Source organism: Salmo trutta, chromosome 28 (genome assembly GCF_901001165.1).
Source record: "Salmo trutta chromosome 28, fSalTru1.1, whole genome shotgun sequence".
NCBI classification, from domain to species: Eukaryota; Metazoa; Chordata; class Actinopteri; order Salmoniformes; family Salmonidae; genus Salmo; species Salmo trutta.
Window position 1 is genome coordinate 36,178,882 of NC_042984.1, and position 115,704 is coordinate 36,294,585.

The 115,704-nt window shown below is 42.8% G+C and overlaps 1 protein-coding gene across 4 annotated transcripts; it reads right to left on the reverse strand.

Annotated features, from left to right (window-relative positions):
* Window positions 1-14,778: 14,778 nt before the first annotated feature.
* Window positions 14,779-110,044, reverse strand: fgd (faciogenital dysplasia). 4 transcript variants are annotated; one of them, XM_029719841.1, is made up of 19 exons: window positions 109,675-110,044; window positions 37,180-37,344; window positions 35,973-36,174; window positions 34,938-35,589; window positions 32,636-32,725; window positions 30,514-30,650; window positions 27,957-28,113; window positions 27,683-27,821; window positions 26,478-26,536; window positions 25,668-25,814; window positions 25,428-25,532; window positions 25,215-25,294; window positions 25,041-25,071; window positions 23,484-23,588; window positions 22,699-22,752; window positions 21,847-21,942; window positions 21,546-21,680; window positions 20,335-20,475; window positions 14,779-15,102 (listed from the first exon to the last, which is right to left on the reverse strand). In XM_029719841.1, exons 1-19 carry the CDS (start codon window positions 109,697-109,699, stop codon window positions 14,857-14,859), a joined length of 2,766 nt encoding a protein of 921 aa, XP_029575701.1. In that variant the 5' UTR covers window positions 109,700-110,044; the 3' UTR covers window positions 14,779-14,856. The 4 variants fall into 4 exon arrangements, with proteins under 4 accessions (XP_029575701.1, XP_029575699.1, XP_029575703.1 ...); XM_029719839.1 differs by having other exon boundaries at window positions 34,929-35,589; XM_029719843.1 differs by lacking the exon at window positions 109,675-110,044 and adding an exon at window positions 43,574-43,686 and having other exon boundaries at window positions 34,929-35,589.
* Between the last annotated feature and the right edge of the window lie 5,660 nt (window positions 110,045-115,704).

The window sequence follows — 115,704 nt, forward strand, 5'->3', positions numbered from 1 at the left end:
CTCCTCCTCCAAACACGGCAAGTTGACTTGATGCCAAAGAGCTCCATTTTGGTCTCATCTGACCACAACACTTTCACCCAGTTGTCCTCTGAATCATTCAGATGTTCATTGGCAAACTTCAGACGGGCATGTATATGTGCTCTCTTGAGCAGGGGGCCTTGCGGGCGCTGCAGGATTTCAGTCCTTCACGGCGTAGTGTGTTACCAATTGTTTTCTTGGTGACTATGGTCCCAGCTGCCTTGAGATCATTGCCAAGATCCTCCCGTGTAGTTCTGGGCTGATTCCTCACCGTTCTCATGATCATTGCAACTCCACGAGGTGAGATCTTGCATGGAGCCCCAGGCCGAGGGAGTTCTTTTGTGCTTCTTCCATTTGTGAATAATCGCACCAACTGTTGTCACCTTCTCACCAAGCTGCTTGGCGATGGTCTTGTAGCCCATTCCAGCCTTGTGTAGGTCTACATTCTTGTCCCTGACATCCTTGGAGAGCTCTTTGGTCTTGGCCATGGTGGAGAGTTTGGAATCTGATTGATTGATTGCTTCTGTGGACAGGTGACTTTTATACAGGTAACAAACTGAGATTAGGAGCGTGCTCCTCTTTAAGAATGTGCTCCTAATCTCAGCTCGTATAAAAGACACCTGGGAGCCAGAAATCTTTCTGATTGAGAGGGGGTCAAATACTTATTTCCTTCATTAAAATGCAAATCAATTTATAACATTTTTGACATGCGTTTTTCTGGATTTTTTTGTTGTTATTCTGTCTCTCACTGTTCAAATAAACCTACCATTAAAATTATAGACTGATCATTTCTTTGTCAGTGGGCAAACGTACAAAATCAGCAGGGGATCAAATACTTTTTTCCCTCACTGTATGCATAGTCACTTAACTCTACCAACATGTACATATTACCTCAATTACCTCGACTAATCAGTGGCCCCACACATTTTGTATTTTTTTTTTGTATTTATTATGCCAAAGCTGCTGCTTTGGCATAAAGCTTGGTGTCCAGCAAAATTAAGGCTGTTTATTCAATTTTAAAAACATTACAATACATTCACAGATTTCACCACTACCACATATCTACAGTACTAAATCCATGTGTATGTATAGTGTGTATGTTATCGTGTGTGTGTGTGCATGCATGTGTCTGTGCCAATGTTTGTGTTGCTTTACAGTCCCCACTGTTCCATAAGGTGTTTTTTTATCTGATTTTTAAAATCAAATTTTACTGCTTGCGTCAGTTATCTGATGTAAAATAGAGTTCCATGTAGTCATGGCTCTATGTAGTACTGTGTGCCTCCCATTTTCTGTTCTGGGGACTGTGAAGAGACCTCTTGTGGCATGTCTTGAGGGGTATGCATGGGTGTCCGAGCTGTGTGGCAGTAGTTTAGACAGACAGCTCGGTGCATTCAACATGTCAATACCTCTCATAAATAAAAGTAGTGATGAAGTCAATCTCTTCTCCACTTTCAGCCAGCAGAGATTGACATGCATATTATTAATATTAGCTCTCTGTGTACATCCATGGGCTAGCCGTGCTGTCCTGTTCTGAGGAAATTGCAATTTTCCTAAGTCCTTTTTTGTGGCACCTGACCACACGACTGAACAGTAGTCAATGTGCGACAAAACTAGGGCCTGTAGGACCTGCCTTGTTGATAGTGTTGTTAAGAAGGCAGAGCATCACTTTATTATAGACAGACTTCTCCCCATCTTAGCTGCTACTGCATCAATATGTTTTGACCATGACAGTTTACAGTCTAGGGTTACTCCAAGCAGTTTAGTCATCTCAACGTGCTCAATTTCCACATTATTTATTACAAGGTTTAGTTGAGGTTTAGGGTTTAGTGAGTGTTTTGTTCCAAATACAATGCTTTTAGTTTTAGAGATATTTAGGGCTAACTTATTCCTTGCCACCCACTCTGAAACCAACTGCAGCTCTTTGTTGAGTGTTGCTGTCATTTCAGTCACTGTAGTAGCTGACGTGTATAGTGTTGAGTCATCCGCATACATAGACACTCTGGCTTTACTCAAAGTCAGTGGCATGTCGTTAGTAAAAATTGAAAAAAGCAAGGGGCCTAAACAGCTACCCTGGGGAATTCCTGATTCTAACTGGATTATATTTGAGAGGCTTCCATTAAAGAACACTGACTCTGTACCGGTACCCCCTGTATATAGCCTCGCTATTGTTATTTTACTGCTGCTCTTTAATTATGTGTTACTTTTATTTATACATTTTTTTAGGTATTTTTCTTAAAACTGAATTGTTGGTTAAGGGCTTTTAAGTAAGCATTTCACTGTAAGGTCTGTTGTATTCAGCGCATGTGACAAATAAAATTGGATTTGATGATTTGAAGTGCATTGTTGAGCAAGGCCCTGACACTGTCATCCAGCCACAAATGTCTTTCCAGCAAAGCTGTGAGATAAGCAGTGAGATAATCCACTTCCCTGTTTGTCTCAGCTCTGGCTACTGTACTCTCTTCCTCAGACAATTATGTGTTTAATGAAATATGAGTTGAAGGAGTTTCTCTTGTGCCAACTAATCTTTAAACAAGCACTCATACTGATCTGTGTCGTTCCATGTCATTCCACATACTTCACCGTTCTACGCCAGATAATCAGTACAGTACATTTATATCTTACATAACAACTAGGTGATGATGGCCCAGAAAGTCTCACTATCTGCTTGTGTTATGAAGCCTCCATTTTGTGATGAGTCTACTTTGTGAGTCTACTTGTCTCCCTCATCAGATGTGTTCTGTCAAAATTCTGTATCTTCAAAAAAAATTCTAGTTATTTACAGATACATTTTTACACTGGGACATTGTACAATTGAAGTCAGAAGTTTACATACACTTAGGTTGGAGTAATTAAAACTCATTTTACAACCACTCCACAAATATCTTGTTAACAAACTATACTTTTGGCAAGTCAGTTAGGACATCTACTTTGTGCATGACACAAGTAATTTTTCCAACAATTGTTAACAGACAAATTAATTCACTTATAATTCACTGTATCACAATTCCAGTGGGTCAGAAGTTTACATACACTAAGTTGACTGTGCCTTTAAACAGCTTGGAAAATTCTAGAAAACGATGTCATGGCTTTAGAAGCTTCTGATAGGCCAATTGACATAATTTGAGTCAACTGGAGGTGTACCTGTGGATGTATTTCAAGGCTTACCTTCAAACTCAGTGCCTCTTTGTTTGACATCATGGGAAAATCTAAAGGAATCAGCCAAGACCTCAGAAAAAATCCTCCACAAGTCTGGTTCATCCTTGGGAGCAATTTCCAAACGCCTGAAGGTACCACGTTCATCTGTATAAACAATAGTATGCAAGTATTAACACCTTGGGACCACACAGCTGTCATACAGCTCAGGAAGGAGATGCGTTCTGGCTCCTAGAGATGAACGTACAGTGTTGTGCGAAAAGTGAAAATCAATCCCATAACAACAGCAAAGGACCTTGTGAAGATGCTGGAGGAAACAGGTACAAAAGTATCTATATCCACAGTAAAACTAGTCCTATATCGACAAAACCTGAAAGGCCGCTCAGCAAGGAAGAAGCCACCGCTCCAAAACTGACATAAAAAAGCCAGAATACGATTTGCAACTGCACATGGGGACAAAGATCGTACTTTTGGAGAAATGTCCTCTGGTCTGATGAAACAAAAATAGAACTGTTTGGCCATAATGACGATTGTTATGTTTGGAGGAAAAAGGGGGATGTTGCAAGCCGAAGAACACCAGCCCAACAGTGAAGCACAGGGGTGGCAGCATCATGTTGTGGGGGTACTTTGCTGCAGGAGGGACTGGTGCACTTCACAAAATAGATGGCATCATGAGTATAATGATGTGGATATATTGAAGCAACATCTCAAGACATCAGTCAGGAAGTTAAAGCTTGGTCGCAAATGGGACTTCCAAATGAACAACGACCTCAAGCATACTTCCAAAGTTGTGGGAAAATGGCTTAAGGACAACAAAGTCAAGGTATTGGAGTGGCCATCACAAAGCCCTGACCTCAATCCTATAGAAAATTTGTGGGCAGAACTGAAAAAGCGTGTGCGAGTAAGGAGGCCTACAAACCTGACTCAGTTACACCAGCTCTGTCAGGAGGAATGGGCCAAAATTCACACAACTTATTGTGGGAAGCTTGTGGTAGGCTACCTGAAACATTTGACCCAATGTCACGTCCTGACCAGTATAAGGGTTATTTGTTATTGTAGTTTGGTCAGGACGTGGCAGAGGGTATTTGTTTTATATGGTTCGGGGTGGTGGTTTATTTAGTAGGGCGTTTGATTTATTATTTCCGGGTTTTTGGGTAATGTTCTATGTTTGTATTTCTATGTGGTCTCTGGTCTGTTGTATTTCTATGTCTGGTTTATTGGGGTTGGACTCTCAATTAGAGGCAGGTGTTTTCTCGTTGCCTCTGATTGGGAGTCCTATATATGGGTATGTGTTTGGTTTAGTGTTTGTGGGAGATTGTTTCTTGTTTTGCGTGTGTGAGCCTGACAAGACTGTTTTGTTGATCGTTCGTTCTTCATTTTGTTATTTTGGTGTTTTCTTGGTTTAAAATAAAATACAAGATGAGCATCCACATTCCTGCTGCGTTTTGGTCCTCCATTCCCGACGACAACCGTTACAGAATCTCCCACCACAAGTGGACCAAGCAGCGGAGTAAGGAGCAAGGGGAATTCAATATGGACTGGCGGGAGAAATGGACGTGGGAGCCGATTCTGGCCGGAGAGGGCCCATGGAGGAAGTCGAGTAAGGACCGGGAACGCTACCGAGGAACACGACTGGCGTTTAAGCCCGAGAGGCAGCCCCAAGATTTTTTTTTGGGGGGGCATATGGGTAGTTTGGCTGGGCGAGGTTTGAGACCCAGGCCAAATCCCCGTACCTTTTCTGGGCAACCAGAAATGGACAGGTCCCATGCTTCGGGGTAATGGGTACTGTGGCGAGGCCAAGTATTTTTAGGCCGGTACGCGCAATACCAGCGGCCCGCATTTGCCAGGGGGAAGTGGGCAGCCAGCCAGTTAGAGCGATGCCAGTTCTGCGCTCGAGACCGCCAGTACGCCTCTATGGTCCAGTGCGTCAGCCCAGTCCGACTCGTCCTGTTCCCGCTCCCCGCACTAGCCCTGAGGTGCGTGTTCCCAGGCTGATACCTCCAGTACCAGCACCACACATCAGGCTTCCAGTGCGTCAACCCAGTCCGACTCGGCCTGTTCCCGCTCCCCGCACTAGCCCTGAGGTGCGTGTTCCCAGGCTGATACCTCCAGTACCAGCACCACGCATCAGGCTTCCAGTGCGTCAACCCAGTCCGACTCGGCCTGTTCCCGCTCCCCACACTAGCCCTGAGGTGCGTGTCCCCAGACTGGCACATCCAGTACCAGTACCACGCATCAGGCTTCCAGTGCGTCAGCCCAGCCTCAAGAGTCCGGCAACAGTGTGCAGTCCAGAGTATCCGGCAACAGTGTGCAGTCCAGAGTATCCGACACCAGTGTGCAGTCCAGAGTATCTGGCACCAGTGTGCAGTCCAGAGTATCCGGCACCAGTGTCTAGTCCGGAACCGAGGGAGACTGCCTGCGACCCGGAACCGAGGGAGACTGCCTGCGACCCGGAACCGAGGAAGTCTGCCTGCGACCCGGAACCGAGGGAGTCTGCCTGCGACCCGGAACCGAGGGAGTCTGCCTGCGACCGGGAACCGAGGGAGTCTGCCTGCGACCGGGAACCGAGGGGGTCGGCCCGGGAACCGAGGGAGTCTGCCTGCGACCGGGAACCGAGGGGGTCAGCCTGCGACCCGGGACCGAGGGGGTCGGCCTGCGACCCGGGACCGAGGGGGTCGGCCTGTGACCCGGAACCGAAGGGGTCTGCCTGTGACCCGGAACCGGGTGAGTCTGCCTGCGACCCGGAACCAAAGGAGTCTATCAGCAACCCGGAACTAAGTAAGTCAGTTGACGATCCGGAACTAAAAATGATTAACTATGTATTTAATGAGTCTGCCTACAGTGTGGAAAGGAAGAGGTCTGCCTACGATCCGGAACAAGGGGAGTCTACCTACGGCCCGAAACTAATCAAGTCTGTTTGCATTCTGGAGGACAGTAGGCCGGAGCCAGAACCACCTCCTGTATAGGTGGGTTGGGGAGGGGGGGTGTAGCACAAGTGCCATCGGTGACGGCAGCCACCCTCCCTTCCCTCCCTTTGGTTTAGGGGGATTTTTTTGTTGTTGTTTTTAAAAAAAAAAATATTTATGAGGTGCATCCGGGGTCTGCACCTTTAGGGGGGGTACTGTCACGTCCTGACCAGTATAAGGGTTATTTGTAATTGTAGTTTGGTCAGGACGTGGCAGAGGGTATTTGTTTTATGTGGTTTGGGGTGGTGGTTTATTTAGTAGGGCGTTTGATTTATTATTTCCGGGTTTTTGGGTAATGTTCTATGTTTGTATTTCTATGTGGTCTCTGGTCTGTTGTATTTCTATGTCTGGTTTATTGGGGTTGGACTCTCAATTGGAGGCAGGTGTTTTCTCGTTGCCTCTGATTGGGAGTCCTATATATGGGTATGTGTTTAGTTTAGTGTTTGTGGGAGATTGTTTCTTGTTTTGCGTGTGTGAGCCTGACAAGACTGTTTTGTTGATCGTTCGTTCTTCATTTTGTTATTTTGGTGTTTTCTTGGTTTAAAATAAAATACAAGATGAGCATCCACATTCCTGCTGCGTTTTGGTCCTCCATTCCCGACGACAACTGTTACACCCAAGTTAAACAATTTAAAGGCAATGCTACCAAATACTAATTAACCTGTTGGGGATAGGGGGCAGTATTTGCACGGCCGGATAAAAAACGTACCCGATTTAATCTGGTTACTACTCCTGCCCAGTAACTAGAATATGCATATAATTATTGGCTTTGGATAGAAAACACCCCAAAGTTTCTAAAACTGTTTGAATGGTGTCTGTGAGTATAACAGAACTCATATGGCAGGCAAAAACCTGAGAAGATTCCTTACAGGAAGTGGCCTGTCTGACCATTTCTTGCCCTTCTTGATCATCTCTATCCAAAACAGGGGATCTCTGCTGTTCCGTGACACTTCCTACGGCTCCCATAGGCTCTCAGAAGGCGGGAAAAAGCTGAATGACGTAATTCCAGCCCCAGGCTGAAACACATTAGCGCTTTTGGCAAGTGCTCTATCAGAGGGCCATCAGACTGAGGCTCGTGCATGAGGGGATCCCATGCTTTTACTTTCGCTCTCTTTGTATTAAAAAACGATTTCCCGGTCACCCTTCTTTACCATTCGGATAGTGTCTTGAACGCACGAACAAAACAGAGGGTATTTGGATATAACTATGGATTATTTGGGACGAAACCAACATTTGTTATTGAAGTAGAAGTCCTGGGAGTGCATTCTGACAAAGAACACCAAAGGTAATAATATTTTTCTTATAGTAAATCTGACTTTGGTGAGTGCTAAACTTGCTGGGTGTCTAAACATGTCGAGTGCATAGAGGAGTTCTGTATCTATAATTCTTAAAATAATTGTTGTGCTTTTTGTGAACGTTTATCGTGAGTAATTTAGTAAATTTTTTGTAAATTCACCGGAAGTTTGCGGGGGGTATGCTAGTTCTGAACGTCACATGCTAATGTAAAAAGCTGGTTTTTGATATAAATATGAACTTGATTGAACAAAACATGCATGCATTGTATAACATAATGTCCTAGGTGTGTCATCTGATGAAGATCATCAAAGGTTAGTGCTGCATTTAGCTGTGGTTTGGGTTTTTGTGACATTATATGCTAGCTTGAAAAATGGGTGTCTGATTATTTCTGGCTGGGTACTCTGCTGACATAATCTAATGTTTTGCTTTCGTTGTAAAGCCTTTTTGAAATCGGACAGTGTGGTTAGATTAACGAGAGTCTTGTCTTTAAAATGGTGTAAAATAGTCATATGTTTGAGAAATTGGAGTAATAGCATTTCTAAGGTATTTGAATAAAGCGCCACAGGATTCCACTGGCTGTTACGTAGGTGGGACGATTTCGTCCCGCCGACCCTAGAGAGGTTAAGTGTATGTAAACTTCTGACCCACTGGGAATGTGATGAAAGAAATAAAAGCTGAAATAAATCACTCTGTACTATTATTCTGACATTTCACATTCTTAATATTAAAATAAAGTGGTGATCCTAAACTGACCTAAAACAAGGAATATTTACTAGGATTAAATGTCAGGAATTGTGAAAAACTGAGTTTAAATGTTTTTGGCTAAGGTGTATGTAAACTTCCGACTTCAACTGTATTTGTGCATGCATGCACACGTGCATGTGTGTGTGTACACTGTGCAGTAGGCAGGTTGTTTTTCAGGTTGAACACTCTCAAGGGGGAATTTGATATCTGTTGGGAGATGTGTTAATGTCCCATGAAATTACTCTGGTTCTGTCCTGATAAATGTCTCCTCTTTGCAGGGATATGTTTTTAAGGGTGGAGAAGGACACACTTAGTCAATTTATCTTTCTTTAGTTGGAGAAATCGCAGTTGTTCTAGTTCCCAGCGCAGGGAAAACACTGGTCACTCTCTGACACACACTCCCAGTTAAATGAACCTCGCACTCATCAACATTACATTCAGCTTAAAGTAGAACTGACAGCGTTTTAACTATGCAGATATGAAACAAACAGACAATCATATCAGTCAAAAATGTAAAATTCCCAGTTTATGTTACAAAAACAACTTTATAAGCGGCTTTAAAAATAGGTTATACTTGACTCAAAATTCCATGACATTGAGTAAGGTATAATTCCCCAATAAATGTCTTGGTAGTCCAACAAATATTGTTTTCAAGTTTTAAATCACAGCTGGCCTGGTACATTGTTGGATTCCTCCAGCCATCCGTTTCAGTTTCAGTGACTCAATATTTTGGACAAAACGAACAAATGTAACTAAGCCTGGGAATGTCAATACAATGAAACTAGCAATAATCACAAGTCAGTCATATCATAGCTAATAGGCTAGCTTATCTATTAATGTAGCTATTCATTTACCAAGCTAAAAACACAGAGCCTAACGTTAGCTAGCTAGCTATCGGCTGGGAGGATGTTGTGTCAGTAGATGAGTGGTCAACTTTTTCTGTGGCTACAGCTCGAGATGCAGGTGTCATTTGGTTAGCCGACAAGAAATGTGAATCACTTTGCTCAGACTGGTCTCACAGACTAGACGTAACATGGTTTATTTGTATACACAGTAGGCCTACTGTAGCTATGATTAGCTATGGCGCACGGGTCTGTGTAGAATCCAGTCCTGGACAAGACAGATGTTTTTATTAGGTTTTATTTACTGCAGTGTCTATTAATTACCCAAACGCACGGCCGCTTTCCCACATTATATCGCTATAGAATTTTCACAAATGCCTTACTCTACGTCATTCCCAAACATTCCTATGAATGTATGAAAATGTGAAAATGACCATATCTAAGAGCTCACTTGTCAGAAAATGTACAAAATGTGTCATATTCTTCCTGGGGGTGTGTATGAACATATTTTAATAAGAGTTCATGTTCCTAAAACGTTGTCAGTTCCACTTTAACAGCTTTAATTAGCGAGTAATGATGCAATGTTAAGCCTCCTGCTTCTGGCTGTGAGTCTGTGAATGGGAATGCATGCTTTTTAAGCTGTGGGATAGTATTGTATTGTGTCATTATGTTACCGTCTAGTAAATGTCCCATATACAGTATATTCAAACACAGGACCACCTTTCAGGGCTTGAAGTTAAAGCTTGTGATTCCTAGATTTTGAAAGATGTGAGTTAGACTGTAGCTCTTGAAGGACTGTTTAGATTAAAATTGTCAAGGTAAATCACCTGTGAAGCTTTGTCCTCTTTTGAGACTCCCTTGTGACATAATGCAAAACCGGATAAAGTTTGTTCCTTTACCACACAGGACAGACATGACAGGAACCTATGGCTTCTGAAACACAACCTCTGAGAAAACCAACATCTGAGGACATTTACATCTCAACATACTGTACCACAGAAACGGCAGGAAACCAAATGACAGTTGCAACCGACTTCCCCGACACAAATGAAGAAATGTCTACAGTCTTGCCAAACAGTGCAATAAAAGATTTGCTGTGGGTGTGTGTCTGTCTGTGACAAACAGTCACAGGAAATGCTAGCTTTGTGTGTGCACCCACTCACAAACAGACACTGGTAAGAGCCTTACGTTCCAATGGCCTTAAAAAGCATCCACATCTACATTAAAACCATTCTCATCAGCTGTGTTTGGGGAATAGTAGAGATCCAATCCCACCCTGCAGCCCGGTACATAGACTACCCTGCTCAGTGTGTAAAAATATTGCTTGGTACGGTATGGTAAGATATCTCACAGCAGAACTAAGGCTGTATGGAAATGTGTGTTCTTTGACCTGACTTAAAGCGGTTCTCTATTGAGTTGCTGGCAATGATAGCAGCCATGTTGGACCTAGTCTGTTGTGTTGATGAAAGCAGGTTTGTGGCCTTGATGAATGAAGTCATTAGGATGAGCCTTGAGGCTCCTGGTAGAGGCCAAGGTAACGCACCCTACGCTACCTTGGTGGATCTGACTGTACACAGAAAAACTGGGTTGGGTACTCTGTCTTTCTCTTTCGATGCACACACACACAAACACATGCGCACATACACATTTTATAAGCCAGTCAGCTGGTGTCTACAGGGAGGAGCAGGAGAGAAAGGATCAGTATGAAACAGAGTAGCATCCCTAATGCACAAAAACAAAATATGCCATTATGAACAATTAGGGAAAGACAAAACAGTTTTGCTGCTATACTTCAAAAGCCCCAGCCTCCACATACTTGAAACTGCCTCTGCTGCCTGGGGAGATATGCTGCTCGAAATCTGCCTTTGCTAACCAACCAAAAAGTTGAAGAAAAAACCCCCCATAGAAATGTAGTTTTCTTTTGAAGGGAAAGACATGAAGAGTTTCTCAGCATGGTCTCTGTCTAGCAGAGACACAATGCACCCAGCACTCAGTTCTAACTGCATGTAAACTATGACAGGAAGTAACCGTCAGCATTTTAGGGACTATCTCTCTGCACCACAGCTCTCAGCTTGGGAGAGGGCACATTTTTAATACATCACTTTGGCAGCTCAAATTGCTTTAAAAAGATGGGGTTCAGACTATCTATAACTGTCCCTCTTTATCACACACAGCACACACGCACCTCACACACACATGCACAGACCCACACATAAATATGCAGGTGTTAACACACAAATCTAAATGTTGTATCACAGAAGGTCATTGCAGGGTGGAAAACAAAGAGCTGAGAAAAGGTATAAGAGTTTGTGGAATGTGTGTTAGGGCAGCCCTGTTATTCCCCACTGCTCGCTTGCTATGGTTTAACCCTCCGACTACACCTGGGTTTCGCTATTCCCCTCCTTTCTGACCAAACCAGATCTCAGTCTGTGTGGTAGTTTTAGACAAAGACACTTGTCCTCTGGTACGAAGGCAGAATCACATACGTCCTGGAGACAGCCAGCGAGACAGTCAAAGACATTCACTGACCATCACATACAGTACAATGACCAAATGACCAAAGGACATGCAAAAAGCACACAGACAAAATTCACATTATCAGTGATGTCATTTGTAACGTTCTACTCTCTAGTACACATAACCCTTCTCAGGGACACACTCACACTGTGGCTCAGATAAGCTCAAAGGCTCTGTGGCTTTATGACTACTTGTGTTGTATTACAAAATGTTCTGGCTTACCAACCTGAGAGGCTTTTGTTTTCATAATGTAAAGTAGATATGTATTGTTCTGTTCTCATGGAGAGATGTAACTGGAGAATGACGGTATAAAATTGTCCCACAGTACTATAGGCCTTCAGTTAATTCAGATAGGTTTCCTTTCTTCATCAAGGCCAGTTATTCATCTATCCATCCATCCATCCATCCATCCATCCATCCATCCATCCATCCATCCATCCATCCATCCATCCATCCATCCATCCATCCATCCATCCATCCATCCATCCATCCATCCATCACTCACTCACTCACTCACTCACTCACTCACTCACTCACTCACTCACTCACTCACTCACTCACTCACTCACTCACTCACTCACTCACTCACTCACTCACTCACTCACTCACTCACTCACTCACTCACTCACTCCCTCCCTCCCTCACTCACTCACTCACTCACTCACTCACTCACTCACACACTCACACACTCACACACTCACACACTCACACACACCTAATCCATCTGCACCCTATCCAAAGATAAGATCAAATATCTGCTGGCATTTTATATCTGATGGATGTTTGATGTATGATATCACTGTTAGGAGAGATTGTCAATCCAGTCAATGGAGGATCTAATTTCAGTTACCTGGTAACAGTCCAAGAGGATTGGTCCATCCCTTTACATTCATGATAAACTAAATCCTAAATCCATAGACATTGTATTTACATTTTATACAGAGTGACTTAAAGTTAGTACATTCATCTTAAGATAGCTAGGTTAGACAACCACATATTATAGTCACAGTAAGTAAATGTTTTCCTCAATAAAGTAGCTATCAGCAAAGTCAGCGCTATTAAGAAAAGACAAGTGCGAGCTTTAGTTCAAGAAGTCACTTACACATCAAGTTTGCATCGTTTGCAAGTAAGCATTCAGTACCTCTCTCCATCTATTAGTGTAGTGTCGGCCTACTTGACAAACATAGCATGAGATCCAATATTCATACTTGATCAAACATTGCCTCAACTTGGGGAATAGAAATTGCATAAGAAAGAGACCCATTTACAGAGAGATAGGAGGAAGGAGACAAAGAGCGAGAGAGAGAGAACACAAACCGACAGGACACTAGAGGGATCATGTTGGACAGTATAACACTGAGTGAGCCATTCGTCTCTTTATTGATGATATGCTTGACTGCTTATCCACAGTGCACAAGCCAGGGTTAAAACACGCAATACTGAGTCTGCTCACTTTACAGTACGACAAAGAGGAAAGAGGGGCACTGGGGTTTTCAGAGTACGGTACATAAATATGAGTGAGTTTATACATGCACATAGAGAGCCACTGAACAGTCCTCTGGTTATTTACAAGCTGGTGCCAGGGGGGTTGGGGGGTAGAGGGGGACAAGGCAAAACACACAGTCTTAAAGGCTTTGCATGGTCAATCCGCGATGCAGCCTCCGCAGACATCAGGGCTTTCATACTTCTTGCGTTTAGCGGAGCAGGGCAGAGCTATTGTGAAGGAAGTTGTCAAGGAAGTGAGTTTGTATTTATACAGGACGTACCGCCCCCACCTACCGTCAACCAATCATGCCATTGTGGAGCTATACGGAGCCCTCTGCATTGTTACAAAATTTGAGAGGCGCACGGCGATGTGGTAGGAAGATTGATTTGGCCTCTGCATGCCTCTGAAGGCTCCGCAATTGCGTCACACCCTCCATACGAAGCCTCCTACCACATTTTTGGATCAAGCTTAAATTTGCTTAGCCAGTACTTGTATTGTGGCTATGGTTTCTATCACGTGACCAGAAGGGGCAGAGCAGGTGAGCGGTAGAAACAGGAATTGGGAGTATATTCCTGGCTGCTGAGGGCAGAGTTGATAGAGAGAGGAGGGAGGGAGCAAGACCATACAGGAGCAAGGGACTAGCTATACATTGTCTGTAGAAACTGATTTAAGGCCAGTTTTGCGTTGTTTCCCAACATGGTGATTTGGGGAGGGGAAGCTGATCCTAGATCTGTAGTAAGTAATGTCCTGGTCCTATTACAGTGGCTTCCTCTCTTCAGTTACTGGACAGGTCAAAACAACATTGGCAGGAACTCCACCCAGTCTACTAGTGGAAGAGGAACAAAATCCACCATATTGAATCGACTATCCAGTCAGATTAAGTGGTTTACAAAGGAGGAAGAGCAAAGAAAGAACGTCATTTTTAAAACACTGGGACACAGCAAGGGAGTAGGGTGTGTTTGGGGGGTGAGAAGGGGTGTGAGGAGTTGGGAGGCTGATTGTGGGAGCTTCAGGTGGCCAGCCACAAGCGTTCGTTCACATCTCTTAAGTTAAAATTGAGTTATTTTAGTTAATGACACACGATAGTATACACACTGTACAATCACCACTGAGCTGCCACTGGGTCCACAGTGGTGGGGAGAGGGGGTATCTGCATGTAGGGTTCAATACGCTAACATTGAATATTGAAATAAAACACAGGAGCAACACACACACACACACACAGACAGACAGACCGACAGGGGTTAATGGTTCATAGTCACACAATGTACAAGGAACCTCACCTTTTTACAAAGTCATACAGGATCCATCTAATAAATGACTTCGGCTATAATTCTAAACATTAAATCAAAGAGTCTTCTGTTCTTCTTGAACTGCAGAGAACACTGAGAGAAATATAATGTAACCACGCATACAATGGTGGCGGAGTTGGTGAAACAGGTGTGTATGTGTAATGTGTGAGAGAGAGAGAGAGAGAGAGAGAGAGAGAGAGAGAGAGAGAGAGAGAGAGAGAGAGATAGATAGATAGATAGATAGATAGATAGATAGATAGATAGAGAGATAGATAGATAGATAGATAGATAGATAGATAGATAGATAGATAGATAGATAGATAGATAGATAGAGTGTGCGAATGAAAGAGAGAGCAAGTCTGTGTGTAAATGTGTGTCTGGTGGAGGAAAGGGTGAAGTGGCAGCAGAGGGGGGGAAATCTTCCCTCCCTTCAAAGAAAATAAAAAGTGCAAAGGAAAAGTGAATTCAAGTAACGTGTGCTCTGTCCACAGGAGAGGGGTGAAAGGTGGGAAGGAGGGTCCTGTGGCTTCAGTGGAGGCGCCCTATTGGCTTTCCCTGTGCTCCGTCAGGCTGAAGGGCGTGTCTGTGGGCATCTCCCCGCGGGCGGCTCTAGAGAGAAGCTCCACCCACTTGGCCTGGACTTCTGTATCCTGGGCGCTGAACAGCAAAGCCTGCTGGGAGTGACTCAGCTGGAACGTGTGCTTAAGCTCAGACTTCTCTGTTGCCGATGGCGCTGCCACGCTCACCTCAAACCCCGGAAGGGGTATGGCCCGTGCCCCGCGAGAGTCCTGAAGAGACACAACAAACAGGCCAATCAGAGTCAAGAGGAAGCATAACAGTGCAGTTTTCCCTGTCCTTTAATGCAGGGGGATAGATTTTATTTTATAAGGCACATGCATACAGTGCATACGGAAAGTATTCAGACCCCACGACTTTTCCCACATTTTGTTACGTTACAGCCTTATTCTAAAATGTATTAAATTAAATATTTTCCTCATCAATCTACACACAATACCCCATAATGACAAAGCAAAAAATATATTTTTTACATTTTTGCTAATGTATTAAAAGTAAAAAACTGAAATACCTTATTTATATAAGTATTCAGACCCTTTGCTATGAGACTCAAAATTGAGCTCAGGTGCATCCTGTTTCACTTCTACAACTTGATTGGAGTCCACCTGTGATAAATTCAATTGATTGGACATGATTTGGAAAGGCACACACCTGTCTATATAAGGTCCCAAAGTTGACAGTGCATGTCAAAGCAAAAACCAAGCCATGAGGTCAAAGGAATTGTCAGTCGAGCTCCCAAACAGGATTGTGTTGTGGCACAGATCTGGGGAAGGGTACCAAAAAAATGTCTGCAGCAGTGAAGGTTCCCAAGAACACAGTGGCCTCCATCATTCTTAAATGGAAGAAGTTTAGAACCACCAAGACTCTTCCTAGAGCTGGCTGCCTGGCCAGACTGAGCAATCAGGGGAGAAGGGCATTGGTCAGGGAAGTGACCTACAACCCAATGGTCACTCTGACGGAGCTCCAGAGTATTTCTGTGGAGATGGAAGAACCGTCCAGAAGGAAAACCATCTCTGCAGCACTCCACCAATCAGGTCTTTTTGGTAGAGTGGCCAGACGGAAGCCACTCCTCAGTAAAAGGCACATGACAGCCTGCTTGGTGTTTGCCAAAAGGCACCTAAAGGACTCTCAGACCATGAGAAACAAGATTCTCTGGTCTGATGAAACCAAGATTGAACTCTTTGGCCTGAATGCCAAGCGTCTCATCTGGAGGAAACCTGGCACCATCCCTACGGTGAAGCATGGTAATGGCAGCATCATGCTGTGGGGATGTTTTTCAGCAGCAGGGACTGGGAAACTAGCCAGGATCGAGGGAAAGATGAACAGAGCAATGTACAGAGAGATCCTTGATGAAAACCTGTTCCAGAGCGCTCAGGACCTCAGACTGGGGCGAAGGTTCACCTTCCAACAGGACAACGACCCTAAGCACACAGCCAAGACAACACAGGAGTGGCTTCGGGACAAGTCTCTGAATGTCCTTGAGTGGCCCAGCCAGAGGCCGGACTTGAACCGGATCGAACATCTCTGGAGAGACCTGAAAATAGCTGTGCAGAGACGCTCCCCATCCAACATGACAGAACTTGAGAGGATCTGCAGAGCAGAATAGGAGAAACTCCCCAAATATAGGCAGTGATGTAAAGTACTTAAGTAAAAATTGTTTAAAGTAGTTCCTAAGTCATTTGTTGGGGTATCTGCACTTTACTTTACTATTTATATTTTTTACAACTTTTACTTCACTACATTCCTAAAGAAAATAATGTACTTTTTACTCCATACATTTTCCCTGACACTCAAAAGTACTGTTACATTTTCTTTGGTTAGCAGGACAGAAAAGATAACATCCCTGGTCATCCCTACTGCCTCTGATCTGGCAGACTCACCAAACACATGCTTTGTTTGTAAATTATCTCTGAGTGTTGGAGCACAACCCTGGCTATCGATACATTTAAAAATGAAAGAAAATTGTGCTGTCTGGTTTGCTTAATATAAGGAATTTGAAAATATTTATACTTTTACTTTTGATACTTTCAGTATATTTCAGTAATTACATTTACTATGATACATAAGTATATTTAAAACAAAATACTTTTAGATTTTTACTCAAGTAGTATTTTACTGGGTGACTTTCACTTTTACTTGAGTCATTTTCTATTAAGGTATCTTTACTTTTACTCCAGTATGACAATTGGGTACTTTTGCCACCACTGAATATAGGTGTGCCAAGCTTGTAATGTCATACCTAAGAAGACTCGAGGCTGGAAAAAGTCAAGGTGACTGAATACAGTACTTTCCGAATGCACTGTAAGCTCCCTCCCCTCCCCCTCCTCTTTCCCCAGTTTCTATCGAATCATACAAAAATGCTCATCTAACAATCATTAATCTTAATCTTTTGCCAGGGGATGTCAGCTTTCTGCCTGCCTGGGATTGTCGCAGAGAAAGGATTTGGTTGGGATTTTGGTCTCTAAAATGGAATGGGCAGAGGCTACAGTGACTGGTTTCCAGTAGCTTTTGGGGCTTTTACCAAATTGTGCCGGAAAATGGTTCATTACGCTGAGCTTTAAACACAATACACATTAGTGACATCTACTGGTCGGCAATGAAAAACACTGTTTAATGTTCAAATAGACGTTTTTTTCTACAATATTCATCAAATCTCTGTGGCATGGCGGTAAGTCGCAGGTCTTAGTAGCCTACTATCAGTTACCATACAGGTCCGCAACCTTCCATCATGCTTCCATTTTTTGCTGTGAATACCTTTTTTTGCTGTCAAAAACTGTAAATCTATTATACTTCACTAAATAAAACTAATTGTTTGCACAACAATGTGCAGAAAGTGTGCTTTCACATAAAACTATTTTCTAAATAATATGACTTCGCCGGTATTCGACCCGATTCCCTGTCATCTGAGTGTTCTCTATCTGCTGAGCTACCTTTCAGCTAATGTTCCATGAAAAAATCCTAACTAAAATTGTAAGTAGGATGTCAAGTAGAGGTCGGTGTTTGAAAGCAGCTTGGAATTGAAGAAAGCACCGGAACCACAGCGAAATCATTGGGGTCTCGCATTTGGCAACACACAGTTTGAAAAACCACATGATCAAACGAAGCTTTGTACGTCATTGATCATGTGATAATGTTACTTCGAAACGAGCATCAGTACATTGTTTCGGATAAGTAGTGCTTTGAAAACTGCATCGGAGCATTGGCGCTCCGGCATCAATCGTCCCATCGCTAGTGTAATTACTCTAATAAACTGTAATTACCATGGTGTTATTACTCTAATAAGCTGTAATTACCATGGTGTTATTACTCTAATAAACTGTAATTACCATGGTGTTATTACTCTAATAAGCAGTAATTACCATGGTGTTATTACTCTAATAAACTGTAATTACCATGGTGTTATTACTCTAATAAGCTGTAATTACCATTGTGTTATTACTCTAATAAGCTGTAATTACCATGGTGTTATTACTCTAATAAACTGTAATTACCATGGTGTTATTACTCTGTTACATTGTAATTACCATGGTGTTATTACTCTAATAAACTAATTACCATGGTGTTATTACTCTAATAAACTAATTACCATGGTGTTATTACTCTAATAAGCTGTAATTGCCATGGTGTTTTTACTCTAATAAACTGTAAATACCATGGTGTTATTACTCTTATAAACTGTAATTACCATGGTGTTATTACTCTAGTAAACTGTAATTACCATGGTTGTATTACTCTATTACAGCGTAGAGTAATAACACCATGGTAATTACAGTTTATTAGAGTAATAACACCATGGTAATTACAGTTTATTAGAGTAATAACAACATGGAAATCACAGTCTAATAACAGAGTAATACCGCCATGGTAATTACAGTGTAATAATAGAGTAATAACACCTTGGTAATTTGTTTATTAGAGTAATACCACCATGGTAATAACACCTTGGTAATTCGTTTATTAGAGTAATACCACCATGGTAATTAGTGTAATAATAGAGTTAACACCATGCTAATTACAGTTTATTAGAGTAATAACAACATGGAAATGTACAGTATATTAGAGTAATAACACCATGGTAATTACAGTGTAATAACAGTAATAACACCATGGTAATTACAGTTTATTAGAGTAATACCACCATGTTAATTGGTTTATTAGAGTAAAAACACCATGGTAATTTGTGTAATAATAGAGTAATAACACCATGGTAATTAGTTTATTAGAGGAATAACACCATGGTAATTACAGTGTGATAACAGAGTAATAACACCATGGGAATTATAGTTTAGTAGAGTAACACCATGGTAATTAATTTATTATAGTAATAACACCATGGTAATTACAGTTTATTAGAGTAATACCACCATGGTAATGTTTATTAGAGTAATAACACCATGGTAATTACAGTGTAATAATAGAGTAATAACGCCATGGAAATTAGTTTATTAGAGTAATAACACCATGTAATTACAGTGTAATAATAGAGTAATAACACCATGGTAATTACAGTGTAATTATAGAGCAATAACACCATGGTAATTACAGTATAAAAAGAGTAATAACACCATGGTAATTACAGTGTAATAATAGAGTAAAAACACCATGGTAATTACAGTGTAATAATAGAGTAATAACACCATGGTAATTACAGTGTAATAATAGCGTAATATCACCATGGTAATTAGTTTATTAGAGTAATAATGCCATGGTAATTACAGTGTAATAGAGTAATAACGCCATGGTAATTACAGTGTAATAAGAGTAATATCACCATGGTAATTACAGCGTAGAATGAGTAATAACACCTTGGTAATTACAGTGTAGTAATAGAGTAATAACACATGGTAATTAGTTTATTTGAGTAATAACGCCATGGTAATTAGAGTGTAATAAGAGTAATATCACCATGGTAATTACAGTTTATTAGAGTAATAACACCATGGTAATTACAGTGTAATAAGAGTAATATCACCATGGTAATTACAGCGTAGAATGAGTAATAACACCATGGTAATTACAGTGTAGTAATAGAGTAATAATGACATGGTAATAACAATGTAATAATAGAGTAATAACACCATGGTATTAACAGTGTGACAGTCAGCCAGCTGAGCAGCAGCAGCTCCATCTGAGGTCAGAGTGAGGACAGACAAATCCCCCTGACCCAAATCTACTGAATACAGACAGTGGGAACACACATGGCAAGGACACAGACTGTACAGTACAGGAGGTGTAAAGCACACTGACACACAAAATATCATTGATGGGATGAAAAATAACTGACCCTGTGTCAGTTGTTAGGGGAAACTTCTACCTACATATACAGGTGACCTGGGCATGGAGACGGGATGTAGACAAGACAGCGGTACAAAGACACAAATAAACAGACAGAAACACAGACACAGATAAAGACAGACACAGGTGTGTGTGAGTTTAACCCTTACCTGTCCGCTGGTCTGCAGGTAGAGCACCAGTGGTTCAGTCTTGGTGATGGCCACCCAGGTCTTGGTCCAGCTCTTGCCCTTCTCCTGCACATGCAGCTGGGCACACAGCAGACAGTTGTCCCCCGACAGAGACACCTGCTTCTGGAGAGACAGAGATACACACAGGAGGCAGAGTTAAAGGCCCAATCCCACAGTTGATCTACTGCAGTGGGTGCCAATACTCAAATAATATTCTATAGTTCAACACAGTAGCTCTTTCCCCATGCACAAACCAACGTTTGGAATTGGAATTCACTTTCACTGTCAATTCTACTTTTAATTCAAAGTGATAATCAGCCTGGCCGTTTAAGGGGCACTCGAGGATAAAGGTCTGGGACATTCGCTTACATAACAAACCTAGTGTCCAGCATATAGGAAAGATTTATTGAGAGATTTGGACATGGACAGGTGTTCATGCTGCTGCCCCACTGTTACTGATGTGGTGCTGTAGCCCCCCTTGGTGGGAAATAATACCACTGCAGATCACTGCCATTATGGTATTGCTACTGTGAAAGATCTAGTTTGTGTGTGTGAGACAGTATAACCCCAAGACAGACAGACAGACAGATTAGACTGCTCAGTTGCTGCATCATAGGCATGAAGTGGAGAGACTACTCACTCAGCAGAGTCTGCTGCTTTCCACTAAGCCCCTTAACTAGTCATGGTACTTGTTCTCAAATAGAGGTTACTTAATATTGCTGTGTGTGTGTGTGTGTGTGTGTGTGTGTGTGTGTGTGTGTGTGTGTGTGTGTGTGTGTGTGTGTGTGTGTGTGTGTGTGTGTGTGTGTGTGTGTGTGTGTGTGTGTGTGTGTGTGTGTGTGTGAATGATAGAGGTGCATGATGCTCTGTGGGTCTGTCTGGGCTGGGCTCTGTCTTCTCTGTCATGCTGGTGCAACTAATGTGATTATGCCGCTCTCTCCAGAGGCTGGAACTGAGATAGTGTGTCCGCTGCCAACCTCCATACTCCAACTCCCTTCCTCAGACCTGCTCTGCTGGGAGTCCACTCTGTGCAGCCTGTCCATGCTAGCTTCTCAACAACAATAAGTATGATGTTTGATTGTCTTATGATGTTTGTGAGGGGAAGAGAAAAGGAAGTCTCTGGATGGAAAATTTGTTTAAATTAAGTTATATTCTACTCTTTTCTATAGCGTAAGCTGAGAGTCGGGCCTCACCTCGGCTGTAGCTTTCCTCTTCAGTTCTACTGGGGCCCCTGCAGGCCCCTCAGGGCCATGGCTAGTCTCGAAGCACTCAGGACACACACGACATGTCTTATTCTCCAACATCTTAGAGCATTTACCACAGATGGCCTGCAGAGGGAGGGGAAGAGCGAAAGAGGAAGAGGGAGGAATGGAGAGAAAAAAATCTATATTTAGACAACTGAAAATCAATTATACAGGACATCCACTGATGAAAATGCAGCATCCTGGCACTAACTGTTCCAGCCCCCAACCTCCTCTCCCTCTCTGTGCTCACCGCTCCACAGGCTTTGCAGTGGTGCTTGCGCTTGGTAAAGTTGAAGCTCTCGTTGCATCCTTTACATGTCTCTTTTTCCTTCTTCTTGGAACTTTTCTGGAAAACAGAGAAACACATACAAACAATGTATCAAGATCTGTCCAATCACAAGGTCATCTTGTCTCAATACATCTTTGTGTTACCTAAGTAACCCTGGCCTGAAATAGTTGGATGAAGGGGACTACGAGGGCCCTTTCTCTCTCTCTATCTTGCCATTTCCACACTCCCTCTGTTATCTACCCTATTTTTTCTCTCCCACTCCCAACATCTTCCTCTATAACCAAAAAGTGAAAATCGAAGCCCCTCCCTCTGCTCTCTCAGACTGGGGCATCGATAGCACCACCAGCCATTTAGCACATTTGCATTGTGGGAGGGTGTGTGAAATTCACCCCCTGATCGTGTCTCATCTCTCCACAGACACCCCTCACTGCTACTAGAGAGTGAGCTAGTGATGCTATCCCCATAGAGAAGACAACTTACTATTTATACCTCTCTGCAGCCTACTGTGTGGATTATAGATCCACTACCATTGTAATACTACCATTGTCTTGCTACCTCAAACACAGACAGACATCCAGGCTTTAGAATAGGAGAGATCAATGTACTTCTGGTTATGAACTCAGTCATTCATGGTACAATGTATTCACATTATATTGCCCATTGTATGGTTTCTATTATTATGTGGGGTGATGCCATTCATACTGTAGCAAAGAAAGATACATTCTCTTCTAATCGAAAGCAGAGTCAGTAACATAACAGCATTAGGCAACAGAGCCTGAGGAAATGTATTGTATTAGGACATTTGACACCTACCCTTTCTTGCAGTCTTTCACTGTCTGAGTCTACGGATGTGTTGCTCCAGGGACCCTGAGAAGAGAAGAACATGAATACCTGATCAGAGTGACATATTTAACCCTGGGAGAGATGTATGAGTTACATTGTACATCCATTGTTATTACATGGCTAGCACTTAATTTCAGGTGTCAACATATCACTAACAAAGCTCTCTCACACATTGCCAGAGAATGGGACCATCAGCCTCTGAATATTACCTAAAGCTGCTGTGTGTGTTTATCCCCACTAGATGGCAGCCATGCCTCAGAGACAGACAATAGGCCTGGCATGTGTTCCTACTTTGGCCTGTGTCCAGGTCCAGACAGCCCAAAGTGGGTCAGTGGAGATTCAGAAGAGATTTTTGTACAGTGTGCATGGGGGCTTCCCCTATTAGGTCATGAGAGAGTGCCGGGGAACTAAAGACAGACCATGACAGTGTGTGTGTTCGTTTGTGTGGGTGTGCAACTGAATAAAGAGCTCCTTCATAAGTATACATGTTTGTGTGTTTGTGTGTGTATGTGTGAGTTAAGTAAGAGCTTATTTGTGTGTCTATCAATGTCTGCAGTGAGGGACACGTGACACACACGGCTGTGTGTGTGTGTGCGCGTGTTGTGTGAGGATAGGTGCTTTGTCAGACAAAGACCTGACTGTAACACACTTTCTGACAAAGCCATAGTGCTTTCATATTGATATATAAATGCATAGTGCTGGTTTACGCATGGCTTGACAGAGAGAAAGAAAAAAACACAGACAGACTGACTGACCGGTGAGTCTGGCAGGTGGTCTTCGTCCCTGGAGAAGGAACTATTGAAGGCTTTGTTAAAGGTCTCACTGTTCTGCTTGTGCTTCTCTATGGTGGCCAGGATCACCTGGAAGTGGAAGGGATGGGGGAGAGGGAAACAGGAGAAAATGGAGGGGAGAGAAGGAGATAAGCCATTAACAGTTTCAGACAGTTAAAATATTCTTAACTGGTTTACTTTAAAAGTCAAGAGGCAGTGAAGTCACAGATTTTACAATGGGAGAAATTCTACAACAATCTACAGCCCCCTAGGAGAGCGATAGAGAGACAGAGGGAGAGAGAGATGGAGAGACAGGGAGAGAGAGGGAGAGAGAGGGCCTCTGCCTGTCTGAGTTAAAGAGAGCTAATATTAATAATATGCATGTCAGTCTCTCCTGGCTGAAAGTGGAGGAGAGATTGACTTCATCACTACTTTTATTAATGAGAGGTATTGACATGTTGAATGCACCGAGCTGTCTTTCTAAACTACTGGCACACAGCTCGGACACCCATGCATACCCCACAAGACATGCCACAAGAGGTCTTTTCACAGTCCCCAAGTCCAGCACAGACTATGGGAGGCACACAGTACTACATAGAGCCATGACTACATGGAATTCTATTCCACATCAAGTAACTGACGCAAGCAGTAAAATTTGATTTAAAAAGATTAAAAAAACACCTTATGGAACAGCAGGGACTGTGAAGCAACACAAAATTGGCACAGACACATGCACACACACACATACGATAACATACGTACTATACATACACATGGATTTAGTACTGTAGATATGTGGTAGTGGTGGAGTAGGGGCCTGAGGTCACACAGTGTGTTGTGAAATCTGTGAATGTATTAAAATGTTAAAAAATTGTATAAACTGCCTTAATTTTGCTGGACCCCAGGAAGAGTAGCTGCTGCTTCGGCAGCAGCTAATGGGGATCCATAATAAATACAAATACAAAGAGAGGAGAACAAAGAGAGAGACATTGTTGTCGTCTGGACTGACCCTGTTGTACAGAGATGACATCAGCCATGACTTAAGAGGGACAAATGTATCAGGGACCTCTGGTCCAGCCCAGTGGTCTGTGTCAGAGACTGGCCTCTCTACTGCACTAACAAAGTGTGTGTGTGTGGGTGTGTGTGTGTATGTGTGTGTGTGTGTAGTGAGCACTGTATTCATGTGTGAATAATAGACTCTGGGTATGCACAATCTTTGTGCAGCCCTCTCCAAAGTCTTGAGACGCCACACATTCCTCTGTGTCCTTCAGATTGCTGAAGGGCCCTTCCACTCCTTTCCACACACTCCCAGACCCCCTGCCTGGCTCACACTCCTCCCCTCCAGCCTATGAGCCCTTTTAACCAGCTTTAGTTAGCTTTAATGGGCTAAATTAGCTTTAAATAGCAGCTTAACGAGAGGAAACAATTTCCCAACTCAGTATGGCAGAGTGGAGGAAAGCCGCAGTAATACGAATACTGTTCCTAATACACAAATCCCCTATAAAACCCATTCCATATTAGTGTTGGTCTGGTATTCCTGACCTGTATCCAGTCTTCTTTTTCCTCAGCTGTCCTGAAAAACAGAGGGAATGTTTCAACAACAGCACTATAGCTATTAATACTTCTATGAGTTACTGCTGTGCCTGAAATGTTGTGTTTCTGTTACAAAAGGCACAGTTCTACAGTTCTCCCATGTAATTGCCCCATAGTTCTTACCTGGCCTGTAGCTCTAGTGAGCGCTGCTTGCCGATGATGGCAAACGTGTGAGGGAGGTTCTGCTTCACGTTCTCTTGCACCTGAAGCCGCAGAGGAGAACAGTGCCACTTTACCTCTGAGATACTAAAGAGCAATGTCCCTTCTACGCGTCACCCATTCAGAATGGAAGGAAAATAAGTAACAAGAGAAGAGAAGATGAGCGGCTTCCGTTACCTCCTTCCTGACCTCCATCCCAGCGATGTCGATCCTCTCTCTCACACTGAACTTCTGCCCCATCAGCCTCAGCTTGGGAACGCAGTACAGCACCATGTTGTTGAACTGCAGCACGGACACGCAGAGAGAAGGGACAAAGGATGAGAATACACATTAAATAGACACATGAATACACACACGCACTTTGATATAGTCCCATTCCTACACATTCTCTTCATTCCAACTCCTTCTGCCACTTACCAGGTAGAGGTATCGGTCCTGGGCCGTCCCATTCTTGGCAGACATCTTCTTGATGTGTCCCTCTTTGATGAGCTCGTTGGCTGGGTTCACGATGTCCTCCTCTCCCCCCAGTCTCTCATAGACCTGCAGCAGTTTGTTCATCTTCTCCTGAGGAACATCAAGGATAAGGAACAATGTGAAACACACACATACAGAGCAAAATAATACATTCATTTAAGTCAGGGGAAACAGGAGCTATTGAACTAAAACTGTTGAGACAGAAAAAGACACGATAAGTCACACCAGAGGGCAGAAGTGTGACTGTGTGTGTGTGTGTGTGTGTGTCATAGAGACAGAATTCACTCTTCTGCAGGCTGTGAAACTAGTGGCAGGAAACGGCAGCATCCTGTCTGCACTGAAGCACCCTCCCTTCCCGCAAGTCATCGCATCTAATGCAGTTTGGACGCTGACTGGCTAGTTCTACGAGCTATTCCCAAGGAGAGTAACTACTGTCATCTGGGGAACTATTCAAATGTGTTGTGTTTTGGTCTTTGCACAGTTGTTTCATTATTCAGGCCATGTGATGTTTATTGCAATTTTTTAAATCATCAACACATGTTTAAATGCGTTGTATCCACGTTTGTGGTTGTATTGTGTTTTTAAATTGTCAAATAAAATCAATCAATCAAAACTCTCTCCCTCCTTCCCACACTGTTGTGTACTACAACACCACCATCATGAAAACCATTGAAAAGTAGGAGAAGTATGTCAGAGAGATTCACATATGGAGGGAACAGAGAGGGCTCCAAGCAGAAAAAAACATAATCTTACCATTTTCCTGATGGCAGCATTGGAGTGGTTGGCTGCTGTGGATATGAGTTCCAGTGCTTCTATAAAACACACACAGACAGTGTTAGACCTGTCTGCAGCAACTCTACATAACCATGCATCAGCCCTACACATTTGAAACACTCACTGTTTATACACTGAGTGCATAAAACATTAGGAGTTTGCACCCCCTTTTGCCCTCAGAACAGCCTCAATTCGTTGGGGCATGGACTCTACAAGGTGTTGAAAGCGTTCCACAAGGATGCTGGCCGATGTTGACTCCAAAGCTTCCCACATTTGTGTCAAGTTGGCTGAATGTACTTTTGGTGGTTGACCATTCTTGATACATGCGGGAAACAGTTGAGCGTGAACAACCCAGCAGCGTTGCAGTTCTTGACACACTCAAACTGGGGCCCCTGACACCTAATACCATACCACGTTCAAAGGCACTTAAATATTTTGTCTTGCCCATCCACCTTCTGAATAACAACATCAATAAGGGATCATAGCTTTCACCTGGATTCACCTGGTCAGTCTATGTCATGGAAAGAGCAGGTGTTCCTAATGTTTTGTATCCTCATTGTATATACGACTCTTAGTAATTGAATTGAATTGAATACTGTGACAAATAGGTCAGTGTCCAACCTTTCACTGCAGCCAGCCTGTGCATCATCAGACTATGGGCCTACTGTAAATGACCATGCATCAAACATATACAATGTTTGTGTTACACAGACAGGGAGAGTGGTAGACCTCTCCTACCATGTACATTACCCAACATCAGAGACGCACATTCTACATTAAACACACACACATTAACACACACTGCATTAAAGTCATGAACTACATAAACAGAGCTGACGTTCCCCTCTACATGACCAGTCGTAGGAGAGTCCTGACACACCGCGGTGGATTATGCAGGCTTTACCTAGACATTACTTCAAACAGGGACAATGTACAGTACAAGGTTATGGTAAGGTCACAAGACATGGAGCTTGTAGAGTGGCTAGTATCGGTCCTAGTTTAGGAATGGTAGTGAGGGACAAACAGACAGAGAGACAAACATACATACAGGTAATGAGTGGGTGATCAGTGTGTAGATACAGACAAACAGACAGACGGACAGACAGACAGACAGGTAATGAGTGGGTGATCAGTGTGTAGGTACAGACAAACAGACGGACGGACAGGAAGGCAGACAGACATACTCTCCGTGTCCTTCCTGTCCAGTGCATCATCAGGCAGTTTCTTTAGATAGTCCTTGAGCAGGAGCTCATAGCGCGGAATCCTCTGCACAGGCTCCAACATGTGGTGCTGGAGAGTCAGGTTCCCACACACATCCTGCTTCTGTAGGGATAGAACACACAGCAACACAGTTACACATACAGTACTGTAAACATACTGTAGGTACACCACACTTTAACGCACAGATAACAACAGCATACGTTACCATATTGATTCTGTGGGAGAGATGCCACCTACTTGTATGTTCTGGACCACACTCTTGAACTGTGATGACCGCTGGCTCCATGTATTGACCAGGTCCATAGCACGGTCAAAGTTCTTCACGTACTCTCCGTACATCTTCATAAATGGAGCCAGCTTCTGGAGGATGTCTCCAATACGTGGGTTTGAGTCCCTAACACACAGAACACACACCCGCTCATAGGGCTTAAAACTCTCAAAGAAATTCAACAAAAAAACTCATGGTAGATTTCCATGTCTATTTTTGTACTGTACTCTGAACTTAGAGTATACTTGCAGTACACATTCCATTCAATGTAAAATTACAATATGGAATTCACAGAAATAGTAACCTACAGTACATTTACTGTTTAATGTGCGCAGAAGGCGACAGGTGGAATCCCTCTACATCATTTCTATGAAACAATAATCTCTAGACAGAGAGAGACTAGCGTTGGCACACACACTTTTGGTAAATTTACTCCCAGCAGATGAAGACAGGTGGATAATGCCCCCATTCTACCAGCCTGGCACACCAACATTGTGTTACTTTTTTATTTTAATATTTTTTTTACCCCTTTTTCTCCCCAATCGGTAGTTACAGTGTTGCCCCATCGCTGCAACTCCCATACGGACTGAGGAGAGGTGAAGGTCAAGAGCCGTGCGCCACACTGGGAGAAGAACCTCCCTGCCGGCCAAACCCTCCCCTAAGCCGGGCGACGCTGGGCCAATTGTGTGCCACCCCATGGGTCTCCTGGTCGCAGCTGGCTGCGACAGAGCCTGGACTCGAACCCAGAATCTCTAGTGGCACAGATAGCACTGCGATACAGTGCCTTAGACCCCAGAGCCACTCGGGAGGCCCTTACTTTATTTTAATATATATATATATAGTTGAAGTCGGAAGTTTACATACACCTTAGCCAAATACATTTAAACTCCTGACATAAATTCCTGACATTTGTTTTAGGTCAGTTAGGATCATCACTTTATTTTAAGAATGTGAAATGTCAGAATAATAGTAGAGAATGATTTATTTCAGCTTTTATTCCTTTCATCACATTCCCAGTGGGTCAGAAGTTTACATACACTCAATTAGTATTTGGTAGCATTGCCTTTAAATTGTTTAACTTGGGTCAAACGTTTCAGGTAGCCTTCCACAAGCTTCCAACAATAAGTTCAGTGAATTTTGGCCCATTCCTCCTGACAGAGCTGGTGTAACTGAGTCAGGTTTGTAGGCCTCCTTGCTCGCACTCGCTTTTTCAGTTCTGCCCACAAACTTTCTATCGGATTAAGGTCAGGGCTTTGTGATGGCCACTCCAATACATTGACTTTGTTGTCCTTAAGCCATTTTGCCACAACTTTGGAAGTATGTTTGGAGTCATTGTCCATTTGGAAGACCCATTTACGACCAAGCTTTAACTTCCTGATTGATGTCTTGAGATGTTGCTTCAATATATCCACAAAATTTTCCTCATGATGCCATCTATTTTGTGAAGTGCACCAGTCCCTCCTGCAGCAAAGCACCCCCACAACATGATGCTGCCAACCCCTGTGCTTCACGGTTGGGATGGTGTTCTTCGGCTTGCAAGCCTCCCCCTTTTTCCTCCAAACATAACAATGATCATTATGGACAAGCAGTTCTATTTTTGTTTCATCAGACCAGAGGACATTTCTCCAAAAACTACGGTCTTTGTCCCCATGTGCAGTTGCAAACCGTAGTCTGGCTTTTTTATGGCGGTTTTGGAGCGGTGGCTTCTTCCTTGCTGAGCAGCCTTTCAGGTTATGTCGATATAGGACTCGTTTTACTGTGGATATAGATACTTTTGTACCTGTTTCCTCCAGCATCTCCACAAGGTCCTTTACTATTGTTCTGGGATTGATTTGCACTTTTCCCACCAAAGTACGTTCATCTCTAGGAGACAGAACGAGACTCCTTCCTGAGCGGTATGACGCTGCGTGGTCCCATGGTGTATATACTTGCGTACTGTTTGTACAGAGGAACGTGGTACCTTCAAGCATTTGGAAATTGCTCCCAAGGATGAACCAGACTTGTGGAGGTCTACCATTTTTTTCTGAGGTCTTGCCTGATTTCTTTTGATTTTCCCATGATGTCAAGCAAAGAGGCACTGAGTTTAAAGGTTGGCCTTTAAATACATCCACAGGTACACCTCCAATTGACTCAAATTATGTCAATTAGCCTATCAGAAGCTTCTAAAGCCATAACATCATTAGCTGGAATTTTCCAAGCTGTTAAAAGGCACAGTCAACTAAGTATATGTAAACTTCTGACCCACTGGAATTGTGATACACTGAATTATAAGTGAAATAATCTGTCTGTAAACAATTGTTGGAAAAATTACTTGTGTCATGCACAACTATAGTTTGTTAACAAGAATTTTGTGGAGTGGATGAAAGTTTTAATGACTCCAACCCAAGTGTATGTAAACTTCTGACTTCAAGTTTATTTAGTAAATAGTTTATTTAGTAAATATTTCCTTAACTCTATTTTCTTATATCTGCATTGTTGGTTAAGGGCTTGTAAGTAACCATTTCGCATTGTCCCTGGTCTCCTCACCATTCTCCAGTGATGCGTGTCTTGAGCTCAGGGAGCAGGAACTTGTGGTGAAAGCAGTAGATGGAGGATATGTTGGAGAAGATCCCCGTTATCACGTCCTGAGGGATTCCAGCTTCAGTCAGCTTAGTGCAAAATACCTACAAACAACAGGAGAATAATGATAGAAATGATATTAAACACACAGTAACATTACTAACTACATTACTATAAATGATATAACAAACGATGGGCTCTTTGATCGACTAATCTTTTTTTATAGGGGGATGTGTATGGTGGTTAGATCTGTCTGTCATCATCAGGTCCATGACCTTTCACCTCCCTGTCAGTCACCCAACCACAGGCCTGCGTGCACCTGAGTTTCCGTGACAAACGGTACCAATGTGAGGGAGCAGAGGCTTGACAAAAACAGGAAGCAGCTCTGAGATTAGCCTACTGTCTGTGCCAGCACATATCCTTTTGTCTGTAGTCATGTATGTGACGGTCAACTTCAACAACAAATATGTATATCTCACACCAGATATAAAACAATATGAATATGGCCTAATATGGGAGGAGTAGGCCTTCATTAAGGACAGTGAATTCGGAAAGTATTCAGACCCCTTGACTTTTTCACCATTTTGTTACGTTACAGCCTTATTCTAAAATTGATTAAATAGTGTTTTCCCCTCATAAATATACACACCCAATAATGACAAAGAAAAAACTGATTTTTATAAATGTTTGCAAATGTATAAAAAATACAAAACTGAAATATCACATTTACATAAGCATTCATACCATTTACACAGAACTTTGTTGAAGCACCTTTGGCAGCGATTACAGCCATTGAGTCTTCTTGGGTATGACGCTTCAAGCTTGACACACCTGTATTTGGGGAGTTTCTCCCATGCATCTCTGCAGATCCTCTCAAGCTCTGTCAGGTTGGATTGGGAGCGTAGCTGCACAGGTCTCTCCAGACATGTTCGATCGGGTTCAAGTCCAAGCTCTGGCTGGGTCACTCAAGGACATTCAGAGACTTGTCCCGAAGCCACTCCTGTGTTGTCTTGGCTGTGTGCTTAGGGTTGTTGTTCTGTTGGAAGGTGAACCTTCATCCCAGTCTGAGGTCCTGAGCGCTCTGGAACAGGTTTTCATCATCAAGAATCTCTCTGTACTTTACTCCGTTCATCTTTCCCTTGATCCTGACTAGTCTCCCAGTCCCTACAGCTGAAAAACTTCCCCACAGAATGCTGCCACCACTAGGCTTCACTGTCATTCAGGCCAAAAAGTTCAATGTTCGTTTCATCAGACCTGAGAAGCAAGATTCATTGAACTTTTTGAGAGTCCTTTAGGTGCCTTTCGGCAAACTCCTAGCGGGCTGTCATGTGCCTTTTACTGAGGAGTGTCTTCCGTCTACTATAAAGGCCTGATTGGTGGAGTGCTGCAGAGATGGTTGTCCTTCTGGAAGGTTCTCCCATCTCCACAGAGGAACTCTGGAGCTCTGTCAGAGTGACCATCGGGTTCTTGGTCAACTCCCTGACCAAGGACCTTCTCCCCTGATTTCTCAGTTTGGTCGGGCGGCCAGCTCTAGGAAGAGTTTGTGGTTCTAAACTTCTTCCATTTAAGAATGATGAAGACTATTGTGTTCTTGGGGACCGTCAATGTAGCAGAAATGTTATATATGTTCTATATTTTAATACATTTCCAAAAATGTCCAAAAACCTGTTTTCACTTTGTCCTTATGGGGCATTGTGTGTTGATTGATGAGGAAAAAAATTATTAAATCCATTTTAGAATAAGGCTGTAACGTAACAAAATGTGGAGAAAGGGAAGGGGTCCGGATACTTTCCGAATGCACTGTATGTGTTTTACCATGACTTGGTGTGTATGTGTAGCACATTGAGATGTGTGAAACTTACTCCTCAGCCTTAAGTGTCCACATTTGCGACACTCAAGAGCTAGCGACTGGTAGAGGCGCTTGAGGGAGAACGGTAACGTGTGTTAATGAAGCCGAGGCCCCAGGTTCAAGCCAAGTATGTGCCGAATCGGGAAGAAGTGGTACTCTCTAAGCAAGCAGTCTGACGTCCTTTGCGTGTGGTTGTGTTTTTCAGAGTACACAACCCACTGTGTGTGAGTGTGTGTATACCTGGTCTAGGAGGTTGAGTCTTTTGACATAGGCCTCCTCAGTGTGAAGGAGCTCTCTGGCGATGTTCAGTAACCTCTGGGTCTCTGAGTACTGAGGGAGAGAAGAGGACAAAAACAGTCAGAACCATAGCATACCATATAGAATACACTCCCTACACAAACCTACATTAGACCTGTATCATCCATTAAACATATGCCTCTGGGCCTATGACCTTTGAGAGAGAATATCAGCAACATTAACACAAAACATATTAGTTGAACTGGGCCTGTTGGTGAAAGCAACCAAACTCTAAGCAGTGATTACATATAAGATAAAAGTGGTCTTAAATGGGGATGTCCGCATGTGCTCTTTTCATCTCGGTTTTTGAATGAAACTGGGCCAACCTCATAATTTGTCAGTGCATGTTGTAACAATCGGCAGTCAGCGCTGCTTTACTGAGAGCTGAGTTAAGTCACCAATACTGTGTTTACTAGTGGAGCTGAGATGACATGTAAGGTGCTGCGGATGTGTATTCAGTTTGACTACTTCAGGAACAGCAATTAACTTAATGGATGAAATGACATTCCTGTGACATGAGACTGAGACCAGTCTTCAGAAAGGGAGGGTGTACTACATTGTGACATTGTGTTTTGCAACAGCTGTCCGGTACACAATCACATGCACGCACAAAATCAGGAAATTGGAGGAAATTGTGAAACATACACTCTTAGAAAAAAAGGTGCTATGTGGAACCTAAAAGGGTTCTTCACCTGTCCCCATAGGGGGACCATTTAAAGAACCCTTTTTGGGTCCAGGTAGAACCCTTTTCTCTTTCAAGTATTTCAAGTATTCCACCTGGTGGCAGAAAAGCCTCACAACATTAGTAAACAACAAATTCATACAGTACAAAACAACTCTGACAAACAATTGACAGCGAAAACGAAAGCAATACAAGTGAAAAAGTTTGGGTCCCTTTGGTTCCAGGTGCAACCCTTTTGGGTTTTATCCTTTTGGGTTCCACCCTTTCCACAGAGGGTTCTACATGAAACCCAAAAGGGTTATACCTGGAACCAAAAGGGGTTCTCCTATGTGGACAGCTGAATAACCCTTTTGGAACCCTTTTTTCTAAGAGTGTACAGTAGAGAGATATGTCCACAAACAAACACACATTCACATACTGTAAGCATGACACACACACTTGAATACACTCACATACACATACAAACAATATGTCTAATCTATTTCTGTAGCAGACTATGCTAAAGACTGAAAGAAGAGAATAGATTTCTTTCTTTTCCTGTTTCAATGTGCATCCCCAAAACCCACATCCTCTGCGACAGCAGTGTCATTAAAAAACGATCAACATGTCAGCTATTAGTGTCAGAGAAGTGGCACTGTTCCCTCAAACCCATCCACACTCACCTTTCCTCTGGGCAGTAATGCTGATATCAGGAAACATAGGATACCAGAGATCCCTTCCACATGAGGCAAAGGGTGTTGGCTGCCAATTCAGGGCGTATGTGTGTCTGTGTGTGCTCATGTGTGTTTGGTGTGGTGCCTAGGTACAGGGTGTGTCGGGCTTTGCCCCATTATAACAATGCTGAGGGGATAAAAACTGACTGTACTGTGCCAACACACAACAACTCTAACCAGAGTTTCAGCTCCCACTCACACACCCATCCTGTCTCTTTCTCTTTCACACACTCATTTTCATTACACGCTCTCACTTTTCTGCCTCTCTATTTTTTCTCGACCTCCTTTTCTCCCTCTCCCTATTTTTGTCTGATGTTTCTTGACCTTCCCGCCATCCTTTTATTTCAATAAATAGACAGTATTTTTCTGTCAGGGGGTTCATGAATACCGGTATGATGCGAAGTTCTCTTTTGGAGGTGTCGGTATCACTCTCACACAGATCAATGGTGGAAACAGTAGCTGAGCTGAGCGCAGTTTTGTTTCTGTCTGTCCTCTAGGAGTAGCAGTCACAAGCTCCTGTTACAGCCCTGGGCAGGTACTGTTTTCCTCCACACCCCACAGCACATCCATTTTTAGATATGGCATAGACGCTTGTGACCACCACACACACTTGAGCGTCTGAAATAGTGTGTGTGTGTGTGTGTGTGTGTGTGTGTGTGTGTGTGTGTGTGTGTGTGTGTGTGTGTGTGTGTGTGTGTGTGTGTGTGTGTAGGCCCAAATACCCATAACAAAACACCTGAGTCTAGACAGCCTGAAACTGACACAGATAACAATAGAAAGACAAGTTACAGTTGCTGAACTAGGGACTAAGGAGATTGATTAGAATGTGTGTGTGACTCACCCTGTGTACCTCTGTGTGTGTGTCCGCCTTCTCCCCTCCCTCTGTCTCGCCACTGCTGACTTCATCCAGGTCACTGTCCTCGTCCTGCGTGGAGTCACGCTTGTTGCCCAGTGTTACGCAGCAGGACACGCTAGTCTCTGTCTCCGTGACGCTGTCGTAGCGCTCCTCCTCGTCGATGGCGTCCTCGTTGGGGAACACCTCGCCCTCTGCTGCGCACGATGGGCTGTCAATCCCGCTGTCCCGGTTGGGAATCTTCCCGTTTCCGTTCTGCTCCGAGGACTGTGAGTCCGGATTGTCCTGGAGCTCATGGGAAGAGTCTCTCTCCTCCCTCTCCGTGTTGTCAAGGCAACCAACTCGATCGCCATGGACGACGTTGAGGTCGTCCTCTGTAGAGTCCAAATGAATGTCGCCGGGGCCGTCAATGCGGAGTGAGGCCAGGCACGAAAGTTCCCTCAGCTCGGTGACCTCATCAGTCTGCTCCGAGACGATAAGAGCAAGTTTGTCGGCGGGGGAGGGTTCCCCAGAGTCCTTTGCTCCTGCTGACCCTGAAGGGGCATGTGCTGTGGGGTCAGGGGCAGAGCGAGTTGTGGTTTTGGATGTTGCGTCCATACTCAGGCACAAGTGGAGCTGATTCCTCGGAGGGACGCCAAGAATTGGAACCCTGGGATATAAAAAATAAACACTTGTGAAATTAAACCTCTCAGTTTCAGTCTTGGTTGGGCTGAAACCACAACACACCACCAGAGCCTAACATTCCCACAGACAGAAGTGTGAAACACAGGTTGGGTAACATCAGAAAAACAGAGTGTGTATTACGTGACAGAGGGTAAGAGAGTGTGTATTCCGTGCAAAACATTCAAAGTCCTACTCATAGTGTATAACAATACCCACATCATAAATCATCCAACAAAATATAATGATGTGTGTCACACCTCCAGTTTTTTTACACACAAACACATGCACAAAACACTCCTCTGATGCATCAACAGGGCAAGAGCACCTTGTGGAATACCCTACCCCCTGCAGGACAGTACAGTACAGTACCTGGAGTTCTCAAACCTCTCGATGAGCAGCCCCACGCTCTGGGCCTCTCTCTGAGACTGTGTGGCCAGGCCAGGTGGTGTCTGGCTGGGCCGTGGTTTGGGTGGAGGTGGAGGGGCAGGCAGAGGCCTGGAGGGGGCTGGGGGAATCCTCTTGGGCTTCTTGTCCTGTCCGAGGACCAGCAGGAAGGGGGGTTTAGGGGGCACTGCAGGTCCAGGTCCAGGAAGAGGGGTGATGGAGGGAGGAAGAAGGAAAGAGAGAAAAAGAGAGAGACGAAGTCAGGTCACTGGCGTAACCACGGAAAGAGTCCTGTTTCAAGTGCCCCGTTGAGTTCCGAGAGAGAAAGCCTCCATTACTGTATTCCAGATGGCTGCTGCTGCTACCTCCTACAAATTACAAAACCACAGTCCAAATACCACCACAAAACACACCATATAATCGCTAAACTCTGAGAGTAGGTTCTCGAATGCAGCGCAGGAGACGGTTCTGATCGTGCTTCACAGAGCTAAGACAGCTTCCTGATTTCAGAACAGGATGCGGAGATGAGTGTGTCTAAGTCACTGTGGTTTCACAGACAGAGAAAGAAAAAACATTCACACGCAGTCGCACAAATTACAGGCCGAGCGTGGTCCAGAAACAGACTGCACAAATGGCCGCCCACGCTATCAGAAGCTAAAATACTACTGTTTGGCTAGCTACATGTTCTTAAAACATGGTTACTGCAGAATGCATTTAGAGGACAGTAGGCTTTCTCTATATCATTTATTTAGGCCAGTCTTTGCTGTGTTCTTGGTATTGCATTAGGGCTGAATGAGGAAGCAGGTATCTCTGCCTCAGCTCTCTCTGTGTAAGGTGCCTCTGCTTCCTTCCTCTCTGATTGTGTGTGTGTGCAGCTACAGCACAGTAGAGAATGGCAGGGTGTATCGTGTGGAAATTAAACTTATGCATCAACAGGCAGATAGCATGAGGCAATGGTAGGACTAACAAGGAGTTATATTTAGAGCCATCCATGTGTCTATCTGACTGATGCGTTTGTGGGATAAATACTGTTGCGTGTGAATGGGTGACCTGACCAGGTAAAACTCTGGGTTTAGGCTGATAAACACAAGGTTTTATATTGTACCAACACTCTTAGTCAATGATAATGACAATATTGATATTATAAACAACTAGTAGTAGTGCTGAAAATGGTGATAAACCAACAGTGTACCTTGAGGTTTCTGAGAGGTGGGTGTGGCTGTGGGCTGGGGGCGGGGCTTTACGGCAGGCCGGACGTGACATTGTCTGGGAGGGGGCAGGTCTTTCTTCGCCAGCCGCGGGGAACACAGGAAGTCCACCGATCCACACTGGCACTGTAGAGAGGAGGGAGGGAGGTCTGAGAGAGAGAGAGAGAATATATTAGATTGACTGAGTGCATTACTTCCATTCACACAACATGCAGGAACGCAACCTGTTCGGAAGCAACACACACTCTTAGATATAAGGATTTCGAAAAAGGAGAATCCTTTTGGTTCCAGGTAGAACTCTTTGTGTAAAGGGTTCTACCTGGAACCAAAAGGGGTTCTTCAAAGGGTTCTCCTGTTGGGACACCCAAATAACCCTTTTTGGTTCTAGATAGCACCTTCTTTTCTAAGAGTGCAGTATTACTTTGCCTATAAAGAGACAGCACGAAAGAGTCATGGCTGAGACCAAATACCCAGCAGCTTCAGCCCCAGTCCAAACAGAACTGACTGATGCAGTTCTATACAGTCCCAGCCCCAGTCCACCTGAGTGGTGCAGTGCAGTGTGTTACTGTAACAGTAGGAGGTGAACAAACGACCTTCACCCCAATGCCTTTGTCATGCTGCAGTGAGCAGAAGGAACCAGAGATGGAGCAGAGAGGAACCAGAGAGGAACCAGAGATGGAGCAGAGAGGAACCAGAGAGGGAGCAGACAGCCCCTGCATCAATCCTGACACCAGGCCAGGGGAGAGAGAGGTGAGGCTTCCGCCTCAACGAGTCTACAGAGAGCTCTTTGATAGGCCTGCCTATATTTAATACATCTCTATATCCTGATCCTCTATCCTTTCAGACTGTCTGGGAGTGATACTGGCCTGTGTATGTGTGTGTCTTACTTTCTCTCTGTATGTCTGTGATATCAGGCTTTTTGAGAAAGTGTGTGAGCGTGTGTGTCCCTGTAAAAGCGAATCATAACCCACTCAACAGAACTACAAACAGTGGGACAATGAGACCTTTAGCAGCTAGCTAGTTACATCAGGGAATTGTCTGTCAGTGATTCCAATCATGTGATGCCTATAGGGGCTTTGTGAAATCCAGTCAAGTGAATTGAAGTGTGGACTTTGTAATGAGTGCTGTCTTGTGCAATATGTTGGTAGGGTCACATAATGTATGGTTTGTGTTTGCATTGAAAGAGGGGGAAGTGTGTGTTTACAGTATTTCCACAGTATACAGTTCACAGTTTAGCAGACGCTCTTATCCAAAGTGATTTACAGGAGAAATTAGGGTTAAGGGCTCAACGGCAGATTTTTCACCTAGTTGGCTCTGGGATTCAAACCAGCGATTTTTTGGTTACTGGCCCAACACTCTGTGTCTGTGCGTTTGTGTGTACGCCTATGTGTGTGTGTGTGTGTGTGTGTGTGTGTGTGTGTGTGTGTACTTATGTATTACTGTGCCTATGTGTGTGTTCCTGTGTACTGTATGTGTGTCTATGTGTGTGTGCCTGTGTGTGTGTGTGTGTGTGTGTGTCTAAGTACTGCTATGTCTTTGTTCCAAGGGCCCTTATCACAGCCTTTGTTTAGACTGGCTGTGTGTTATCGGATGTGGTTGTCCATTAGACGTCAACGATAACCCCGGCAGTACATTATGATAATGGCTATGTAAACTAACATCCACATTGCTCTATCTCATGCAGGCTTAGGGGCTGTATCTATTCACTCCACACGCATCTCCAAAGGATTGGTTCGGAGATGGTAGTGAGACCCCTGAGGAGCGCTTCCATGTCTAATTTGGTGTTTTCCAGCCCAGCTTCAGCCTGCAGCTTCAGTCACGGAAGGCAGAGCTCTGTGAGTCTGCAATAAGTCCTGCTACGCTGTCTGCCCACATGAGGCCCTGCTGAAGGCTGGCTTTCCCACCATGTTATACAATTTTACCAAACCACAGAGGGAGACAGAGAGAAAGAGAGTTTACATACATCTGTGAAAGACACATATTTTCACTTCAGACATAAACAGTATCTGTAATACACAGCCAATAATACGTGCAGTAACTGGGTCAATAGATGTACAGTAGCAAATCCTAAAATATAGCCCAGTTCCAGCTCTCACCTTACTACCGTTGCAACAGAAATTGACTATACACTGTAAAGGGGTTACCGTAAATTTGACAGTAATTTACAGGCAGCTGTACATCTACTGTATTATACATACGGTACCAAAGCAAGTAAAATATTGTATTATAATGTAAAAAAGCTAATTCTACCTTAATCAGAATTAATGAATGGATGAATGAAATTCATTGAGGGGAGGGGTATGATTTCACAGTACCGTAATTTCCGGACTATAAGCCGCAACTTTTTTCCCAGGCTTTGAATGTCACGGCTTAAACAATGACGCGGCTAATATATGGATTTTTCCAGCTTTCACATTTTTCTCTCCAAAAAAACACATTCTGTGACGTGCTCAGTTTTTTGGCGGCATGAAGCTTTCATTAGACCAATGAAATTGCCGAACGGGTTAAGGTCAAACAACTTTTTTGTTTACTGTTTAGATTAAATCGAGCGCTCTCAAACTTCCCATCATTCTGATTACGGTAGTCATTTTGTCACCCTGATTCCTGGGGGCACAACAAAGTATTTGCAGCCACTCGACATCAGTGTAAATCGTGCATTTAAGGTGGCGCTCCGTGTTCAGTGGGAGGCTTGGATGACAAGTGGGGAGAAATCCTTCACTAAAACGGGCCGCATGCGAAGAGCAACTTATGGTCAAGTCTGCCAGTGGGTCCTGACAGCGTGGAGCATTGTCAAAAAATCCACTATCATCGACGGGTTTCGAAAGGCTGGACTGCTGCATGTTGAAGAGGGCTCAGCGGGGGATTTGCCTCCGGATGAAAGTGACGAGAGCGACAATGAAAACGATCCAATATCGGATGAAGCAATTCTGAGGCTATTCAACTCCGACACCGAAGGAGATGGTTTCAGTGCACAGGAGAAGGGCTTCTGTTTACTGCAAATTTTTTCTTTTTTGTTACAAGCCATGTTTCGTTAAAGCCTATTTATTTGTGTTACAAGCCGTGTTTCGTTAAAGCCTATTTATTTTTGTTACAAGCCGTGTTTCGTTAAAGCCTATTTATTTTTGTTACAAGCCGTTTCGTTAAAGCCTGTGTAAAGTTCATATGTTTCAATGTACCGGTAGGCACCTGCGGCTTATAGACATGTGCGGCTTATTTATGTTAAAAAAAAAATACAATTTTAATTCAGTGGGTGCGGCTTATATTCAGGTGCGCTTAATAGTCCGGAAATTACGGTATTTTACAAGGGATGGTGTAGGCAGGTTGGCTGCTAGGTAAAGTGTTTACACATTACGGGATATTAATTCATTTTTGGTGTTTTATATTACTTGCATTTCTAGAAGCCGTAATAAAGCCTTCCGGACTGGCAGTGAAAGGGCAAAAATACCAAAACGGCATGGCATAATGCTCAACCATTTAAGGTTTAAGAGTAGTTGCCCTTCCAACCTGTCCCCTATACATTTTAAATTGATGGGGTACTTTAACCACATAGAAGTTAAATAGGTACAGAATTCTCACTCACGGGTGCAACAAATATAGCCTCTTACAAGGCATGGCTGAAAATATGTTAATGAGCCAGAAACAACAATACTATGAACCCACTATTGGTCAAATTGATTTTTCACTCTCCAAGGATACGTTACTGTATTCTGTGGGGTAGAATTACAGTACCATTTGAAATACAGCACTTTTCCCACAATGCACAATAATTTATAGTATGCTGCAGTAAAACATTTCAGTTCTTTTTACTGTTGATAATTCCTAGAATTATCGTATAAATTACAGTTTTCTGTTACAGTGTAGAGTAAATAACATCCTACAGTCTCCTATAGAGGAAAGCTGATTTCCGCCATTCATCAAAAATAATTGGTGTCTTTAACATCGTAAAACAGACTCTGGGATCAGCTTTTCTACGCTCGATCCTAACCTTAACCATTAGGGGATGAAATTAGAGCAAGTGGTTAGGGGCAACATCTATCTACTCTGACATTGTCCAGCTAAACCACTGAGAAACTCTTTGACTCTAGACACAGGTCAGGTCTTGGGAAAAACAAACAGTCTGTAGCAGACAGACACTAATGAGACCGATGGTGCCATAGGGGTCTGGCATATGGAAACATTCCATAGTCATGGTTACCGAAGACAGTGAAATCTGGCCCGCAGATCAAACATCCTAACAGTAAACTGGAACTTGATGACACAGCACCGAGAGGAACTACATCTACTTAACTCAACTCTACATAACACTGAACTCACCTTTATACAACTCTATACCGCTGTATACAACTCTACACAACTATACAACCCTACATAACACTCAACTCACCTTTATACAACTCTATACAACTTTATACCACTGTATACAACTCTACACAACACTCAACTCACCTTTATACAACTCTATACAACTTTATACCGCTGTATACAACTCTACATAACACTCAACTCACCTTTATACAACTTTATACCACTGTATACAACTCTACACATCACTCAACTCACCTTTATACAACTCTATACAACTTTATACCGCTGTATACAACTCTACACAACTATACAACTCTACATAACACTCAACTCACCTTTATACAACTCTATACAACTTTATGCCACTGTATACAACTCTACATAACACTCAACTCACCTTTATACAACTCTATACAACTTTATGCCACTGTATACAACTCTACATAACACTCAACTCACCTTTATACAACTCTATACAACTGTATACCGCTGTATACAACTCTACAACTCTACATAACACTCAACTCACCTTTATACAACTCTATACAACTTTATACCACTGTATACAACTCTACACAACACTCAACTCACCTTTATACAACTCTATACAACTGTATACCGCTGTATACAACTCTACATAACACTCAACTCACCTTTATACAACTTTATACCACTGTATACAACTCTACACATCACTCAACTCACCTTTATACAACTCTATACAACTTTATACCGCTGTATACAACTCTACACAACTATACAACTCTACATAACACTCAACTCACCTTTATACAACTCTATACAACTTTATGCCACTGTATACAACTCTACATAACACTCAACTCACCTTTATACAACTCTATACAACTTTATGCCACTGTATACAACTCTACATAACACTCAACTCACCTTTATACAACTCTATACAACTGTATACCGCTGTATACAACTCTACAACTCTACATAACACTCAACTCACCTTTATACAACTCTATACAACTTTATACCACTGTATACAACTCTACACAACACTCAACTCACCTTTATACAACTCTATACAACTGTATACCGCTGTATACAACTCTACATAACACTCAACTCACCTTTATACAACTCTATACAACTTTATGCCACTGTATACAACTCTACATAACACTCAACTCACCTTTATACAACTCTATACAACTGTATACCGCTGTATACAACTCTACATAACACTCAACTCACCTTTATACAACTCTATACCACTGTATACAACTCTACAACTCTACATAACACTCAACTCACCTTTATAGAACTCTATACAACTTTATACCACTGTATACAACTCTACACAACACTCAACTCACCTTTATACAACTCTATACAACTTTATACCGCTGTATACAACTCTACACAACTATACAACTCTACATAACACTCAACTCACCTTTATAGAACTCTATACAACTTTATACCACTGTAAACAACTCTACACAACACTCAACTCACCTTTATACAACTCTATACAACTTTATACCACTGTACACAACACTCAACTCACCTTTATACAACTCTATACAACTTTATACCACTGTATACAACTCTACACAACTATACAACTCTACACAACACTCACAACTCTACAACTCTACATAACACTCAACTCACCTTTATACAACTCTATACCACTGTATACAACTCTACAAAACTATACAACTCTACATAACACTCAACTCACCTTTATACAACTCTATACAACTTCATACCACTGTATACAACTCTACACAACTATACAAAACACTCACAACTCTACATAACACTCAACTCACCTTTATACAACTTTATACAACTCTACACAACTATACAACTCTACACAACCCTCACAACTCTACACAACACCCACTTAAAACTCAACACAACACTCCCAATTATACTACACCTCTATACGATACTGAAAACTCAAACATTTCCAAAGGTCTTAAAGACTAAAGGTCGTTAAATTGAACAACGACCTAAACCTGAAAGCCAGACTTTTCTTTTTTTAGGAGTGTTAAAGACAACAAAAGACAAGAACAAGAAAGAAAAAGCTACCGTCTCGTTGAATATTCTGCCATTCCTTAGATACCAAGAATCCAGTGAACCATTTCAATAGGAAAATCCAACACACCTTCCTTGGCCAACAAAGTAACTCATATTCTCCCAGTGTGTGTGTGTGTGTGTGTGTGTGGCTGTATGTGTGTGTGTGTGTGTGTGTGTGTGTGTGTGTGCGTGCGTGTGTGTGTGTGTGTATAAAAGCTCTCTGTGCCAGCTCCCTGCACACACACACCCTGGAGCACCCTAAAACTCATTCCTGAATAACACACATCTGTAGTTAGGTGTGCTTTAGTCTAACTGCACCTGCAAAACCTGCCCTACACACCTGTCCCCGTGCCCAGCTGACGAGTGTGTATGTGTGTCTGCACTTCACAGAAACAGACACATTTGAATAGTAACCACACACATGCAGATTGACAGTTATGGCAACAGGAGGTAAACAGATTTCCTTATTACCCCTGTCTGTGCGACTGTAAAGGGCAGGAGCCTAGATCAAACACGACAACAATGACGGTCCACACACTGCATGAACACAAAGTTTATGGGAAAGATATGAACCTCTGTCTGATACTTTACACACTCCGTCAGGTCCTGCTCAGAATGTCAGAGTGGTATAGTTATGTGCACACGCACGTGATTAAAAAGAGGGAAATGACTAATCAGAACCAAGGTTATTATAGTAACCTAAAACTAATCACGAAAAAACTATTTAGTAAACTGAAAAAAAAGAATTAACAAAACCATCATGAATTATGTTCAGTTTTAGTGTTTTGTTCTTCTATACTTTGGGCAAAAATGGGAAATGGGTTTCAATGGGAAATCCAAATCAGGTCTGAAAACGAACTGAAACTAAACAGAATTTCTAATCAAATCTAAAAACGAATAGAAACAAAAAACAAATATAAAAAACACAAAACAATAATAACCTTGATCAGAACATAGCAAACAACTAAAGGACAAACAGGCACTAAACAATGTTTGACACAAACCGAGTAAACTAATACAATTGCTCACAGAGGGAGAGATTAGATTAACATTCTGTAATTATGAGAATGCATTTAACCGCAATTTAATAAACACACACGAGAGAATAGAGAAGTGGATTTCCTCTTCTAAGCTCCAATCATGATGAGGAACAGAGAAATACAACAATTTGCTTCCAAGGACAACCATGCCCTGGGGAGCAGCGGGTTGCCAGGACGACCTGACTTAGAAGGCCAACTCATCAATGACCATACACCATCATTATGGACAGGCAAAGGATTGCGTCTCTTAGGCAAGCTGTTGACTCACTTGCCTGTTCCTTGAGAGTGGAGATGGTGATGTCATCGCCACACACCAGTCGGAAGAGAACAGGAGAGAATGAGATGGACTCAGAGAGCACAGAACAACACTAGAGAGAGCAGTAAACTGAAAGACAGCAGTACTGCTAGCGCTAAGACAGTGGTAAGGTAGTGTGTGTTCGGATACACTGAGGTATTCTGATACTCTAAGTATTTGGACTGCGGATATGGAAGCATAAAGGTATTGTGTGTTTATTGTGTGTGTGTGTGTGTGTGCCAGAGGTGACACACTAATATAATGCAACTTTATGGGTGACATATTCAGATTCCATCACAGGAGAAACAGCTATGGCATGACAGTCTGATGTCACAGGCCAGAGCTGAACATTTTAGATGGTTTTGTTTTGTTTGTCTTGTGTAATTTCTTAGTCATTGTGTCTAAACTGTGTGTGTAAACATGTATACGAAGGGCCCAGCTGTAAAAGAGACCTTGGTCTCAGTCTGTGTTCCTTGTTGAAATAAAGGTATAATAATTTATACTACTGCAGAGAGTAGCGAGAGTGGAGAGGGCGCCATGTTTAAAAATATATATATGCTTTGCCATTCAGACTTGACCTCTATTGACAATCCTTACCCATCTCCTGCATGCACATGTACACTCAGGCATTCACATGCACTGAGAAGTACATTCAAACACAATGTTCACTCTTCCCCTCCCCCTTTCTCTTGCTGAACACTGAATGTTGAACACACACACACACACTGCTGCCAATCACTGCCACCCCTGAGGCGACCCTGTTGGAGTTGTTTATTACCCACCATCCCTAGAGTAAAGTCTTCCTGCCCCAGTGCTGTCTGGGAGATGGATCACTCCAGACGTGGGAGCGTCTCGTCCGTCAGTCACCACTCCCCAAGCCCCATCTCCCAATCACACAGCTACCCCCACACCTACCAACACTCTCTCTCTCCCCTTCACTCAGTAAGTCAGTACGTCATTCTCTGCGCGTCTCTCTCTATATCTTTCTCACAATCTCCCTCTTACGCTCTCTTATCTGCCTCTTCTTCTCTCGTAGACAGTCCTTCTATTCATCTTTCCCTCTCTCTGTCCCCCTTTTCCCCAACATCTCTTTCTCTACAACTCATCCCGCCCTCCCTTTCTCTCTGACCATGGCCTCCCGCTGTCTGTTGTCCTGACATATCGAGACAGACTGGAACAGACTCTCATCTAATGGCACTTTGATTTATAATGGTCATTGATCAGAGCAGTGTTACACACACAGACTAACACAGAGACACACATACTCACAGTGGATTGCATCCAATCTACTTCTCCATACTGCCACACTACGCTGACAGAGGCATCCAATGGGTTTCTCTCTCTCTATATACGTCTCTCTCTATCCATCTCTCTTTCCTTTCTGCAACTCTGAGACAGTAACGAGTGCTCTGGCCTTGATGTGTTTCTGATATTTATCCCCTGACGGTCAAACCCCCGTAATTACACACAGAGCCCCATAAAGGAGCTCCACAGGAGACATGTACACAGAGAGAGAGAGAGAGAGAGAGAGAGAGAGAGAGAGAGAGAGAGAGAGAGAGAGAGAGAGAGAGAGAGAGACTGGAAAACACATGGAAATACACACACAGAGGCACACAGAGGCACACAGAGACACACAGAGACACACAGAGACACACAGAGATACAGAGATACACAGATAGACAATGGAAAACACATTGATTGAAATACTGTAAATACACTAATCAAAAATATAAATGCAACATGTAACAAACTAAAATAGTTACAGTTCATATGAGGAAATAAGTCAATTGAAATAAATTAATTAGGCCATAATATATTGATTTTACATGACTGGGAATACAGATATGCATCTGTTAGTCACATATACCTTAAAAGAAACGTAGGGGCGTGGATCAGTCAGTATCTGGTATGACCAACATTTGCCTCATGCAGTGCGACACATCTCCTTTGCATAGAGTTGATCAGGCTGTTGATTGTGGCCTGTGGAATGTTGTCCCAACACTCTTCAATAGCTGTCCGAAGTTGCTGGATATTGTAGGGATCTGGAACACGCTGTCGTACACGTCAATACAGAGCATCCCAAACATGCTCAATGGGTGACATGACTGTTGAACATGCAGGCCTTGGAATAACTGGGACATTTTCAGTCTCCGGGAATTGTGTAAAGAACCTTGCGACATGGGGCCTTGTATTATCATGCTGAAACACAAGGTGATGGTGGCGGAAGAATGGCACAACAATGGGCCTTAGGATCATGTCACAGTGTATCTGTGCATGGTTACACGTGGTCTGTGGTTGTGAGGCTGGTTCGACCTACTGCCAAATTCTCTAAAACGACGTTGGAGGTGGCTTATGGTAGAGAAATGAACATCTCTGGCAACAGCTCTGGTGTACAGTCCTGCAGTCAGCATGCCAATTGCACGCTCCCTCAAAACTTGGGACATCTGTTACATTGTGTTGTGTGACAAAACTGCACATTTCAGAGTGGCCTTTTATGTCCACAGCACAAGGTGCACCTGTGTAATGATTATGCCGTTTAATCAGTTTATTGATATTCCACACCTGTAAGGGAGATGGATTATCTTGGCAAAGGAGAAATGCTCACCAACAGGGATGCAAACACATTTGTGCACAAAATTTAGAGAAATATGCTTTTTGTGAGTATGGAACATTTCTGGGATCTTTTATTTCAGCTCATGAAACATGGGACCGACACTTTACATGTTGCGTCTATATTTTTGTTCAGTACAGTTTGAAAACACAGAGATCGATAAACACAGCCTGGCACCTGTACTGTACAAGTCAGACTAGCCTAGATCTACAGTGTAAGGTCTGGCATGGTTTGCTGTTGGACTGATGTCTACTTAGAACCAGAGCTGTACTGCTTAGAACTAAAGGACAGGATTCATATTACTAACTAGAGCAGATCTCTACTGCTCTTACAGCTCAAAAAAAGGATCACTATTTTCTACACAGGGGAAAGGCTCACAGTGGAAATGCAGTACAACAGCTGTTCTAGGGACACAAGGTATATAGGATATAGGCTAGAGCTCTTCCCAATCGATGGCAATTCAGCAGATTTCTCAGTCAGGTACAGTAGGCTACAGTACATAAGAGTGATGCTGCAGCGTGCCTAGTTCAATCTGTGGATAATCCATACACATACAGAGGGATAAGGATCTCATCCAATCACACAGGCTATAGTACAGTAACAGCTGGCCTCCCTCAACATATTACTACTTTATTACTGCACATCCATTCATTTATCTCCTCCTATCTGTTTGATTTAACCACACAACATCAGACAACACCTCTCTCAGACATTTAGACCTAACACCAGGCTGTGGTTCTCCAGGAATGAGTCATGCCTCAAAGCCTCCATGGTATCATGGCTCCCCAAGCTACGCTACAGATGGAAGGGGAACGGGGTAAGAGGGGGATCAGGGATAAGTCATCCTGCTCCTGCCCCTGTCCTAAATCAGGTCAGTGGGCACAGCAGTAGAGTAAATCAACCCAGCTCACACACTAAGTAGGGGTATTTCACCAGCTCCCACAGATTAAGACAGAGGGATTTTGGGGGGATGAGAAAGAGGAGAGAGAGGACAGAGGATGAGACAGAAGGAAGGGGAGAGAGAAAGAAATAGAGAGTATGTTTAGAAGGGAGAACAAGGGAAGTGATAGAAGAGAACATTTAAGGGAGAAAAAAATCCCCCTCAAGCCAAGCTGTAGTTATTATAGAGGTCTAAATGACATGCGGACAATAATAAGCAAAGAGAGTGCTGACACACGCGCACGCACGCACACGCACACACAGAAACCGTAAGCAGTATGTAGGGTGCAGGCAGACAAAAAGCTAGCACCAACAAGGCCTGACGAGTTAATGCCAGAGTGACATCCTGCCTGTGGAGTCGGAGGCTAAATGAAGCAATGCCAGAGCGAATGCTCTGGAGCAGGGGAAACCAGTGGAACAGGGCATCGTCATGGCAACAGGCAGCTGATCCATATTGGTAAGATAGCAGGTGGGTCAGGGAGACTGGGACTACTACCACAGCTGCCCAGTTTCACACTTAGCCTATATATACACTGTTAGTTTTCAGCAGGCACTTTTTCAAAAGGACTACATACTCTAAATACCATGCCTAAGCCATCTGAGCTGAACGGAAGCCAACACTTCTACCCAAAGGTGTGCAGAAATAAAGTTTATATTTTTGCCCTTTAATGAGCAGTCCAGTCTTCTTCTCCTTCACACCTCTACAGGAGAGCAGTGTGGCGTGCAGACACCAGGTACTACGACAAAGCACTCTGTCAAACCAGTAACACACAGCCTCACACGCATGCACACACATGCACACAGACAAACGGCAAGGCAACATCTCAGGGGGAGAAAGTGTAAACATAAAGCCCGGAGCCTGTGTACTGTTCATGTCGTGTGGTGTACAGGAGAGGTCAGATGTGTGGGAGGATACAGATCCACTGTGGTGAGCAGATTCTCTTCAACAGTGGCTAAAGTGCATCACATGCAGCCTAACATACTCATTAACACACTTGTACCATACGTGATATAATATCAGAGCACTTAGAAGGTTACCACTCTTGCTTCCACTAACTGATGATGTTAAGAGAAAAAGAGTGTGTGGTTGAACACAGAGATGAATCATCATGCATGCTGCTCACCAACCATGATTGATGGATATTACTGGGACTGGAAAACTAGCCCTTTATCTTAGGGTGGATCACTTCCTTATGTTATAAAATACATTTTACCAAGACAAATATGATTCTTCATGTTGTGAATCGTTCAGTGGGTTCTTTCTCTAACATATCATTAACATTATATCCAAAAAGTCCGATTTCGTAACCGAATACATCCCATAATAACCACCAAGCTTTGTTTACAGAGCGGTGCGCTTTCTCGAAGCGACTTTTGAGGATTTGACATGTTGTAGTGGTTATCTGAAAAGTTTTTTACACGGGTCGCAAAAAGTAAAACTAACATGACACGAACTGAATAAAATGAGCTCAGTGCTCTGTGACATTTCGCAAAATACGCTTGTTGTTGTGATAAATCTTCAAAATAAGAACAGGAATTTCGCATACTAAAATGAACATGTCTCAAAATCGATATCTATCTTACCTCTATATTGTTTAGTGCCCCGGATTCGAGAAGAAAGATGACGAATTCAACGGCCGGACCTGGCTACTGGTATTTAGTTAGAGAGTTAAGTTAACTGCACAAATGCATTGATTGCACAAATCAGTTGACTACATGTGTGGGTAGGATGTGGGTATGCAGACCCGCAAACCACTGTGGCCCCTCATGATGAGTTCAGATTTTTTGTGGCCTACACCCCCATCAAAGTTGCCCATCACTGATCTACAGCTACTCAGACAGACACATATCCTCTCATTGGAAAGGAGAACACACACATAGCTGGTGGAAAACAACAGTCCCACCGTGACCACTGTCACTAGGGGACGTTGGTTGCACTACAGTAAACATGAGTCATGGCCCTACCAACAACTAGCCTACTATAAAGAGAAAATTGCCTACAATTTAACTATTCCTTGATTATGTAGATTCTGAGACTTGATTCCCTTTAGATTACAGGTCAATACTCGGTCTGCTATCTTCTACTGACTAAGGGCTTCTGATGTGTGAAAGTAGTGATTATCTTAATTAATATTGACAGGTCTGATTTAACCAATCACTATGACGGATAGGGCCAGCTTACTGAATGACCAGCAGGTGACAGCATGATTGATGAATTGATGATTTTAAATGTGATTTTGGATGTTAATTATTATGTCCACCCCCATATTCCCTCACCCAATGCCACTGGTTACACACGTACAAATGCCCGCACAAACACACTGAACACACACACTCTCAGATCAGTGAAGGTCCACTACTACTCATTGCTTCTGCAGGTAAGCCACGTCCTTTAAGACGTCAAGCACTAAACTGAGAGAGACCACAAAATCCCTGTGACACTTAACTCATGTTAACCTTGTTAACATTACATTCCCACTTTTTACATTTACTATCTCATTTACTATCTCTTACTAACAGTCCCACCGCTACCATACAATAACATTCTACTGAGACCCAAAAACATAGCCCTAAAAAGCAAGTATTTCACACAGCGCCCCAAAAAACACACACTCCACACTTACAACATTTCACAGACAACCTAGACACCTCTCACTACCGCAAAATAACATTTCACTCAAACCCTAAATTCTCTCCCACACTGTAATTTACTGGCTATGTAACAGTGCAGACAGTAGGGAGAGAGAAACAGTCTGTGTGCTTGTGTGTGTGTAGTACAGCCTGCAGTATCACTTGGAGACAGTTTATCAAGAGACCAGCAGCAGGAAGTGGCATTTAAAGAGGCAGTGTGTGTGTGTGTTTATTTAGTGTGGTTTGCTCTCACTGACAGGGGGGGATAAGACCAGCTTCCCCCTTATCCTCACCCCTAACCTCTCTCCAGCCTGGCTTCATAACCCTCCTCCCTCTCTTTTCCTTCACACGTGTGGTGGGGTCCTCCTTAGGACCGGACGGGTGTGTGCCTGTAGAGGGGAGTGTCACCCTGTTTGTTGACAGTCAGAGTGGTCCTGTGGGGGAAGATAGATACAGTACTGCCTGGGTCTGGGGTTGGGATATCGCCCAGGACAGGACAAGCCCTGTCCAGACCACACCAGTACACTGATGGGAGGGGATGAGAGGAGTGGAGATGGAGGAGAGAGAGGTGAAAGGGGTGAGGACAGAACAGAAGAGACCAGGGAGAGAATGTGTGCTAGAGGTGGGTTAGGTGGAGAAGAGATAAGTGGAGGTGAGAGAAGAGAGGATGGAAGGGGTGAGGGTGGGTGTGTTGAGGGCATGACAGGGGGCGACACCCCCCACTGATCTCCTGTGCTGATACACACGACTCTACCCAACAAACAGACAAAGGTCACTGGGGTTTAGTGTCTTAATTTGACGTCATTACCTGTTTTATAAAGTCACTCAGTGTTTTGGCCCTCAAAATGGCAGCGTCAGCATGGGAACGTTCCAAAATTGAAGAGCTCACACCAATCATGCTCCTGTTTTCAAAAGTATGCGGGGAATAACATGTGAGACTCAGGACTCGGGAGAGAAAGGTTTAACATTTCATGTGACTCTTGTACTTGAAACAATAACAAAACAGGACTTGGCCATGTGATATCCTTGGAAAAACAACAACTGCTGACCTTCTCTCAAAACACCTCAAAAGGTAGTCTACAGTCTTCAGCAGAGCCTCCCATCAAAAAAAGAGTAATGTTGTGTTGCTACCATGCTGTGTTGTTATGTGATGCTGCCATGCTATGTTGTTGTCTTAGGTCTCTCTTTATGTAGTGTTGTGGTGTCTCTCTTGTCGTGATGTGATTTTGTCCTATATTTTCATTTTATTTTGTATTTTTAATCCCAGCCCCCGTCCCCGCAGAAGCCCTTTTGCCTTTTGGTAGGCCGTCATTGTAAATCAGAATTTGTTCTTAACTGACTTGCCTACTTAAATAAAGGCTAAATAAAAAAATATACATTTTTAAAAAATCCCTTAGTTCATCGTGATAGCTAGCAAACACACACACAAACACAGTGCAGAGTGGGAAAACGTGGCCTTGGTTATAGAGCACAGAGTTTTGCTCTGCTATAAGGGGAAACTCTGGAGCCATTAGAGAGGAAATAAGGTCCTTTATTACCCTGTCTACTCTACACCTGAGGCATGTTAGCAAGCCCACAGGAGACATGCCACTTTCCTGTTCACTCAGTTAAATCATGTAAACTGGCCAGGCCAGTGGGCTCTTAATGAGAGGGCTGTCACCAAGGCCGGTTCTTGCCTTTCTGCCGCCCAAGGCGAGACCAAAAAATGCTGCCACCGCAAAACTAAAATTGTCCCAGTAAGCAAAATGACTTTGAAAAGACATCTAAAAGATACATTTTCCAGACTTTGAAGTTAAATTTAGGTTCGGAATGAAAGGTGAAAAGACGTATTTTCTGGATGTATAAAATACACATCTTCCAGGATGTTGAAAAGTCACCAAAGATGTTGAAAAATCTGTATTTTCCAAACTTTGAAATCAGGTTAATTTTCAGTTCTGAATGAAAGTTGAAAATACTTATTTTCTGGACGTTGAAAACGCATATTTTCCAGACGTTGAAAATATGTTTTTTTCTGGACGTTGAAATTAGGTTTATTTTTTGTTCTGAATGAAAGTTGAAAAGACGTAATTTATAGACGTCTATGTTTGACTGGTCCAGACCGAACCAAATCTGAACCAAACATAGACATCTATGATAGGTTCAGATTTGGTTCGGACCGTGCCAAAAATGTGGATATAGAAATCAAGGCAGGTATGGGCTGCACCAAAAAAAGATGTCCAAAAGGCATCAGCATCTGTCCGTGCTTACTGAGGTGTAGCCTGAAATAGAGTTTTATAAACGCCCATCTATGTGGTAAAACACCAAAAAAAAGACGCCTGGACAGGACCAAAAAAAGACGTCCCAAAGACGTTGGCTCCTGCTTACTGGAGTGTAGCCTTCCATGTCAGCCAGCAATGGAATGTTATGAATGCCCATCCATGAGGTAGGCCCCCCAATTCAATTTGGCTATTTAAGCTCTGAATATCAGCTACACAATTTTGGGGGGGGGGGAGATATCGTGAGCCTATTTCAGCTACACAATTTACACAGCAGGAAATGCAGGAGTATTTTATTTTTCGCTATGATCAGCTTGTCAAAAATCTCTGAATCACGAAAACAGTTGTGATTGTCCATTCCATATTGTCCATTTTACCTGTGCTGTTTTTAGATATGTTGTTTGTTAACGTGACTCCGAATGTTTTTTGTTGTTGATTAGGCACCATTTAGGTTAGCCTATTTGAGCGGAGAAACCTGCATGGATGATGTAGAAAGTGTCCATCTAAATAAATTGTCATACATTTTATCTCCAGCCTGTAAGCCACATACTATTTTTTACCATATCCTGTATCATCTGGATAGGCACGCTGGGAATGGACAAGCAAAATATTTAGCCATTGACAAAGTGGGCACTGCTTATCACAGGGCGACATAAGGTGTATAAAATTCAAGCACTCAGCCATGCAATCTCCATAGACAAACATTGGCAGTAGAATGGCCTTACTGAAGAGCTCAGTGACTTTCAACGTGGCACCGTCATAGGATGCCACCTTTCTACAAGACAGTTTGTCAAATGTTTGACCTACTAGAGCTGCCCCAATCAACTGTAAGTGCTGTTATTGTGAAATGGAAATGTCTAGGAGCAACAACGGCTCAGCCGCAAAGTGGTAGGCCATACAAGCTCACAGAATGGGACAGCTGAGTGCTGAAGCGCATAGTGCATTAAAAATCATCTGTCCTCAATTGTAACACTCACTACTGAGTTCCAAACTGCCTCTGGAAGAAACGTCAGCACTGTTTGTCGGCAGCTTAAGCAAATGGGTTTCCATGGCCGAGCAGCCGCACATAAGCCAAAGATCACCATGCACAATGCCAAGCGTTGGCTGGAGTGGTGTAAAGCTCGCCGCCATTGGAATCTGGAGCAGTGGAAAGTACAAATGGCAAGTCTAAATGTGCAAGGAAGGCAAATTGAAAGTGCAAGGAGGCATGCAACTGAAATGCAGGGATAGCAGCAATGAGGTTACCGAGGTAGACATGTACATGTACAACTGAATAATGTCCTTAATCAGACTTTGCAAAGCAATGTCAGAGTCCAGTAGTACCGTGAAGAGTGCAAAGAGAGTAGTGCAACAAGGTCCCTGAGAGGCAGTACTAAGTGGTGGGTGGGTGGATATGGCTAGTGCCGTGTCACAGAGTTCAGCAGGGTTACAGTAGCTGGAAAGAAACTGTTCTTGAGCCTGCTAGTGTGGGAATGTAGAGACCTGTACCGCCTGCCTGATGGTAGGAGGGCAAACAATTTGTGGCATGGATGTAAAGGGTCCATGATGATACCGCGCACCCTACGCAGACACCGCTTGTGTTTGAGGTCTACGATGACAGGGAGCTGAGCACCAGTGATGTGCTGGGCGGTTTTCACCACCCGATGCAGGGCCTTCCGGTCGGCCACGGAGCATCCACCAAACCACACTGTGGCACAGTTAGTCAGAATGCTCTCGACCGTGCGGCGGTAAAAGTTCACCAGGATCTTGGGAGACAGGCGGGCCTTCTTCAGCCTCCTCAAAAAGTACAGGCGCTGCTGCACCTTTTTGACCGGGGTTGAGGTGTTGAGGGTCCAGGAGAGGTCATCGGAGATGTAGACACCCAGGAATTTGAAGCTGGGCACATGCTCCACCTCAGTGCCATCAATGAGAACTGGGGCGTGGCTGCAGCTTTTAGACTTCCTGTAATCCACAATGAGCTCCTTAGTTTTCTTTGCATTGAGGGCCAGGTTGTTGTCAGAGCACCATGCAACCAGGTGCTTGACCTCTTCCCTGTAGGCTGACTCGTCAGTGTCATTGATCAGGCCTACCACCGTGGTGTCGTCTGCGAACTTGACGATGGTGTTGGAACCGTGTACAGGAACGCAGTCGTAGGTGAAGAAGGAGTACAGGAGCGGGCTCAGCATGCAGCCATGTGGCACACCGGTGTTCAGGTTCAGGATTGAGGAAGTGAAGTTGTCTAACCTGAAAAACAGGGGTCTGTTAGTTAGGAAATCCAAAGTCCAGTTACAGAGAGAGGGGCTGATCCCTAGGTCATGGAGTTTGGTGACCAGCCTAGAGGGAATGATCGTATTGAATGCTGAGCTAAAGTCTATGACCAGCATTCTCACATAGGTGTTGGTTTTGTCCAGGTGTGTCAGTGCAGAGTGTAAAGCTGTGGAGATGGCGTCCTCTGTAGACCTGTTTGGTCGGTAGGCAAACTGGTGGGGATCCAGTGTTGGAGGGAGGCAGGACTTAACCTCTCTAGGGCAGGTGGCACCAAATCGTCCCACCTACGTAACAGCCAGTTGAATCCTGTGGCGCGATTTTCAAATACCTTAGAAATGCTATTACTTCAATTTCTCAAACATATGACTATTTTACAGCTATTTAAAGACAAGACTCTCGTTAATCTAACCACACTATCCGATTTCAAAAAGGCTTTACAACGAAAGCAAAACATTAGATTATGTCAGCAGAGTACCCAGCCAGAAATAATCAGACACCCATTTTTCAAGCTAGCATATAATGTCACAAAAACCCAGAAGACAGCTAAATGCAGCATTAACCTTTGATGATCTTCATCAGATGACACACCTAGGACATTATGTTATACAATGCATGCATGTTTTGTTCAATCAAGTTCATATTTATATCAAAAAACAGCTTTTTTACATTAGCATGTGACATTCAGAACTAGCATACCCCCCGCAAACCTCCGGTGAATTTACTAAATTACTCACGATAAACGTTCACAAAAAAACATAACAATTATTTTAAGAATTATAGATACAGAACTCCTCTATGCACTCGATATGTCCGATTTTAAAATAGCTTTTCGGTGAAAGCACATTTTACAATATTCTCAGTAGATAGCCCGGCATCACAGGGCTAGCTATTTAGACACCCAGCAAGTTTAGCCTTCACCAAACTCCGATTTACTATTAGAAAAGTTTGATTACCTTTGATGTTCTTCGTCAGAATGCACTCCCAGGACTTCTACTTCAATAACAAATGTTGGTTTGGTCCAAAATAATCCATAGTTATGTTCCAACAGCGGCGTTTTGTTCGTGCGTTCAAGACACTATCCGAATGGTAAATAAGGGCACGCGCATGGCGCATTTCGTGACAAAAGATTTCTAAATATTTCATTACCGTACTTCGAAGCATGTCAACCGCTGTTTAAAATCAATTTTTATGCCATTTTTCGAATTTTCTCGTAAAAAAGCGATAATATTCCGACCGGGAGTCGTTGAATCCGTTCAGAGACGATAGAATAAAAACATGGTGTCGTATCGTGCACGAGCATGAGTCCCTTTGTCCGCTGATAGACCACTTAGCAAAAGCGCTCGTGTGTTTCAGCCAGGGCTTGTAATTACGTCATTCAGCTTTTTCCCGGGCTCTGAGATCCCATGGAAGCCGTAGGAAGTGTCACGTAACAGCAGAGATCCTTTGTAATGGATAGAGATAATCAAGAAGGGCAAGAAATGGTCAGACAGGGTACTTCCTGAACAGAATCTTCTCATGTTTTGGCCTGCCAAATAAGTTCTGTTATACTCACAGACACCATTCAAACAGTTTTAGAAACTTTGGAGTGTTTTCTATCCAAAGCTAATAATTATATGCATATTCTAGTTTCTGGGCAGGAGTAACATATTATATTCATTGTACAGAATGTGCAGGTGGCAGACGGGTGGTCAGATGTGCTGTGAAACCTATCCCAGGAGACCCTTTATGGCAATCTCATTTTATAATGGCGGCATTATAAAATGAGATTGCCATAAAGGGTCTTCTGGGATAGGTTTCACAGCACATCTGACCACCCGTCTGCCACCTGCACATTCTGTACAATGAGTATAATATGTGTCACGGTTGTCGTAGGAACGAGCGGACCAAGGTGCAGTGTGTGTGTCGTTCCACATTTTTATTTACACTGTGAAACTATGCAATACATAAATAAACTGAATTACAAAAAAACAACAAACCGTGACGCAGAGGTGAAACACACTGACTCAAAATGAATCTCCCACAAAACCCAGGTGGAAAAACCCCTACTTAAGCATGATCTCCAATTAGAGACAACGAGGACCAGCTGCCTCTAATTGGAGATCATCCCAAACAAAAAACCCAACATAGAAATACAAAACTAGAACCTAAACATAGAAATAGAAAACATAGAAGAAAAAAACCTGTCACGCCCTGACCTACTCTACCATAGAAAATAACATCTTTCTATGGTCAGGACGTGACAATTTGGCTTGACTTTGGATAAAACAATTCTGCTAAGATAAATTACCATATTAGTGGGATAGAGGAAGCCTATTGGTCAAAGCCAAAGCCAGGACAATGATATGTGGAGGATGTACATTTGTGGAGCTTTAGTCTGGGTGGAGAGAATTCCTGAAGGTAAATTCATAAAAGGTAAGCAAAAAATGCAGAATGTTTTTCAGGAAATTGCATCACAAAACAAATGTGGTACCCATAAAAGCGTTTAGCAATCATATACTGTGGTAAATCTGGTGGAAAAACAGAACAATAATACTGTTTCCCCATTTCTATTCCTGCAACAGTAGCACCCAATAGCCTATCTAATAACAGAGCACAGCAGCATCATATGCACCAACTACAGTACATAAATGAGAGAAATAGAATGACATTTCTTTGTGATGCATTTATGTGTATCTATAAAAATGCATATTACAGCTGAAGGTATTCCTGTCACTTGCCCATGTGTGAGTATAAGCACTGAGTTTCCAGCTTTAAAGCAGCCTTTAAAATTGCCTCCTGATGTTAGTCTAGAGGGCCTTGGTTCTGGGGTCTTACATCCTCACACACATACACACAACGTGGCCTACGGCAGAGAGAGGGGCTCTTTGGGTTTGTTAAATATCCTGTTACTCGCTCCTGGAACTCATCCCTCTTCTTCCCCAGACTGGTAAGAGACTAGAGGAGGGCACTACAAAGGCACAGCTCCAGCATCACTGATACCTCGCGGCTCCTGCTTCCTTTTGAAGTAATGAAGCTCTTTAAAACAGGAGACAGAAATGAGAGGCAAATGGCCTCCCCTCCAAGAGAATGTGCAAGATAAGAGATGTTAAATATCATCCTGGCTGCTAGCACTACAGAGTCTTGGCTCTCAACCCCCAAACCCCCCCCCCCCCCCCCCCCCCCCCAATGCTCTGCTGGACTGCTCTTTTATTTAGATGTAGGCAGTTTATGTGTGTGTGCGTGTGTGTGTGTGTGTAGGTCTGGACGTGTTTAACTATACTTGTGGGGACCAAAAGTCCCTACAAGAACAGTAATCAAACAAGAATTTGACCAACTGGGGACATTTTGTTAGTCCCACAAGGTCAAATGCTATTTCTAGGGGGTTTAGGTTTAAGGTTAGAATTAGTGTTAGATTTAGGTTTAGGGTTAAGGTTAGGGTTAGTTTTACGGTTAGGGTAAGGAGCTAGGGTTAGGTTTAGGGTTAGGGTTAAGGTTAGGGTAAGAGTATGGGTTAGGGGTAGGTGTCACGACAGTGACGGATGGTGGCGCCCCTCCTCGGCCGGGCGGAGCTCGGCGGTCGTCGTCGCCGGCCTACTAGCTACCATCGATCCCTTTTTGTTTCACTTTCTGTTGGTTAGGTCTAGGTAGGCACGCACCTGTTTTGGGTTAGTCATTAGTAGGGGGGGGTTATTTAGTTTAGCGTAGGATGTCTGTGTTTGTGCGTGATTGTGTTTCTTGTCCGGTTTTCGTGCTATAGGAACGTGTACTGGTTTTTCCTCTGCCTGTGGTTTGTTTTATTGTGTACACCACCGCAAAATAAGTTAAGGGCTGCGTCCCTATATTTTTGGCGACCACATCCAGTTTTCTTGAATAAAGAAGTGTGGTCAAGAACTCTCTGTCTCCTGCGCCTGACTCTACCTCTCCTGTTGTTTTTTCGAGCCAGCCCGTGACAGTAGGTTTAGGGTTAGGGGTTAGTGAAAATCAGATTTTGAATGGGACTGAATTGTGTGTCCCCACAAGGTTAGCTGTGTGTGTGTGTGTGTGTGTGTGTGTGTGTGTGCGTGCGTGCGTGCGTGCGTGCGTGCGTGCCTGTGCGCGGTTATCCTCCTTCTCTGATCTGATGCTGACGTTTCTTCTGGACACAACACACATGCTTCATCGGAGATTGCCCCTAATGCTTTCTGACTGGCTAAGCAGGAACACACACATGCCACACACATAGTATAATTAACAAAACCACTGACATACAGTACACGCAGATAAACATTGGCACATACACAAACAAACACACTGTCCTCATGTTCCTTAGAATCCAACACACCAAAGAATCTGAAGGAAAGTTCACCAAGGGATGGGATAGGCCAGGGCTGATTGTTACTATGACAACAACGCTACTCTTGAGCTCAGACAAACACTGTGCCATCCACTCCCTAAAGTGGTACCAAAATCGATGTCCGCTAAAACACCTCTTTCGACACCCAACAATATTTAAACCCTCAGCCAAATCCTATATGACACACTGCAGGCAGGGAGGAAATGCCAGACCCCAGGTGCCCTGTATAAACCAGCCCAGGATAATTACAGCTGTGATACAGCAGCCTGATCATGCTGACAATTCAACCTGGTATTTTGGTGTCTGGTGTGGTGTAGCCAGCCTATAAGATCTACTCCTCCTGTCCCTCAAGACTTACCAAGGACAGGAGATCAGACAACCACCATCTGACGCTCAAGGAGAGGTTCAATCAATCTTCATATTCATCATGGTTAGAATCTTTAGTCATAGTTATGCTTAATAGCCCAAAATGTAACGACAACATATAATATATATAAAACAAATCTGAATTAATAGTTGGTTTAATCTTTGCAGCAGCTGTCCAGAAAAAAACTGATGTTGTGTAGATATTGAATGTTGTAGATATTAAAGGATGTAAATATTGAAAATTGTAGATATTGAAGGCTGTAGATATTGAAGGTTGTAGATATTGAAAGTTCTAGATATTGAAGGCTGTAGATAGTGAAAGCTGTAAATCTTGAAGGTTGTAGATATTGAAGGTTGTAGATAGTGAAGGCTGTAGATAGTGAAGACTGTAGATAGTGAAGGCTGTAGATATTGAAGGTTGTAGATATTGAAGGTTGTAGATATTGAAGGTTGTAGATAGTGAAGGTTGTAGATTTTGAAGGCTGTAGATATTGAAGTTTGTAGATATTGAAGGTTGTAGATATTGAAGGCTGTAGATTTTGAAGGCTGTAGATTTTGAAGGCTGTAGATAGTGAAGTTTGTATATGTTGAAGGCTGTAGATTTTGAAGTTTGTAGATGTTGAAGGCTGTAGATTTTGAAGGCTGTAGATTTTGAAGGCTGTAGATTTTGAAGGCTGTAGATTTTGAAGGCTGTAGATTTTGAAGGCTGTAGATAGTGAAGGCTGTAGATTTTGAAGGCTGTAGATAGTGAAGTTTGTAGATGTTGAAGGCTGTAGATTTTGAAGGATGTAGATAGTGAAGTTTGTAGATAGTGAAGTTTGTAGCTATTGAAGGTCGTAGCTATTGAAGGCTGTAGCTATTGAAGGCTGTAGCTATTGAAGGCTGTAGATAGTGAAGGCTGTAGATATTGAAGGCTGTAGATATTGAAGGCTGTAGATATTGAAGGCTGTAGATAGTGAAGGCTATAGATATTGAAGATAGTGAAGGCTGTAGATATTGAAGGGTATAGATAGTGAAGACTGTAGATATTAAAGGGTATAGATAGCGAAGGCTGTAGATAGTGAAGGCTGTAGCTAGTGAAGGCTGTAGATAGTGAAGACTGTAGATAGTGAAGGCTGTAGATATTGAAGGGTATAGATAGTGAAGGCTATAGTTATTGAAGGGTATAGATAGTGAAGGCTAGATATTGAAGGGTATAGATAGTGAAGGCTGTAGATAGTGAAGGCTGTAGATAGTGAAGGCTGTAGATAGTGAAGGCTGTAGATATTGAAGGGTATAGATAGTGAAGGCTGTAGATATTGAAGGGTATAGATAGTGAAGACTAGATATTAAAGGGTATAGATAGCGAAGGCTGTAGATAGTGAAGCCTGCACCAACGATGTTAGGATGAAACAGTCAGAGGTCACCAAGCGCAACATAGCGTCAGCGTGTAAATCAGCTAGAAAGATGTGTCGGCATCGATTAATTATCTCTGGCCCCCTCCCAGTTAGGGGGAGTGATGAGCTCTATAGCAGTCTCACAACTCAATCGCTGGTTGAAAACTGTTTTCTACCCCTCCCAAAAGATAGAATTTGTAGATAATTGGCCCTCTTTCTGGGACTCACCCACAAACAGGACCAAGCCTGGCCTGTTGAGGAGTGACGGACTCCATCCTAGCTGGAGGGGTGCTCTCATCTTATCTACGAACATAGACAGGGCTCTAACTCCTCTAGCTCCACAATGAAATAGGGTGCAGGCCAGGCAGCAGGCTGTTAGCCAGCCTGCCAGCTTAGTGGAGTCTGCCACTAGCACAGTCAGTGTAGTCAGCTCAGCTATCCCCATTGAGACCGTGTCTGTGCCTCGATCTAGGTTGGGCAAAATTAAAGATGGCGGTGTTCGCTTTAGCAATCTCACTAGTATAAAGACCTCCTCCATCCCTGCCATTATTGAAAGAGATTGTGATACCTCACATCTCAAAATAGGGCTACTTAATGTTAGATCCCTCACTTCAAAGGCAGTTATAGTCAATGAACTAATCACTGATCATAATCTTGATGTGATTGGCCTGACTGAAACATGGCTTAAGCCTGATGAATTTACTGTGTTAAATGAGGCCTCACCCCCTGGTTACACTAGTGACCATATGCCCCGCGCATCCCGCAAAGGCGGAGGTGTTGCTAACATTTATGATAGCAAATTTAAATTTACCCCCCAAAAAACAACAACGACGTTTTCGTCTTTTGAGCTTCTAGTTATGAAATCTATGCAGCCTACTCAATCACTTTTTATAGCTACTGTTTACAGGCCTCCTGGGCCATATGCAGCATTCCTCACTGAGTTCCCTGAATTCCTATCGGACCTTGTAGTCATCGCAGATAATATTCCAATTTTTGGTGACTTTAATATTCACATGGAAAAGTCCACAGACCCACTCCAAAAGGCTTTCGGAGCCATCATCGACTCAGTGGGTTTTGTCCAACATGTCTCTGGACCTACTCACTGCCACAGTCATACTCTGGACCTAGTTTTGTCCCATGGAATAACTGTTGTGGATCTTAATGTTTTTCCTCATAACCCTGGACTATCGGACCACCATTTTATTACGTTCGCAATCGCAACAAATAATCTGCTCAGACCCCAACCAAGAAGCATTAAAAGTCGTGCTATAAATTCTCAGACAACCCAAAGATTCCTTGATGCCCTTCCAGACTCCCTCTGCCTACCCAAGGACGTCAGAGGACAAAAATCAGTTAACCACCTAACCGAGGAACTCAATTTAACCTTGCGCAATACCCTAGATGCAGTTGCACCCCTAAAAACTAAAAACATTTGTCATAAGAAACTAGCTCCCTGGTATACAGAAAATACACGAGCTCTGATGCAAGCTTCCAGAAAATTGGAACGGAAATGGCGCCACACCAAACTGGAAGTCTTCCGACTAGCTTGGAAAGACAGTACCGTGCAGTATCGAAGAGCCCTCACTGCTGCTCGATCATCCTATTTTTCCAACTTAATTGAGGAAAATAAGAACAATCCGAAATGTATTTTTGATACTGTCGCAAAGTCAACTAAAAAGCAGCATTCCCCAAGAGAGGATGGCTCTCACTTCAGCAGTGATGAATTCATGAACTTCTTTTAGGAAAAGATCATGATCATTAGAAAGCAAATTACGGACTCCTCTTTAAATCTGCGTATTCCTCCAAAGCTCCGTTGTCCTGAGTCTGCACAAACCTGCCAGGACCTAGGATCAAGGGAGACACTAAAGTGTTTTAGTATTATATCTCTTGACACAATGATGAAAATAATCATGGCCTCTAAACCTTCAAGCTGCATACTGGACCCTATTCCAACTTAGCTACTGAAAGAGCTGCTTTCTGTGCTTGGCCCTCCTATGTTGAACATAATAAACGGCTCTCTATCCACCGGATGTGTACCAAACTCACTAAAAGTGGCAGTAATAAAGCCTCTCTTGAAAAAGCCAAATCTTGACCCAGAAATTATAAAAAACTATCGGCCTATATCGAGTCTTCCATTCCTCTCAAAAAAATTTGAAAAAGCTGTTGCGCAGCAACTCACTGCCTTCCTGAAGACAAACAATGTACACGAAATGCTTCAGTCTCGTTTTAGACCCCATCATAGCACTGAGACTGCACTTGTGAAGGTGGTAAATTACCTTTTAATGACGTCAGACCGAGGTTCTGCGTCTGTCCTCGTGCTCCTAGATCTTGGTGCTGCTTTTGATACCATCGATCACCACATTCTTTTGGAGAGATTGGAAACCCAAATTGGTCTACATGGACAAGTTCTGGTCTGGTTTAGGTCTTATCTGTCGGAAAGATATCAGTTTGTCTCTGTGAATGGTTTGTCCTCTGACAAATGAACTGTACATTTCGGTGTTCCTCAAGGTTCCGTTTTAGGACCACTATTGTTTTGACTATATATTTTATCTCTTGGGGATGTCATTCGAAAACATAATGTTAAATTTCACTGCTATGCGGATGACACACAGCTGTATATTTCAATGAAACATGGTGAAGCCCCAAAATTGCCCTCGCTAGAAGCCTGTGTCTCAGACATAAGGAAGTGGATGGCTGCAAACGTTCTACTCTTAAACTCGGACAAAATAGAGATGCTTGTTCTAGGTCCCAAGAAACAAAGAGATCTTCTGTTGAATCTGACAATTAATCTGGATGGTTGTACAGTCGTCTCAAATAAAACTGTGAAGGACCTCGGCGTTACTCTGGACCCTGATCTCTCTTTTGAAGAACATATCAAGACTGTTTCAAGGACAGCTTTTTTCCATCTACGTAACATTGCAAAAATTAGAAACTTTCTGTCCAAAAATGACGCAGAAAAATTAATCCATGCCTTTGTTACTTCTAGGTTGGACTACTGCAATGCTCTACTTTCCGGCTACCTGGATAAAGCACTAAATAAACTTCAGTTAGTGCTAAATACGGCTGCTAGAATCCTGACTAGAACCAAAAAATATGATCATATTACTCCAGTGCTAGCCTCCCTACACTGGCTTCCTGTTAAGGCAAGGGCTGATTTCAAGGTTTTACTGCTAACCTACAAAGCATTACATGGGCTTGCTCCTACCTATCTTTCCGATTTGGTCCTGCCGTACATACCTACATGTACGCTACGGTCACAAGACGCGGGCCTCCTAATTGTTCCTAGAATTTCTAAGCAAACAGCTGAAGGCAGGGCTTTCTCCTATAGAGCTCCATTTTATGGAATAGTCTGCCTACCCATGTGAGAGACGCAGACTCAGTCTCAACCTTTAAGTCTTTACTGAAGACACATCTCTTCAGTAGGTCCTATGATTAAGTGTAGTCTGGCCCAGGGGTGTGAAGGTGAACGGAAAGGCTGGAGCAACGAACCACCCTTGCTGTCTCTGCCTGGCCGGTTTCCCCTCTTTCCACTGGGATTCTCTGCCTCTACCCCTATTACGGGGGCTGAGTCACTGGCTTACTGGTGTTCTTCCATGCCATCCCTGGGAGGGGTGCGTCACTTGAGTGGGTTGAGTCACTGACGTGGTCTTCCTGTCTGGGTTGGTGCCCCCCCCTTGGGCTGTGCCGTGGCGGAGATCTTTGTGGGCTATACTCGGCCTTGTCCCGGGATTGTATGTTGGTGGTTGGAGATATCCCTCCAGTGGTGTGGAGGCTGTGCTTTGGCAAAGTGGGTGGGGTTATATCCTACCTGTTTGGCCCTGTCCGGGGGTTTCATCGGATGGGGCCACAGTGTCTCCTACCCCTCCTGTCTCAGCCTCCAGTATTTATGCTGCAGTAGTTTATGTGTCGGGGGGCTAGGGTCAGTCTGTCACATCTGGAGTATTTCTCTTGTCTTTTCCGGTGTCCTGTGTGAATTTAAATATGCTCTCTCTAATTCTCTCTTTCTTTCTCTCTTTCTTTCTTTCTCTCTCTCGGAGGACCTGAGCCCTAGGACCATGCCTCAGGACTACCTGGCTTGATGACTCCTTGCTGTCCCCAGTTCACCTGGCCGTGCTGCTGCTCCAGCTCCAACTGTTCTGCCTGCAGCTATGGAACCCTGACCTGTTCACCGGACGTGCTACCTGTCCCAGACCTGTTGTCCCAGACCTGCTGGAACCCTGACCTATTCACCGGACGTGCTACCTGTCCCAGACCTGCTGTTTTCAACTCTCTAGAGACAGCAGGAGCGGTAGAGATACTCTCAAAGATCGGCTATGAAAAAGCCAACTGACACTGACTCTTGTGTTACTGATTTGTTGCACCCTCGACAACTACTATGATTATTATTATTTGACAATGCTGGTCATTTATGAATATTTGAACATCTAGGCCATGTGCTGTTATAATCTCCACCCGGCACAGCCAGAAGAGGACTGGCCACCCCTCATAGCCTGGTTCCTCTCTAGGTTTCTTCCTAGGTTTTGGCCTTTCTAGGGAGTTTTTCCTAGCCACCGTGCTTCTACACCTGCATTGCTTGCTGTTTGGGGTTTTAGGCTGGGTTTTTGTACAGCACTTTGAGATATAAACTGATGTAAGGGCTATATAAATACATTTGATTTGAATTTGATTTGATAGTGAAGGCTGTAGATAGTGAAGGCTATATTTAATCCTTGAGGGCTTTACTCCTGGATCATTCACATTGATCCCCGGTCACAAGGTCGGTGAGTACACGAACACAACAGTCCCCTGCCTCGCACAGCTGGCGCCGGTCGTCATGGAAACACTACGACTCCATACGACTCAAGATAAGCCCCTTTGTCAGCTGAAGGATGGTGTGGCGAAACACAGACAGTGAAAAGACACATGACAGTAAAATACCTCCAAAATAGTAATAATAGTGGTTCAATTAGCTTGCTGTTATAGCTGAGTAATCTTTGGGGATAGTGTGGGATGTGGTCATGCCCTAGATGGTAGTGGACAGCTGAATGAGGTCAGTGGTGTGTCACCTTGTTTCAACATGACCTCTTCCTCCTGCTGATCATAAACTGGGATGGGACCGGGCGTTGTAAAAATCCCCAGAAGGACATTTTAAACCGCGGCCATTACATTTGAAAACCCCTATAAATGATCTAAACAGCGGAAGGAAGGGGCAACTCTTACTCACCTCATCAGTCAAACACCCAGTAATATAGACAAACTGAGCAGGAATGTAAGCAGTTAACGTAGTTCACACACTCATTCCCACACTGCTCGGCTAACATCACTCTTTCAAGGAGTAAAAATACACCCAGCACTATAATATTCACTGAAATAACACCAGCGGGGAGACTGAAGGCAGCATAAATTGTCCCCAATGTTAGTCTCTCAATAAAACATGCAGGCTAGCATGAATATTTCAACAGGCTAAAAGAATTAGCCCACATTCAGCAGACAGCTTCTACCCCATACATCTCTGCGTACCCCTTCGACCCAGACAGAGGTTGAGAGAAAACTCATATACACACACATATTTACAGACAGTCTGAGACGAACGTTATAGACATTACTACAACTGGCTACGGCTGCACAGATGAGTAATGTGCATAAACAGAGAATATGAAAACACAAGTCAATGATTTAACCACATACACATATTTATCATAAATGAGAGTGCTAAAACATTTCCACTTTTGCAAACACACACACACACACACACACACACACACACACACACACACACACACACACACACACACACACACACACACACACACACACACACAGGAACTCACCAGCTAAGCATAGGCTGCCATCTGCACTCTATGTTTTTCCTGTTCTCTCTCTCTCCCTGAAATCTCTGAAGGGTCACTCTTCTCCAGTCCGACACACATCACACACACACTAACACCAATCACTAGGGTCCAGTTTAGTCCAGCAGCATGTCGTTACAGCCACGGGGTTATTGTGAGAGAAGCCTGGATGGGTTTATTACAGTAGTAATGTGGATCTTCAGTCAGTCAGTCAGGCAGCATGACTCTCCTACTCCAGGCTCTCTCTCACTATCTCTCACTGACTTACTGTGCCCAAGCTTCCACCACTCTCTCTCTGTCTCTCTCTCTCTCTTCCCTCCTTCCCCCACACTACAAACACACTGTCCCAGCCTCCTTCTCCTCCTTCCCCCACACTACAAACACACTGTCCCAGCCCCAAAAGTGTGCTCCTGTCCTCCTCCTCGCTCTCCCTGTACTGATCCCTCTCTCCCATTCAGCAGAGCGCTGGTGAACAATGCCCCCACCGCCGCAACTCTCAAAGCCGTTCTCAGCTGGCAATAATGCCTATCCACCGTCACTATGGAAACTAATGAAGGCCCGGCCGGGTGGGGGAGAGGGAGGGCAAGCAAGAGAAAGAAAATAAGGAGGAGAGATAGAGAATGAAGGGAGAGGAGTGGTTGAATGAAAGATGGGGAAGTGTGTGAGTGAATGAGCGATAGGGGGAAGGTTTGAGAATTCTAGGTTCAGGCGGTGATGATATACAGTACATATTTTATTGATAAAGGGCCAATCCTAAAATATAACTCCATAAATTCCATACCTCCAGAGAGCTAGTTACTCCACAGTGGATCACTAGAGTCTAGGGTGCAGCATACCCCAAGTGACTTCAACCAAACGGAGAAAGCCTTCTTCAACCAGACGCGCCCAAGCCTTCTTCATATACACAGACTATTATACCTCTTTTTTTCTCTCCCTTTCCCCTCCTCCCTACTTCCCTCAATGGGCAAAGTCACTGTCAGGGTGACGGGTGAGGGGCTTGTCTGAAAGAAGCAGGTGACATCGCCTGCCGCCCGCATGGAACCCACCATGAATAGTTGTGATTTCCATGGAAACGGCGTCGAAGTAATCACTGTTCCTAAATCACAACGTTGAATTAGAGGAGAGGAGGAGAGGGGGATGGGTGAAATTATGTCAAGAGACGCACGTGCAAATTTAGGAAAGAGAGTCAAAAGCTAGCATGAGAGCTTGTTGATTTTGTGTTGATCCTGCCTTTGCCTTTCTAGGCTGTAAATGTACTGTGGTATAGGGAGGTAACCTGTATTAATTCACATACCTCAGCATTTACTGTACTGTTGCTGTCTGAAGCATGCATGGTGATTGATATTCTCTGCTGTCAATCAGCTGCTCCTCTCCATTGTACTAAAGCAGAGTGCTGAACCAAACACAACTACTTAGGTAAAACCGATCTGAGGAAAAACACAAGGAGGGCAGCAGACCTAATCTTCTATTTAGGAGTAGATAGCAGGGGAGCAATATCGAAAGGATTGATGAAGAGACACTTTTACTCTTCACACAGACGAGAGGAATTTGGGACACTGTGAAACAGAAAGGAATTCAAAAACTTCCCATCATCCTTCCTGCTACATCCCTTTGGCTTATGCAACACTGGAGAACAGGGACGGTGTGTGTGTGTGTCTTGGGAAAGTAGGACTGAGTTAAGTTGGTCAACTCTCCCTGGCCTATACGTGTACCCTCTTTCCTTATGTCCTACTACCAGGCGATTCTCACCATCTACACTGCTTGTACTCTACTCTCATCTACGACTTTAGTCAGATTCATTATATCTTCACAGTACAGTGTAGGGCTTTATTCTGATCAAGTCACAGAGATGCAAACACACACACTGACGGATGCACACACACATGCACATATACACACTGTGAAGAACACCAGTCTAAATCTCCTGTTCTTCATGCATATGCTCCACTGACCTGAGCACAGCATCTGTCTCACAGCTGCCTGAGGGGGTCAACACACACACATATGCATGAAATAGCACTCGTTTTGACCAACAGTGCTCAAATAACACTAGAGCATACACTTGCATACACAGACAGACACACGGAGACAGATGGAAGACACTATTTGGAGATATTTTCTAATTTGAGGGAAGATTATATTCCTTTGGCAAGGTCTGACACTGTGAAAAAGTCAAGGTCGGCCAACTTGACTCTCTCTGTGTGTGTGTGTGTCTATGTGGGTGGGTGTGTGTTTGTATGTGTGTCTGTGTGTGTGCTCTCGCAGAGAACAAGGCACATGAAGTCCTGCAGCAAACCATCCACCATTACAACCTGACTAACTACCCCCTACCCACACACACACACACACACACACCCACTTGCCACTGTATACACACAAATCCCCCCTCACCCACTCACATGCAGACAAAAACATTTAAACAACAATTATTTCGAAAGCCTGCCATAGTCTTGCCAAAGCCTTCAAAGACTATGTCTGCATTTGCCTCACAAACCCCCCTCCCAAGGACATGACCTACTTCCAGAGCAGGGGACCTGATACTGAATTCTACAGATACTACAACTAAAATGATTTTTAAATAGTTCATATAAATCGATGAGATGTCGCCATGGTGAGGCTCAGTGCACCCTACGGATGTGAGCCGGAAAGAGGACACTGTGCTGTCGTCATGGAGACCATGCTCACAGTCCACTCACAAGTACAAATACATAACGTGAATGCAGAACACAAATGCATGTGCAAGCATGCCCCATAGCCTATCCTGTGAGGACAGACAGCGTTTCAGTGAACTCAGGCTTATCTCTGAAGGCCTGTGTGTGTGAATATCGCTAATGTCAGAGACACAACATGCTGCCTGGCTTCTGTTCTGTAGGGGGAAGAGGTCGCGAAAGGACACTGGCATTGTAACAGAAGGCCCCTCTACAGCTACTAAGACACAATCTTTATACACACTAAGCATCAAAGAGATTCTGGTCTAATTATATTGCTAAGCTACTAAAATAATGTAATTGACTAAGAGTTTGGGAATTACAAACAGAAAAAAAATGGGTGGAACATTGTAGGCTTTGCCCAAGTGTGTATACCTAATCAAATCAGTCTCCAGACGATCAAATACACTGAATGTTCTAATGTTGACACTGACAATCCCCTTTAAGGCGTCCGCATGCTTCCCATCCGAAACAGTTCAGAACAGTTTGTGCATACAGTATATTATGTTTTTATTCAATTTGATCTTCGTCAAGGGTTTTTTCGGCTCTTCATGCACACAAAACAAATTCTCGAGACAAGCCGAAGTCTACAGCCCTTCATCGGTGATTGATCAACAGTAGGGATTCTTCAATAAAGCGTTTGATGTCATTCAATGAGAGACGACTCGTTTTCATGTAATTTTTTTTCATGAGAAATACTGCACCAAACATCTTAGTTAGATGTACAATTGCGCGACTAAGATCTCATTGGCCAAAATGCAAAAATTAATTACAGAATTCTTGAGTTATCTAAGATAAATTCTGCCTATTTTGAGGAAGCGTATACTGGCTACGGCATCTCAAGACGGAAAAACAGTACTAATGCCGCTTTTTTCTTGTTTTAAAGGCAAAGGTCTTTTAAGGGAGTATACGAGCATACTCATTCAGTTCACCTAAGGCGCCAGCCAAACCAAAGCATGTGGAAGGCTTTACTTAGCTCCTCAAATATTCAGTAGCCCAAATCACAATGGGGTTTAAAGCCCTCTGATCTGCTCATCTCTTTCACCCATTATCATCAGCCACAGTGTATCTTTAAAGGTGCAAAGCCATTAATAATTCACCCAGCTGGAGGAGCCTTTAATTTATTATTAAAATTAAAACAGATCTGGTGGAGTGAAGAAGAAACAGAATAACAAAGAGGGCAAACCACTGTATAATCCCTGTAGTGCCCGCTAGATCGAGTTACTAGACCTGCTCTCCCAATGAGAGCAGCGGTCAGGCATGTCAGTGGACTAGAGTGGAATGATCTGGCGAATGCATATCTATGCTTGTCACACTGTTTGAGGTTGACTGGCCCTGGGGCTGAGAGAGAGAGAGAGAGAGAGATAGAGGAGTCACATGAGCTGTTAGCGTGTGTAACAGATGACACTGCCCCAGGGGTGACAGTTAGAGGTGCTGGACCATGGAAACCCAGTTTTGAGGCACTGTCCCCCCAGAGTCCCCCTCAACACCCGCCGAGCCCGTCCCGTGACCCCCTTACCCTGGGGCATGGAACCCACTGTGGCCTGAACATGGACTCAGTCATATGAGAGCTTTTTATCTATCTAAAATAAGACTACTACAAGTTGATAGTTGCAAAAGAGTGCAGTTTGTATTGAATTAACTTCTATGTGGGTATCGATTAACTTGAACTTCAGAGAGCAGAGACATTATAAGTGTTGTAGTTTATAATGTTGTAATGGTGGTGGCGAGAACTACGACTGTGCTTTAGAATGTTGTAATGGTGTAGTTTAGTGAGGTGTAATACTATAGTAGCTGTAGCTGCAATATGACTCCGAGCCAGAAGTAAAATAATGAAACATCATTAAGCTCATAGTGTTGCGTTCATACAGTGCGACTGCATAATGACAGGAAGCAGAGTGGGACTACAACACTGTGGGATTACAACACCAAACAGGCCCCAGGCCAGGATGGACAGAGATATGACAAGGGAGCTAGAATACTACTGACTACATTTACATTAGCTTCATCAGGAACTTTACTCAATCATCCTACAGCAATATACTGAGAAATACCAGGTAATATAGAGACACTGTTATTGGGATTAGAAAAGGCTAGAGAGGTCAGATATGTGTCCTCTGTGCAGTGAGGAGATTGTATACACCAAATCAAATAATGCACAGCTCGAATTTCAGAGCTCCGCCGTTTTTACATTAGGGTGAAGAGAGCAGAACTGAAGGGTAGCCCCCGCGATATGCAACTTTTCAGGGAAGTCAGGAACCAATATACTCAGTCAGTTAGGAAAGCTAAGGCTAGCTTTTTCAAACATAAATGTGCTTCCTGTGGCACTAATTCCAAAAAGTTTTGGGACACTGTAAAGTCCATGGAGAATAAGAGCACCTCCTCTCAGCTGCCCACTGCTCTGAGGATAGGAAACACTGTCACCACCGATAAATCTATAATAATCGATAATTTCAAGAAGCATTTTTCCACGGCTGGTCACGCATTCCACCTGGCTACCCCAACCCTGGCCAACATCTCAGCACCCCCTGCAGCAACTTGCCCAAACCCCTCCCCGCTTCACCATCACCCAAAACCAGACAGCTGATGTTCTGAAAGAACTGCAAAATCTGGATCCCTACAAATCAGCTGGGGTAGACAATCTGGACCCTCTCTTTCTAAAATTATCCGCCGAAATTGTTGCAACCCCTATTACTAGCCTATTCAACCTCTCTTTCGTATCATCTGAGATCCCCAAAGATTGGAAAGCAAAGCTGCCGCGGTCATCCCCCTCTTCAAAGGGGGAGACACTCTAGACCCAAATTGTTATAAACCTATATCCATCCTGCCCTGCCTTTCTAAAATCTTCGAAAGCCAAGTTAATAAACAGATCACCGACCATTTTGAATCCCACTGTACCTTCTCCACTATGCAATCTGGTTTCCGAGCTGGTCATGGGTGCACTTCAGCCACGCTCAAGGTCCTAAACGATATCATAACCGTCATCGATAAAAGACAGTACTGTCCAGCAGTCTTCTTCGAGTCTGGCCATAGGCTTTCGACTGTGTCAATCACCGCATTCTTACCGCAGACTCAATAGACTTGGCTTCTCAAATGACTGCCTCGCCTGGTTCACCAACTACTTCTCAGATAGAGTTCAGTGTGTCAAATCAGAGGGCCTGTTGTTCGGACCTCTGGCCGTCTCTATGGGGGTCCCACAGGGTTCAATTCTCGGTCTGACTCTTTTCTCTGTATATATCAATGATGGCGCTCTTGCTGCTGATGATTCTCTGTATACATTTGGCGCTTCTCTGGACACTGTGCTAACAAACCTCCAAACGAGCTTCAATGCCATACAACACTCCTTCCGTGGCCTCCAACTGCTTTTAAATGCTAGTAAAACTAAGTACATGCTCTTCAACCGATTGCTGCCTGCACCCTCCCGCCCAACTAGCATCACTACTCTGGACGGTTCTGACCTAGAATATGTGGACAACTACAAATACCTAGGTGTCTGGTTTGACTGTAAACTCTCCTTCCAGACTTAAGCATCTCAAATACAAAATTAAATCTAGAATCAGCTTCCTATTTTGCAACAAAGCCTCCTTCACTCATGCCGCCAAACATACCCTTGTAAAACTGACTATCCTACCGATCCTTGACTTCGGCGATGTCATTTACAAAATAGCCTCCAACACTCTACTCAGTAAACTGGATGTAGTCTATCACAGTGCCATCTGTTTTATCACCAAAGCCCCATATACTCATATACATATATGCGCTCCAGCAGGTATATTGCACTGGTCAACCCCAAAGCCAACACTGCGACCTGTATGACTCTCGTTGGCTGGCTCTCACTACATATCCATCGCCAAACCCACTGGCTCCAGGTCATCTATAAGTCTTTGCTAGGTAAAGCCCCGCCTTATCTCAGATCACTGGTCACCATAGCAACACCCACCCGTAGCACGCGCTCCAGCAGGTATATTGCACTGGTCATCCCCAAAGCCAACACTTCCTTTGGCCGCCTTTCCTTCCAGTTCTCTGCTGCCAATGACTGGAACAAATTGCAAAAATCTCTGAAACTGGAGTCTTTATATCTCCCTCTCTAACTTTAAGCATCAGCTGTCTGAGCAGCTTACCGATCACTGTACCTGTACAATCTGTAAATAGCACACCCGACTACCTCATCCCCATATTATTACATACCCTCTTGCTCTTTTGCACCCCAGTATCTCTACTTGCACATCATCATCTGCACATCTATCACTCAAGTATTAATGCTAAATTGTAATTATTTTCGCCTCTAGGGCCTATTTATTGTCTACCTCCCTACTCTTCTACATTTGCACACACTGTACATAGATTTTTCTATTTTTCTTTTCTTTTGTGTTATTGACCCTCCTTTTGTTTATGTGTAACTCTGTGTTGTTGTTTTTGTCGCACTGCTTTGTTTAATCTTGGCCAGACCGCAGTTGTAAATGAGGACTTGTTCTCAACTGGCCTACCTGGTTAAATAAAGGTTAATTACCGATATCATTAATATTGGCATATCACATGCTCTTTTCAGTGGGGTTTGACAGAGAGTAATTAAGGTGTGATATCCCGCTCTTTTTTTGCTATCCCTTTGTGCCAGAGCATGTGTGATAAACTGTGTGATGTTCTGTGTTTGAGAGCCCATGGCTTTATCCTGGTTCATTCGAAAAGGTGTGATATTATTTAAAGTGTTTCTGTGCACACTGTCCATTTTCTGCTTCTAGTAATGGTGTGATATTTTGTGTATTGCCAAGCTTGTTAGAATCTTTTTCTGCCCGCTGTGTTTAGTACCCAGTACAATGTGTGTGATTGTATTTATCTAAGCAAGTTATATTGTGTAAATATGTATATTCCTGTGCGATGTAAGTTTAGGGGTGATTTAGTGTGTCTGTGCATTGTATGGTGCTATTGTTAAAGGTGTGATTGTGTGTGTAGTGAGCAGGGTCCTCGGTGGGGTTTGTTCATCTGATAAACTGCAGGCTCATCTCATCTCCCCAACAAGCCCAGATGGCCTGTTATTACACACGGCTCAGCAGAGATTAACACAGAGAGAGAGGGAGAGAGAGGAGGAGGGAGGAAGGGAGCGGGAGTGGGAGGAAGCGAGAGGGAGGGAGAGAGTGATGGAGAGAGAGAGGTAGTGGCAGTAGGATGCTTCAGGGTAGGACACCTGGCATAGAGCAGAGGACTGACAAACTGTGCTTCAATGGAATGTGACAAACACACACACTACGTCATTCCCTCATCCTTTCCCATAACTGACTATCTCAACCTTATTCTAATCTCTCTGGTATCATTGGGACGCTTGCGTCCCACCTCGACAACAGCCAGTGAAATTGTCAGGCGCCAAATTCAAACAACAGAAATCCCATAATTAGAATTCCTCAAACATACAAGTATTATACACCACTTTAAAGATACACTTCTTGTTAATCCAACCACAGTGTCCGATTTCAAAAAGGCTTTACAGCGAAAACACACCATGCGATTATGTTTGGACAGCGATTAAATGAATCACTAACCTTGATGATCTTCATCTGGTGGTACTCCCAGGACTCCATGTTACACAATAAATGTTCGTTTTGTTCAATAAAGTCCCTCTTTATGTCCAAAAACCTCAGTTTAAATGGCGCGTTATGTTCAGTAATGCATTGTCTCAAATAACATCCGGTGAAATTGCAGAGAGCCAAATCAAATTACAGAAATACTCATCATAAACATTGATGAAAGATACAAGTGTTATACATAGGATTAAAGATAAACGTCTTGTTAATCCAGCCGCTGGGTCAGATTTCAAAAAGGCTTTACGGCGAAAGCACACCATGCGATTATGTTAGGACAGCGCCTAGCCACAAAACACCATACAGACATTTTCCAGCCAAGGAGAGGACTCACAAAAGTCAGAACTCCATGTTACACAATACATGTTTGTTTTGTTCGATAATGTCCCTCTTTATGTCTAAAAACCTCCGTTTTGTTCGTGCGTTTAGTTCAGTAATCCAAAGGCACAAAATGTGCTCTCAACATCCAGACAAAAAGTAAAAAAAGTACAATACAAGTTCGTAGAAACATGTCAAACGATGTTTAAAATCAATCCTCAGGTTGTTTTTGTCATAAATAATCAATAATATTTCAACCGGACAAAAGCTTCGTCAATAGAAAAGGAGAAACAAGAAAGGCGCGCTCCCGATCACACGCTGGACTCATGTCTGGAAATTTGAATTTGAAGATCACCATATTGCTGAAGGATCATGGTGAAAGTGGCCATAATTAGCAAAGGATCATGGTCGATGTAGTCGTTTTCATCCTGCCTGAGTCAACCTTAATGTCTATGGCATGAGGGCGTGAGCGACCTCGTAGCCTGCTGACCCGTGATTGGTCTGTGTCAGTTCGTGGTCCTGTGTAACGAAAAATGTACTATTGAATTAAATATCTCGATTTGAAGTGAAGTTCAAAAGAATTCACTGTGGGAATCGAACTAGCTTATTATAAACTCCTTTAGAGCCCAGAACGGCCATCAACATTTTTGTTGCTTGGCCGTTCTGGCTATCATACTTTACATATAGGCTTTCTAGGGCAGACCAGGACTTTTGGCTCGTTACTTCATGCTCCAGACCGGACACAGGGGGCCTGATTCTAATACAGACTCCCTAAATCTCATCATCATCCCTCAACATGCAACCAACATTCCCTAACTAAAATGTCACCTCAACCTTTCTCTGACACACAGATGTGGAGGGTGTCATCGTGATAACTGAATAGAGCTCCTATCTACATTCTGTGAGGTGATACGCACACAGCAGCAGCAGTTGATGGATTGGGGCCTATTCCAGTGTGACTCTGTCAGCCCAGAGTTCCCCATGAGGACATTTGTCACTAGACTCCAGGGTGACATGATGGATCACGCCATTGCTCATAAAGCACACCGACATAGCCCACAAAAATAAGTACCGCCTCACCTTTCCAAAATACCATTTAAGTTATACAGTTTATGTTAGTAGCTGGAGGCTGATTCTGAAGTGGCTTTGAAAGGTTTATGTTAAATATGAAGGGACATCCCAAGTGAAAGTATCTGCAGACTCAGTTGATAGAGCTAAATGTGTGATGTGGTTAGATAAACATACTTATACAACAGTAGAGATTTACACGTTTTATAAACATAAATGTACAGTATACGTACTGTATGTATATACAGTAACTAGAGATGTTCCACATAATATACAGACAAACCTTGATTCACAGGAGGCATTAGGGCCAAGTTATTGTTTAATGTTTACTTATTCATATCACTCAACAAAACCAGGATCTAAAATTAAATAGAGGACAATGAGAAGGCTATTGAAGAAGGCAATCCATGCAGAGATCCTGTTTGTGGTTATGACAGTACTACCAGGCTCCAATTAGTTGTCAGTGTGACTGGTTCACCTCTGTGTTGCTGGCACGTCCTGGCTGTCAAAATAGTTGAAAGACGGTAGCGTGCTGTTGTGTTGTTACTATTATCAGTCTAGAAACAGTAACAACGTAGACCAGACATATGCTATAGTGGGGGAGTCATGTTAGCTGGAAGGCAGATTGGATTGTGTGAGTGTTCTCTAGTGTTGGGAGGTATCCAGATTTGTATACTGTCATACCATTTCTGTACCCTACTGGGGTATACGGTATTGCCGGAAGTGCATACAAGGGACTCTATAAAAAAAATGGTATATATACAGTACCAGTCAAAGGTTTGGACACAGCTACTCATTCAAGGGTTTTTCTTTATTTTTACTATTTCTACATTGTAGAAAAATAGTGAAGACATCAAAACTATGAAATAACATATATAATCATGTAGTAACCAAAAAAGAACAGTACCAAAGTAGCCACCCTCTGCCTTGATGACAGCTTAGCACACTCTTGGCATTCTCTTAACGAGCTTCATGAGGTAGTCACCTGGAATGCATTTCAATGAACAGGTGTTCCATGTTAAAAGTTAATTTGTGGAATTTATTTCCTTCTTAATGCGTTTGAGACAATCAGTTGTGTTGTGACAAGGTAGGGCTGGTATACAGAAAATAGCCCTATTTGATACAGTTGAAGTCGGAAGTTTACATACACCTTAGCCAAATACATTTAAACTCAGTTTTTCACAATTCCTGACATTTAATCCTAGTAAAAAGACCTGTCTTAGGTCAGTTAGGATCACCGCTTCATTTTAAGAATGTGAAATGTCAGAATAATAGTAGAGAGAATGACTTATTTCAGCTTTTCTTTCTTTCATCACATTCCCAGTGGGTCAGAAGTTTACAAACTCTTAATTATCATTTTGCAGCATTGCCTTTAAATTGTTTAAATTGGGTCAAAGGTTTCAGGTAGCCTTCCACAAGCTTCTCACAATAGGTTGGGTGAATTTTGGCCCATTCCTCCTGACAGAGCTGGTGTAACTGAGTCAGGTTTGTAGGCCTCCTTGCTCGCACACGCTTTTTCAGTTCTGCCCACAAACTTTCTATGGGATTGAGGTCAGGGCTTTGTGATGGCCACTCCAATACCTTGACTTTGTTGTCCTTAAGCCATTTTGCCACAACTTTGGAAGTATGCTTGGAGTCATTGTCCATTTGGAAGACCCATTTGTGACCAAGCTTTAACTTCCTGACTGATGTCTTGAGATGTTGCTTCAATATATCCACATAATTTTCCTACCTCATGATGCCATCTATTTGTGAAACACACCAGTCCCTCCTGCAGCAAAGCACCCCCACAACATGATGCTGCCACCCCCGTGCTTCATGATTGGGATGGTGTTCTTCGGCTTGCAAGCGTCCCCCTTTTTCCTCCAAGCATAACAATGGTCATTATGGCCAAACAGTTCTATTTTTGTTTCATCAGACTAGAGGACATTTCTCCAAAAAGTATGATCTTTGTCCCCATGTGCTGTTGCAAACAGTAGCCTGGCTTTTTTATGGCAGTTTTGGAGCAGTGACTTCTTCCTTGCTGAGCGGCCTTTCAGGTTATGTCGATATAGGACTCGTTTTACTGTGGATATAGATACTTTTGTACCGGTTTCCTCCAGCATCTCCACAAGGTCCTTTGCTGTTGGTGTGGGATTGATTTGCACTTTTCACTAGTATATGGAGATTCTCATCAATCATACAGCAAATGCCGAAAAGTGCCCTTCGTGTATGTAAACTTCCGACTTCAACTCTATATATATATATATATATATATATATATATATATATATATATATATTTTTTTTTTTTTACGATACTGAAAACCATACCATTGGTTTTTCTTAAATATCCCGGTATTTGCTATTAATGGTTTATCCCCCAAGCCTAGTGTTCTCTATAATGAGCCCAATCATTCAGCTGTGTCTTGCTCCACATTGATAGATGGCAGCTGAAGAGGGTACATGCGCTTCATATTTCAGACATATTTCACTGAGGTAATTAATTACATCCATTTACCTGCAGGCATTTGGAACAGTGGAAATAGGAAGGAAGCCCTGCAGGCTCTCAGCATCTCTATCACACACACACACACAGACACACGCACAGCTGCCAGTGTGCCTGAGGCGTGTTGTTGGTTTTTATTACATTTTGACGCGACTGGATTGTTGTTAATCTAATGAAGTGCTTGTTAGTGAATTAGAGCCTCAATGAGAAAATAAAACCTTAACTACAATAACTGAAGGAGGAAATGAATGGACAAAGACCAGAGTGACAGGATCCATCTGTTTGGGATGTAGCCCTCATCCCCTCATTAAGGCCTGGGTGTTGTATTGCTCTTGTGATGACAGCTAGAGCTGTCAAGGTGTGGTGATGTAGTGGTGAGTGAAGTGGACACTAGACCAAAGGGTTCCCGGTTCAAATCACACTGAACAGGAAGGTGCATCTATAGTGAATTAGTTAAAGGGATAGTTCCCCCAAATTATTTAATAACATATTGGTTTCCTTACCCTGTACGCAGTCTATAGACAAGGTACAATATGAGAGCAATGTATGGTTTGGTTTAGTTTTCCTGGCATTGTTTCCACATGCTAACGTTTTAACATTTGTGGCACAAATCACATTGAAGTCATACAGTGCACACATAATACCAATATAATTTATAATAAATCATCTATAAGTGACCTTGATGATATTCACAATCAATTTTAGATCATTTTGGATGATTTGGACTTTGTGCGTAAAAAATGCTAATATCAGTCCCATGACTTGAATGGGATGTGTACCACAAATGCAAAAAAATGTCAGCATGTTGAAACAGTGCCAGGGAAACTTAACCAAAGCATTGATTGCAGTCATACCTTCTCCATAGACTGTTTACAGCGTAAGGAAACAATTTTGTAATTTGGGTGAACTATGCCTTTAACATCTCACATCATAGCTCTGATAATGTGTGGTGTGGGGTGCTGTGGGAAAAGTGCAAATCATATTTGAGATATATATATAATATATACAGTTGAAGTCGGGAAATTTACATACACCTTAGCCAAATACATTTAAACTCAGTTTGTCACAATTCCTAACATTTAATCCTAGTAAAAATTCCCTGTCTTAGGTCAGCTAGGATCGCCACTTTATTTTAAGAATGCGAAATGTCAGAATAATAGTAGAGAGAATGATTTATTTCAGCTTTTATTTCTTTCATCACATTCCCAGTGGGTCAGAAGTTTACATACACTCAATTAGTATTTGGTAGCATCGCCTTTAAATTGTTTAACTTGGGTCAAAGGTTTCGGGTAGCCTTCCACAAGCTTCCCACAATAAGTTGGGTAGATTTTGGCCCATTATTCCTGACAGAGCTGGTGTAACTGAGTCAGGTTTGTAGGCCTCCTTGCTCGCACACGCTTTTTCAGTTCTGCCCACAAACTTTCTATGGGATTGAGGCCAGGGCTTTGTGATGGCCACTCCAATATCTTGACTTTGTTGTCCTTAAGCCATTTTTCCACAACTTTGGAAGTATGCTTGGGGTCATTGTCCATTTGGAAGACCCATTTGCGACCAAGCTTTAACTTCTTGACTGATGTCTTGAGATGTTGCTTCAAAATATCCAGATAATTTTCTTTCCTGTTTCCTCCAGCATCTTCACAAGGTCCTTTGCTGTTGTTCTGGGATTGATTTGCACTTTTCGCACCAAAGTACGTTCATCTCCAGGAGACAGAACGTGTCTCCTTCCTGAGCGGTATGACGGCTGCGTGGTCCCATGGTGTCTATACTTGCGTACAATGTTTGTACAGATGAATGTGGTACCTTCAGGCGTTTGGAAGTTGCTCCCAAGGATGAACCAGACTTGTGGACGTCTACAATTTTTGTCTGAGGTCTTGGCTGATCTCTTTTGAGTTTCCCATGATGTCAAGCAGAGGCACTGAGTTTGAAGGTAGGCCTTGAAATACATCCACAGGTACACCTCCAATTGACTCAAATTATGTCAATTAGCCTATCAGAAGCTTCTAAAGCCATAACATCATTTTCTGGAATTTTCCAAGCTGTTTAAAGGTCAATTTAGTTTATGTAAACTTCTGACCCACTGGAATTGTGATACAGTGCGTTATTAGTGAAATAATCTGTCTGTAAACAATTGTTTGAAAAATTAATTGTGTCATGCACAATGTAGATGTCCTAACCGACTTGCCAAATCTATAGTTTGTTAACAAGAAATTTGTGGAGTGGTTGAAAAACGAGTTTTAATGACTCCAACCAAAGTGTATGTAAACTTCCGACTTCAACTGTATATATAAAGAAAGAGAGAGACAAAGAGAGAGAGATTTCACTATTTGCACATCGTTACAACACTGTATATATACATAATATGACATTTGAAATGTCTTTATTCTTTTGGAACTTCTGTGAGTGTAATGTTTACTGTTAATTTGTATTGTTTATATCACTTTTGTTTACTATCTACTTCACTTGCTTTGGCAATGTTAACATATGCTTCCCATGCCAATAAAGCCCTCGAATTGAATTGAATTCAAAGAGAGTATCCAGTTTTACAAAATCATTACTGCCTGAACCCAGAGAGGGAGAGTGAGGGAGGATAGAAGAAGAGAGTAACATGATATATGGCTCACAGTGTGTACTGACTATAATAGGACAGAGAAAGAGAGGAAGAGTGGAGATGGGGAGAATCAGTCTGTCGTTGTCACGTGACCTTCAGAGTCAAACACCTTGACAACGGCCAGAACAAGCCAAGCACCGCTGAGCTCAATCTGGATGCCCTCAAACCCCAGAGGGCCCCAAACTCAGGGCAAGCCAGTGAGTCAGCGAACACTAAGCAATCACAGTGTGACATGTCAGGTTGTAACTTCTCATATCTTAAAAGTCAAGGTGAATCAGTTGAAATCTGCGGACTTCAAACCCAAATGAATGAGAAATATAGAGTTAGAGCGTTCACATTCATGATGGTTTGAGGCAGGTAGAGCTAAACTTGTAGTAGGCAAGATTTGTTGAATAGAGAGTGCAGGCCAAAGAGACCACAGGAATCGACAATAAGGTTATGCAATGCCATGCAGCCAGTGAATGATATCTTAAAACTTAATGTAAATTGATACCAATTCCTTCCCGTAATGAAATGCCATTGTGTATTCATCATTGGCTGAACACTGACTCAGAGTGGCCATGGCCTGTAGATGGTTCCTCTCCTGTGAATGCAGGGTGTGTGAAGGCTGAGAAAAGGCACCATTCAGGCTGTGTTACAGAGGCCTCTAGTGGTCAAACTGGAACTGTACAGGCAGAGATAGTACAGTAGAACAGTACCAGTAGGTCCTATGTGAAAAGGAACGCATGACTCCCCTTCGTATTATTACTTTCTAGGGAGTTTTTCCTAGCCACCGTGCTTATACACCTGCATTGCTTGCGGTTTCTGTACAGCACTTTGTGACATCAGTTGATGTAAGAAGGGCTTTATAAATACATTTGATTGAATTTGATTGACACTTTCAATTTCTTGAGCTCCTCAAATTCAGATCGCTAATTAACACTCCAGAGACAATGTATGGGAGGAAAGATAAACAGACAGACTAAATGCAGCCATTATCACAAAGCCATACAAAGAGACAGTTGAGCATTTCCATAAGTACAACTAACAATGAACTAGTGTTAACAACTATTTACTGAACCGTTAACAATTCCACAGCATTGAGTAGTTCCAAATGGGGTCTCCAGATCCTTCTTTCTCTGTATTCTGTATGATAAGCCAACAGGGGGCCTAGAGGTGTCTAAAGATAACAACACACTTCATTTGATAAAGCCTTCCTCTCAAACACAGCATGGCGCTAAGAACTAAAGTTCTGCTGATACCAGCACACACCCTTCCCACCCCTATATCTCTTTTCCCTCTTTCTGTTATCCCATTTTCCTGCCCCCCCCCCCCCCCCCCCCCCCCCCCACACACACACACTTTTTTTAATTGTAATGGTTTATTTGTTGAAATTGTAGTATTTTAATCGTACCTTGTAGTTTTGTTATTCTTCTTGTTTTATTTTGAATGTTTGTACTCGGGGCACAATTGTGAATGAGACCCTGGTCTCAGTTGGGCGCCCCTTAATAAATAAAAGTTAAATAAAAAATAAAAATACATTATTACCTCCCTCTCTCTCCCCTCACAGTGAATTTGTAATAATGTTCTGAGAGTGTGCAAACAGGCAAGCTATTTAGTCTGGGGAGACATGGTGACAGGCTTGGACAGGTGCTACAGAAAAGACGGATGACATGTGTTTGGTTTCCAGCTGACTGATATGACCTGAGGGCTGAGGACATGGTATTAGCTTAGCATAGCCCATCAGGTTGTATGGAGGGTTTGGCCTAGTTCATTATGTACAAGAATATAATGTGTTAAAACTGTTCGATTTCTGTCAGGTAGGCTACACTCTTCAAAAAAAGGGTTCCAAAAGGCTTCTTCGGCTGTCCCCATAGGAGAATCCTTTTTGGTTCGGTTCTACCTGCAACCAAAAAGGGTTCTTCAAAGGGTTCTCCTATGAGGACAGCCAAAGAATACTTTAAGGTTCTAGATAGCACCTTATTTGTATCTATTCTTCTAACCCTTCCCTTATGTTCTATTTGACTATACACTGTTATGTTCCGGGTCAATTTGACACAGTACAATAAGCACAGTAAACACAGAAAATACAGAAAGTACAGTTAATTCTCATCTAAATGTTGCTGAGAATGTCCTCTTCCAGATGCTATTTTTTCTGGGATGATAGTCTAAACCGGATTTTTTTTTTTGCCAAATGTTTAATGCGTGTCAAAAGTAATAGATCCCGCAGATCGTCGGTAATCCGACATCGTAAATCATAATTTGTCAAAACCCTGTTTTTAGCGCAAACCCTCTGAACGTCATAGGGAAATCATACTTATATCTATGTGATCGACATGGTCACACCTTTCATGTGCAGGAAGCAGCTTGCTTCTAAGACACACCGTTTCAGAGTTATAGGTCAAAGGTTAAAGATCAAATTGCAGGTCAAATTGACTTCAGATCAGTGTTGCTCACCCTCTGAGCATCATAGGGAAATCATACCTAAATCTCTGATGTGATTTCAAATTCAAATATGTGTAAAATTGACACGGAACATAAGGGACGTGCAATCATCAGCACTGAGACTACATTTATGACTTGTTTTATGGGTTACATCAGGTGAGCATGAGTGAGTGTGTGTGTGTGTGTGTGTGTGTGTGTGTGTGTGTAAACGGTGTGTAAAATGTAAACGGTTATGAGGGTTATTTTATTTTCATCCATAACCATTGGTTACACAGTCATACGGTAATTGTGCCAGCCCAAAGTACCAATTTAGAACACGTTGTTGAGCTCCACAGCAGACTAACACAGGTGCTTCCTTGTCCTCTCTTCCACCCATGACCGACCACCCGCCACCTCCCTCTACCCCTCCTCCCTGTTTCTCTCCCTCCCTCATTCCCTCTCTTCCTCCATTTACATCTATCTCTTCTCTCCCCTCAATCCTCTTCTATCCTCCCTTGTTCTATCTCTCTCCCTCCTCTAATCTTCTCTCTCCTCTACTCCTCCTCCTCCTCCTGTCTTCTTCCTCCCTCCCTCCAGATCCCTCAGCCTCACCCCTGTGTGTGAAGGAAGCATCCATTCCAGAGAGTGGGCTTCTTTGATGATCAGAGGGGAAAAACACAATTCCGACAGTGTGCTAGAAGGAGCACAACTCATAAAACACACATGCATGCACGCACAAACACAGAGAAATCCAATTGTACGTGCATTTAATATTACTTTTTTTCTTTCTTTCCATATGACTTTCCCAGTAAAATCCCCCTCATCAGTGTAGATCCAACCCAGTCAGACAGCCCTGAGCCTGGGGAGGACAGATGGCTACGCGGACTATTTGCATTGTGAGCCCCCCAAACCTCCCCCCTCGCCCCCGAAACCCCTCTTTTTATGCTGTTGTTACTCTCTGTTTATCAAATATGCATAGTCACAATAACACTATAACGTCATGATCTCTGTTGGAATCGTCCGTCTTTCTGTTGGAAAGATCATCTGAACTTCTCTTTGCGTCCCTGGAGTCTTTCGTGGTTAGAATGGATACTTCAGAGTCCCATTCAGAAATATTCTTATAGAATAGATGTTTCGGCGGTTGTCGGTCTTCGCATTCAGTCGACATAGATTCTAGCTGCAGACTAGTAATTAGTATCGAAGATTTGCTCTTTTCTGTCGGTATTGATAGTCTCAGAGTTTAACCATTTCCATCAGTGTAGCCAATGCTCCACGTGGTTTGGTTAGGAATTCAACAACCGAGGAATGCATGGTCTCTACTCAAACCTTAGCCCTCTCAGTAATCGAGGTACGCATGGTCTCAAGTGGGCAACAATAGACAACAATAACTTTTTCACCTCTTCCACACTGACTTTACGGAATTCAAAAGTACAATTCTTGTCTTTCATAATTTGGTCCGATATACTTGGATGTGTAGTGTCAGTGTTTGTTGCTGGCATGTCATCCCTAAGTTTGCTTATCTTGCCAATGAAAAAGGCATTAAAGTAGTTTGCAATATCAGTGGGCTTTGAGATGAATGAGCCATCTGATTCAATGAATGAAGGAGCCGAGTTGGCTATATTTCCCAAAATTTCATTTAAGGTGCACCAAAGCTTTTTACTATCATTCTTTATATAGTTTATCTTTGTTTCATAGTGTAGTTTCTTTTTCTTTTTCGTTAGTTTAGTCACATGATTTTTTAATTTGCAGTATGTTTCCCAATCAGTTGGGCTGCCAGACTTAATCGGCATACCTTTTTCCTCATCCCTCTCAACCATACAATTTTTCCATTCCTCATCAATCCAAGGGGATTTAACAGTTTTTCTAGAGGTCGACCGATTCATCGGAATGGTCGATTAATTAGGGCCGATTTCAAGTTTTCATAACAATCGGTAATCGGTATTTTTGGCCACCGATTTGCCGATTTAAAAAAAAAAACATTTATTTTTTATTATTATTATTTTTTTACACCTTTGTTTAACTAGGCAAGTCAGATTAAGAACACATTCTTATTTTCAATGACGGCCTAGGAACGGGGGTTAACTGCCTTGTTCAGGGGGGATTCGGGGATTCGTTTTTGCAACCTTCCGGTTACTAGTCCAACGCTCTAACCACCTGCCTTACATTGCACTCCACGAGGAGGCTGCATGTTACGCAAGGGCAGCAAGAAGCCAAGGTAAGTTGCTAGCTAGCATTAAACTTATCTTATAAAAAACGATCAATCTTAACATAATCACTAGTTAACTACACATGGTTGATGATATTACTAGTTTATCTAACGTGTCCTGCGTTGCATATAATCGATGCGGTGCCTGTTAATTTCTCATCGAATCACAGCCTACTTCGACAAACGGGTGTTGATTTAACAAGCGCATTTGCGAAAAAAGCACTGTCGTTGCACCAATGTACCTAACCATAAACATCAATGCCTTTCTTCAAAACCAATACACAAGTATATAGTTTAACCTGCATATTTAGTTAATATTGCCGCAGTCAGGATATATGCAACAGTTTGGGCAGCCTGGCTCGTTGCGAACTAATTTGCCAGAATTCTACGTAATTATGACATAACATTGAAGGTTGTGCAATGTAACAGGAATATTTAGACTTAGGGATGCCACCCGTTAGATAAAATACGGAACGGTTCCATATTTCACTGAAAGAAAAAACTTTTGTTTTCGAGATGATAGTTTCCGGATTCGACGATATTAATGACCTAAGGCTCGTTTTTCTCTGTGTTATTATGTTATAATTAACTCTATGATTTGATATTTGATAAAGCAGTCTGACTGAGCGGTGGTAGGCACCAGCAGGCTCGTAAACATTCATTCAAACAGCACTTTCGTGCATTTTGCCAGCAGCTCTTTGTTGTGATTCAAGCTGTTTATGACCTCAAGCCGGGTGGGTATAATTTGTGGAACATTCCAACAGGAATCTATTCCAAAAACAACGCATACAAAGTTGTATAGCGGCAGAATAAGATTAGATAAGATTGCGTTTTTCACTCATCACGTTTATTCCGAAAAATGTCTGTCCTCACTCTGGTTGCCTATGGACAAACATTAAGAATAAGCTACGTGGTGAGTTGATGCCTATTCGGCAGATAGTTAGCTAGGTTTGTATGCGTTGCTACTTTGTATGCGTTGTTGGTTGGCAACCTTTTACTTTACATTTTTTGGAACAGATTCCTGTTGGAACGTTCCACAAATTATACCCACCCCTTCAAGCCTATCAACTCCCAAGATTAGACTGGTGTAACTGATGTGAAATGGCTAGCTAGTTAGCGGGGTGCGCGCTAATAGCGTTTCAAACGTCACTCGCTCTGAGACTTGGAGTAGTTTTTCCCCTTGCGCTGCATGGGTAACGCTGCTTCGAGGGTGGCTGTTGTCGATGTGTTCCTGGTTCGAGCCCATGTAGGAGCGAGGAGAGGGACGGAAGCTATACTGTTACACTGGCAATACTAAAGTGCCTATAAGAACATCCAATAGTCAAAGGTATATGAAATACAAATCGTATAGAGAGAAATAGTCCTATAATTCCTATAATAACTACAACCTAAAACTTCTTACCTGGGAATATTGAAGACGCATGTTAAAAGAACCACCAGCTTTCATATGTTCCCATGTTCTGAGCAAGGCACTTAAACGTTAGCTTTCTTACATGGCACATATTGCACTTTTACTTTCTTCTCCAACACTTTGTTTTGCATTATTTAAACCAAATTGAACATGTTTCATTATTTATTTGAGACTAAATTGATTTTATTGATGTATTATATTAAGTTAAAATAAGTGTTCATTCAGTATTGTCATTATTACAAATAAATACATGTTTAAAAATCGGCCGATTAATAGGTATCGTCCCTTTTTGGTCCTCCAATAATCGGTATCGGTATTGGCGTTGAAAAATCATAATCGGTCAACCTCTAGTTTTTACAGTAATTTTCTTAATGAGTGTGTGCTTATTAGTAACTGGAATAAGTAGTTTCATAAATGCCTCAAGTGCAGCGTCTGGTTGCTCATTACACAGCAAATATTCTTTACATCATCAAAATATGAACCACTACAAAACGTATTGTATGACCTCTTATACACTATATTAGGCCCAGCCTTTGTAACTTTGGTTTTCCTAGATATGGCTATTATATTGTGATCACTACATCCTATGGATTTGAATACTGCTTTAAAGCAAATATCTGCAGCATTAGTAAAGATGTGATCAATACATGTTGATGATTTAATTCCTGTACTGTTTGTAACTACCCTGCTAGGTTGACTGACAACCTGATCCAGGTTGCAGGCACTGGTTACAGTTTTAAGTTTTTTCCTGAGTGGGCAGCTTTATGATAGCCAGTCAATATTTAAATCACCCAGAAAATATACTTCTCTGTTGATATCACATACATTATCAAGCATTTCACACATATTATCCAGATACTGACTGTTAGCACTTGGTTGTCTATAGCAGCTTCCAACAAGAATGGGCTTTAGGTGAGGCAAATGAACCTGTAGCCATATTACTTCAACAGTATTTAACATTAGATCATCTCTAAGCTTTACAGGAATGTGGTTCTGAATATAGACCGCAACACCGCCTCCAATTGACATTTCTGACTTTTCAGTAGATGTTATAACCATGTATTGCTACCACTGTATCATGAAAGGTATTATCTAAGTGAGTTTCAAAGAGTCAGAAGTCAGAATATGAATGTCATCTGTTACAAGAAAGTTATTGACTTCATGGACCTTGTTTCTTTGGCTACATATGATAATATGGGCTATTTTTAGCACTTTTCTGGGTTACTTGATTGTTTTTAATACTTTACTGGGAAGCTTATCAGAGGTGGACTTACTCATGTTATTTACATTGGAGTTGATAGTGCAGGGTGAGATGCATAAAGTGGTATTCCTACTATTGCACACTGCCTCAGCGCTAACAGTGAAACTCTGGTTTATAGGCCCATGAATACTGCTTACAATAGCTATAGGATAAACAGATGTATTCAGTGCAATTAGGGGTAAATAAATTAAATTATTTACATTGTGTTTGCCAATGCCCCTAAGATAATGTACATTTGATGCAGCATTATGACAACTCATTGTCAAAATGGTAGGGATTAACTGAGCTGGTCTTGGATTATTTACCAGTCATTGTTTCAACGCAACCTTGAAATGCCAGGAGTCCAGGAGCCAAGATGACTTGGATGGACTCCGTCATTGCTGTAGAGTATCTTCTGTTTCGAGAAAGTGTCAAAGTTATCAATAAAAGACTCCAACAGAGCTACAGTAGTCGTTTAGCCAGATGTGTAATGCCAGCAGTCCGCTGAATCTGGTGGTGGTACTGGACCAGAAATTATTGGCTGTTTTTTGGAGTATTTCAATGCTAAAATCAGTTCTTTAAAATCCCTTTTCAAATGTTCCAAGCTAGCCCTCCTGACGTCATTTGACCCCACATGGACTACGAGTGTGTCAGCTCCCGGCATCTGTGGTAGAACAGTCGGAAGCAACCTTGTTATGTCCTGTACTCGTGCTTCTGGGTAGCACAGGGTTTTTGCCTTGGGGACCGAGATATTTCTCACCATAGAGCTGCCTATGATGACAGCTGGTGATGTTGAATGGGTCGGTCTCTCAGTCTCTCAGCTAGAAGCCACCATTATCATTTCTACACTGAACATTTTCAATACGTTTTCAATGCGTCCTCCAAAACATGACCCGCCAAACCGTGCTTCTAAATTAACACCCGTCCGCTTAACCAGCCAGCTGCACCAATGTGTCAGAGGAAACACCGTTCAACTGACGACTGAAGTCAGCCTGCATGTGCCCGGCCCGCCAAAAGATCTAAACTTTTGATAGTTTTTTACTCAAACCACCCACGGGCCAGATTGTTTGGCCTTGATTTCAACTGACGACTGTAGTCAGCCTGCAGGCGCCCGGCCCACCCCAAGGAGTCGCTAGAGCATGATGAGCCAAGTAAAGGGCCCCCGGCCAAACCCTCCCCTAACCCGGACGACGCTGGGCCAATTGTGCTGGGCCAATTTTCTCAGTAAGGTCACTCCCCATTCCCAATAACGCCAACTTTGAATCGTTGATGTCCCAGGCCTACAGTTGAAGTCGGAAGATTACATACACCTTAGCCAAATACATTTAAACTCAGTTTTTCACAATTCCTGACATTTAATCATAGTAATAATTCCCTGTCTTAGATCAGTTAGGATGACAACTTCATTTTAAGAATGTGAAATGTCAGAAAAATAGTAGAGCGAATGATTTATTGCAGCTTTTCTTTCTTTCATCACATTCCCAGTGGGTCAGAAGTTTACAAACACTTAATTATTATTTTGTAGCATTGCCTTTAAAGTGTTTAACCTGTTTGGGCTAGGGGGCAGTATTGAGAATTTTGGAAAAAATATGTGCCCATTTTTAACTGCCTCCTACACCAACTCAGAAGCTAGAATATGCATATTATTGTTCAGGTTTGGATAGAAAACACCCTAAAGTTTCTAAAACTGTTTGAATGGTGTCTGTGAGTATAACAGAACTCCTATGGCAGGCAAAAACCTGACAAGGTTTCATGCAGGAAGTGGCCTGTCTGACAAGGAGTCGTGCGTCTTGCATGTGTTTATTGAAAAGTAAGGATCTTAGCTGTAACGTGACAATTCCCAGGGCTCCAATAGGCTCTCAGAACCCGCGAAAAACCTGAAGGTTGACGAGGCAGCCTCAGGCTGAAACACATTATCGCCTTTGGTAAGTGGCGGATCAGAGGACCATTGAATGAGGCGCGTGCACGATTCGCCCCCGGTGAGAAATTTAATTCGGCTGTTTAGGCTCATTGCAGATTCCCGGTCGGAATATTATCGCTTTTCTACGAGATAAATGGCATAAAAATTGGTTTTAAACAGCGGTTGACATGCTTCGAAGTACGGTAATGGAATATTTAGACATTTTTTGTCACGCCAATGCGCCATGCGCGAGAACGTGATGTAGCATTCTGATAGTGTCTAGAACTCACGAACAAAACGTCGCTGTTTGGATATAACGATGGATTATTTGGGACCAAACCTACATTTGTTATTGAAGTAGAAGTCCTGGCAGTGTATTCTGACGAAGAACAAGCAAGGTAAGAACATTTTTCTTATAGGAAATGTGATTTTGGTGGAGGCTGACCTGGGTGGGTGTCTAAATAGCTAGCCCTGTGATGCCGGGCTATGTACTTAGATTATTGCAAAATGTGCTTCATCCGAAAAGCTATTTTAAAATCGGACATATCGAGTGCATAGAGGAGTAATGTATCTATAATTCTTAAAATAATTGTTATGCTTTTTGTGAACGTTTATCGAGAGTAATTTAGCAAACTGTTAGTAAATTCCCCGGAAGTTTGTGGGGGTTATGCTTTTTCTGAACGTCACATGCTAATGTAAAAAGCTGTTTTTTGATATAAATATGAACTTGATTGAACAGACATGCATGTATTGTATAACACAATGTCCTAGGTGTGTCATCTGATGAAGATCATGAAAGGTTAGTGCTGCATTTAGCTGTGGTTTGGGTTTATGTGACATGATATGCTAGCTTGAAAAATGGGTGTCTGATTATTTCTGGCTGGGCACTCTGCTGACATAATCTAATGTTTTGCTTTCGTTGTAAAGCCTTTTTGAAATCGGACAGTGTGGTTAGATTAACGAGATTCTTGTCTTTAAATAGCTCTAAAATAGTCATATGTTTGAGAAATTGAAGTAATAGTATTTCAAACGATTCAAAAATCGCGCCACTGGATTTCAGTGGCTGTTACGTAGGTGGGACGAGTTCGTCCCACATCCGCCAGAGAGGTTAACTTGGGTCAAACGTTTCAGGTAGCCTTCCACAAGCTTCTCACAATAGGTTGCGTAAATTTTGGCCCATTCCTCATGACAGAGCTGGTGTAACTGAGTCAGGTTTGTAGGCCTCCTTGCTCGCACACGCTTTTTCAGTTCTGCCCACATAATTTTCTATGGGATTGAGGTCAGGGCTTTGTGATGGCCACTCAATACCTTGACTTTGTTGTCCTTAAGCCATTTTTCCACAACATTGGAAGTATGCTTGTGGTCATTGTCCATTTGTATGACCCAAGCTTTAACTTCCTGACTGATGTCTTGAGATTTTGCTTCAATATATCCACATCATTTTCCATCCTCATGATGCCATATATTTTGTGAAGTGCACCAGTCCCTCCTGCATCAATTCACCCCCACAACATGATGCTGTCACCCCTGTGCTTCACGGTTGGGATGGTGTTCTTCGGCTTGCAAGCCTCACCCTTTTTCCTCCAAACATAACGATGGTCATTATGGCCAAACAGTTCTATTTTTGTTTCATCAGACTAGAGGACATTTCTCCAAAAACTACAATCTTTGTCCCCATGTGCAGTTGCAAACCGTAGTCTGGCTTTTTTATGGTGATTTTGGACCAGTGGCTTCTTCCTTGCTGAGCGGCCTTTCAGGTTATGTCGATATAGGACTCGTTTTACTGTGGATATAGATACTTTTATACCTGTTTCCTCCAGCACCTTCACAAGGTCCTTTGCTGTTGTTCTGGGATTGAGTTGCACTTTTCGCACCAAAGTACGATCCTCTCTAGGCGACAGAACGTGTCTCCTTCCTGAGCGGTATGACGGCTGCGTGGTCCCATGGTGTTTATACTTGCGTACTATTATTTGTACAGATGAAGGTGGTACCTTCAGGCATTGGAAATTGCTTCCAAGGATGAACCAGACTTGTGGAGGTCTACAATTTTTGTCTGAGGTCTTGGCTGATTTCTTTAGATTTTCCCATGATGTCAAGCAAAGAGGCACTGAGTTTGAAGGTAGGCCTTGAAATACATCCACAGGTACACCTCCAATTGACTCAAATGATGTCAATTAGCCTATCAGAAGCGTCTAAAGCCATGATATCATTTTCTGGAATTTTCCAAGCTATTTAAAGGCACAGTCAACTTAGTGTATGTAAACTTCTGACCCACTGGAATTGTGATACAGTGAATTATAAGTGAAACAATCTGTCTGTAAACAATCAATTTAAAAATTACTTGTGTCATGCACAGAGTAGATGTCCTAACTGACTTGCCAAAACTATAGTGTGTTAACAAGAAATTTGTGGAGTGGTTGAAAAACGAGTTTTAATGACTCCAAACTAAGTGTATGTAAACTTCCGACTTCAACTGTATATGTGCAATAGCCTGAGGACGAGGTTAGGGTGTCAGTAACGGACCACACCAGCATTCTTCTCTGCACCTCTGGGAGGATTATAGCATCACTGTTCACCAGTTTACAGTCCCTGTGTTCTCTGTCATTATGGCTAATGTTTAACACAACATAAACACATATATCATCAGAACAGTTGGAGATGGAGCAATATCCAAACAATGGGCTTTAGGACTGAAAATGTGAATAGAATAGTAGACTGTAGTGAATGTTCCCTACTCTGAATGTCACAAATGAATGTCATGTCACCAGTCAAGCAGCATCATCTGAGGGAAACAGTCACACACTGCATGGCACACGAACACAAGCACACACATTCCTACAGTCCATTCAAACAGCGAGTCCAGGCAAGGGCTTCCGTTCCTTCCGGACATCCAGCAAAAACATAACATTTTTTTAAATGGCCTTGATCTCATCTTACATAGAGATGGACACGCATGCACACATGCACACACAACAATCACACTTTCTCTCTCTCTCTCTCTTTCTGCAGGCTCCGTGACGTGCCTCCAACAGTGAGTGTGTCCCAAGCAGGAACACAATTAGAGAAATCAATGTGACACACATGCAGGGAAGAAACCTGGGGCTTCTATAGGCCTTTAGTACTGAGTCATGCTGTTTCTGAGAGCGAGAGGGAGGGAGGAAAGAGGGAGAGAGAGGTAGAAAGAATTATAACACAGAGCGCTGAAAGAAGCAGGGAGAGTTTGAGACATTGAGTGTGAAAGAGCTAAAGTACGGAAGCAGCAAGTGTGTGAGAGTTGGGGACTTGGGAGTGAGATTAAAAGAGGGTGTTGGATGGGAGACATTTCTACATTTTCCCCATCCTCCTCCTCCTCCTCTCTTCTCCTGTGTTCAGTGTTTATTTAACACATAGGGGTGATGTTTACACAGTCTAGGTTAAACACAGCCGGAGCCAATCACTTTTGTTTATAATAAATAACGTAAGCTGCAATACGCCGCAAAGCATGCTGGGATGGCTGGTGTGCCAGGGACATTGTCCTGTATCTGGATCTGACCCACTAACAGACAGAGAGACAGCACCCACATTCACATTTACCCACTTCCCTGGTAGAGAAAGAGAGAAGGAAAGTTGAGAGACAGAGAGAGAGAGACAGAGAGTGGAATAGTATGTGTGGTAATGTAGAAAAGAGAAAACAGGGACAAACAAGGACAGATTCATCAGTATAGTAGAGGGAATGTGACAAGTACTCTGGAGTCGAACCTGTCTGAATGGTGTCTGTGAGTATAACAGAACTCATATGGCAGGCCTGAGAAGATTCCATACAGGAAGTGCCCTGTCTGACAATTTGTTGTCCTTCTCTATCGAAAATACAGCATCTGTGCTGTAACATGACATTTTCTAAGGCTTCCATTGGCTCTCTAAAGCCGCCAGAAAGTGGAATGGGGTGTCTGCTGTCTCTGGGCAAAGAACAGCAGCAGAATTTGTAAGTGGTCAGCCTGGGGACAGTGAGACTGAGATGCGCATTCACGAGACTACTCCATTTTTTTCTTTCAGCCTTTGAATGAATACAACGTTGCCCGGTTGGAATATTATCGCTATTTTACGAGAAAAATAGCAAAAAAAATGATTTTAAACAGCGTTTGACATGCTTCTAAGTACGGTAATGGAATATTTTGAAATGTTTTGTCACGAAATGCGCTCGCGCGTCACCCTTCGGATAGTGACCTGAACGCACGAACAAAACGGAGCTATTTGAATATAACTATGGATTATTTGGAACCAAAACAACATTTGTTGTTGAAGTAGAAGTCCTGGGAGTGCATTCTGATGAAGAACAGCAAAGGTAATCCAATTTTTCTAATAGTAATTGTGAGTTTAGTGAGCTCCAAACTTGGTGGGTGTCAAAATAGCTAGCTGTGATGGCCGAGCTATGTACTCAGAATATTGCAAAATGTGCTTTCGCCGAAAAGCTATTTTAAAATCTGACACCGCCATTGCATAAAGGAGTTCTGTATCTATAATTCTTAAAATAATTGTTATGTATTTTGTCAACGTTTATCATGAGTAATTTAATAAATTCACCGGAAGTTTTCAGTGGGTATGCTAGTTCTGAACATCACATGCTAATGTAAAAAGCTGTTTTTTGATATAAATATGAACTTGATTGAACAAAACATGCATGTATTGTATAACATAATGTCCTAGGAGTGTCATCTGATGAAGATCATCAAAGGTTAGTGCTGCATTTAGCTGTGGTTTGGGTTTATGTGACATATATGCTTGCTTGGAAAATGGCTGTGTGATTATTTGTGTCTATGTACTCTCCTAACATAATCTAATGTTTTGCTTTCGCTGTAAAGCCTTTTTGAAATCGGACAATGTGGTTAGACATCTTTAAAATGGTGTAAAATAGTTGATTGTTTGAGAAAATTGAATTGTGGTATTTTAGTTGGTTTTGTATTTCGCGCCGTGCGATGCCATTGGCTGTTGGCTAGGGGTTCCGCGGGCAGAACAGGGTTCCGCTAGCGGAACGTCTGTCCTCAACAGGTTCATTTAGTTTGGTACAGCGGGGGTTAATATAAGGCAGGTGAAATCCCGCGTTAACGTAATTATCATGGACATATCCAAGTAAATGCAATTAGAAAAAAACACTCAAACAAACAAAAATGCAGCTAGTCATTCCAGGTGTAATGTTTGTGGTGACTGAGTTAGCTGAAGTTGGCTAGCTAGCTAGCAAGTGACGAGAACGTTAGTGGTTACACAATGGCGCCGACAGAGATGGTCGCCTCACTTTGGGTCCTTAGGAAACTATGCAATAATTTGTTTTTTTATGTATCATTTCTTACATTGTTAGCCCAGAAAATCTCAAGTGTTATTACATACAGCGGGAAGAACTACTGGATATAAAAGTGACGTCAACCTACAAACATTACGACCAGGAAGACGACTTTCCTGAAGCGGATCCTTTGTTCGGACCTCCACCCTGGACATGGGATCTTATCTCAGAGCCTGACCCAAAACAACGCGGTCGCCGCAGGAGAGGCAGACGGAGCGGCCTACTGGTCATACTTAGAAGGCGAGCACACCATCTACCGCTTCCGGGCATATTACTCGCCAATGTCCAATCTCTAGACAACAAGGTGGACAGAATTAGGGCACGAGTTGCCTTCCAGAGAGACATTGTAACATTCTCTGTTTCGCGGAATCATGGCTCACTCGAGATATGTTGTCAGAGTCAGTTGTTTAAGAACCAACCGGTTCTTTAAACATCTCTCTGGTAAGAAGAAGGGCGGGGGTGTATGCCTTATGATTAACGACTCATGGTGTAATAACAACATTCAGGAACTCAAGTCCTTTTGTTCACCTGACCTAGAATTCCTTACAATCAAATGCCGACCGCAATATCGACCAAGAGAATTCTCTTCGATTATAGTCACAGCCATGTATATCCCCCCCAAGCAGACACCTCGACGGCCCTGAAGGAACTTCACTGGACTCTATGTAAACTGGAAACCATATAACCTGAGGCTGTAATTATTGTAGCTGGGATTTTAACAAAGCTAATCTGAGAACAAGGCTTCCTAAATTCTATCAGCATATCGAATGCGCGACACGAGCTGGTAGCATCCTGGACCATTGCTACTCTAACTTCCGTGATGCTTACAAAGCCCTCCACCGCCCTCCCTTCGGGCAAATTTGACCATGACTCCATTTTGTTGCTCCCAGCCTATAGACAGAAACTAAAACAGGAAACGCCCATGCTCAGGTCTATCCAACGCTGGTCTGACCAATTGGATTCCATGCTTCAAGATTGCTTCGATCACATGGACTGGGATATGTTCCGGGTAGCCTCAGACAACAACATTGACGTATACGCAAAATTGGTGAGTGAGATTATTAGCAAGTGCATCGATAATGTTTTATCAATCATGGCAAGATGACCGAATACAAAGAGTGTAGCTATTCCCTCCGCAAGGCAATCAAACAAGCAAAGCGTCAGTATAGAGACAAAGTAGAGTCGCAATTCAACGGCTCAAACATGAGACGTATGTGGCAGGGTCTACAGTCAATCATGGATTACAAAAGGAAAACCAGCCCTGTAGCGGACATCGACGTCTTGCTCCCACACATATTAAACAACTTCTTTGCTCACTTTGAGGACAATACAGTGCCACTGACAAGGCCCGCTACTAAAGCCTGTGGGCTCTCCTTCACCGTGGCCAACGTGAGTAAAACATTTAAACATGTTAACCCTTGCATGACTATCGCCCAGTAGCACTCACTTCTGTCATCATGAAGTGCTTTGAGAGACTAGTCAAGGATCATATCACCTCCACCCTACCTGATACCCTAGACCCACTCCAATTTGCTTACCACCCCTATAGGTCCACAGACAACGCAATCGCCATCACACTGCACACTGCCCTATCCCATCTGGACAAGAGGAACACCTAAGAATGCTATTCATTGACTACAGCTCAGCATTTAACACCATTGTACCCTCCAAACTCATCATTAAACTCGAGACCCTGGGTCTCGACCCCGCCCTGTGCAACTGGGTCCTGGACTTTCTGACAGGCCACCCCCAGGTGGTGAGGGTAGGAAACAACATCTAGACCCCGCTGATCCTCGACACTGGGGCCCCACAAGGGTGCGTTCTCAGCCCTCTCCTGTACTCCCTGTTTACCCATGACTGCATGGCCACGCACGCATCCAACTCAATAATCAAATTTGCAAATGATACCATAGTCTGTTCTGGACTTGGGGACTGTGAAGAGACCTCTTGTGGCATGTCTTGTGGGGTATGCATGGGTGTCTGAGCTGTGTGCCAGTAGTTTAGGCAGACAGCTCGGTGCATTCAACATTGCAGCGTCTAGTTGCTCCTCTATAATAAAGTTATGCTCTGCCTTCTTAACAACACTATCAACAAGGCAGGTCCTACAGGCCCCAGTTTTGTCGCACCTTGACTACTGTTCAGTTGTGTGGTCAGGTGTCACAAAAAAGGACTTAGGAAAATTGCAATTGGCTCAGAACAGGGCAGCACGGCTGGCCCTTGGATGTACACAGAGAGCTAATATTAATAATATGCATGTCAATCTATCCTGGCTGAAAGTGGAGGAGAGATTGACTTCATCACTACTTTTATTTATGAGAGGTATTGACATGTTGAATGCACCGAGCTGTCTTTCTAAACTACTGACACACAGCTCAGATAATCATGCATACCTCACAAGCAGAGGTCGACCAATTAATCGGAATGGCCGATTAATTAGGGCCGATTTCAAGTTTTCATAACAATCGGTATTTTTGGCCACCGATTTGCCGATTTAAATATATATGTGTTTTTTTTTAAACCTTTATTTAACTAGGCAAGTCAGTTAAAGAAAAGATTCTTATTTTCAATGACGGCCTAGGAACGGTGGGTTAACTGCCTTGTTCAGGGGCAGAATGACAGATTTTTACCTTGTCAGCTTGGGGATGCAACCTTACGTTAACTAGCCCAACGCTCTAACCACCTGCTTTACGTTGCCACGGTAAGTTGCTAGCTAGCATTAAACTTATTTTATAAAAAAACAATCAATCAATCATAAACACTAGTTAACTACACATGGTTGATGATATTACTAGTTTATCTAGCCTGTCCTGCTTTGCATATAATCGATGTGGTGCGCATTCGCAAAAAAGGACTGTCTTTGCTCCGACGTGTACCTAACCATAAACATCAATGTCTTTCTTAAAATCAATACACAACTATATATTTTTAAACCTGCATATTTAGTTAATATTGCCTGCTAACATGAATTTATTTTAACTAGGGAAAATGTGTCACTTCTCTTGCAAACAGAGTCAGGGTATATGCAGCAGTTTGGGCCGCCTGGCTTGTTGCGAACTGTGAAGACAATTTCTTCCTAACGAAGACAGCAGACTTCGCCAAACGGGAATGATTTAACAAAACCGCATTTGCGGAAAAAAAGCACAATCGTTGCACGACTGTACCTAACCATAAACATCAATGCCTTTCTTAAAATCAATACACAGAAGTATATATTTTTAAACCTGCATATTTAGCTAAAATAAATCCAGGTTAGCAGGCAATATTAACCAGGTGAAATTGTGTCAGTTCTCTTGCGTTCGTTGCACGCAGAATCAGGGTATACAGAATCTGGCTCGTTGCGAACTAATTTGCCAGAATTTTACGGAACTATGAAATAACATTGTAGGTTGTGCGATGTAACAGGAATATTTAGACTTATGGATGCCACCCGTAAGATAAAATACGGAACGGTTCCATATGTCACTGAAAGAATAATGTTTTCGAGATTATAGTTTCCGGATTTCACCATATTAATGACCTAAGGTTTATTATATTATAGTTAAGTCTATGATTTGATATTTGATAGAGCAGTCTGCCTGAGCGGTGGTAGGCAGCAGCAGGCTCGTAATAGTCAAAGGTTTATGGTTTAGAGAGAAATAGTCGACGCGTCATAATTCCTTTAATAACTTGCGGCTGAACTTGAAAGGGGTTCCTTCGTTATTTTACTGTTCATGTCTTCCATAGAGAATGTCTTGATCTACTTCAAATAAGGTCTGTGTTTTGTGCTTAAACCACCTCGGCGTTTTAATACCCGTGTAAATCTCACTAGGTAACGTTTGTCAACATATTTTCATAAATCCACTCCACAAAAAAATGTATCTTCGCTTATATTGACCAGAGTTATATCTAATGGATATCTACACAGTTATACAATTGGCAAGGTGGTGTAAGCCTAAACCAAACACAGACCTTATTTTAAGTTAATCTAAAAATATCCTATGGAATAAATGAAGGAACCACTTTTCAGATTTTGCTAGAAGGTGTCATGGGAATTATGACTCGCACTTTGGTAGTCAATTCTTACCATGCCCATTATTAAAATAGGATTTCCTGCATATAGAAATTACAGTCTTTGTTTTCAGCATTCGTCACAGGTAACTTAAACTCTATTTTTATTATTCATACAGTTGAGAGTATTTGTCTCCTAAGCAGACTCTTCAGTATCGTTGTCACTTCAGAGCTGTGTGTGTGTGTGTGTGTGTGTGTGTGTGTGTGTGTGTGTGTGTGTGTGTGTGTATATATATATATACTAAAAAATATCATAATAATAATCGGCCGATTAATCGGTATCGGCTTTTTTGGTCCTCCAATAATCGGTATCGGCGTTGAAAAATCATAATCGGTCGACCTCTACTCACAAGACATGCCACAAGATGTCTCTTCACAGTCCCCAAGTCCAGAACAGACTATGGGAGGCACACAGTACTACATAGAGCCATGACCACATGGAACTCTATTCCACATCAAGTAGCTGCTGCTTTGGCAAAATAATAACCTCTCACTCAACGTCAACAAAACAAAGATGATTGTGGACTTCAGGAAACAGCAGAGGGAGCACCCCCCTAACCACATCGATGGGACAGTAGTGGAGAAGGTGTAAAGTTTTAAGTTCCTCGGTGTACACATCACGGACAAACTGAAATGGTCCACCCACACAGACAGTGTGTTGAAGAAGGCGCAACAGCGCCTCTTCAACCTCAAGAGGCTGAAGAAATGTGGCTTGTCACCGAAAGCACTCACAAACTTTTACAGATGCACAATCGAGAGCATCCTGTCGGGCTGTATCACCGCCTGGTACGGTAACTACTCCGCCCACAACCGCAAGACTTTTCAGAGGGTAGAGTGGTCTGCACAACGCATCACCGGGGGCAGACTACCTGCCCTCCAGGACACCTACGGCACCCGATGTCACAGGAAGGCCAAAAAGATCATCAAGTACAACAACCACCCAAGCCACTGCCTGTTCACCCCGTTATCATCCAGAAGGTGAGGTCAGTACAGGTGCATCAAAGCTGGGACCGAGAGACTGAAAAATAGCTTCTATCTAAAGGCCATCAGACTGTTAAACAGCCATCTCTAACATAGAGTGGCTGCTGCCAACATATAGACTCAAATCTCTGGCCACTTTAATACATTGAGTGTATAAGGTAGTCATTGTGAATTTGTTCGATTACTTGTTAGATATTGCTGCACTGTCGGAACTTGAAGCACAAGCATTTCGCTACACTCACATTAACATCTGCTAACCATGTGTATGTGACCCATAAAATTTGATTTGATTTGATAGCAACCATTTTTGTTCGAATGGATAACCAGTCTTTTTCCATAGCAACTCTGCAAAACTAATTAACGTCTGTAGCAACATGACCGAAATAACCAACGACCAGATGTCTGTCCGGACTATGAATTTGTATGAATTTACTTATTAAAATAAAGTTTTTTATGAAAATGTGTCATTCATTATTGCTCGCCATTGGGCTGAACAAGGCCATTTACATATGACTGTATTCATGATACAGCACTGCCTCTTGTGCCTTATTGCTTAAATATACTACACACTGTAGTATCCTCGATCATGTGAAATACTTACTATAAAATGTTGTAGTATACTGTAGAATACTATTGTAAATACTACAGTCTGCAAAAACACTACAGTAAACACTACAGTAACGTCCGCAAAAACTGCCAACATCATAAAAATCTTATTTCATTTGAAAGCTGCTAAGCATAAGACAAGGAGAGTGTGGAAGAGAGAGAAAGGGGAGATCTGAAAGAGAGAGGTCTGAAAAAGAGAATGTCTGGAGGTCTGAGAGAGGGAGAGAGATATGTAGGAGGGAGAGAACTGTGGGAGAAAGAAGACAGACTGGCGGAAGGCAGCCGGGAGGAGAGCCAATCGATCCCTCCCCAGAGACCACCAACAAACACACTCTCTACAGTTCACCACCCCAACAACCTTTGTTATTGTCCAATCAACACTATCACTCTCTCTCCATCTTTCTCTCCATCCATCTCTCTCTGACTGTCTCCCATTTAGTACATATCTTTCTAAGACCTACAGTATATTGTTTCATCTCTATGACTATGCTAAGATTTAGTTTTCTAATATTATTAGAATGGTATGGTTCTATGGTTCTCAAACTCTTTTTGGTTTAGTGTGCACTTTGACCCAATGATTGACACTCTTAAAGGCAAAATGACCAAGATATTTCAAATAAACCCATGCAAAAGACCTTAACAGGTAGAGGACATTGCCTTTAACTGTTAAGTCAGTGGCTGTCTGGGTACCTGTGGCAACTGTGTGATCACACCACTGTAGTTAACTCTCTACACAACTCTATATTAATAGACTGAGAACAAATGTCTCACACGTACATTGACACGCGCATACACACACATAAACTCAGCAAAAAAAGAAGCGTCCCTTTTCAGGACACTGTTTTTCAAAGATAATTCGTAAAAATCCAAATAACTTCACAGATCTTCAGGGTTAAACACTGTTTCCCATGGTTTTTCGATGAATCATAAACAATTAATGAACATGCACATGTGGAACGGTCGTTAAGACACTAACAGCTTACAGACGGTAGGCGATTAAGGTCACAGACACTAAAGAGGCCATTCTACTGACTCTGAAAAACGCCAAAAGAAAGATGCCCAGGGTCCCTGCTCACCTGATTGAACGTGCCTTAGGCATGCTGCAAGGAGGCATGAGGACTGCAGATGTGGCCAGGGCAATAAATTGCAATGTCCGTACTGTGAGACGCCTAAGACAGCGCTACAGGGAGACAGGACGGACAGCTGATCACCCTCGCAGTGGCAGACCACGTGTAACAACACCTGCACAGGATGGCAACAACAACTGCCCGAGTTACACCAGGAATGCACAATCCCTCCATCAGTGCTCAGACTCTCAACAAATAGGCTGAGAGAGGCTGGACTGAGGGCTTGTAGGCCTGTTGTAAGGCAGGTCCTCACCAGACATCACCGGCAACAACATCGCCTATGGGCACAAACCCACCGTCGCTGGACCAGACAGGACTGGCAAAAAGTGCTCTTCACTGACGAGTCGCGGTTTTGCCTCACCAGGGGTGATGGTCGGATTCGCGTTTATCGTCAAAGGAATGAGCGTTACACTGAGGCCTGTACTCTGGAGCGGGATCGATTTGGAGGTGGATGGTCCTTCATGGCCTGGGGCGGTGTGTCACAGCATCATTGGACTGAGCTTGTTGTCATTGCAGGCAATCTCAACGCTGTGCATTACAGGGAAGACATCCTCCTCACTCATGTGGTACCCTTCCTGCAGACACATTATTCAATTTCTGTTAGTCACATGTCTGTGGAACTTCAGTTTATGTCTCAGTTGTTGAATCTTGTTATGTTCATACAAATATTTACACATGTTAAGTTTGCTGAAAATAAACACAGTTGACAGTGAGAGGACGTTTCTTTTTTTGTTGAGTTTACATACTCACTCTCTCTTTCTCTCCCACTCCCCCTCCCTCTCGCTGCCTCTCCCTTCCCCTCTCCTATCTAGTCATCTCATTCCTGAGGCCAGGCGATCCTGAGGCCAGGCGATCCTCTCCTAGATTCTGTCTGCAGACACTCTCCTCCAGTCTAATCATATTCATCACCATGAGGGATTCACATGGAGCAGAGCATTAGAACACTAGCATTAGAACACTGACTCCCCTCTGATTACATCCTGCACACCAGATGGCAGCCTGCATATCATTGAACGTTATCATGATCATCATTATTATAATTAATTGTGATCACAAATCATTATTGTGATCACAAATCATTATCATCACCCCTATTCACTGGCTTCATAATCTTCAACAGCACACATCAGAATCCAACTCCTCTCTACAAGTATCAGTTATTGGCCTCTCATGATCACCATCTTCATCACACTTGTCATATCTCAGTCTATATGTCCCCTGAACATCCTGTCCCCCAGTTACATGTCATATAAACATCCTCATCTCAAACATCCTCCTCCTCCCTCCATTCAAGACAACTATTTCCCTGTAGCCTAATAATCATCATCAGACAAAACACATAGGATAAAATGAGGAGGGGACTTTACAACAAAGAATATATTAATGTCTTGGCAGAGGCGGACTGGGACAAGAATTCGGCCCTGGCATTTTATATCCACACCAGCCACATCACTGAGTGTGCCGTGACACAATACTCCATTATGGCAAAGTGAAAACTTTCAAATGTATAGAAAATGAAATACAGAACTCTCTCGTTTACATAAGTATTCACATAAATATTCACACCCGAGTCAATACTTTGTAGAAGCACCTTTGGCGGCGATTATAGCTTTGAGTCATCTTGGGTATGTCTGTATCAGCTTTGCACATCTGGATTTGTGGATTTGCTCCCATTCTTCCTTGCAGATTTTCTCAAGCTCTGTTAAGTTAGATGGGGAGCGGCAGTGAACAGAAATCTTAAAGTCTTTCCACAGATTTTCAATGGGACTCAAGTCTGGGCTTTGGCTGGGCCACTCAAGGACTTTCACATTCTTGTTCTGAAGCCATTCAAGTGTTGCTTTCGCTGTATGCTTGGGGTCATTGACCTGTTGGAAAGTAACTCTTTGGCCCAGTCTAAGGTCGTTTGCACTCTGAAGCAGGTCCTCATCAAGGATGTGCCTGTATTTAGCTCCATTCATTGTTCCCTCTAACCTTACTAGTCTCCCAGTCCCTGTCGCTGAAAAGCATCCCAATAGCATAATGCTGCCACCACCATGCTTCACGGTAAGGATGGTGTTAGATTGAAGATGAGCTGTGCCTTAATTTTCTCCAGACATAGAATTGTTATCCCATCAGAACACAGAATATTTTGCCTTAAAACCTGTTGGGGATAGGGGGCAGTATTTGCACGGCCGGATAAAAAACGTACCCGATTTAATCTGGTTACTACTCCTGCCCAGTAACTAGAATATGCATATAATTATTGGCTTTGGATAGAAAACACCCTAAAGTTTCTAAAACTGTTTGAATGGTGTCTGTGAGTATAACAGAACTCATATGGCAGGCAAAAACCTGAGAAGATTCCTTACAGGAAGTGGCCTGTCTGACCATTCCTTGAGCTTCTTGACTCTGTTTATTGAAGACTGAGGATCTTTGCTGTAACGTGACACTTCCTACGGCTCCCATAGGCTCTCAGAAGGCGGGAAAAAGCTGAATGATGTAATTCCAGCCCCAGGCTGAAACACATTAGCGCTTTTGGCAAGTGCTCTATCAGAGGACAATGGGCTTAGGCTTTCGACCCCATGCTTTTATTTTCTTTCGTTTTTTATCCTAAACACAGATTCCCGGTCGGAATATTATCGCTTTTTTACGAGAAAAATGGCATAAAAATTGATTTTAAACAGCGGTTGACATGCTTCGAAGTACGGTAATGGAATATTTAGAATTTTTTTGTCACGAAATGCGTCGTGCTCGTCACCCTTCTTTACCCTTTCGGATAGTGTCTTGAACGCACGAACAAAACGCCGCTGTTTGGATATAACTATGGATTATTTGGGACCAAACCAACATTTGTTATTGAAGTAGAAGTCCTGGGAGTGCATTCTGACGAAGAACACCAAAGGTAATAACATTTTTCTTATAGTAAATCTGACTTTGGTGAGTGCTAAACTTGCTGGGTGTCTAAATAGCTAGCCCTGTGATGCCGGGCTATCTACTTAGAATATTGCAAAATGTGCGTTCACCGAAAAGCTATTTTAAAATCGGACATATCGAGTGCATAGAGGAGTTCTGTATCTATAATTCTTAAAATAATTGTTATGCTTTTTGTGAACGTTTATCGTGAGTAATTTAGTAAATTTTTGGTAAATTCACCGGAAGTTTGCGGGGGGTATGCTAGTTCTGAACGTCACATGCTAATGTAAAAAGCTGGTTTTTTATATAAATATGAACTTGATTGAACAAAACATGCATGTATTGTATAACATAATGTCCTAGGTGTGTCATCTGATGAAGATCAAAGGTTAGTGCTGCATTTAGCTGTCTTCTGGGTTTTTGTGACATTATATGCTAGCTTGAAAAATGGGTGTCTGATTATTTCTGGCTGGGTACTCTGCTGACATAATCTAATGTTTTGCTTTCGTTGTAAAGCCTTTTTGAAATCGGACAGTGTGGTTAGATTAACGAGAGTCTTGTCTTTAAAATGGTGTAAAATAGTCAAATGTTTGAGAAATTGAAGTAATAGCATTTCTAAGGTATTTGAATAACGCTCCACAGGATTCCACAGGCTGTTACGTAGGTGGGACGATTTCGTCCCGCCAACCCTAGAGAGGTTATGATCTCAGAGTCTTTCACATACCCTTTTTGCAAACTCCAGGTGTGCGGTCATGTGCCTTTTTCTCAGGACTGGCTTCTGTCTGGCCACTCTCCCATAAAGCCCAGATTGGTGAAGTGCTGTAGAGACTGTTGTCCTTCTGGCAGGTTCTTCTCAGCCAAGGAACTCTGTAGTTCTGTCAGACTGGTCATTGGGTTCTTGGCCACCTCCCTGACTAACGTCCTTCTTGACCGGTTGCTCAGTTTGGTTGGATGGCCAGCTCAAGGCAGCCTGGGTATTTCTATATTTCTTTCAATTTCCCAATGATGGAGACCACTGTGCTCTTGGAAACTTTCAACACTAGAAATGATTTTATACCTATCCCCAGATATATCCCTCATCACAACATCTCAGAGATCTACGTCCAGTTCCTTGGACTTTATGGTATAGTTTCTGCTCTGAGATGCACTGTGAACTGTGGGACCTTATAGAGACAGTAGTGTTTATTTCTAAATCATATCAAACAACTGAATTGGCCACAGGTGGACTCAAATCAAGGATGATCAAAGGATATTGGATGCACCTGAGATCAATTTGGAGTCTCATAGCAAAGGGATGTGAATACTTATGTAAATCAGGTATTTCTGTTGTTGTTGTTTTTAACATTTGCAAATATGTCTAAAAACTTGTTTTCACTTTGTCATTATGAGGTATTGTGTGTAGATTGATGAGGGGAAAAAATATTTAATCAATTTTAGAATAAGGCTGTAATGTAACAAAATGTGGAAAAGGGGCATGGGTCTGAATACTTTCTGAATGCACTGTATAACACAGAATCTTAGCCTATCTAGTAATTTTACGATCACCTAAATTTGGTAGCCTATGCTGTTGTATGCATTTTCTGGACATGGGCATGGTTGCTCATGCGGTGGTTACAATGTATCACTGGTCAAATGTTCTCATAAAAGGTTATGTTAGCAAAAGAGTTTGGTACAGGGATAGACATCACTTTTATATGGAAATCTCATTGGATACATCATTTGATTATTGAGATATCGGCCTCAATTTAACTTCAGAGTTGCTTTTTCTTCTGAGGGCTAATCTGGGCCATTTTCGGGGACAGCTCCAACCGGGCTCAGGCCATCAAAATCGGGGACTGTCCCCGGAAATCGGGGACTGTCTCCGGACATCTGGTCACCCTAGTCAAAATAGGACTCCAGAATCTCCTTTTTTTTCCCATAGAGATGAATTACATACATCGTTATGTGCACTAACTAATGTTGGGTAATTCATTTGTGGTTCAACACCTGAGGAAGTGGAAACTCAACACAAATTAACTAGATCACTAACTCTAAATATAATACCACTGCTAGTAGCCATGTATTCATCCAATAGTAAATGTAATGTCCTAACAAACTTTGCAGTTGCAAGCACGAGATCTATAGGCCTATGCCCTTGCAATGGCTGGTGCGCATATCTCAAACCCATATCAAATATCTTGGTTGTAAAATAGTTGCTTTTGAGCTGAAAATTGAAAGTTTTCTGTACCTACAGAAAACTAAGACCCTTCTCTCTTCGACAGTGACAAGGGGACGAAGCTTCGAAAGCATTTTCCCGCAATTGCATTTTGAAATGTTATATGATCAGAATGCATTTTTCTCTCTAGCTCATGGTGGGAGATGAGAGTGGCTTGACCATCACAGCAGCAGGCCCTATCTAGGGCGCAGGTACAGCGGCAGGGCAGACACTTTCATTACAGGGATCATGAGGATAATACACTTTACTGTTTGACCAAATCATGGTTTTAGCCGCACAAAAAGTTTGACATTTTGAGTGAGATGACAATGTAGAATGTGCTCTTTCTGCATTTATAGGCACCCTTTACGTTTTTTACGATCCTGATCTTGGCTGTCGAACTGATCACGAGTCGGGGGAGGTCTCTTTGCTGATACCGCATTTGACTTTGAATGTGTATTTGCGTTACCTCAGCTCAGTTAACCCATCTTGGTAAGTGCCAGCTATTGCCCAATGATCAGCCAAAGGCTCATTATAGATTAGTATGGCCATGTCACCTGAATTTTGACCAGCCCACCCAACAAAACAATTGTGTAGCCCATCTGGCATTTGCCAGAATTGCCAGATGGCCGATCCAGCCGTGTCTAGAGAGCTGAGCTGTGTGTGTGTGTGTGTGTGTCTAAGAGAACGGCTGAGAGAAGCATATGCCTTATAATGCGTGGCACAGGGGCAATGGTGAAGTCAGAGCTGCTGCCACTTGGGGTTTGGTGCCGATTTTCCCTCTTCTCCCCAAGGACCTTGAAGTTTTTTGTGATGTGTGTGTGTGACCTTTCATTGAAAGGTAAATATCCTGTTATGTAGGCCTACGAATAACGATAATCCGTTTGTTGAAGTTCGTCTTTCTCACCCGCATAAACTGCATTAGTTAGACTTGTATCGGGGAACAATACAAAGGACAAGTTTGCGCCATACATTTGCGCCATAAAGGAGATCGTTTTTGCTACATGTATTCTCCCCTGTTGCAACTTTGTAGCACCATACTGCCACTAGAAATTGATACTTCAAGACAAACCACCCAAAACAAGAAACAATTCAGAGCTGTAAAATGTGTAGCCTAAGCGTTGGCTTACCAGTTGTTGCTGAAACCCCCTGCATCTTGCCTACAGTTGTTGTCCTGCTTGGCTGAATCCCCCCTATCCGACGCTAGGCTCACAGGAGATTGGAAACAGTGCACAGACGAACTAACGTTACAGTCAACTCAAACGAAGGAGTGTCCCGACTTCAGAGTCCGCTGCGTTTTCCCTTCTCTTGGCAAAAATCTCTAACCTCCACGGCAGGGCATAACGGGCATGTAGGGTTTCTTTCGCGGATATAGGAGGGTGTCCAATGAGCGCGTTTGATGCATTGGAGCACTGATCCATTCACTCCTCCCGGCTCTGTCCTCCTTATAGCAAAACTATTCTTCTCTATTCGTTGAGTGCGCTCAACTCCGCCACTGGAGAAAGGAGTTGCGCGTTCACGCTGATGCGCGGTCACGGCAACCATGGTCATTCATTGAGTACAGTAGAATAAAATAAATCATGGGACTATTATAATAAAGCATGTCTTTTGCTTTGTTATTTTACACAATAACCTACAAAATGTTTATGTTTTTTCAATTACATTAAATTCAGCATTAAAAAAAGGTGCAAGTTTAAGTTTGTTCCACCTGAGCAAATCTGAGAACACTATGATGACACACCAAAATGTGGTTGATGGATCCCTTTTGTCTTCTTCTAATGCCGCTAAAGGGGAAAGTAATTCAAAAGTAACGTTAATGAGTTGGGTAATCCAAAAGTTACCTTACTGATTACAATTTTGGACAGATAATTAGTAAGTGATTACATTTATAAAGTAACCTACCCAACCCTGAACCTATTACCATATTATAACCCCAAATCACATATTTCCAATGATTATGTTTTTGAGTCCGTAAACAGTGCTTCAAAATATGTTTAAACAAACTATCACGTCAGTCTCATGGACTGTCAGTTCCCACCCAGCCCCATTCTTCTACCAAACAAAGTGGCAGGATCAGGCCTTGGAAAACACAGATTGTTTTACCTTTAATACTGACCATTTAACAGGGTCATTATAACAGAACATATGTTGAAATGAGCATCACTGTAGGCCTAAATCGATGCCCCATTTGGCCATTTGTATAAGGGTCGCTGGGTGCTTCCATCACTGCATTAATGGTTATCATTGGGCTTGGCTTCGTCCTTGGTCCTTTGACTAGATTCATCTATAATGGTTGAGAAGAAAAGACACTGAAACACAAATATTAACTGGCATTTCTATGTCACTGCATTCTCCCTCCCATAGATGAGCAGTGTTGATTCCTCTTGAATTCCCAGCACGCTGAATAAACCTTGTCAGCTGTCCCTGTGAGTTAGTTTTCAAAGGAACACGGAATTGATAGAGGCAGAAAGCCAAATTGCTTGCTTAAATATGAAATACTTTGCTATTTCTGTTTCATAACCAACTGTTAATTTGCCCCTCAGAATAAAAATGCAAAGTTTGAGGTGACGGTATGACACCCTGAATTATAATTCATTTTAATGTCTAATGCCAAATTAAATAAAGGTTAAATATTTGTTTTTTAAATAATGTCAACGAACATGTGATACTGTGTAGAGCTACTGTCTGTAGCCACCCTCTGCCATCAATAACCATATGATCGTAAAGTATGTTTGTGGCATGTTGTAATGGTGTCTAACTTGCCTAGACATATCAAGGCCTACTGTTTGGCTAACTGTGTTACCATTTTGAACCAATCACGTGGGTAATGGTTGACTGTGGTAGGTCCTTCTCTCTCCTGTCTCTCTCCCTCCCTCTGAGTTAACCCATGTCAATTTAGCTATGCGCAATTAACCCCTTTTGTGCCTTTTTTTTGTCGTTGCACGCTCCTCGTCTGCCCTTGATCAACACAGACAAAGTGTTGGAGTCTGTAGTGACATGCCCACTGGCTGGCTGGCTGCCATTCACTTGTTCATTCACTGACACTCTGCAGTCTGTGATAGTCTGTGTCCGGCTACTGTAGCTAGCCATACCAGGCACTAAGGGCAAGCACAGAAAAAAGTTGTAGGCTACATTATTGTGGGCTGCAGGTAGCCTAGCGGTTAAAGCATTGGGATAAGTAAGCGAAAATTTGCTTGTTCAAATACCTAAGGTGAAAAGTCTGTTTATATGCCCCTGTCATACAAAATGAGTAAGGCACTTAACAGTGTTGTGTTCAAGACCCTCTAAAGGGAGACTGGAGCAAATCGAGTCAAGACCAAGACCAGAGGAGGGGTGAGACCGGGAGGGGGACAAGGGGTCCAAGTCAAGACCGAGACCAGGAAAATACGAGTCCAATTCTAGACCACAATCGACATTTTGTAAAATCGCCACTTTAATAAGAGTTCAAAATGTCCAATATTTCTATGTTCATATTTCAGAAGGACATATGGATTCTTTAAACATTTAGAATGGTGAAAAAATGCATGCTGAGGGAAAATAGAGCCACTCTACAAATGATTACTAACCCAAACATAGTGGGAAACAATGAGGGCCTTCTACCCCTTCAGAGAAGGGCTAAGGATTTATAAAATAATTATAATAACAATAATTATTATAATTACATTATTCTTTTCAATGATGTTCTGATTTAATCTCTTCAGTTTTGTTGGAAAGGAAAGGGTTAACATTGAAGCGAAAGAAGATCCAATCAGGATTTTTCTTTTGTGGTCTCTGGTGAGATAAATCTAGCTAGCTAAGTCAGCCATTGGCTAAGCCTTCAGAAGCTAGATAGAAGGTGCTGTTCTATCTGCTGTTCAACTGCATGAGGGCAACATTTTGGAGTGACAGTGGAATCAACTGGGTGGGACCATTTTTACAAAAAACCTGGAAACTTCTGCCTTCTCAAAAGCCAAAAGGTAACTGCAAAATAGCAAGCATTAGTTTTCTGACTGTCTAGCTAGCTATCTTTTGTTATAGGCTAGTTTGCGGCGGCCGCAGCAGGTGTTATCAAAGAGGATGTTGTTGCCTGTTTGTTATCTTCTCCCTTTTCAAGAATAACTTTCAACAAGAAGTTAAGTTTCAAATTATCATCTGGTGAGTGGAACTGTGTTTTGTATTGCAGCGCCTTTGCTGTTGTTAGCCATCTCGTTGACAATAACTTATGTGTGAAATATTGTTGCATTTAAACTTTAGCTCGCCAGTTACTTTGTGTGCTAAACATGAAATGTTTTTTGCAATTGAAGCAATTGTTGTCCATTTTTATTAGGAATGCTTAGCCTAATGCTTGTGTTTTTGTATTCTTATGATTGGGACCTACTGGCTTATGTCCGAGAGAATGGACTGCCTTACCTTTAACATCATTCTGTGTGTGACTGCTGTTTTTCCATCGCCCCTATGCAGTGGTGTAGTGGAGCCTGGAGAAGTGGGTATACTCAAATTTTGCTAAACAAATCCCAAACGGCTTGCCCAGCGAAGGAAAAAGCCTGTGAAAAAGCCTATGTTTTCTAGGGTTTTATATAGCAAAACAAATACATGTTTCAGATTTGCACTCTCTAAATCACATCTTTTGGAGGTCTGAGGAGTATTGTTGTAATAATAATGTATAATGTATAATTATAACAACATCCTCTGATCACCTGGGGGCTCCCACAGTCAAAGCCACAGATCAGTGCTAAATAGCACCAGTTACTGAAAGAGAGAGAGATACACACATTTATTTCCACAGGGCCGGGGGGTGAGACAGGGATGCAGCTTAAGCCCCACCCTCTTCAACATATATCAACGAATTGGCGATGGCACTAGAACAGTCTGCAGCACCCGGCCTCACCCTACTCGAATCTGAAGTCAAATGTCTACTGTTTGCTGATGATCTAATGCTTCTGTCCCCAACCACGGAGGGCCTACAGTAGCACCTAGATCTTCGGCACAGATTCCGTCAGACCTGGGCCCTGACAGTAAATCTCAGTAAGACAAAAATAATGGTGTTCCAAAAAAGGTCCAGTTCCCAGGACCACGAACACAAATTCCATCTAGACACCGTTGCCCTAGAGCACACAAAAAACGATATATACCTCGGCTTAAACATCAGCACCACAGGTAACTTCCACAAAGCTGTGAACGATCTGAGAGACAAGGCAAGAAGGGCCTTCTATGCCATCAAAGGAACATAAAATGTGACATACCAATTTGGATCTGGCTAAAAAATACTTGAATCAGTTATAGAACCCATTTCCCTTTATGGTTGTGAGGTCTGGGATCTGCTCACCAACCAAGAATTCACAAAATGGGACAAAGACTGCATGCAGAATTCTGCAAAAATATCCTCTGTGTACAACATAAAACACCAAATAATGCATTCAGAGCAGAATTAGGCCGATACCCGCTAATTATCAAAATCCAGAAAAGAGACGTGAAATTCTACAACCACCTAAAAGGAAGCGATTCCCAAACCCGCTATAACAAAGCCATCACCTTCAGAGAAATGAACCTGGAGAAGAGCCGCTAAGCAAGCTGGTCCTGGGGCTCCGTTCACAAAGACAAACAGACCCCACAGAGCCCCAGGACAGCAACACAATTAGACCCAACCAAATCATGAGAAAACAAAAAGATTTTACACATTGGAAAGAATTTACAAAAAAAGTGAGCAAACTAGAATGCTATTTGGCTCTAAACAGAGAGTACACAGTGGCAGAATACCTGACCACTGTAACTGACCCAAAATTAAGGAAATCTTTGACTATGTACAGACTCGGTGAGTATAGCCTTGCTATTGAGAAAGGCTGCCGAAGGCAGACCTGGCTCTCAAGAGAAGACAGGCTATGTGCACACTGCCCACAAAATGAGGTGGAAACTGAGCTGCACTTCCTAACCTCCTGCCAAATGTATGACCATATTAGAGACACATATTTCCCTCAGATTACACAGACTCACAAAATATGTGAAAACATATCCCATTTTGATAAACTCCCATATCTACTGGGTGAAATACCACAGTGTTCATTCACAGCAGCAATATTTGTGACCTGTTGCCACAAGAAAAGGGCAACCAGTGAAGAACAAACACCATTGTAAAATGAACCTATATTTATGTTATTTTGTCTTTTGTACTTTAACTATTTGCACATCATTACAACACTGTATATATACATAATGACATTTGAAATGTATCTATTGTTTTGGAACTTTTGTGAGTGTAATGTTTACTGTTAATTTTGTATTGTTAACTTCACTTTTGTTTATTATCTATTTCACTTGCTTTGGCAATGTATACATATGTTTCCCATGCCAATAAAGCCCCTTAAATTGAATTGAAATTGAGAGGGAAGAGAGAGATGGCAAGAGATAGTCAGAGGGAGGGAAATGGATAAAGGAGAGAGGATGGGAGGACAGAAAGAAACAGAGTGAAAATGGGGGGAGGGAGTAAGAGAAGCGCAGAGAATTGGAGGAAAAAGAAAGGTAGGCAGAGAGATAAGAGAGATGTGGGGGAAAGGAGGGAAGGTGTGAGTTAGGCCATCCACTTCTTTCACACCAATTTCAAATCACACCTCCTCTGCTGTTATCAAACCGCATCACTCATCAAAGAGTGTGAACTGAAAATAAAGTCTCCTGGTGAACATTTTGCATGACATGTTTTGTCATGATTTCAATGAGAACAAGGGTAGAGGCACACACCTACAGATTCCAGGGAGATAGATCTCTTTTGGAGTATCCATTTCTCTCATGAGCATAGGGGAGTAGACACATCCCTGTCCAACTGGACTATATGGAATGTTTGGTGTATGATGAGGATGAGGTCACACATTTCGTTAGACCTGCTGTGTGTGGAACCTCCTGTGTGTGTGTTTGTGTGAGTTTTGTGTGTGTGCGCGCGCAGCAATCAGAGACACATGAGTCAGACATGGTGATGCTGTCTGTTTGGCCGTGTGTGTGTGTGTGTGTGTGTGTGTGTGTGTGTGTGTGTGTGTGTGTGTGTGTGTGTGTTCTGTGCACCACCTGATGCATTCAATGCTCCTTCAGGGTCCTCATGTGTTCAGCTCATCACATGACAGGAATGGCTGAGAAAGAGAGAGGACTCTGTGTTAGGTTACGGTTTAGTAGCCCCAATCCACTGACAGCAGCAC

Excerpts from the sequence above, each read along its gene's own strand:
- fgd (XM_029719839.1), bottom strand. The coding sequence starts at position 109,699 with ATGCAGGGGGTTTCAGCAACAACTG. Across the intron at positions 21,681-21,846 it reads ACTGCAAAGCCTGTGGAGCG|GCCATCTGTGGTAAATGCTC; the intron begins GTGAGCACAGAG and ends CTCCCTCTGCAG. Across the intron at positions 15,103-20,334 it reads ACCTGCAGACCAGCGGACAG|GACTCTCGCGGGGCACGGGC; the intron begins GTAAGGGTTAAA and ends GTGTCTCTTCAG.